The 144179-nt window shown below is 39.2% G+C and overlaps 1 protein-coding gene across 1 annotated transcript; it reads left to right on the top strand.

Annotated features, from left to right (window-relative positions):
* The first annotated feature begins 111150 nt into the window (after positions 1 to 111150).
* On the top strand, positions 111151 to 112699 carry LOC145043957 (uncharacterized). The gene is made up of 4 exons (XM_078992736.1): positions 111151 to 111294; positions 111377 to 111748; positions 111867 to 112124; positions 112210 to 112699. Exons 1-4 carry the CDS (start codon positions 111253 to 111255, stop codon positions 112522 to 112524), a joined length of 987 nt encoding a protein of 328 aa, XP_078848862.1. The 5' UTR covers positions 111151 to 111252; the 3' UTR covers positions 112525 to 112699.
* The last annotated feature ends 31480 nt before the right edge of the window (positions 112700 to 144179 follow it).

Here is a 144179-nt window from a genome sequence, read left to right as displayed (position 1 = left end):
TAAATTAATTATGAATTAATTTAGAGATTAAAAGGAAGACAAATTAGATTGTGGGCTACTGATTTTATATGGTGTGGGCTAACACCCATTTGTTAATGGGCTAGGCGTGTATGGAAGTCCATGGATGATCCATGGAGCTTTTAACCCATGGATCCTTGGAAAAGGAAAGGTCATGGGTTATTAGGGTTTCACCCTAATCATGTACACTATATAAGCATGCTTATGTTGCATGAAATAGCCACTAGTGTGTGTGTGTGTGTTTGTGTGTGGCCGAAAATTGTAGTGTGTATACACTTTCTCAAAGTTTTCCAAGAGTTTGTGGTGATTTGTGATTCCATTTGAGGCATTCACACTATTGGTGCTTGGCCCTCAAACTCCTTAAGAATCAAACTCATCAAAAGGTATGTAATCTCTTCTAACTCTTTTATGTTTAAAAGTACCCCATGCCATGTTAGATAGGTTATGAACCTTGGAAAATTATTATCTTGCATGTATTTAGACAAACATAGATCCAAGGTTTATTAGGGTTGCATGCATACTTAGGAAGTGTTAGATTGCTCAAAACCAAACAATGGTATCAGAGCCTAGGCTTGCTTGTTTGATACTTGAAGCAAAATAGTGAAAAAAGTCGAAATCTTTGCTGTCTGCATGATGGACTCGCGGAGTCCATGGGGGGTGATGTGTGTAAAACCAACTAGTTTTAATCCTACTAAATTAGACACAAAATAAATACACGAAAGGCAGTGTACCTATCGATTAGCAGTTTAGTTCAGGTAAGTAGGGTATCGAACACAGGGAACGGTAAACAATTATAACAAATGCTAATATTATCTAAATAAAACAAATAACAAAAAGGGGGGTTTTCTCTAGTTTTACAAGACTAGAAACTTAATTAGAATAACCAACACACAAATTAACTAACTAGCAACTAAACCAATTAATTACCAACTAAATTCAATAGTAAAGAGGACTTCTGTTTAGGTACAACTCATTTGTTCCCATGGATGATTTTAATGTATCGGATTAATTCTTCATTGGCTACTGATTAAGATAATTAGGTTCATGTTCGCTATTCATAATTCTTAGAAAACAAATTAACTCAAGCAATGGCCAGTTGTCTAAATTAACGGGTTTCCTAGATTATTGATTCGGGTTAAGTAAGACTTGTAGTGGTTAACTAAATTGTCCCTTCAATTAACCTCTTGTTGATGTTCATCCAACAAGCTTACACATTAACTTACCTATCTTCTAGTTAATTTTAGTTTCACGTTCGTTATTCCTAGACATACAACTATGTGGTCACAATAAATCATATGAAATTAATAACTAAGAGATGCTCATACAACTTAATTACTGATTTATTAATAGAAGAATAGTTATTGTCAACACATAAGGTTCTTTAACAAGCTTAATAAAACATAATTACCAATCAAAATTAATCCTACTCAAATAATCAATCCATGTTCACAAAATTGTCTACCCTAACAGAAGAATAAGTTTTTAGCTCATGATTGCAGTAAACATAAACTCAAAAACGAAATCAAAGTATGTAAACATGATTCAAATCAAAAAGTTACTAAGAATAAACCAAAATTGTCTTGATTTTCTGCACAATTGAATGTAGGGTTGATTCTTCAGTTCTTCACGACCTAGCAGCACTTCCAATCGTTTCTCAGCCTCCTAGGGTTTCTCTCCATGCTATGATATCGATCTGAATGTCCCTTTATATATATTTTCATAAAACAAAGGCTACTCGGCGAGTCCAGTGACCTACTCGGCGAGTCCGTCACTTAAAACCCGTGTACGGCAAGTCAGCGCGTCCAAAATCGCGAAAGTTCAATACAACTCGCTGAGTACGTTTCGAATCAGCATTTTCTCAAAACACAAAAGTTGTCCGAAATTGTGTCTGCTTTTCAGAACATTTTGAATCTCGTCGATCGGAGTTACGGTTCATAAGATATGGCCAAAAAACTGACAAGGGGTCAAGCTGTCCAGCAACATCCTTCTTTCTTCAAAATCCAAGATCCAAGCTTCCAATCGCTAGTTCCGCTTCCTTTTCCACCCGAGCATGTCATTGTTGCTGAAAAATGAAATTATAAACTATTTAAGCACCTTTTGTTCATTAAAAGATACAAAAACAACATAAAGTATTAAGATAATGCATGGATTTTATAGCTAAATATGCCCATATCAAAATACCCCACACTTGACTTTTGCTTGCCCCCAAGCAAAACTGAATTTTAACGCATTAGAATCATATAAAACAATCCCAATCGAACCCAACCATTATGCCAAGACCGCAACGCATGCATTTGTGTCTAAATTTTTTCCTAAAGAACCCCCCATACTCCAAATACTCACAATCCTCATAAACATTCGCCCACTTTTTCCGAACAATGCTCATTTTATGCATCCCTCCGAATCCATCCTCTGAAAACCTCTTAACCTCAAGGTATTTTTGGTTGAGCAACCCAAACATACATAATCTAGACAATTACAATTTATGATACCACTATGGAGCTCTTTTGGAATTCTTCACTTCTTTGACATTTGATCTTTGATTTCTTTGAATTCACCACCTTGCTGTTTGATTTTTGGTATCCTCAACTTTTGAATTACTTCGGAATTTTCGATCCTCTAATTTCATACTTAACTTTGATGCTCCAAAAATTCTTCAAACTTTTCTTGTAATTATCTCTCTCTCTCTCTCTCTCTCTCTCTCTCTCTCTCTCTTTTAACATATAACTCTCTTTTTTCACTCAAAACCCTACATGCTTAAGCAGGGGCGCTCAGCTTCAACCTTTATTGGTTAACGATAATAATTTTCCTGGATACATTTCTGGTACACGATGCTAAACATATTGCATCCTTCAAACTAAGCGAGGTCGTGTTTTTGTCCCATGATTTCACTGGAATAAGGAAGCCACAAATGCAGCAGAACGTATATAGTCTCAACTAAACATTTGGGTTTTCATGCAATCATCAAATATAATACTAGCATGATCCCTAATTGCTTTACGAAAATTTTCTAAATTAGACCTAGCAATTTTAATGCAAAAATTTCAAAAGTAACTAAAATTTCAAGATTTTCGAAATTTAACTAAAATTTTAACTAATTTAACCAACCCCCTACCCCACACTTAATTCATGCAATGTCCCCATTGCATATTATGCATGATAAAGAACAATAAAATAAAGAGGGAATTAGAATAAACTCCCCTAGGATAGTGGTTGCAAGGTTGAACTTCTTCATTTAAAGCTCCATCTTCAGCTGACTTTAGACATAGGAATAGCTCATCCATGCATTGGGCGTCATTCATCTCGTGTGGTTGACAGCTCCAAAATATCGAGGAAAAAGTTTCTTGGAAATGCTCGAAAATGAACTTCAAAAATATAGACAATGCCCATGTCGAATGGAATCAAATCGCCAATCTTGAAGGTAAGAGAAAGAGTAACTCGTCGAGTTAATAGTAAACTCGCCGAGTTGAATCGCTATACTTGCAGAAATCGTGATTTTTCGCTTGGACTCGTCGAGTTAGTATTATGCACTCGACGAGTTCTTGACTCCGATCAGGTCTTTTCTTCTTTCTGCCTCAGCTTTAATTTTGTGTTCAAGGAGAGTATCAAGGTAATACTACTCCTCATTTTCTTCAGGGGCGAGATTCTTTTTAATCAAATATAAACATCGGACTCAACATATCTCTCAAAGTCTTCTAATCTTCTTGTAGATGACTCGACCCCTCACTTTAATTCCCTCACGCTTTAATAATTCGCTCTAATATCACCCTAGCTTCTGAAAAGGATCAAAGACAAAACCACGTAATAAAAAGGAAAACAAACATCAAAATAAAAATTCCCATATTATCCCTAAATACTAGAAGTTTAAACGAAAAAGGAAAGCAAACTCTAATGACGGGTTGCCTCCCGCAAGCGCTTCTTTTTGTGCGAGTCTTTAGCTGGACTCTCAACTTAATAAACTTCTAATAAATTCGATGCCCATCCATCCATTGCATTAAATATTTTCTTTGGATCAATTTGTGAAATTTGGCTCTTTACTTCTAAAATTGGCCAAACGACCTTGAATACATAAAACCCAAGAATATTGACAAGCGTTGGAACCGGTTGGATACTAATCAAAAATGGATCCTGCCTCAGAACTTTCTCCAAAGTTGGAGTCATCACCCCACACTTCGAAACAAAAACCGAAAGAATAGGGGGCCACGTCGTGGTAATGGTCAAACCACAACTTGGTTCCTGCAACTCAGGTTTTTCTTGTTCTTCATCTGACCCCTCTGCTAGCAATCTTTCTAGTTCCTCCAAATCTCTTTCTAGATTAAATTCTTCATCTTTTAACTCTAGCTCTTGTAACTCACATTGCTCTTGTGTGTTGGGCAAGATGTTATCTAACCATCTATCAAATTTCTTCAAATCTTCATCCGATCCACACTCCTCATCTTTGTGCTTAATTTCCTGCACTACTTCCTCAAGAAAAGCATCATAAGCATCGAGATTTGGAAAATACATAATAAATAAAAAAAATAAAAAAAATTAAACTAAATAAAAAATTAATCAACAAAAAATAATAATAACAATTAGCACATAAAATTAACTATTTAGAACCGTTCCCCGGCAACGGCGCCAAAAACTTGATGTGTGTAAAACCAACTAGTTTTAATCCTACTAAATTAGACACAAAATAAACACACGAAAGGCAGTGTACCTATCGATTAGCAGTTTAGTTCAGGTAAGTAGGGTATCGAACACAGGGAACGGTAAACAATTATAATAAATGGTAATATTATCTAAATAAAACAAATAACAAAAGGGGGGGGGGGGGGGGTTTCTAGTTTTACAAGACTAGAAACTTAATTAGAATAACCAACACACAAATTAACTAACTAGCAACTAAACCAATTAATTACCAACTAAATTCAATAGTAAAGAGGACTTCTGTTTAAGTACAACTCATTTGTTCCCATGGATGATTTTAATGTATCGGATTAATTCTTCATTGGCTACCGATTAAGATAATTAGGTTCATGTTCGCTATTCATAATTCTTAGAAAACAAATTAACTCAAGCAATGGCCAGTTGTCTAAATTAACGGGTTTCCTAGATTATTGATTCGGGTTAAGTAAGACTTGTAGTGGTTAACTAAATTGTCCCTTCAATTAACCTCTTGTCGATGTTCATCCAACAAGCTTACACATTAACTTACCTATCTTCTAGTTAATTCTAGTTTCACGTTCGTTATTCCTAGACATACAACTATGTGGTCACAATAAATCATATGAAATTAATAACTAAGAGATGTTCATACAACTTAATTACAGATTTATTAATAGAAGAATAGTTATTTGCAACACATAAGGTTCTTTAACAAGCTTAACAAAACATAATTACCAATCAAAATTAATCCTACTCAAATAATCAATCCATGTTCACAAAATTGTCTACCCTAACAGAAGAATAAGTTTTTAGCTCATGATTGCAGTAAACATAAACTCAAAAACGAAATCAAAGTATGTAAACATGATTCAAATCAAAAAGTTACTAAGAATAAACCAAAATTGTCTTGATTTTCTTCACAATTGAATGTAGGGTTGATTCTTCAGTTCCTCACGACCTAGCAGCACTTCCAATCGTTTCTCAGCCTCCTAGGGTTTCTCTCCATGCTATGATATCGATCTGAATGTCCCTTTATATATATTTTCACAAAACAGAGGCTACTCGGCGAGTCCAGTGACCTACTCGGCGAGTCCGTCACTTAAAACCTGTGTACGGCAAGTCAGCGCGTCCAGAATCGTGAAAGTTCAATACAACTCGCCGAGTAATGTACCCTACTCTCCGAGTACGTTTCGAATCAGCATTTTCTCAAAACACAAAAGTCGTCCAAAATTGTGTCTGCTTTTAAGAACATTTTTAATCTCGTCAATCGGAGTTACGGTTCATGAGATATGGCCAAAACACTAACGAGGGGTCAAGGTGTCCTGCAACATCCTTCTTTCTTCAAAATCCAAGATCCAAGCTTCCAATCGCTAGTTCCGCTTCCTTTTCCACCCGAGCATGTCATTGTTGCTGAAAAATGAAATTATAAACTATTTAAGCACCTTTTGTTCATTAAAAGATACAAAAACAACATAAACTATTAAGATAATGCATGGATTTTATAGCTAAATATGCCCATATCAGGGGGACTCGACGAGTCCAAGGCAAAAGTCAACCTACTCACCGAGTAGGTTAGTGCACTCGGCGAGTAGAAGGTTCAGATTGAAAATTTTCGACTTTTGCTGCTGGAAATGGACTAGAAACTTTACCCCAAACTGTTTTGATGTTTTAAAACTTATTTTAGTGGGTGTAATGGTTGTTCTAATCCATTTACAATAGCATATATCAAAATTTCATGCTTTGTATGTGTTCATATAATTTTTGAAACTTTGATAATCATGTTCATGTTCTTATGAATTTAGAAGATGATAGGAATTATTTGCTGAATTGTTTAGGATTAATTCTTGATCATTTATGTGTTTTAATGGAGTCCATAATTTGTCCTCAAGTTATGGATATCCAAAGGTCACTTTTCTTTAACACACATTAAAAACACATAAGTTACATAAAATGAAGAGTCTTAATTTTATGAACCTTTAATTCATAAGTTATGAAATGAAAAGTTTTGAAGAGTTACAAAACTAGTCCTCAAGTTTTGGAATTTGGAAAAGTTTCACACACTTTAATAAACTTTAATTCCAACACTTAGAATTTTAAAAGTTAAAATTCAACACATATACTATTTATAACATTAATGGTTAATTATTATATATATGTATAAGAACAAGTCCTTTTACCATTAGTAGGCCTCATTCACGAAGCCGGTCTATAAGGTGGGTATAAGGTTGTTGCCTATAAAATGACGACTTAATGGATGTATACTCTCACCCACCGCTTGCTTGACTGGTGGAGGGTCGTTAGTCGAACGGGTAAGATAAAGACTTATAAATTCTCATTAAGTATGATGAATATTATAAAGTAACTAAATCTTTCATTTAATTCTCAATCTTAGTTACTTTAGGAAAAATGTGAACATGGTGCTAATCCATGGAATTCACACTTTGTACCTTACCAAGTCGTTGATGGAGCGTGTGTGGTTAACTGGCACACTAACTTGGACTAGTAAGGATCACGAAGGGTGACTTAATGTTTGTCATAGATCAATGGAGCGTGTGTGGTTAACCGGCACATTGATTAGGTGATAATATTAAGGGTACCAAGTGAATTAGCATGGTTATTCACACCTTGTTTTGTGATCCTCGGCATCCCAGTCACAAAACTTGAAGGGCACAATCGAGATTGAAACATGCCATTGAAAAGTTCAATGAATCCCAAAAGAATCTAGGATTTCAAATCCAATTAAAACCTAATAAATCATTTCGTTTTCGTGGTGGAAATTGGTGAATCGTCATTCACTTACCTTTCAAATATATTATTACTTAGATTACGGCATCCCTCTTCTAAGTATAATATATTGTGATTGGATCTTAACCTTAATATTACATTTGGGTGTCTTATTAAGGACTCTATATATCTAATCTAAACTTACTTTCTTCTTTCAGATGTCTTCCAACACTAATGCTTCGGGCTCTAACCGAACTGGTTCTTTCTCTCTCATGAATCTTTGAGAGAGAGTCATCTTTGATGGTTCCAACTTCATGGACTGGATAAGGAACATTAGGATGGTAACTCATTATGAGGACAAGGAATATGTCCTCGATAAGGAGTTAAAAGAGCTTGATGAGTCTACTGCTACTCTTGAGGAGATCGCTGAATTCAGGACACATGAGAGAGATGCTACTAAGGTGGCATGTATCATGATGGCCACGATGACAGCCGAGCTCCAAAAGTCCTATGAGGACTTCTACCCTTTTGAGATGCACCAAGACCTGATGGAAAGGTACCATCAGAGTGCTCGTCAAGAGCGGTATGAAATAATCTCCTCCATAATAACAACCCGCATGAAGGACGGTGAATCCGTCATGGCCCACATGCAAAAGATGCAAAGGTATGTGGACCGTTTGCTGAAGCTGAATGTAAACTTCCCTGAGGAGTTGGTAATTGACATCATTTTGCACTCCTTACCTTCTTGTTATGACCATTTTCGTATGACATATCATATGAACAAGGAGGAAGTTACCCTTAGCAAGCTTCAAGGACTCTTGAAGACCGCTGAAACCGGTCTTAAGGGCAAGTCGGTTGTTACCTCTACTACTCCTACTCCAACATCTACCCCTGTTTTGGCTATCAGGCAAGGCAAAGGGAAAAAGAGGAAGCACCCTTCGAAGGGTACCAAGGGAAAGTCTCTTGAAGGCTCCTCATCAAGGACCAAGAGTGGTTCTACCACTCCTTCTGCCATTCCCAAGGATGTTGATTGCTACTATTGCCAGAACAAGGGGCACCGGAAGCGAAACTGCTCTAAATGCTTGTAGGATCTGAAGGATAGGAAAGTGAAACCCACCCACGCAGGTATTTACACAATATTATCTAATAACTCACCATATTCTAACTCTTGGGTGCTTGATACAGGATGTGGTATTCACATATGTTCTGATTTGCAGGGCCTAAGAAAAAGTGAGGATGTGGAGCACGGGAAGATAAACTTGATCATGGGGAATAGGAAGGCTTCACCTGTTTCCAAGATTGGAGTTTATACTTTGTTGCTGAATAATGGGTTAAAATTAGATTTGAATAAATGTGTGTACTCGTCTGAAATGGCGAGGAATATTATTTCCTTTCATGCTTTGTACAAACAAGGTTTTACCTTTTCGTTTGATAATGAATGTGGTGGTATTAATGCTTTCTTTAAAAATGTGTTTTATTTTAATGAATTACCTTTTGATGGTGTGTATGAAACTGTGTCGATTGTAGACAACTTAGGAAATAGTGTGTTGTATATTAATTCTTCTACTAGCCTAGATAAAGCATCATTGTGGCATTGTCGTCTTGGACATGTAAACAAGAAACGCATAGGCCAACTCCAAAAGAGTGGAGTCTTGGAATCATTCGACCTTAAATCGGATGATAGTTGTGAATCTTGTCTACTTGGAAAGATGACAAAATCACCCTTCACTGAAACTTGTGATAGGGGTAAGGGTTTGTTGGACCTAATACATACTGATGTATGTAGACCATTCAAAACCGCCACAAGGGATGCTAATCGGTATTATGTGACTTTTATTGATGATTTTAGTAGATATGGATATGTCTACTTAATCAAACATAAGTCAGAAACCTTTGAAAGGTTTAAGGAATTCAAACAGGAAGTAGAAAATCAATTGGGCAGGAACATTAAGATGCTTCGATCCGATCGAGGTGGTGAGTATCTTAGTACCGAGTTCCTTGACTATCTTAAGGAGTGTGGGATTGTCTCACAATTGACTCCTCCCAGGACACCACAGCTAAATGGTGTAGCTGAGAGGCGTAATCGAACCTTGTTAGACATGGTTTGCTCCATGATGAGTCGAGTTTCCCTACCAATCTCTTTTTGGGGGTATGCCTTAGAGACTTCCGCCCATATCCTCAATCTAGTCCCTACAAAGAAGGTTACCAAAACACCTCATGAGATGTGGACTGGGAAGGTTCCCAATTTGGACCACATCAAAATTTGGGGTTGCGAAGCTTTCGTGAGGCGTGAAACTCATGATAAGCTTGAACCCCGAAGCGAAAGGTGTATTTTCATCGGCTACCCATAGAAATCCTTCGGTTACCTCTTCTACAGACCCAGTGAGAATGTGGTCTTTGTAGCAAGAAGAGGGGTCTTTCGTGAGAGAGAATTTATAAGCCAAGGAGACAGTGGGAGGCAAATTGATCTTGAAGAAATTCAAGAATCAATTGGTGAAGGAACCTCAGACACTAGTAATCAACCTGAGGAAACTCCTGTTGAGCCAGCTGATAAGTCTGTACCTCTGAGGCGTTCCACACGGGTGAGGAACACACCTGTGTTTTATTATGGCTTTCATATTACTACGGAAGGTGATAGGTTTATCAGTGATAGTACACTGGTAAATTTGTATGAACCTAGCAGTGTTAAGGAAGCCATGGTAGGCCTGGAGTCTGCTAAGTGGAAGGAGGCTATGGACAGCGAGATACAGTCCATGTATGACAATCAAGTTTGGAACTTGGTTGACAATGTACCAGGCCGTAAAACAGTCGGGTGCAAATGGATCTTCAAGAAGAAGACCGACATGGAAGGAAAAGTGCATACTTATAAGGCTCGACTGGTTGTGAAGGGTTTTACTCAGACTCAGGGTATTGATTATGATGAAACCTTCTCGCCGGTAGCAAAGATTAAGTCTATTAGGGCTATGCTAGCCATTGCTGCATTTCACGATTATGAAATATGGCAAATGGACGTCAAAACCGCTTTTCTTAATGGAAAGTTAGCTGAGGATGTGTACATGAATCAGCCAGAGGGTTTTGTTAGTGCAGAGTACCCTAATAGAGTATGCAAGCTTGAGAAATCCATTTATGGATTAAGACAAGCATCTCGTAGCTGGAATCTTTGTTTCGATGAGAAGGTCAAAGAGCTTGGCTTCTCGAGAAGTGAAGATGAGTCTTGCATGTATGTCAGAGCTAGTGGGAGTATAGTTAGCTTCTTGGTACTGTATGTGGATGACATACTACTTATAGGAAATGACATCCCAACCTTGCAGGAGGTTAAGTCCTGGCTTGGGAAGTGCTTTGCTATGAAGGACCTAGGGGAAGCTACCTATATCCTAGGGATAAGGATATTAAGAGAAAGGAGTACAAGACTAATTGGACTTAGTTAGAGTACCTACTTGGATAAGGTGTTGAAAAGGTTCAACATGCAGAATTCCAAGAAAGGAGATTTACCGATCCAAAGCAACACCAAGCTGAGTAAGACTCAGAGTTCGAGTACAGAGGCCGAGATAGCTGAGATGAGCCAATTATCGTATGCTTCCGCTGTTGGCTCGATCATGTATGCTATGACTTGTACCCACCCTGATGTGGCCTTTGCTTTGAGCATGGTCAGCAGGTATCAGGGGAATCCTGGTAAAGCTCATTGGACTGCGGTAAAGAACATTCTCAAGTACCTGAGGAGGACTAAGGATTGGATCCTTACCCTTGGTGGGATTGATGACTTGAGAGTATTAGGGTATAGTGATGCTAGTTTTCAGACTGATAGGGATAACTTTCTCTCTTAGTCGGGCTGGATCTTTACCTTAAATGGAGGAGCAATCTCTTGGAAGAGTTCCAAGCAGGAGACGGTGGCTGATTTGACTTGTGAATCATAGTATATAGCAGTGAGTGAAGCAGCGAAGGAGGCGATATGGCTAAAGAACTTCATCGGAGACCTTGGAGTTGTTCCAGCTATTAAGGAACCTATGGAAATTTTCTGTGACAACAATAGTGAGGTTGCTTTAGCTAAAGAACCGAGAGATCATGGGAGATCCCGACACATTGACATAAAATATCACTTCATAAGACACAAGATAGAAGAAGGACTTCTTTTGGAAAATAGGATATCGTCAGATGAGAACCCTGCGGATCCCCTTACAAAGGGACTGACGAGGGCTAAGCATTTTCAGCATGCGAGGCGCATCGGGCTGAGGGATGATATTAGTTTTACAGATTAGATAGATTCTCTGAAACTTGTAAAATGTAATCGACATTTGATGATGAATAAAATTGTGATTTATTTATGAGTAAGGTGTTGCTGTCATTGTCAATTATTTACAATTGTTTCAGCTTTGCATGTTTTGACTTCCAGAATAATTAATTTATTCAAACCCCACAATCGGTCATACGCCGGAAGTAGGTATGAATCAAGATTGTCATGAATTGGGTTTGTAGATGGCTAAAAGTGTTTAGACATGGCAACGGTTGCTATAACGTTCATGAGTACTCATAAGTTGTGAGTATTGGAATAAACTCACGCTCACTTGTATCACTTCATGGAATTTATCTCGAGTGATCGTGAGACGGTAATATCATATAAATCTTCAAACCTAGAGATATGAGTTGTTACCTATGAGTTGGTTGTGCATTGATCGCACGTAAACGCATCAATAACTTGATGTTATAAAATGTGCCTTTGTGTACAATTCAACAAGTAGTAGAACAAGTATATGAGTCGAAGTTTATATGTTCCTTCTAGAAATAGAAGTGATATCTGGGCCCCTCGATGATTTTGTGTTGACCCATGTATCGGGCCCGGTCAGAACTAAATTGATGTGTTAAGTTGAGTTCTTTGTCAAACAAATTGGAAATCAAGAAACAACTGCCAGACAATAAGCAAGACATAGTTCCATGTGTTTGTCCGGCTGATATCATGAGAACAGAGGATTGTATGATCACTTATCTTAAAATGGCGCTTCATAGTTCAACAGAGTTTTCGAGAGCTACGATTGCTGGTTGGTTCCTGATGTAATAAGAAAACACAGTTATTAGTCTTATCCAAGTGGGAGTCTGTTGGATAAGGTGTCTAAGTCCATAACGTATTTGGTATATACTTGACCCGACCTGGCATGGTCCATTTGGGTTGCATTTCATCCAAACTATTTATGGATAATTTTATGAGAGTGATACACATATTATTATTAATATATTATAAGTTATAATATATTAATATGAAATCATGTTATTTAATTAGTCTTAGTCTTAAATTAATTATGAATTAATTTAGAGATTAAAAGGAAGACAAATTAGATTGTGGGCTATTGATTTTATATGGTGTGGGCTAACACCCATTTGTTAATGGGCTAGGCTTGTATGGAAGTCCATGGATGATCCATGGAGCTTTTAACCCATGGATCCTTGGAAAAGGAAAGGTCATGGGTTATTAGGGTTTCACCCTAATCATGTACACTATATAAGCATGCTTATGTTGCATGAAATAGCCACTAGTGTGTGTGTGTGTTTGTGTGTGGCCGAAAATTGTAGTGTGTATACACTCTCTCAAAGTTTTCCAAGAGTTTGTGGTGATTTGTGATTCCATTTGAGGCATTCACTCTATTGGTGCTTGGCCCTCAAACTTCTTAAGAATCAAACTCATCAAAAGGTATGTAATCTCTTCTAACTCTTTTATGTGTAAAAGTAGCCCATGCCATGTTAGATAGGTTATGAACCTTGGAAAATTATTATCTTGCATGTATTTAGACAAACATAGATCCAAGGTTTAGTAGGGTTGCATGCACACTTAGGAAGTGTTAGATTGCTCAAAACCCAACAATTGTTCCTCCATTAAGGGTAAATACCCAGCCCAACGGAGAGCGGAAATTATAATTGTCGCTTTGAAAGTTGGCATCACTGTACCCTGTCACTCTCAAGTCATCACTCCCACCGAGGGTAAGGACCCAGTCCTTAGTCCTCCTCAGGTACTTAAGAATGTTCTTTACCACATTCCAGTGGGTTTTACCGGGGTTCCCTTGATATCTGCTGACCATGCTCAAAACAAAGGCCACATAAAGGCGAGTACATGCTATAGCATACTTGATCGATCCAATTGCAGAAGCATATGGTAATCGAATCATTTATGCTATCTCAGCCTCCATACTCGGACTCTAAGTCTTACATAGTTTGGTATTGCTCTGGATTGGTAAGTCTCCTTTCTTGGAATTCTTCGTGCTGAAATGTTTGAACACCTTGTCTAAATAGGTGCTTTGACTAAGTCCTATTAGTCTTTTCCTCATGTTTCTTAATATTCTTATCCCTATAATGTAGGAAGCTTCTCTGAGGTACTTCATATCGACACACTTCCCAAGCCAGGACTTAACCTCCTGCAAGGTTGGAATGTTGTTTCCTATTAGCAGTATGTCATCCACATATAACATGAGAAAGCTAACTATATTCCCACTATTTTTGACATATACACAGGACTCATCCTCGCTTCTCGAAAAGCCAAACTCTTTGAATTTCTCATCGAAACAAAGATTCCATCTGCCAGATGCTTGTTTCAATCCATAAAAGGATTTCTCAAGCTTACACACTCTATTAGGGTGCTTTGCATTAACAAAACCCTCTGGATGATTCATGTAAACATCTTCAGCCAACTTCCCATTATGGAAAACGTTTTTGACATCCATTTGCCATATTTCACAATCATGAAATGCAGCTATTTCTAGCATAACCCTTATACATTTAATCTTCACTACTGGTGAGAAGGTCTCCTCATAGTCAACTCCAGGAGTTTGAGTAAAGCCCTCCGCAACCAATCGCACCATATAAGTGTGTACTTTCCCATCCATGTCGGTCTTCTTCTTGAAGATCCATTTGCATCCGACCTTCTTATGACCCGCTACATTGTCAACCAAGTTCCAAACCTGATTGCCATACATGGACTGAATCTCGCTGTCCACAACCTCTTTCCACTTTGCAGACGCGGGGCCTAACAATTTGCCTCCTACTTCCTCTTGGCATATGAGTTATCTCTCTCTCTCTCTCTCTCTCTCTCTCTCTCAAGACTCCTCTCCTCACAATGAAGACAACATTGTCACTCCATCTATAGAAGAGATATCCAAAGGATTTATGTAGGTAGAGAATGAAAATACAATGCTCACTACGAGTTTTGAGCTTGTCATGAGTTTCTTTTCTCACAAAAGCCTCGCAACACCAAACCTTGATGTATCCTAATGATGGAACCTTCCCTATCCACATCTCGTGAGGTGTTTTGGAAACCTTTTTAGTTGAGACTAGATTAAGGATATAGGCGGCAGTCTCTAAGGCATAGCCCCATAATAAGATAAGTAATGAAGCTTGACTCATCATGGAACGAACCATGTCTAGCAAGGTTTGATTGCGCCTTTCAGCCACACCATTAAGTTGTGGAGTCATAGGTGGCGTCAATTGTGAAACAATTCCACACTCCTTAAGATAGTCTTGGAACTCGATGCTAAGATACTCTCCTCCTTGATTGGATCGTAGCATCTTTATCTTCCTGCCCAACTGATTCTTTACTTCTTGTTTAAAGTCATTGAACTTTTCAAAGGTTTCTGACTTATGCTTGATTAAGTAGATACAACCATATCTACTGTAACCATCAGTAAATTTCACATGGAAGCGGTTAGCATCCCTTGTTGCAGATCTGAAGGGTCAACACACATTAGTGTGTATGACATCCAACAAACCCACACCCATTTCACAAGTACCAGTGAATGGTGACTTGGTCATCTTTCCAAGCAAACAAGATTCACAAGTGTCATCCGACTTTAAGTGAAATGAAAACACTCCATCCTTTTGGAGTTGGGCTATGCGCTTCTTGTTAACATGTCTAAGACGACAACGCCATAAGCATGCTTTATCAAAAACATTGGATGAATCAATATGCAACACATTATTTCCTAAGTTATCTACAATCATCACAGTTTCATATATACCATTACAAGGTAATGCTTCAAAATAAAATGTACCATTATAATAACCATTAATACTGCCAATTTCATTACTAAAGGAAAGGTAAAACCTTGTTTATTCAAACTATGAAAGGAAATAATATTTCTCGCAATATCAGACGAGTAGCAATAATTATTCAGTTCTAAGTTTAACCCACTACTAAGAAATAAAGTATAAACTCCAATCTTGGTGACAAGCAACTTTTTCCTATTCCCCATGATCAAGTTCATCTTCTTGTGCTCCACATCCCTACTTCTTTTTAGTCCTTGTAAATCAAAACAAATGTGAAAACCACATCCTGTATCAAGGACCCAAGAATTAGCATGTGCTGAGTTATTAGATAGAATAGTATAAATACCTATGAAGGAGGGTTTGATCTTCCCATCCTTATATCCTACACGTATTTGGGGAAGCTTTGTCTCTAGTTCCCTTTTTCATGACAATGGATGCACTTGACTTCCTTTGGATTGGAAGAGGGTTTAGCAAAACCAACTTTGGTCCCACTAGAATAGGATCTATCACGGGAATTTACCTTGTGGCTCCTGGAAGGATTCTTCCTCTTCTTTCCATTCCCATGTCCAATTTTCAGGATAGGGGCAGCAACAGTAGAAGTAGAAACTATGGATTTTTCTTTAAGACTATTTTCAGCAGTCCTTAAAAGGCCTTAAAGCTTGCTTAGAGTGACCTTCTCCTTGTTCATATGGTAGGTCATACGAAACTGATCATAACAAGGAGACAAAGAGTGTAGAATAATATATATGGCTAACTCTTCATCGAAGTTGACATTCAGCTTCAGCAAACGGTCCATAAATCTTTGCATCTTCTGGAAGTGGGTTGTGATGGACTCTCCATCCTTCATTTTGGTTGTAATCATAAAGGCTATGATTTCATACCTCTCCTGCCTTGCACTTTGATGGTATCTCTCCATCAAGTCTTGGTGCATTTCATAAGGCCAAAAGTCCTCACAGGACTTCCGAAGCTCAGCAGTCATGGTAGCAATCATAATAAACTACACTTTGGTCGCGCCCCTCTCATGGGCCTTCTATTCAGCAATTTGTTCGGGAGTAGCGGTAGATTCATCAATCTTCTTAAGCTCCTTATCTATGACATATTCTTTGTCTTCATAGCGAATGGGAATTTGGATGTTTTGAATCCAATCATTAAAGTTCAATCCATCAAATATGACCCTCCTACATAAGTTCACGAGGGAGAAAGAGCCTAAAGGATTTGGGTTTAAAGCAGTGTTGGAAGACATCTGAAAAGAAAGACAAATTTAGATTAGATAATGATCCTTAATATAGCACCCAAATGAAATATTAAGGCTAGGACTCAACACAATATTTTACAATTTGGAAGACAGATGTCGTAATCCAATTGCAAAATATTTGAAGGTGGATAAATTACCATTTACCAATTTCTACCATGAAAAACGAAATTGCTATTAAGTTTTAATTGGATTGAAATTCCTAGATTCTTTTGAGATTCATTGAACTTTTCAATGACATGTTTAAATCTCGATTATGCCCTTAAAGTTTATGACTGGGATGCCGAGGATCACAAACAAGGTGTGAATAACCCTGCAAATTATCTTGGTACACTTAATGTTGCAAATCATCCAATCAATGTGCCGGTTAACCACACACACTCCATTGATCTATGATTAACATCAAACTACCTTTTGCCACATATTTTCAGTCCCAAGTGAGTGTGTTGGTTAACCACACATGCTCCACTAACGACTTATCAAGGTGCAAAGTGCAACTTCATGGAATAGCGCCATTTTCACATTTTTCCTAAAGTAACTAAGATTGAGAATTTATAAAAGTTTAGTTACTTTAATAATTATCATTATACTTATTAATGAGAATTAATGTCCTATCCTACCTGTTCGGCTAACGACACTCCACCAGTCAAGGAAGCGATGGATGAGAGTGGACACCACCATTTTACAAGAAGTAACCTTATAACCCCCCCGCCCCCATACACCTGTTTCATCAATGAGACCTACTAACGGTAAAACTGACTTATCTTATATATATATATATATATATATATATATATATATATATATATATATATATATATATATATATATATATATATATATATATATATATAATACATACATGTTAGTGGGCTCCACCATTTTTAAGATGAAAGTCTTAAAACTAAGAAAACTTTATCTTGAGCATTGAAATTTTATAAAAGAATCTTAACGTCTCATTTTGAATTTTGAATTCAGAATCCAAGTACGAAAATTTAACCAATCAGAAATAATCTTTAACATTATATATATATATATATATATATATATATATATATATATATATATATGTATATATATATATATATATATATATATATATATATATATATATATATATATATATATATATATATAAGCCTTTGAAGTCTCATTTTCTATCTTGTACGCCATATGTTCATCTCTCTCTCTCTCTCTCTCTCTCTCTCAATTTACTCTCATAGTACTTTTTATCAGAAATTCTCCTATCACTTTCTTTCCCACAATCTCTTTAAAAACCAAGAAAACCCTCAATTTAGAGACACCCTTCAATACCTTTCGGTGCCACTTCCGCCATCTTTGGGCAACATCTCCGCCACCATACTAAGTATGATCACCAGTTCTACTCCACCTCTTACAACATCAAACATACACAACCACGAACTACTATCTTTTTTTCTTCCACCCCCCGTCTCTTTTTAAAAACCACCTCTCTTTCTCTCTCTACATAAATACCTGGCTTAGATCTAAATAACGAAGACATATTTAACTTTTTGGAAAGCAGATTTGTGTTAGTTCCATGAATCTGAAACCATGAAGACAAGTTTGGGATTTCATTTGTTAAAGTTGTAGATATGTGTTTGTTATTTGGAATTATATTTTGTATCTATACTTATTCTTCAGTTTTCTTGCACATTGGTTCGATCTACGTTTGTTTAAATTTTTTTATGAGTTTCAGAGTTGAAAAATAGATTTTGTATTTGAATGGGTTTTTGGATCTGAGGTTTTTTAGCAAATCAACATGATGTTTCTTTTGTTAAATATATTTGTTGATTTGGAGATATCCAATTCATTTGTTAGCAAACGATTCATAAACACCTCTCTCTCTCTCTCTCTCACTCTCTCTCTTTCTCTCTCTCTCTCTCTCTCTCTCTCTCTCTCTCTAAGTTGTGTATATTATGTGGACTTGATTTCATGTAAATTTTATATGGAGCTTGTGCATGTAGTTTGGAGACTATGTTTAATAGTATAGTAAGCAATCTTTGTTTGTGTTTCATTGAAGATCATATGTTTTTGCATATATTTCAATCTTTCGTTTATACATTAATTTATTTTGCTCTATGTATTCAAAATTTATCTGAATGGGTATGATGGGATGGAAGATATACCACGCCGTGTTTGTTTGGCTTTTACATTGACCAATGGTATATTTTCGTGTTCTCATTCTTTTGAATGTTGTTTTTATTGTTTTTTTATTTGTTTATTACCTAAATATGTTATTTGTACCTTACCACCCAATTATAAGGAAATATAGTCTATTGTTGCACTTTGCTTTTAGTCGATTTAACTTTAATGTGTACAACTCAAATGGATGTAGAAAATAGGATATGACTTTTTTATTAAATAATAATTTTTTTTTGTATAAATAGGTTGGTAGTGGTACGTAGGACTCTAAACAAAAGTACACATAGGTTAAGGAAAATTATAAGGCCGGACGGAGTGGGAGCGGTGAGCGGTTCCGGAGAGCTTCCCTCCCGGTGGAAAACCGCAACGTCGGTACGGGGAAGAGTGGTGCAGGAATGGGTGAGGGAAACATCTCCCACGTTCTCTCTCCTAATGTGATTCGTTGATATATATATATATATATATATATATATATATATATATATATATATATATATATATATATATATATATATATATATATATATTAAATTTAACCGTTATTCAATGATAAAAAAATTTATTATTATTTTTTCTAGGGCTAAATGGATTTAATTTAATTTTTTTTTAAACCTTTTTATATACCTATAAATATAAAACTATTTACCATCAAACAAAATTCACACAAATCCTCTACTCTCTCCACTTTCTTCTCAAAAAAAAAAAAAAAAAAAAAAAAAAAAAAAAGAATTCCGAAAATCAAACCCCACCTTCCGATCAAGGGAAAAAAAGTCATGGTTCGAGTATAAACATCCCTTCTTGAAACATTTTTGCTATCGATTCATCACCACAATGAGTTTATCGCCCTCAACTCGATGCTCCCACTTAATCTCCACTACAATTCCAATACCAATATGTTGGACAATATTACCCGGTGCAAGTTCCAAATGTTTTGCCGCAAATGTTTTCAAACTTTGTTTTGTTTCCAGATCAAAATCGCCAAATCAACCTCAACCTCAAACCGAAACTCAAACTCAAACCCAAACCCACCAACAACGCCAACTTTGACGAGTTGGATGACTCGGAAAAAGAAGAGATGGTTCTCGAAACTCAACCCACACCACCCACACAAAAGACGTAAAGGGAAAAAACAAGCGCGCGAGGGTGTCGCACAACCGGGAAGACAAAAGTCGACTGCATGGCTTCCACATGAAAAGCTAGTTTTGGTCAAAGCTTGGGCTGACATATCTGAATATTCAATTCAATGAAATTCACAACCGGGAGAACATTTTTGGTTTCGCATTTTAGAACGGTTTCGAGAGGAGCTAGAAAAAGGCGACGATTACCGTACGAAAAATCAACTGAATTCAAAGCTTTGAGAAATAGTAAGGGGGTTTCAAAAATAAACGGGTTGTATAACAACCTATAAACCCAACGGAAAAGCGGCCAAGGGGACGAACAAATACTTAAAGAAGCTTTGCAATTTTACCTTGAAGAAGTCGGAAAACCATTCAAGTGGCACGATTGTTGGAAATTATTGGTTCGATGTCCTAGGTGGAAAAAATACAAGCAAGATTTTATTTTTGGAGTCCAACAATCAAAGCAAACGAAAACGGACTCTAGTGGTTACACAACCGCCTCCGATGTTCGGGTTAATCTAGATTTAAATCAGGATGACGAACTCGAGCTAGAAGAAATTGTCCGCCCAATGGGTAGGGACAAAGCGAAGAGAAAGGAAAAAGGGACTTCTTCGGGTGCATCTGATTTCAGTGGGGAAATTGACGAAATGCGGAAAATAACATCGTCGTTTGATCGATATAATCTTAATCTCTTGTGGCCGGCTCTCGAGCTCGTGATTAAGAAGAGGGAAAAAATTTTGAAAAAAATATTTTCCGTAGGTTGTTCTTGGTTTGTTTGATTTTTAGTTTGTGTCTTTTTTTTTTTTTTTCTAGTTTTTTAAATTTTAGGTTTAATGTAACTTTTAGTTTAATTAATGTACTGCTTTTTATTTTTAATTAAATTTTATATTTAGCATTAATTTAAAAATTACAAATCATAAAAAAAATTAATTTTATTTAATGAAAAAAGTGATGGAAGGACTTCCCATTCATTCATTGAGTTTTAGATGCACGAAAGAAAAGTAAAGATATAGGGGGTATGATCACAAAAAGTGAGGGAAGCTTCAGTCTAACTATTAAAGATAAATCATTTTTCTAGAAGTTTAAAATATTATATTTTCACAAATTGTTTATAGATTTTTTATAATCGTTTAAAATTTCTTTTACAATTTTTTTCAAAATATTTTTAAGAAGTTACTTCTTTTTTAGAACTTCTTATACACTTTTTTTAATATTATTATTCATTATAAACTTATTTAAAATATTTTCATTTTTTTCAAAATTTTTTAACTTTTATTAGCAACCTTTTAAACTAATTTTCTAACTTTTTAAAAACTTTTTTAGAAAAAGTAATGTGAACATATAATTATAAATATATAAAATAATTATAAAATGGAAGTAAAAAGTTTAGTATGTACGTTGTAAAAAAACTTTGATTATTTTTCAAAAAACTCTAAAAATATCCTTTTTTTTTTAAATAGCCTTACGTACGTTTTGCACATTTTAAGCTTTTTTTTTTCAACCTTTGTAGTTTGTAAAAGTGTTAATGATAGAAAATTTTTAAAACTACTTTAAAAAATAATTAAACGTGCTATAAATTAAAAAAATTATATGACAAGTTTTTAAAAAGCCAATGCAAAAATTCTTTAGAAAAAAATATAATTTTAACAACCTAATATGTATGCTTCGGTTCTCTTAAATATTTTTCGTCATCACATTGCATATATGAATCTAAAAAATAAAACAATCCCAAAATCAAACTATACGCTAATGCCAGCTGAAAAAGGAAATTGAAAAAAAAAATGATAAATCTTTTACTATATAATACATAGATAATTATACATAAATCCACATCATTAAAGTCTTAGTTTAAGATTTATGGGTACTATTCGCAACTATTTTCCATAGAAAAGATTTAAAAAATATTGTAAAATAGATATATTTAAAACATCTCTCGAAGTTGTTTTCTTTGCATAATTAAACAAAAAAAAAAATTAAATTCATAACAAATCTTTAAATTTAATTATTAAAAATAATTTGTCGGCTTTCGTAAAAAACTAACCACCGGCTGCCGTATTTTCATTAGAAATTTTTATTTTTGCCCTGAAACAATATGCCGAAAAAATACTAATCGTTGTTTGAAACTAATCGCCCAAAAAAAATATCGTCGCCGCTGCATCGCGCGAGTATCATACTAGTGTGTGTGTGTATATATATATATATTAAACTTTAATATTATAATAGTATAAGGGTTGGATTTTAAACTTTTAAAATTCTAGGGTTTAGAATTAAAGTTTTATAAATAAGACTCTTCACGTTCTAAAACTTGAGGGCAAGTTTTTTAACTTGTCAACACTTTGGATTTCTATAACTTATAGATTTTAAAGTTCCATGAATGAGATCTTTCAAATTCCAAACTTGAGGACAAGTTATGAAACTTTTCATGATCTCTTGAATTCTATAAATTACAATAGTTAATAGTTTCATAAATAAAGACTTTTCATATTTCATAACTTGAAGACACGTTATGGAACTTATGAAGAAACACATATATCAAATTAAACTAATCCAATTATCATATAATTCATCATTTACCAATTTGACCTAGTTAATATTCAAGATAGTTTCAAAATTTTCAATAATTAGTTTTTTGTTTACAAAATCATGTAATTATCTTAAAATTTGAAAAACTTCATGTTTTTGGATGGAGATAAACATTACCATATTTGTAAAATCAAATTTATGAAGCAAAATAGTATGTGGTAATGATCATACTCTAAGACATGCCAAAAAGTCAAAAATCATGCCATGTGATGAGCCAACTCGTCGAGCTAGGCTTTGGACTCATCGAGTTTATGGCAAAACTCATCCAACTCATCGAGTCCATCTATAGAGTCGTCGAGTTCATCAGGCACTGGCCAGAAAAGTCATTTTTCCATATTTGAAAATCAAACATTTACACGAATATAATAGAAAAAACACATGGCTCTGATACCACTAATGAGTTTTATGTACTCTAACATTCATATGGTGCACATACAACCCTAAATGCTCTAGATCTAAGTTTTCTCTAATTATACACGCAACATTGTTTTCCAAAGCATAAAGCCTAAACTAGCATGCAAGGTAACATTTAAATAATAAAAACAGTTAGAAGATTACCTTGTGTAGTAGCTTGCTTGTCTTTGACCTTTAGGAGCCTAGCACCTCAAGTGTGATGCCTCAAATGTTTTATAACAAAACAAGAATAAGAGAATGGACTTGAGAGAGAGGTTTAAGAGATCAAAATTGGCTAGCTAAAACTCTAGTATGCATTGGGTGCCAATCTTAGGGTTTAGGGACTTCTTTTATAGCTTAGGATTACAACCATGCAAACCCTAATGACTCTTCATATTTTTTAGTCTTTGGGGCTAAACCTTCTTTGAATTTCACATAGGTTTAGTCCAAATCTAATCAACATGAATCATGAGTCCAACAAGAAGTATTACTGATTTACATAATCAATCCCTATATCTTTAATTAATTTCTTTTGATCATTAAACTAATACCAAATTAATTCTTGATCAATACTAATTAAATAATGTGATTTCTCAATTAATATATTATACTTATAATATATTAATAAGTCACAATGACCTCTTCCTCAAAATATCCATCCAATCAAATTGTTCCAGAGTGTTACAACCCAAATGGACCATGCTATTATCGGGTCAATTACATACCGATTATAGTTATGAGCTTAGACACCTAATCCAACAGCACCAACTTTCATGTTGATTTTGATGTTGGAAACACTATTGGAGAAGTTGGACTTTATATTTAAAGGAATAAGTGCCTAATGGTTAAGTTCATGCATTGTAACCTTGGGTTTGAGTTTTGGACCTTTTTGGATGGTCCTTAGGGATAAAGTTAGAAACTGTGTCCCTTTAGATCATGTTTTGACTGAGATCTAAGCTTTGTAGCTTGACAGGTTGAAGGAGCAACTTAATCAGTTAAGCTGTATGGAATCACGTTACGATGATGTGGTGTCAGGTCACCATGCAGTGGCAACTAGGTACTAGATTGTCTATTTTGTCCTTAGGGACCACGACATGGTGACGGACCACCACCACATGGCCAGTCAACCTTCGCACTTAACTTTTACTTTTGACCTTGTTTAGCTAGCATGACTTAGGGGAATTTTGGGTACTTTGATTTATAGTTAAGTTTGGACATATCATTGAATAGGTGTCCGGTTGAGTTGATTTTTGGAGCAGAGTCCTATTCAACTACTTTTCGTTTGTCTGTGAGGTGAGTCTTCTAACCACACTAATGGATCGAAGGTACTAATGTCGGCCAGATGATTGATATGTGTTAGATATATGTGCTTATATGATTATGTTGATATGACTGAAGGATATATATATATATATATATATATATATATATATATATATATATATATATACACACACACACACACACACACTAGTAGGATACTCGCGCGATGAAGCGGTGATGATATTTTTTTGGGCGATTAGTTTCAGACAACGATTAGTATTTTTTTGGCAAATTGTTTCGGGATAAAAATAAAAATTTATGATGAAAAAACGACAGCCAGTGGTTAGTTTTTTACGACAACCGACAAATTATTTTTAATAATTAAATTTAAAGATTTGTTATAAATTTTTTTTGTTTAATTATGCAAAGAAAACAACTTCGAGAGTGTTTTAAATATATCTATTTTACCATATTTTTTAAATCTTTTCTATGGAAAATAGTTGCGAATAGTTTGATTTAAATATATCTATTTTACCATATTTTTTAAATAATTTCTATCGAAAATAGTTGCGATTAGTTTCATTTTGTAGATACATGATAAGTTTTCGGAACGATATGAATTAGTAACTAGTTTTATTGGATACATGATAAGTTTTCGAAAAGAAATGAATTAGTGGTTAGTTTTATTTTTTTGAACGTATCACATTCCAAAGAGCATACTACATATCGGAAAGTATGATTATAAATTTATAAATATTAGTATATATCTATAACATATGTATCATTATAAAATATAAACATAGTTGATAGTTTGAAGGAATTTAAAGTTTTGTTTCTTGGTAATTAATTTTGGAGGAATTTAAAATTTTGTTTTTTGATAAAAAAAACTATAACAAACTTATTTATATATATATCTATAACTAATTAATATATATATATATATATATATATATATATATATATATATATATATATATATATATATATATATATATATATTAAAGTTATTCCCCCTTAACTATAGTACCTGACCACATATACGTTTCGTGGGTTTACTGCCTCAACCATGATCACCGCCCCACCACCCCAAACGACTTGCTTCGTTCTTTATTACACCACCAATTCCTTCTACTGCTTTCATTTTTGTTCCTCATGCTTCCCCCACCGCCTCTCTTATCAGATTTCTTCTCCACCGCCTACACATACGTTTTCGACCATACCTCCGACCTTTGTGGCCTTATTTCTAATCGAATCGGAGGAGAGGTCGTGTAGGTCACCGACGTCTCCGATTGAATCATGGATATTAAGACGCGTCGATGGGCCACGGAGGTAGAAAACGGTGGTGTCGTAGGCACGACCGGCGTAGACGGGGGAGGAGTAAGAACCAAGCCAAATACAAGAACGTTTATTGGTTTCTCGAATCTTGGAGACCCACTTCCCCTACTTCCTCATCCTTATTCCTGTGTAGGGTTTGTTGGTTTCAATTGAGTGAATCTCCTTTCTCTAATGATGTATAGCCGTCGTCTACCTCCATGTGGCGGTTGTGATTGTCGTATAGTTTGGGGATTCATATATACCATTGCTTTTGTGTTTCTGTTGTTTATCTGTCGGTTCTTTTGAGGAATTCTTAGATTCGCAATTAGATATTGGTAACCACTTCTTATATCTTATCCGTATTTATGGCAGATGAATTTGGAAAAGCTACAAAAGATGGCAGGTGTTGTTCGCACTGGTGGGAAGGGTAGATTGAGACGGTTTGTGTAACATCGTAAATTTCAAGATAAAATTTTCATTTAAAATAATCATTTTATTCTTAGAAACACTTGTTTAAAATCTCATTCATAGTCGATTTACAAAACATGACTCCATTTTTTTTTGACTTGCATAGAAAACCAGGATCCTCCAAAATATGACTCTTTCTCTGGTGTGTACAATCAAGCAGGTGCCGTCCCGTGATACTGAAAGAAACCTGAAAAAAAACATCACACAAAACACTGTAAGCACGAAGCTTAGAGAGTTCCCCAAAATACCACACATAACACATATTAGCCACTCGAGGCTATAACTCTATGGGTCCGTGCACCCAAACTCTGTGAACCCTCAGGTTCTAACTCTGGGAACCTTCCGGTTCCAACTCTATAAACATGCACAGCATAAATCACATAGAAATAATGCAGTACAACACATCACGTACAAATAGCATACAAATACTCTGATCACATAACTCTGGTTACCTACTCAAGGTAAAGTATAGTGAGAAGACTCACCTGGCAAGTAGAAAGCAGATATCCCCTTACTTAAATCTCGAACTCGCCACCGCCTAACACGTAAGGCAAATACTCTCATGAATATAACTCTCACGACTAGAATCAATCCTCTCATGGCACCCTCTTAAGGGTAAAAGACTATTTTACCCCTCTCTTGGCCCAAAGGCCACATCGCTGACCAAACCCTAAAAGTCAACGGCCAACCCTTGGTCAAAAATCAAAGTCCTCAGTCAAAGTCAACCCCTGACTGACCCTACTCGCCGAGTCAACCCTGTGACTCGTCGAGTTCCCATATTCAGAACTTCACTCAATCCGCGACCTAACTCGCCGAGTCACCCTGAGACTCGCCGAGTCCAACGACTCTGAGTCCACTCGCACACAACTCACCGAGTCATCCCTCGACTCACCGATTCTCGACTCAACCAGAAAATATCTGGACCCTTCGACAAGACTCGTCGAGTCCAAGAACAGACTCGCCGAGTCTACGGCTATCTTCAACCTACTCGTCGAGTTGTTCATACAACTCGCCAAGTTCCAGGCCATCTTCATCCAACTCGTCGAGTCCACCCAAGCGACTCGCCGAGTACCACCGGTCTGAATATATTCCGAAGCATTCCAGGCCATGCAACTGCTCCAAGACATAGATCTACTCTCCTACCACTCATCCATCACGTAAAGTGGCAAACTTTACGTGACTCCAAAGAGATCTAAGCCGTTTGCACATTGGGGCTAGGGTTTGGGACATGTAAGCTTCACTAAACACTCCAATACAGGGACTTTCATGCTCTATGATTCTTCTCCCTTCCAGATCTGAGGTAGCAACCTCAGATCTAACCTCTAGACTTCCCATTTCATCCATAGACAAATTCTCACAAACCCCAAAATGAAGAAACAACATAACAACAGCTCAACAATGAGATATTACCTCTAAATGATGCCCCAAATGCAATGTAATTCGAATCCAAGCAAAGCCCCTTGCTCCAAGCCTTCAATCTCCCAAAATTCCTTCAATAATTACTTCTCCAAGCTCCAATCCACTCAACAATGGTGCTTCTCCGTGATTTAGGGTTTTCTGGGGCTCAAGGGGTGATAAAGAGGCTGGGAGGAAAACATAGTGATCTTTATATAAGGCTCAACCCCAAGAATTAGGGTTTTCTCCACTCAGTGCCTACTCGCCGAGTCCATTACACTGACTTGCCGAGTCGGCCACTTAACACGCGACCAAGTCGCGACTCTACTCGCCGAGTCCGCACATGGACTCGCCGAGTCACTCTTTCCCAATTTACTCTTTTAGCCCTTCAACTCTACTCTTGATATTTCGGGATGTTACAATTCTCCCCCACTTAAACTAAGCTTCGTCCTCGAAGCCTACAGCAACTCAACTCCAGACATACTCCCACAACATGCCACCTGGCCTTAATCGGACCAGATCTCACAAGGCATACCCATCGAAACTCGAACACACTTTCCCTTTCCTTACGGTGCCCTGACCATTGTCTCGAACCGGGCACCGGATGTACCCTCTGATAACCACACTCAACGATCCGAGAATTACCCATGAAGCATCACTGTCCCAAATCTCAACAATCACTCGACCCATAGGGGTTAGAAACCATGACCATCGGATCCCCTATCCGAATCCCATTCTATCCAATCCGTGACGACAGAAAGGCCTACTCTTCAATCCCAGAACAACTCTCATGAGTCCTCTTCTTGCAATCAAGCACCCAAGCCGCACCAACCTTCTCACTCTCGGGTTAGGAGAACCCGTCGCACTGATGACATATCTAACATCCCCAGGAGTCACCACCACTACGCACACGACCCTTAATCAGAATCAAGCTGGGAGTCCCAGACTCCATCCCTACATCCATCCCGAGACTCTTGGCTCTACACTCGTGTAATCCCTTCCGCATCCTCAGCAGACATCCAATCATGATGTCACTCCATACCACTATCACAGACACAATGTTCGACCATCATACTCCAAATCATCCATTCTCACTACAACTTTCCACTTCCACGAATCGACACTTTCCTCAGCAAATGAGGGTCCGACACTTCCTCCCATACAACAGCACAAAGGGTGGCATACCAATGCACTAAAGATGGCTGTTGAAATAGGATAACTCAACCAAGGACAAATACGTGCCGCAACACCCTCCGAAATCTAATACACATGCCCGAAGCATGTCTTTGAGCGTCTGAATCGTTCACTCCCTCTGAGGTGTCCTCGGACATCATCATGATATGCTCTAGCTCATCTCATATCCCTCTTCGAGACTGGGCACCAGGTCAGCTTTTGACTCCACAGCTGAGCCTCCAAAGGTCACCCAAATCATGATCCAAATATCCCACTAACTTCCTCCCCGACCACTATCCCGGCCCCATGACACGCAAGTCATGAAATTCTCTTTTCCTTATGCAAGAAAGTACAATCCAACCGAGGATTGTCTCCACTCTGATCTCTGGTTTCTGCTGCGCATATCCCTTGCGCATCTCACCACATTCCCCGATAGAGACGGGGACCCCAGTCTCGCCCCCGGTCCAACATCCAGGCTCCAAAAACTCAATACTAGGGATACTCAAGCCCAAAACTCTTCCACATCATACACTGATCGGAGAACATTCCATCATCACACTCTCTTGCCATCTAGTGAGCACTACGGCTCCCCACGGTATCACATCGCCCTCTGACTAGTGAGTACTACGGCTCCCCGCAGTATCACAACACCCTCTGACTAGTGAGTACTACGGCTCCCCGCAATATCACAACACCCTCTGACTAGTGAGTACTACGGCTCCCCGCAGTATCACAACACCCTCTGACTCCACTAGCTCGTGCTCCACAAAATATCATAGGCGGCTACCCATACTCGTCTCGAATATTCATCACAGACTCTGGAGGCAATCGTCATAACAGATGCCCACCCTTGCGAAGATCCACTTTCCCAAGTAATCTCCCTGGATGCCCATACTCGAAGGGCTCTCACTAGATCCATAGATACCTGATATACCACAAGTCGCCTCAACTCAAGTTTTACGAATAACTTCGAAATAAAGATATCAATACCTGGTTACCTCGGGACACCCCCACCGAACATCACAAGATCCTGCCACAACCACAGATCTCCTGCCCCAAGCACCATATAGATGCAATAATACATTCCCTCTGAACCCCATAACTAGATCTTCATTTTTCCCAAGTTGCAACTTCGGTGTATTCAATTTCTCAATTGCAATACGAAGAAACGCTAACGCTACAAAATACGCTGATAATTCTCCGAAACCCTTTTTCCCGCCGCTCAAAATCCAAACAAGGATACGCATACTGACCCGGGAGTTGGCTGCCCAATCATTCTTTATCTACTTGCCCCAACACTGACCAATAGCAGATTCTTGACTAATAAACACCTGTCATGGAGACATTCATCCTTCTCAAACAAGTACTTCCCGCATTAACTCACTCTGACCCCTTTCCTCGATCACCGACATCTCTGGTCTCATGATTTCTTACCGCACATCTCTATACTCCACTTATAACTGCTCTTGACAAATCTCTGCTTTCTTACATACGGCACCCGGTTCTCCCCCACTTAGGGTTCGAACCATCACCAAATAGCACACAACCAACCCATAACTATTTTCTCTAGCAAAATCGCACCTGCCCCCGGAAAGTGCTACACAACGCCCGATAATCCCCCTTAAGGAAATGAATCGACCTCATATACTCTGAACCTCTGATGAACTCCTCAAGAACTTCTCGTCACGTCTGCCTCTAGTCGTTCCAAATCTCGTACCAATCTAGTACCAAACAACTCAATTGCTCAATAACATCCCTGGCTCATAGACTGAACCATAAAATGATTGTACCCCTCACCTCAACTCATTAACCAGCGCTCCAACACCGGGATCATCCCAAGATCAGGAATCCACTCCCAAATTCAACACCCCATGGACAGAAAACTCTCTGCACCGCTAAACTCGACTGAACTCCCCACTGATACCACTCCCATACACCCAACTAAACTCAATTAGGTATAGCGTGGCCCTCGACTATCTCAGTCCAAACTGACTATCTGCTCATGATAAATCACTGCCTCGCGGCACACATGCTACCTGATACTCTGGGGGAAATCATCATCAATGACGACCTTCAGGGTTTACCCCTAAACCCAAAACCAAAACATCATGCTCTCATATTCTCATACGTACATAATCAGTACCTCCTCGATCATAGGAGGTGACATCTCCTTTATCGACTGATCGCTCAACTCAGATCGAAATTATCCCTTCCACTGACTCCTTACTAGAAGACTCTGAGGGACCCTCGATCTCCCTCCCAAGGGACGCCTCTTCGAACCTACTCATGACCGAATAACCGGAGAACCACAAACATCCTTCACTACGAACCATGGTACTCATTCCATGACATCTCTCCTCAATATGCCCCGGTGTATGGTACCCTAACCATAACATCACTCCCCAATCCGCTCCGATGTATGGTACCCGGACCATAACATCACTCCTCAATCCGCTCCGATGTATGGTACTCGAACCATGACATCACTCCTCCATTCGCTCCGATGTATGGTACCCGGACCATAACATCACTCCTCAATCTGCTCTGATGTATGGTACCCGAACCATAACATCACTCCTCAATTTGCTCTGATGTATGGTACTCGAACCATAACATCACTCCCCAATCTGCTCTGATGTATGGTACCCGAACCATAACATCACTCCTCAATCTGCTCTGATGTATGGTACTCGAACCATAACATCACTCCCCAATCTGCTCTGATGTATGGTACCCGAACCATAACATCACTCCTCAATCCGCTCCTTAGAACCTTCAGAATACTCCCTGTATCAAGTATGGGTCCTCTGCTTTCAGTAGTACGGGCCCATACTACCTGCCACATCTACCCATACTTTCCACACGGACCATCCCAGAGCTTCTACGTAGTTGCTCGACCTGCCCTTTCACTAATCCCATCGCGCGCGCTCGCTCCCTAGCGAAATTCTCTACTCTGCAAGCACACTCATCTGGATAGGGTTACTCCCTAGGCTCTTCCGTTGTCCTCCCACTTCTTTGCTATCAGCTGCTGAAGAGCTCCTAATGATGCCAGCCATCTACCTCCTGAATATCGTCATATTCACTTGGTAGCTGACTCCCATCATCGAGAGTTCCACAAAGCACAAAGCAAGCAGCATTCGAGAATCGAAGAATACATAGGACTCCCTCTCTGTGATAACTCCACCTTCTCGGCTCATCCTCGAAAGCACCACCAACTCTGCAACTCTACCCCTCATGGGTTCTAACTGGATACTCTCACTCATCACATACTCAAAAGCATAACGCATATAACAATGAGTCCTAGGCTAAGGCATCACAAATCAGGCCACTCTAGTCCTAACATATGAAATACCTAGCCTGTCTCTAGCATGAAATAATATCTCATAAAGCGCATCATAAATATCTCATAACACAAAAATAAGGGCATTTTGGGAAATCACCGTTCGGGCTCTGGCTGATTGTACACACTGCTCTTTCTTGCATTCTCTTTGAGCTCTTATTCATTTTTTTTTAGAAAATTATTTCCTTAAAACTTTTCTTACTTCCTCAGTTTGAGTCCAGATTTACCCGAAGGCGCATCCGAATCCCTCAAACCAAGGCTCTGATACCAACTTGTAACACCGTAAATTTCAAGACAAAATTTTCATTTAAAATAATCATTTTATTCTTAGAAACACTTGTTTAAAATCTCATTCATAGTCGATTTACAAAACATGACTCCATTTTTTTTACTTGCATAGAAAACCAGGATCCTCCAAAATATGACTCTTTCTCTGGTGTGTACAATCAAGCCGGTGTCGTCCCGTGATACTGAAAGAAACCTGAAAAAAAACATCACACAAAACACTGTAAGCACGAAGCTTAGTGAGTTCCCCAAAATACCACACATAACACATATTAGCCACTCGAGGCTATAACTCTATGGATCCATGCACCCAAACTCTGTGAACCCTCAGGTTCTAACTCTGGGAACCTTCCGGTTCCAACTCTATAAACATGCACAGCATAAATCACATAGAAATAATGCAGTACAACACATCACATACAAATACTCTGATCACATAACTCTGGTTACCTACTCAAGGTAAAGTATAGTGAGAAGACTCACCTGGCAAGTAGAAAGCAGATATCCCCTTACTTAAATCTCGAACTCGCCACCGCCTAACACGTAAGGCAAATACTCTCATGAATATAACTCTCGCGACTAGAATCAATCCTCTCATGGCACCCTCTTAAGGGTAAAAGACTATTTTACCCCTCTCTTGGCCCAAAGGCCACATCGCTGACCAAACCCTAAAAGTCAACGGCCAACCCTTGGTCAAAAATCAAAGTTCTCAGTCAAAGTCAACCCCTGACTGACCCTACTCGCCGAGTCAACCCTGTAACTCGTCGAGTTCCCATATTCAGAACTTCACTCAATCCGCGACCTAACTCGCCGAGTCACCCTGAGACTCGCCGAGTCCAACGACTCTGAGTCCACTCGCACACAACTCACTGAGTCATCCCTCGACTCACCGATTCTCGACTCAACCAGAAAATATCGGGACCCTTCGACAAGACTCGTCGAGTCCAAGAACAGACTCGCCGAGTCTACGGCTATCTTCAACCTACTCGTCGAGTTGTTCATATAACTCGCCGAGTTCCAGGCCATCTTCATCCAACTCGTCGAGTCCACCCAAGCGACTCGCCGAGTACCACCGGTCTGAATATATTCCAAAGCATTCCAGGCCATGCAACTGCTCCAAGACATAGATCTACTCTCCTACCACTCATCCATCACGTAAAGTGGCAAACTTTACGTGAATCCAAAGAGATCTAAGCCGTTTGCACATTGGGGCTAGGGTTTGGGACATGTAAGCTTCACTAAACACTCCAATACAGGGACTTTCATGCTCTCTGATTCTTCTCCCTTCCAGATCTGAGGTAGCAACCTCAGATCTAACCTCTAGACTTCCCATTTCATCCATAGACAAATTCTCACAAACCCCAAAATGAAGAAACAACATAACAACAGCTCAACAACGAGATATTACCTCTAAATGATGCTCCAACTGCAATGTAATTCGAATCCAAGCAAAGCCCCTTGCTCTAAGCCTTCAATCTCCCAAAATTCCTTCAATAATTACTTCTCCAAGCTCCAATCCACTCAACAATGGTGCTTCTCCATGATTTAGGGTTTTCTGGGGCTCAAGGGGTGATAAAGAGGCTGGGAGGAAAACATAGTGATCTTTATATAAGGCTCAACCCCGAGAATTAGGGTTTTCTCCACTCAGCACCTACTCGCCGAGTCCATTACACTGACTCGCCGAGTCGGCCACTTAACACGCGACCAAGTCGCGACTCTACTCGCCGAGTCCGCACATGGACTCACCGAGTCACTCTTTCCTAATTTACTCTTTTAGCCCTTCAACTCTACTCTTGATATTTCGGGATGTTACAGTTTGTTTCTTATATCTCTTGAACGAAGAAAATATTTCTGCTTTCATCTTACTCTTCAACTTCTGGTCTTAAGAGATCCTATGTGCAATCTTGAAGTAATTTAAACCCATGTATTACTATAATTTTACTCCTTATCTGATACAACTAACAATTGACTCTTTATCTAATATGTAGAAGTGCTTTCAGTTTGGAGCATCATATTTGTCTTAATTTTAGATTTTGAAACTCAATGCAAAAGTGCTAATTTAATCACTGAGTTACAAAACACTGAGCTTATTGCAAATGTAGAAATGGTTTAAATATCAAGCTTGATTAGGCTCACAAGCCTAAACAAATTTACACAAATTTAGTTATATAAACTTTAAGTTGAAGCAGATGCAATGTTTTTGAAGCCAACATAGTTGTTTCCCAGACCTGCTTGCTTCTTGACGGCTCAAGATATAAAAATCCTTCCGATGTTTGTTTTCTACCTTTGCTCCCACTACACATCTGTCCAAAGAAGGTTAAAATTGGGGTTGTAAAGCTATAACCTTCACTACTTTCAACAAACAGAGAAAAAATAAATCAATATAAACGCGAATAAGAAGGTCCAAAAATCAATATATTGAGTTCTGGAACGGTACTCTTGAAAGGCTATATTTCTTCTGATGATCATGTACATTTAGCATTATTGACTGAATGAAAAGATACTTGTGATTGTTGGTCATCATATGATGCTGATTACTTTCCCTTTTTACCCTTCAGGTGAATATAGTAAAAACTTGCAGGGAGCTAGGTATAGGGGATGGATGATTCTACCAACCTGGGTACCATAATCGAGCAAAAGTACTTTTTAAAATGATGTGTACTTTCACCCAAGAGTTAAACATGTACAACTTTTTTCCAAATCATATTTGGGATTTGTTTCTAACTTTATAAATCAAATTTCAGTTCTATTCACACTGATTGCTGTTATTTTTGAAATTTTGGTTGTTTTTATTTTCTAATCTATACTTTTTGTGTTGTTCTGGTATGATGAAGATACACATATAATTAACTTATATTGGTTTTTTTCCACTCAGATCCCTATCATGTTTTTGAAGTGCACCAAGGTTCTCCTATTTTCTCCTTTACAGATAATAATATAGATAATCATGTAAGCCTTTACACCCAACAATGTCATTGTGTTATTATAAATAAATAATACCATTTGATATAATATGTAGATATTTATGATTTTAAAGTCCAACCCCGCACTTTGAAGAGAATAGGTGTAAACGCAATACCAACAATTGTAGAAGTTAACATTTTTAAGGATGAAACAATTATCAATAAAATCACTTTTTTTTTTCTTTTTTTTTCTCAGGTATCTTCACATTTTGAGTTTCTAATATTTTCCATTTGTGGACCCAGATGAGAATCTATGGGTTGGGGAATCCGGACATGAAGATGATGAGGTAAAATGTGTAATTTTGACCCCTTCACCAAAAAGTGAATTGATTTTGGGTTATGGTAATTTGTTAAAAATAAAAAGGATGAAAAATTAAAACTCGGCCAAAAATGAAACAAATTGAGACTTGAAAGTTGCCCAACGTGTATTTAAATCTTACAACCTCCTAAATTGTTTTATTCAAGAAAAAAGATTTAAGTTAAAGGGATAATCATTAAAATGACAAAATTACCTATTTGTAATTTGATTGTAGTGTCGAGATGTAATTGCTTTGTTGCCATGGGATAAATGGTGGAAGAGATTGGTCTGATGTTCCCAAATGATGCCTTTGATGTTCTCAAATGAATTACAGGCTTTTCTTGCTGTAAGGAAGCAAAAAGACATTAAAGGGTAACTTTCCTCGGGTGCTTATTTATGTAATATTTTTCATTTAATTGTTTATATTGTTGCTAGCTTTATAAACTTTTTTAATTGGTGTTTATTATAATTTAAAATTAATCAAGTGTTGCAGGTAGGACGGGTTCTTCCTTATAGTGCCGTCTAACCACCACAATTTCTTGACAACCCACCATTGCTTCGTTCAGTAGGATCAACTCCTTTGAAGTCAAAATCGAGAGGATTTCTCTTTTGTACCTTATAATTCTCATGATGTATGGATTTTTAAGCAATAATGTGCGTTTGAATTGTTGGTAATCCTAATTCCTTGGATATAGGGTATAAATTTTCATATGAATTGTTTTGTTGCGCATTGTGATTTATATAATAAGAAGATCAAGGTTTAACATGGAAACCAATATTTACAAATGGTCCAAAAGATGTAATGGTACTTTCAATAATAGTATTTACATGTAAATTTTCGGATTAATTTGTTTTTGTTGAATTTTCTTGAAATACGTAAAATGTAGGATCAATAAATATTTTACAAATGGGTCACCAGATCCATGGAGAGAGGTATATGCGACATTACTTTAGGGGCGGATTTGGAAGAATTAATTAAGTTTTGGAAGAAAATGGCACCAAAAATTCCACTAATGTTTATAGGTTTTATGACATGCTTACCACCGCTGTTAACTCAACAAATTGCATACCTGACTTTTTTTTAATTCCTATCTATAACATTCATATAATTGGGTATATTTTTCAAAATAAAGTAGGATGTTATACTAAGTAGATTTCCATTTGACTTTATATTCACATTTAATAAAATCAGGTTTTGTTGTGTTGTTTAGAAATGGCAACAAACTTTGAGAGGGCACTCGCAAATACCGTTGGCCTTGTGATCCCCGCAACGCGGGGGTACCTTTCTAGTTGCAATCAATAAAGTAGATGAGAAGGAAGGGATTATACAAAAATATATTGTGTTTGTTTTGAGAGTGATATAATTTTCAGATTTCAAAATTTGAACGAATATGTTTGAGCTTTTCAAAATTTGAACGAATATGCTTGAGGTGGATAATAGTTGACATTTCAATATTGTGAATAGGGTGTTATTGGGGTAAAGAGATAGAAGGGGTACCTCTGGTTGTCATATAACTCATGCTTCAAGGGGTTGTACCTCTTAATCTTAAATTAAGACTTTAATGTTGTGGATTCATGTACAATTATCTATGTATTATATAGTAAAAGATTTATCGTATATTTTTTTTCAATTGTCACGTTTCTTTTTTTCGGCCGGCATTGGTGTATAATTTGATTTTGGGATAGCTTTATTTTTTAGATTAATACACGCAATGTGATGGCGAAAAATATTTAAGAGAACTAAAGCATACATATTAGGTTGTTCAAATTATATTTTTTTTAAAGAATTTTTGCATTGGCTTTTTAAAAACTTGTCATATAATTTTTTAATTTTACAGCACGTTTAAATTTTTTATAAAGTAGTTTTAAAAATTTTCTATCATTAACTCTTTTACAAACTACAAAGGTTGAAAAAAAATTATGAAAAAAAAGCTTAAAATGTGCAAAACGTATGTAAGGCTAGTTAAAAAAATGATATTTTTAGAGTTTTTTGAAAAATAATCAACTTTTTTTTACAACGTACATCCTAAACCTTTTACTTCCATTTTATAATTATTTTATATATTTATAATTACATGTTCACATTACTTTTTCTAAAAAAGTTTTTAAAAAGTTTGAAAATTAGTTTAAAAGGTTGCTAATAAAAGTAACAAAATTTTGAAAAAAAATGTAAATCTTTTAAATAAGTTTATAATGCATAAAAATATTAAAAAAAGTGAATAAAAAGTTCTAGAAAAAGTAACTTCTTAAAAATATTATAAAAAAAATTGTAAAAGAAATTTTAAACAATTATAAAAAATCTACAAACAATTTGTGAAAAAATAATATTTTAAACTTGTAATAGTAGTCAAAGACACACGAAACTTTATATTTGTTTATTTTTTATATAAGAGATTAAATTTGTTATAACTTACGGTCCAATAACTAATTTTTATAAAATTGACTAATACCTATTAAAAATGATTTTATAAATATTTGTTAGTAAGCCTAGTATTTTTCTTTGATTTTGACCTTTCAGTAAATGGTGTGCTTTTAGTAAATGGTGTGCTTTTAGTAAAGGGTGTATTTTTCTTATCAACTCCTCTACTCCCATTCAAGAAAAACATATTTTATTTATTTTTCACTCATGGTTTTACTATACTTTTACATCCTCTATTATGTTTTATTTGACTTGATTTTTGACCATTCATAAAGCTTTTTTTAGTGAAAAAAATTACTTTTGTGAAAAACAAAAATCCTGAAAACTCTATACAAAAGGATAAAATGGAAATATGAATTTAACTTTCTTAATTAAACAACATTTTTTTTTCGTTTCTCCTTTATCACATGCCAATAATCACAAATATTAAAAGAACTTTAATTAAAATTGTTTTAATATGTATTTCTACAGAATGGTTTATCTTTAATAGTTATAATTTTCCTTAACCTATGTGTACTTTTGTTTGGAGTCCTACGTACCACTGCCAAAATATTTATACAAAAAATGTATTATTTAGTAAAAAAGACATACCTTATTTTCTACACCCATTTTAGTTGTCCACATCAAAGTTAAATCAACTAAATGAAAAGTGCAAGAGTAGACTATATTTCCTTATAATTTGGAGGTAAGGTACAAATAAAATATTTAGGTAACAATCAAATAAAAAAACAATTAAAACAACATTCAAAAGAACGAGAACACGAAATATACCATTGGTCAAAGTAAAAGCCAAACAAACACAATGTGGTATATCCTCCATTCCATCATACCCATTCAAATAAATTTTGAACACATAGAGCAAAATAAATTAATGTATAAACAAAAAATTGAAATATATGTAAAAACATATGTTCTTCAAAGAAACACAAACAAAGACTTCTTACTATACTATTAAACATAGTCTCCAAACTACATGCACAAGCTACATATAAATATTTACATGAAATCAAGTCCATAGAATATACACAACTTATAAATATATATATATATATATATATATATATATATATATATATAGAGAGAGAGAGAGAGAGAGAGAGGTGTTTATGAATCGTTTGCTAACAAATGAACTGGATATCTCCAAATCAACAAATATATTTAACAAAAGAAACATCATGTTGATTTGCGAAAAAACCTCAGATCCAATAACCCATTCAAATACAAAATCTATTTTTCAGCTTTGAAACGCATAAACAAATTTAAACAAACGTAGATCGAACCAATGTGCAAGTAAACTGATGAATAAGTATACATACAAAATATTATTAAAAATAAGAAACACATATCTAAAACTTTAACAAATGAAATCCCAAACCTGTCTTCATGGTTTCAGATTCATGGCACTAACATGAATCTGCTTTCCAAAAATCTAAATATGTCTTCGTCATTTAGATCTAAGCCAGGTTTTTATGTAGTGAGAAAAAGAGAGGTGGCTTTTAAAGAGAGATGGGGTGGAAGAAAAAAAGACAGTAGTTAGTTGCTGTGTATGTTTGATATTGTAAGAGGTGGAGTAGAAGTGGTGATCATAGTTTGTATGGTGGCGGAGATGTTGCCCAAAGATGGTGGAAGTGGCACCGAAAGGTAGTGAAGTGTGTCTCTACATTGAGGGTTTTCTTGGTTTTTAAAGAGATTGTGGGAAAGAAAGTGGTAGGAGAATTTCCGATAAAAAGTACTATGAGAGTAAATTGAGAGAGAGAGAGAGAGAGAGATGAACATATGGCATGCAAGATAGAAAATGAGACTTCAAAGGCTTATATATATATATATATATATATATATATATATATATATATATATATATATATACAATATTAAAGATTATTTATGATTAGTTAAATATCTTTCACATGGATTCTAAATTCAAAATTCAAAATCAGAGGTTAAGATTCTTTAATAAAATTTCAATGGTCAAGATATAGTTTCCTTAGTTTTAAGACTTTCATCTTAAAAATGGTGGAGCCTACGAATATTTATGTATTATAAAGTAGTATATATATATATATATATATATATATATATATATATATATCCAAACCGGGCTCGGAGTCACTACGGATTCAGGGGTAGATATGGACCTAACACAACTAAATGTTGTTATATAGGTTGATACGGACCCGACACAACTACATGTTGTCATATAGGTTTGATATGGACTTGACACAGTCTCGTGCTGTTATATGTGTATGTTTATTGTATGTGATTTTGTGGAAGCTCACTAAGCTTTTTGCTTATAATTATGTTTGTGGTTTCAGTGGGTTTAAAAGGGAAGGGCCCGACCCGCAATGCATCCACCCATGGTTTGCATTTTATTTATGATTTGGATTTGTAATATGAAGAAACAACTTTCCATAGTAGACAACCGCCTCATCACCACAATCGGGTCCCAAACCCCATCAAACTTTGGGGGATTCGTATTGTCAAAGTCTTAGTACTGGAAGGATCTCTCTCCTCGAATCCCTGCCGTAGAAATAGTTGTGTTAGCTACAACAACTATAGCCACAGAAAGAGCGGCATAATGATCATCAAAAAGCTCAATCATAGCGGTCTTCATAAACCTAAACATCTTCGACATAGAACTCCAGGATGCTGTAGCAACCTTAGTGGTGATGATCTCCAAAATCTAATCATTAGTAAAACCTCACCTATCCTGGCTGTCCGCTCCAGATCCTGATCCTCTCGTCTCCACCATTCTAAAATTAAACCAATACACATCAAAAAAGCCACAATACACATTGCTACAATCATAATATGAGACTAAACCCTTGGGGTTAGTGACTTCCTTGCTATGCGTATGGGTATTGTGCTTCCAGTAGTATGAGCCCATACTACCTTCCACACCTACCCGTATTTGAATTAAGGATCATCACATCCGCCCAACACAAATAAAAAAAGTAGGATACATATACATCCTATCCTCACTATCTCGAGAGTGGCTAAACATTCCTCATATGGCTAGCTGCTCACACATATACTCATCCATGAAACTTCCACCAACCCTACAACACTCCCATATGCTAATCATACATAACACTAGATCCTATAAACAGTCGAATACTTGATTCTAGCCTAAGCCCACCATTAAACAAGGAACAAGAAATAAGGCTAAACCAAATATTCTCAGGCTATAAAATCTAAGTTATGTACAACTATGATGCATACACTAAGAAACTATAGTAATGATGTCAATTTTATACAAGAAGTAACCCTAGGCTATCAGGCATCATACATCAGGAAAATATATCATGTAATTCATGAAGATCCCTAGCCTATCAGTAACATGGTATTCTATTATAAACATACTATCAAATAATAGTAGGGTAATTAGGGGTATACTTTCTTGCTCCAGTTGATCGTACACATTGCATCCTTCTTTGGTTAGTTTTGAAAACAATTTTGAAAAACCATCTTTTTTTGATACTCTTGTTGTTCCTTATTTTGAGCTTGTATTCACACGAATGTTCATCCAACACTCTCAAACGAAGGCTTTGACACCAACTTGTAACATCCCAAAAAATCACAATAAATTTTAACTTTTCAAAAATATCCCATAACTATAAATGTTTACAAAACCATTGTTTAAAAAGTGTATTTTAGTAATCAGAGTATCACAAAATCTAAACAACATAAAAATCAAATGATGTGCACGATCACACTTTCGCCTTTCCACAGTCATCTGGAGTACCTGAAACAATAAATTGAAATTGTAAGCCAAAGCTTAGTGAGTTCCCCCAAAGTACCACCACACAACACATAACATATACAATCCTGCATGTCGGGTCTAGTGTCGGGTCTAGAACTTCCCCATTGGCTTACCCAGACAACAAACTCCCTGTTAGATTGCCCTACAAATCACGTATTGGGTCCACAACCTCCCGTTTAGATTGCCCTGGGCCACAACCTCCCGGTTGGAATACCCTCGCCCATAACCTCCCGATTGGATTGCCATGGTCTATTGACTGACAGCACAAAGAAGTATTCTGTAACAGCCCAAATTTTCAAAGGAAAATTTTCATTTTTAATTAACCAAAATATTTCACAAACTATTAGGTTTACAAATATAATTGGTTCCAAATTCATAATCATTACCATTCGTTTCAAATTATCAGAGTGTCCCATAAAATGTTTGAGAGAGAGAGAGAGAAAGAGAGAGTATACACTGCACCATCAAGCTTTTGCCCTTGCCCTTAGGCTCGGAAGTACCTGAAACAAAACCACAAACTGTAAGCTAACACTTAGTGAGTTCCCCAAAGCATACCACACACACAAGCCACATAACACGTATCATATTAGCTATGAAATCTATCTCTACCATTAGTTATGAAACCTATCTCTACCATTACCAATGAAAGTTATCTCTACCATTAGCCATAAAGGCTATCTCTACTGTTAACTATAAAAGCTATCTCTACCATTATCCATAAAGTCTATCTCTACCATTAGTCATAAAGGCTATCTCTACCACACATCGCTACATAAACATGCCATCAACCTCTACACAAAAAGTATACCAACTATCATAAAATGTGTCAAACTTGGTGTCTTAGACCCATTAGTATGGTGAGAAGACTCACCTCTCGCAAATATGGAATTTGACGGGTTTATATTAAATAGTCTCCATGTGTTGCTCCGGCTTAACCGCCTATAAGTGTCATACAAATAACTCGTCAAATCCCGTAGTCACCCTCAAAGTCAACCCTGGTCAACAATCAAGGTCAACAGTCCATGTTGACCTCTACTCGTCGAGTACCCGTGTCGGCTCGTCCAACCTTCCTGAGTAAGTCATCCACTCGCCAAGTTACCTGTGTAACTCGCTGAGTCCACGAAAACTCATCAATGTAGGACCGAAAACCCATTCAACCGAAAACTCTACTCAGGCCGAAAACCCAGTTCCCCACCGAAAACACCTTGAATCTCGAAAACGGGGAAAACCCCTCTCGACTCGCCGAGTCAGATAAGGAACTCGACGAGTTCCTTCAGTCCTCTCATGCTCGGTCCTTTTCACTGGGATCTAAGGCTCCAAACTCCAGATCCAAGCTCCTCTGATGCATGTGCATGCAAGGCCTTTCAAGGCTCTAATGTCCAAACTAAACTTCTAACAAGGTTTTTGAGTAAAGAAAAAGGCTAATCACAACAAAGTGATCAACTTTATGTTATACCTCAAGGGGTCCAGATATGGAACCATATCCTTGTGATAGGTCCAGATCCACGTTTGACTCCATTTTGCCCCAAAAATGGATACTTACAACCAAAAGAAGAGATCTAAGAATCTACAGCTTAAGGTGATGACTTTTTACCTCGAAGTGGTAGTCAATGCAATGTGGATGTCAGATCTACTGCTTCCCATCTTGATCTTTCTTCCAACCTCATCCTTCAACACACCAAAGTTGCCAAACTTAGCTTTCACTCTCACTCAAGGGAGTTTGCAGCCGAAAACGGGTCTCTCTGGGTTACAGGGTGCTAAGGGAGGCCCCAAGGGGTGACTTATGATCCTTATATAGGGTTCAAACCCTCAAATTAGGGTTTTCTTGTGACATCCCCATTTTTACGGCCATAAAAGACCGAATTTTTTATGTTTTATAAAATCCAGAGTACCTCTTTTAGTAAAAATGTTGCGGAATTTGTTCCCAGAAAAACATGATAATTACATTATCAAAGCATTTCCGAAGAAATGTATTTTATTCATTTTAAAACATTGGGATGTCATCGTCAACACATAAACATAAGCATAAACAGAACTTACATTTATTTACACTAGTGATTTATATCTCCTTAATCTCTCAGTGTAATGTGACTTCATATCAGCACCTGTAATATAAATAAAGTGAGTAGGTCTGGTAGGGAAACTTGGTGAGTACATAGAGTTTTCAACCCACAATAATATAATTATTATGTTTAATCATCAAACAATTGACCCAATTACCCATCCCCATTATCTTATTTACTCTTAAGGATCTACCCTAAGAATCAGTTATTTCTTGTTCATTCCTTCCTAAGGATCATCCTAAGGAATTGACACGAAATCCATTGTTGCCAGGGTTTTTCTCAACGGGAACTAAATCCATAGTTACCAAGGTTTTCTCAACAGGATCTAACTCCATAGTCGTCGAGGTTTACTCAATGGGCACTAACTCCATAGTCGATGAGGTTTATCTCGTTTATTGACAATATCGTTTTTGAGAGTCCACTCGCAATACATGTCAATGGGTTTTTAGAGTACACCGGTGAACACATCGTTCACAACACCTACAGGTTGCGAGTCTTCTAGTGTTCCACTAGACTTTCTAGAATAGTCCATGGTTTTCATCCATACTCTGCTAGATGATGGGACCTTCGCTTGGGTTAGCGCTCAGGTCATCATTTGGCTCATCGCTTAGGTCATCGTTTGGCTCATCGCTTAGGTCATCATTTGGCTCATCGTTTTGGTTCATCACTTAGGTCATTGCTTATCACCATATTTTACTACTTATATATCATAACAATCATTCATTTCATCTCTCATCAATCATCATTTATCTCATCATTAGTCTACCCATGTTCTACCCAACACATTTTGTAGATATAAAATATGTATATAGTTTAAATCATTTAAAACATATATAAAATTGTGCATCCAACATAAACAACAAGTATTCAAGTAATATGCACACATAACACGTAGTTTATATAAAATACTTCATATTTATGTGTAAGATAAAAGTAACTATGTCCTCACTTGAAAAGGTGGTGACTCGGTATTTGGACAACACTTCGTTACTCTTAACATGATTTTCCTTTGACAAAACCTATTATCATTACCACTAGATTTTAGTCTAATATTCACCGAGACTAATTAATAGTCTTGCTATTATTACTCTTATATAAGCATGAAACAATATTTCTCAACCACTATATACAGACAGGGACCAGACATAAAACACCAGAGGGCAGGACCATGTTGACATATAGCACTTCTGAAATCCAACAACCTTATGTGGCCCTTTAAACCAGATTCCCCGTACCACGAGTGGTTGAAAAGATATTATAACGACACTTATATAACTCATAATAATAGCCCAAGTACTTATTATAAGGTCCTAATAACATTACAATATTAGAACATAAGCTATACTAAATATAGGTTAGGCGTAACTCACTTACAATGGGTTTTTCACAAAATCGGGCTTCGTTGGAGCAGCATTTTCAATCCAAAAGCCTCTTTTCTCGGGACTTCGGGAGCCTTGGGGCTTCCTTCGGGTGCTAGGGGGTTTACCTAGGCTTAGGGGGGTGGGGTTGGGGGCTAGAGAGAGAGTTTAGAGAAAGAGAGAAGAGGTTGGAATGATGTGAAGAATGAGGGGACCCGACACCTCTATTTATAGGCTAGAAAACAGCTCTACTCATCGATTTCATGCCACATGTCACCTTCTGGTGGCTTGCCTTGGGAAGAAAGCATTGGCCCACATTCAGCCACGTCACCCGATTTCGCACAACACCTTGTCGACTTCTAAACCCTGTAACTTTCGCATCTGAGCTTTGTTTTTGATGTTATTTATATCCACGAGTAGGTAAAAACAATATCTACAACTTTCGTTTAGACTCCATTGGCTAAATCTCGACCGATCTTAAATTTAATAGTAGGAGAAGATTATACTGTTAAATATCCGCGTAAAATTCATAACTTCTACATACACACTCCTTTTTCATCTATCTTTTTATCGTTGAGTTCATACTAGTGATATCTTCAACTCTCATTTATGTCGTATAGCCCAAAAACCGCTCGAACTAAAATTCGAGTTTCGGGCCGTGCATTGTTGTGCCAAATCTTAGAAAATTCATAACTTCCTCATACGAAGTCAGATTTGGGCCTTCTTTTTTTGTATGTTCTCATTTTAACGTATACTACAACTTTTGATTAGATTTCTAAGGCTAAAAATTCCTCCATAGTAAATTCACTATTTACATCTGTCGGTATCGTGCCGGTTTTGCCGTCAAACATTGACGAGCCATAAGTTCTTCGTTATAACTCGAATCTCAGCGTTCTTTATATATACGGAACCTTTGAGACGTATTTTGCAACTTGGTTAATATTATTTATTCTAAATAATCTTTTGTCGAAAAGTCGTTTTCGACCCCTATGAATTGTCGACCCCAGATCTATAGGCGTTACATTTTTCTTTACAGCTCCTACTCACCGAGTCATGCCTTATGAATTCTCAAGTAGGTCCCGATCCCGCGTCCATAAATAATGCCTCTACTCGATGAGTTGGACCTCCATAGTCCTTGCACCAAAACCCTAAAACTTCAAGTAATACCTGGAACATGTGTAACATAGTCTCAACCCAAACATAACATGTCGACATATTAATAAAAAATAACATATACTTAGCAACAAATAATCATATAACCAGTCAGCAGACTAATAGACATATCTACATATCACTACTACATAACAACATCCTACATACAAGGATACATAAACTAATGGGCCGACATTGGTGCCTTTGACCCATAAGAACAATGAGGAAAACTCACCTCTTCGTCTAAAATAGATCGCTGAACAGAACACAACTCTGAATATCAGCTCAAACATTGATCTATTCATCAAATAATGACCAGTTTGAAACACCACTCAAAATACTCAAAATACCCTTAAGTCAAACTTGGTCAAACATGTCAAAGTCAAAAAGTTAAACTTGGTCAACATAGCTGAGTACGCGGATGTACTCAGCTTGTACGCTTTGCATACACGATCTTGACCAGAAAACGTGAGGGTTAACCTTGAACGTTAAGCGTTCTTGGGCTACGCCCAACGTTTGCAACAAGGTTCTTTTCTTTCTTTTTAAGAACTTAATCCTTAAGCTCTTTTGCCCATATTCTAAATCTAGCCTTGAAATAACATCCTTAATCATAGAGTTTTCAACTTTATGGTATTACATGGCCATTAAGTTCACAAACACAAAAACCTAACTACTTAACCAATTAAGACCTTGTAACTCATGAATGGAAGGAATCTAACAACCAAAATTATATTTTTATGCTTCTAGATGCTCTAAAACATCTAAAAAGACAAATTATATGGATTATAGTAATCTATACTCATAATACCAAGCTTATGGGACCAAAAGAAAACCATTTCATAACTAAACAAGATTTAAACATCTCTTAATCAAGTTTAGAGCTTTTTAGCTCCAAATGATGCCAAATGATGCCAAATGATGTTGATATTCCGGATCTAAAGAATCCCACTCCTCCAAGATGATATTTTCTTCTTTCTTTATATTTCGAGGTTACCAAAACACACACAAAATCTCAAAAATGCTCTAAAAATGGATTAGGGTTTTCTTGGGGACGAAGGTGGGGTGGAGGTTAATGAAATAAGGTAGGTTTCAAACTTGGGGATGCTTAAATAGGGTCCAAACTCTAAAAACTTGGGTCTTTACTCTGGCAACTTACACCCAACGTTCCTAGGGAACGCTCAATGTACATACCTAGCTCCCATAATTTACAAAAATGCCATTTTGTAACAGCCTGAAATCCAGGTACCCTTCTATTTAGCCCTTCAATTTATTGAATTGTTGCCATTTAGGGTTTTGCATGTTGGGCGAGTACGCTGGGCGTACAAGGAGTACGCTGCGTGTACTCACACACTTCATTTAAACGCGTTCACCCTCGGGTACGTTGGGCGTACCCAAGGTTACGCTGGGCGTAACCGGTCCAGACACAAAAACCCTAATTGTGGTGGTTGGCTATAAAAGGAATGTGATGGCTTGATTCCCCAGCCACCATCCCTCAGAAAGAAACCCTAAGAGAGTGCTTATTCGTTCCAATTCCATTTGTGAGTGTTCTAAGCTTGGTGGTGCCATTTCAAGGTAGCAAAGAAGAAGAAGAGTTCATTGGGAAGGCTATAAGTTGGTGCTCAAGGGTAGATCCGGGCTTTGCAGAGGTTGGAGCTTCATTCTAAGGTAAAAAGTTCGGATCTTGACATATAATTCTTGTGATATGCTTTAAGTACCATTTTATAGGGTTTTGGTCCCAAAGGTGGAGACTTTATGAGCAAATGGTCTCCATTAGCTTAGATCCATCATATTTCTGGTCTATTTGAGTTGAAGACTCATAAAAGTCTAATCTTGGACGTGAATGTTGAACCATGCATGAGATCTAGATCCTTGAGTTGGAATAGAAAGATGCTAAGGAGTGTAGGAGCCTTTACAGCCAAGCCAAGGCTTAAAGGTTTCGACTTTATGGGTAAAGATGCTTAAAAAAAGCTGGATCTAGAAGTTGAAGTAATGGCTTAACCGATTAAGACCAAAAATAAAGAGTGTTTAGTACTGAAGGTTACGTTGGGCGTAACTCCCAGTACGCGCAGTGTACTGGGTGGAGACCCCGATTTCTGGGTTGGTGATGTACGCCCCGCGTACATCAAGCTGTATGCCCCGCGTACTGGAATGTTGACTTTTGTTGACTTTTAGGGTTTTGGTCAACATGTGGACTTTGAGTCAAGGAAGGGTAAAAATGGTCTTTTACCCTCAAAGGAATGATGATAAGGGGTAAATTCTAGTTGTGGAAGTCTATATTAATTAAAATAATATTCGTTATGATTAGGCAAGGTTGAGTCATCGTTGGTATTTGGAGGTAGCGTGTACGCGAGATTCTAGACTTTCCACGAGGTGAGTATCCTCACTATACTGTACCCAGAAGGGTTTTATTGTGTGACCGGAAGGTCAGATATGTTATGAATTGTATGCGTTGTATATGATAAGTTAATCGTTTGTATGTACTATGTATGTTGTGTTTGATATGGGCCGGAAGGCATTACGTTATGGTGCGGAAGGCATATATGATATAGGCCGGAAGGCGTTGTGATGTGGACCGTAAGGTTGACACAGGTAGGACCGGAAGGTTTACCGACTCGGGATGGAAGTCCCCTGAGACACATGGACCGTGTGACATTCCTATTTTCACCGCCAAAAGAGACCGATTTTGTTTATGCTTTATAAAAATCAGAGTTCTTCTTTTAATAAAAATGTTGTGGAATTTGTTCCCAGAAAAATACGATAAATACATTATTAAAACATTTTCGAAGAAATGTATTTTATTCATATCAAAACATTTGAAATGTCATCGTTAATATAGAACCATAAGCATAAACAGAACTTACATTTATTTATTCTAGTGATCTACATCTCTTTAAATCTCTCAGTGTAAAGTGACTTCGTATCAACACCTGTGATATAAATAAACTGAGTGGGTCAGGTTGGGAAACTTGGTGAGTACATAGGGTTTTCAACCCACAATAATATAATTATTATGTTTAAACAATCAAACAATCAACCCAATTACCCATCCCCATTATCTTCTTTAGTCTTAAGGATTTACCCTAAGAATCAGCTATTCCTCGTTTATTTATTCCTAAGGATCATCCTAAGGAATCGACACGAAGTCCATCATTACCACGGCTTATAGAATATATCTGGTGAACACGTAGTCCAAAATATCTGGTAAACACTTAGTTCAGAAGTAACCAGTGAACACACTTAGTTCAAAATGCCTAGTGAACACACTCAGTTCAAACATACCCAGTGAACACACTCAGTTCAAAAATACCTAATGAGCACCAAGTTCAAAAATACCTACAGGTTACGAGCCTGCTATCGTTCCACTGGACCATCTAGTATCGTCCATAGTCGTCATCTATACTCCACTAGATGACTGGATCACTGTCAACACTGATGTCTCCCATCGTGTTATCACAAAACAACTATTTCATCTACCCATGTTTTACCCAACACATTTTGTAGATATAAAATACATATACAGTTTAAATCATTTAAAACATGTATAAAAAGTCTTTCACCCAGCATAGACAGCAAGTATTCAGACAATATGCACACACAACACGTAATTTATATTAAAATACTTCATATCTATGTGTAAGATGAAAGGGACTATGCACTCACTTGAAAGGTGGTGACTCAGCACTCGGACAACGCTTCGATATTCTCAAAACAAATTTCCATCGATAAAACCTAGTACCAATACCACTAGGATTCAGTCTAACGATAACCGTGACAAATTAGTTAGTCTGACCATTACTATTATTATATAAGCGTTAATTGATGGGTTTTAGCCATAAGAACTTTCCTATGTGCGCATGCAAAACCCTAATGCTTGGATCTAGGCTTTCTAATCAAACATGCTTTGAATCCAAGACTTCTAGTGACTATTTAGGTGTAATAACAATATTGAAACAGATCTAGAATCATACCTTTGAATTCCTTGTTGATCTTGTTGTCTTGGAGCTTCTAGAGTCACAATTGTCACTCCTCTAATGGCTTACAAACACCAAATAGCAAGGAGGATGATTTGAGAGAGAGGAGAGGGGAGGAATTCCGCCAGAGTATCTTTACTTTGGATGGGGTACCCAATTCTCTATCCCATAGGGTCTATTTATACTTGTAGACTCCTTAAGGGTTACAGCTTAAACCCTAATTGGATAACTTAGACTTTAAGTGATCCTAATCCTTACTTTGGATAACCCTTGGACAAATTTGAGGCTATCCCAAGCCTTAGAATTCGTCCATCCTCTATCCAATAAGGATTTACACTCTAAAGTGTAACTATCAAACAATTGACAGTTTATACCCTCTTATTTAATTAATCTCCTTAAGTCACCAAATTAATACTAATTAATCTATGACTTATATTAATCAAATAACTATATATTATTCTTTATATTATTCTCATAATATACTAATAATAATTACTATCTCTTAATAAATCATCCTATCAAGTTGCTATGGTGAAGGCAACCCAAAAGGACCATGCACAATCGGGTCAAATATTTGCCTAATATAGTTGCAGCCTTAGACACTATTACAACAGTCTCCCACTTGGATAAGTCTAGTAACTATATGCGCAGGTACATTCCAATTTGCAATCGTAGCTCTAAAAAACGATGTCAAACTCTGATCTAATCAATCTTGTCCTTTAGATAAGGGATCGTACAGTCCTTTGTTAGATATCATGCTGACAATACTATGGAATAGTTAGTCTAGCATTTGGTTTCTTGATCTCCGATTTATTTGACATAGAACTTAATCGAACACATCAATTCAGTTCTGACCGGGCCCGACACATAAGTCAAATCAAATCATCGAGCGGCCAAGATATCGCTTTTTCCTTCTTAGGATAAAAGTTATAGATAAACTTCGACTTATATGCATTTACTTATTCATTAACCAACTACACACAACAATGCGTTTTATAACATCGAGTTACCAATGCGTTTTCGAATTATCAATGTACAATCAATTAACCAATAACAAACCATATATCTAGGTTTTAAGACTATATGATATTATCGTCTCGCGATCACCCAATTACTATCACATTCCATAAGGTGATTCCAGCAAGCGCGAGTTTGTTCCAATGCTCAAACCTAGTTCATAAGCACTCATGAACGTTGCAGCAATCATTTGCTATGCATAGCACCATTTAGACACTCTACACACCTATTCATGAGAATCTTCATTCATATCTACTTCCGACATATGAGCGATTGTGGACTATTTGAACAATTCGATTATTCTTAATAAACTCAATTATTTTGGAAGTCAAAACATGCAAAGTGAAACAATAGTTAAACAATTAACATAATACAGTAACATTACTTATAAATAAAACTCCTTTATTTAATCATCAAATGTTAATTACATTTATCTATTACACGTTTCTAATACTATCTAATCTATACTAATATCATCATTCAGCCCAATACTCCTAGCATGCTGCAAATGCTTAACCCTACTCAGTCCCTTCGTAAGCGGATCTGCTAGGTTATATTCCGATGATATTCTCTTCACTATGAGTTGTCCTTCTTCTACACGATGTCTAATGAGGTGATATTTTATGTCGATATGTCGTGATCTACCACGATCTCTCGGTTCCTTGGTCAAGGCAACCGCTCCTTCATTATCACAGAAAATCACCATGGGCTCCTTTATGGTAGGTACAACTCCAAGATCTCCAATTAAGTTCTTCAGCCATATTGCCTTCTTCGACGCTTCGTTCGTTGCGATGTACTCTAATTCGCACGTTGAATCAGCTACGGTTTCTTGCTTGGAACTCTTCCAAGTTACTGCTCCTCCATTAAGGGTAAAGACCCAGCCCGACTGCGAACGGTAGTTGTCCCTGTCGGTCTGAAAATTGGCGTCACTATACCCTCGCACCTTCAAGTCATCACTCCCTCCAAGGACTAAGAACCATTCCTTCATCATCCGAAGGTACTTAAGTATATTCTTCACCGCAACCCAATGGGCTCAGCCAGGATTCCCTTAATATCTAGTAACCATGCTCAAAGCAAAGGCTACATCAGGGTGAGTACAAGTCATAGCGTACATGATTGAACCAACTGCGGAAGCGTATGGTACTCGGCTTATTTCAGCTATCTCGGCTTCGGTACTCGGACCTTGAGTCTTACTCAACTTAGCATTGCTTTGTATCGGTAATTCTCCCTTCTTCGAGTTTTCCATACTAAAATGTTTTAGTACCTTCTCTAAGTAAGTGTTCTGACTAAGTCCTATTAGTCTCTTACTTCTTTCTCTTACTATCCTTATTCCCAAAATATAGGAAGCCTCTCCGAAGTCCTTCATAGTGAAGCACTTCCCGAGCCAGGACTTAACTTCCTGCAGAGTCGGGATATCGTTTCCTATGAGTAATATGTCATCAACATATAGAACGAGAAAGCTTACTACACTCTCACGGGCTTTGACATATACACACAACTCATCTTCGCTTCGTACAAATCCAAACTCTTTGACTTTCTCATCGAAGCAACGATTCCATCTGCGAAATGCTTGCTTTAGTCCATAAATGGACTTCTCAAGCTTACACACTCTATTCGAATGCTTCGGATCCACAAACCCTTCTGGCTGATCCATGTAAACATCCTCAGCCAACTTCCCATTAAGGAAAGTGGTCTTGACATCCATTTGCCAAATCTCACAATCATGAAATGCGGCAATAGCTAGCATCACTCTAATAGATTTTATCTTTGCAACTGGTGAGAAGGTCTCTTCATAGTCAACTCCGGGAGTTTGAGTAAAGCCCTTCGCAACTAGTCGCGCTTTAAACGTGTGTACTTTTCCATCCACGTCCGTCTTCTTCTTGAAGATCCATTTGCACCCAACGGTCTTACGTCCAGGCACATTATCAACCAAATTCCAAACTTGGTTATCATACATGGATTGGATCTCGCTATCCATTGCCTCTTTCCATTTCGCAGACTCTGGGCCTGCCATGGCTTCCTTATAGCTATTAGGTTCATCAAGATTTATTAGTGTACTATCACTAATATACGTGTCCCCTTCGGTAGTAATATGAAAACCATACAACTGGGGTTGAAGCCTAACTCTCTCGGAACGTCTAAGAGGTAATGATATGTTAATCGGTTCAACCGGAGTTTCCTCCTCGGGTTGAGTGCCAGCGGTTGAGGTTCCTTCATCTATCGACTCTTGAATCTCTTCAAGATCGATTTGCCTCCCACTGTCTCCTTGGCCTATGAGTTCTCGCTCTCGGAAAACTCCTCTCCTCGCAACAAAGACAACATTGTCCTTCGGTCTATACAAGAGATATCCAAAGGATTTCTGCGGGTAGCTGATGAAAATACATCGCTCACTACGAGGTTCGAGCTTGTCGTGAGTATCTCGTCTTACGAAAGCCTCTCAACCCCAAACCTTGATATGTGCTAACGAAGGAGCTTTCCTCGTCCACATCTCGTGAGGTGTTTTGGTAACCTTCTTAGTAGGGACTCGGTTAAGGATATGGGCGGCAGTCTCTAAGGCATACCCCCAAAAAGAGATAGATAGTGAAGCACGACTCATCATAGAGCGAACCATGTCCAACAAGGTTCGATTATGCCTTTCTGCCACACCATTCAATTGTGGTGTCCTAGGTGGCGTCAATTGTGAAACTATTTCACACTCCTTGAGATAATCATGGAATTCAAGACTTAGGTATTCTCCTCCTTGATCGGATCGAAGCATCTTGATCTTCCTGCCCAATTGATTCTCCACTTCATTCTTGAACTCTTTGAACTTTTCAAAAGTTTCTGACTTTTGCTTGATTAAGTAGATATACCCATATCTACTATAGTCATCGGTAAAAGTCACATAGAAGCGGTTACCATCCTTCGTGGTAGATCTAAACGGTCCACACACATCGGTATGTATGAGGTCCAATAGACCCTCACCCCTTTCGCACGTACCAGTGAAGGGTGACTTAGTCATCTTTCCAAGTAAACAAGACTCGCATGTGTCATCTTCCCTAAGGTCGAATGACTCCAACACTCCATCCTTTCGGAGTTATGCTATGCGTTTCTTGTTGACATGTCCAAGACGACAATGCCATAAGGATGCTTTATCCATACTATTGGAAGAATCCAAGTACAAAACATCATTTCCTAAGTTATCAACAATCATAACAGATTCATAAATTCCATTACATGGTATAGCTTCAAAGTAAAAGACACCATTTAGATAAGCTAAAATAGAACCATTCTCATTATTAAAAGAAAATCTAAAACCTTGTCTAAACAAACCATGAAAAGAAATGATGTTTCTAGCCATTTCTGGCGAATAGCAACAATTTTTCAAATCTAAAGATAAACTAATCCTAAGCACTAAAGAATACACTCCAGTCTTGGTCACAGGTGACGATCTTCTGTTCCCCATGATTAGATTTATTCTTCCATGCTCCACGTCTCTACTTCTTCTTAGTCCCTGCACATTAGAACAAATGTGATAACCACAACCGGTATCAAGAACCCAAGAAGTATTGTGGGAATCATTAGATTTAATTGTATATATACCTGCGAAAGATGGCTTGATCTTTCCTTACTTGATGGCTTGCAGGTACTCTGAGCAGCTTCTCTTCCAATGTCCTATCTTGTGGCAGTGGTGGCACTCTGCCTCCTTCAGATTAGAGCAGGGCTTAGCGGGATCAACTTTGGTCCCACTAGAAGAGGCACCATCTCGGGGTTTCACCTTGCGATGGTTCTTTGAAGAAGCCTTCCTCTTCTTTCCTTTTCCTTGTCTAATTGCCAAGACAGGAGCAGCGGGCAGATTGGGAGTTGGTGCAACAGACTTGTCCTTGAAGTTGCTCTCAGCAACCCTTAAGAGACCTTGGAGTTTGCTTAGGGTGACCTCTTCTTTGTTCATGTGATAGGTCATCCTAAATTGATTGTAGCGCGGAGGCAAAGAGTGAAGCACCATGTTGATCGCCAAGTCTTCCCCAAAGTCAGCATTTAATTTGCGAAGGCGGTCGACATATCTTTGCATCTTTTGCAAGTGCACGGTAAGAGATTCTCCATGACCCATCTTAGCGAAAATCATGTTCGTGAAAATCTCATAACGCCCTTGTCTCGCGCTTTGATGGTATTGCTCCAATAAGTTGTCACACCCCAAAACCAGGAACGGCGGAAACGTTCTGGAGCGGAGGACGTCATGTATAATATCAACAACAATGTAAAGTAGTAAACAAGCAACAACATCATCCATTGCATTAATAATATAATTATTATACAAATGTGTTCTGTCAAATTTTGATAAACACTAAAGCATAAATCAAAATGAAAGATAAGTCTTGAACAAGCTCCATCTTCCTTTCTCCTTGCGTCGGTACCTGTCTATGATGACCTGAGGATACAAGTAATTTTGAAAGCGAGTATCAGCTTTAAAGCTGGTGAGATCATAAGTATTTAGTGTCTTAATTTGTATGTGAGAAAATGTAAGTATATGTACTTAAAAGTATTGAAAGTGTATATGAACTGTAAGTGTTTGAAAAACCCTAGAATCCCTATGATTCCTATTAATAACAAAAGGAGTCTTCTACCAAGACCTAACTGTTCTGAATGTAGTCTTCTACCAAGACCTAACTGTTCTGAATGTAGTCTTCTACCAAGACCTAACTGTTCTGCATGTGTGTGTCTCTTGTAAGAGGATGTATTTTCCAAAGTATAACTATCATTATCCAAAGATATAGTTTGCACATTTATGTTTAAGTGAGGTTATCACTAAAAATATGTAAATGGAAAAATTACCGTAGTACTAAAACGTAGCTCTAAAAGGACTACTACCGTACTAACTACCTTAAACCGTATTTTAGGCTAAGGCATTCTGTGATAAATTGCACCATACTATCGACTAGTAACAACGACAAATGAATGGTCGTAATAACGGAATGACGTTTGGCACCCGCAGACCTGCAGGTCCGGCTGTAGCTAGCAGCAAGGTGTAGGATTGTCAATCCAGTATAGATCTATACGCAAACTCACGCTCTCCCTTCAAGAGAATTCTGGCCGCAACTCAAGTCATGAGGTTTTAAGTCATGCTCCGATTTAAATCACAGTAACTCATGTATTCTCGTATATGTAATGTAATGTACTGTTCTAGCTGTAATGTAATGAACTGTTCTAGCAAGTATAGTAATGTAATGAACTGTAATGGTCTATGTGTGCTAGCTGTAATGTGTGTTCTCTCTATCTAGCAAGTATAGTAATGTAAACGTTCTAGTATAGTTGTATATGTAATGTACAGTAATGTTCTAGAAAGTATTGACTCATGAATGAACTGACTCATTGAATGATATCGCGTTCTACCAATGGTTCTAGTATCTTCCTGAACTACCCATATGGTAGCTTTCTAGTAATCTAAGTGTACATATGGACATGGATGTATACCCTTGCTACCCAAGGGAATAGGATGAACTGGAAGGACCTTTTATGACTATATATGTGTACATGATATATAACTAATATTTAAACGACCTTCGGACGAATACCCAAAATCCCACCAGACCACATCTCAAGGCGCGAAAAGGAAATAGGGTGGATAGCCTTCCTAAGTCTTTTAAACATTTATTATATAAGTATACATATAGAGGCATGCAATTTATAATATAAAATCATAAATAAGATTTGTAAGACATTTGAAATATAAGTATTATTTTAAGAAAAGATCGACTTGGTGTCAATCTATAAAACAATTTGAAGGAATAAGTTTAATAAAACAGTTTAAGTATAAGGAAACATTTGTTTGAAACACAGTTGTAAATAAGTTTGAAAGGAAATGTACAGAGTAAGCTGTACAGTGTAAAAAGGAGTTTAAAACGTATAAAATGTTACAAAAAGTCATTTGAAGGAAACTGTTTGGTAAAACGGCTAATGAGTAGCCAAATCATTTGATGCTGTATATTAATCACATGTGATTGATGTAATAAGTAATATAATCCCACTTACTAATCACATGTGATTGACATAATAGGTAGCATGATTCTACTTGTATCCCCCCCCCCCCCCATAAAACATTTAAAAAGAGTTTAAAACATTAGTTAAGGGGTATGAACTCACCTGCGGTAAGTGACTGCAATTGAACGCACTGTTATCGTACGGAAGGATCGGACAAGTGTTTGGTGTCAAGTGGAGACTTAGACACACACAATGATCCTAATTACATATGAAAACATATGTATATAAATAATTAGTGATTATAACACTAATTATACAAGTAATAACATTTAAGCGCGAGGTCAACACTTTTGGTCAAGTGCTAGGAGGCTAATGGGTTGCAACAAAGAAGTGCAATGCCCCTAATGGAAGTTTAAGGTCAAAAGACCATATTCATTAGAGTTTACGGCCTAGGGGAGTAAGCTCCTGGCCGTAAACTCCCAACCAAGTCATGAAATGGAGTTTAGAAGTACTACAACCTTAGAGGGGAATTGTTTCAAGGCTATACAAGTGTTTGGGCACCACATTGACTCCTTTGGGGAGTTTACGGCCCAAAGACCCCTTTTCCCTTGGAGTTTACGGCCGTAAACTCCCTTGGGAGGGTTCTTATTGTCCTTTCAAGTCTCTAATAATTCTAGGAACAAGTCTAGGCTTCAATACTTGGATTAAGGAAGATTTATGGCACTAAATGGGACCATTTGATGGAGTTTACGGCCATAGAACTCTTTGGGCCGTAAACTCCCTCACACATGAGGTGCTAAGAATTTTAACTAGTCCATATCTCATCTAGGTACTTGCCCTAAAAGTCTCTTGGCCTTAGGAAGTGTTTAGGGTGCTCTTTGACCCCATTAAAGGAGTTTACGGCCCAAGAAATACTCTTGGCCGTAAACTCTTCAACACTTATGCTTTTCATGTGTTATCTAGGTCCTAAACACATTAAGGTACTTGCCAAAAATGAGACTAAGCCTTAGGAAGAGTTTGAAGTGGTTTTTGGCACTAAAAACTTGGAGTTTACGGCCTAAGGAGCATCTTGGCCGTAAACTCCTTTCCAAAGTGGGTTTCTAATTGTTTTGTTGGTCTAAAACACCTGCTTAAGGCTTCTAGGTTCTTGTTCTAAGGCTAAAGGATCACTAGGCACTCATTTGTGCCCTTTTCTTGGAGTTTACGGCCCAAGAGGTTGTTCCTTGGCCGTAAACTCCTCAAACTAAGTGATTTTGATTTGTTTCTAGCCTCTAATGATCATACACTAAGTCCTTAGTTAGTTTCCTAACACGGAAATGGGACTAGGTGGCCTTTAGGCTTGATTTTGGAGTTTACTCCCCAAGAACGTTCTTGGGCGGTAAACTCCCGGATCTTGTGTTTTGGACATGTAAACAATGTTATAACGCATATAACAAGTATTAAAACACATTTAGGGAAGTAGACTCACAATCTGGGATGAAAAACCGAAGATCCGTGAGAGAGTATTTGGCTTTTCTCTAATTGGAAATCAAATAATGAACCAATTTGGTCCAGAATTTTATTTATAGTCCTGAGATTTTTGGCAGAAAATATTTCTAATCTCGGAATGGATTCTAATGATTATAGGGTAATGGAATTTACATTGTTGCACAAAATCCTAGTGCAACCACTCTCCTAATACCCCTTTTTGGTGTAAAACCCTAAAACTGCCAAACTTATGTTCTAAGTCTGAATTTTCATTGTAACTGCTCTACTTCTATTGGATTGAAATGGTTTGATTAGAATGGGAAATTTCAGGTTGTCACATAAGTCTTGATGCATTTCGTACGGATACATGTCCTCGTAGGACTTTTGGAATTCGGAGTTCATAGTCGCGATCATGATGCAATGCACTTTCGTTGCATCACGCTCGTGAGTTTCGAAAGCGGTGATTTCGGCGGGAGTAGCAATTTCTGGGTTGATTTTCTCAAGCTTCTCATCGAGGACATACTCCTTATCCTCATATCGAGAAATCGTGCGAATGTATCTTATCCATTCGCTAAAGTTCGTTCCATCAAAGGTGACCTTTTGACAAAGGCTCATCAAAGTGAAAGAACTCACAACAACATTGTTAGCGTTCGACATCTACAAATAGAAAGGACAAAGATAGATTAGAATATGAATCCCTAATATTCACCCAATAAGAAATTAGGGCTAAGATCCAACAATAATATTTACACATTAGAAAAGGGATGCCGTAATCTAACATGCAAACATTTTGAACGTAAGTGAATGACGATTCACTAATTCTCCACCATGAAAAACATAACTTTAAGTCCTAAATGTATTGAGAATTCCTAGGTTCGGATTAGATTCATTGAAACTTTTCAATGGCATGTTTAAATCTCGATATGCCCCTCTCGTTTGTGATTGGGATACCGAGGATCAGAAAGCGGGTGTGAATTACCATGCAAATTAACATGGTGCCTTCATTGTAATGATCACCTATTCGATGTGCCGGTAAACCACACACGCTCCATCGGACTATGATAAACAATGAATCACCCTTTGCCACCTTCGCTTAGAACCAATTAGTGTGCCGGTAAACCACACACGCTCCACTAACTTCCTAGCAAGGTGCAAAGTGTAATTTCATGGGATTGCATCAATTCACTTTTCCTAAAGTAACTAGGATTGGGAAATTTTAAGAAAACATTTAGTTACTTTGTATTTATTATTATACTTTTAATGAGAGGATGAGGTTGCCCTATCCTACCCGTTCGGCTAACGACCCTCCACCAATCAAGCGAGCGGTGGGTGTGAGTGTACACCCATTAAGCGCCATTTTATAGGCCGCAACCTTATACCCACCTTATAGACCGGCTTCGTGAATGAGGCCTACTAACGGTAAGACTAGCATTTAAGTTTATATATATATATATATATATATATATATATATATATATATATATATATATATATATATATATATATATATAAATCTTGTAATATTATACTAGTATAGGGTTGTATTTTAAACTTGTAAAATTCTAGGGTTTGAAATTTAAATTGTCTAAATTAAACTTTTAATCACAAAACATAAATTTCAAAACTTGAGGACAAGTTTTAAACATTTAAAACATAAAGGATCAAATAACAAATAATCTAATCACATAATTATCCATATTTGATTAATAATTATCATATAAGGAAATGAAATATTTTATTAATTGATAATTATCTTCAATTAGATCAAAAATATAGTCATATATATCACAAAATCGGATTAGGGTTGATCTAGTATGATTAAGGTAAGTTTTCATAATATAAATATGAAAAAATCCCATTTTTTGCTAATCCTGACGCTCGGACTCGCCGACTACACAAAGAGACTCACCGAGTCCATGACTCAGAAACATGAAAATAGAATTTTTTTAGTTTAGTTTCATACAATCAAGCAACAATTCAATGAAAACCAAGCTAGTCTCTGATACCACTGATGGGTTTTCGCCATAAGAACTTTCCTATGTGCGCATGCAAAACCCTAATGCTTGGATCTAGGCTTTCTAATCAAACATGCTTTGAATCCAAGACTTATAATGACTATTTAGGTGTAATAACAATATTGAAACAGATCTAGAATCATACCTTTGAATTCCTTGTTGATCTTGTTGTCTTGGAGCTTCTAGAGTCACAATTGTCACTCCTCTAATGGCTTACAAACACCAAATAGCAAGGAGGATGTTTTGAGAGAGAGGAGAGGGGAGGAATTCCGCCAGAGTATCTTTACTTCGGATGGGGTACCTAATTCTCTATCCCATAGGGTCTATTTATACTTGTAGACTCCTTAAGGGTTACAGCTTAAACCCTAATTGGATAACTTAGACTTTAAGTGATCCTAATCCTTACTTTGGATAACCCTTGGACGAATTTGAGGCTATCCCAAGCCCTAGAATTCGTCCATCCTCTATCCAATAAGGATTTACAGTCTAAAATGTAACTATCAAACAATTGACAGTTTATACCCTCTTATTTAATTAATCTCCTTAAGTCACCAAATTAATACTAATTAATCTATGACTTATATTAATCAAATAACTATATATTATTCTTTATATTATTCTCATAATATACTAATAATATTTACTCTCTCTTAATAAATCATCCTATCAAGTTACTATGGTGAAGGCAACCCAAAAGGACCATGCACAATCGGGTCAAATACTTGCCTAATATAGTTGCAGCCTTAGACACTATTACAACAATAATAACACTCTATATAACTCATAATAATAGCCCAAATAATTATTTTAAGGACCTAATAACATTCCTATAATTATTTGAAAGCTATATTAAAAATTGCGTAAGCGTAGCTCACTTACAACGAATTTTATCGAAAACCGGAACTTTATTTGGAGCAGCGTTTCGAAACCGAAAGACTCCTTTTTCTCGGGACTCCGGAAGCCTCGGGGCTTCCCTAGGGTGCTAGGGGTTCTTCCTAGGGTTTAGGGGGTTAAAATGGGCTAGAGAGAGAAAGTAATTTAGAGAGAGAGTGAGTTTTGGAGTGAAAATGAGGGCTGCCTTCAGACCCCTTTTATAGGCGCGCAGGTCGGACATTACGTTGGGCGTACTCCTCGGATAAGGCCTCCAGCTGGCTCGCACGTGGACCGACCTCAGAGTGGATAAGAACCGGAGGTATGCGGGGCGTACAGACTTCGGAAGCTGGGCATAGATGCGAGTCGACGTGGCGTGATCCGGAGCGAAGCCTTGGTCAGCAAGCAACGGCTCAGAAGCGGCCACGTCATCAACCTCTCGCAGATTTCGCAATTTTGCACTCCGACTTCTAAAAATCATATTATTCGCATATGAGCTCCATTTTCGATGTTCTTTATATCCACGTGAAGGTGGGAATGTACTCTACAACTTTCGTTTAGACTTCATCGGCTAATTTTGACTCGATTTTAAATTTTATATTATTAACAGACCGGGACAGGATTGGTCCGTTAAATCCTCATAACTTCTTCATCCGACGTCCGTTTTCACCCATCTTTTTTTTGTTACGCTACTCTTAACGACATCTTCAATTCTCGTTTAGGTCGTGTCGGGTGAAAACCACTCGATCTAACATTCAAATTTCGGGTTGTACACTGCAAATCCGAAACTTCGAAAAATCATAACTTCTTCATACGAAGTCAGATTTGGGCGTTCTTTTTATCGATGTTCTTAGTTTAACACATTCAACGACTTTTGTTTAGATCGTTAAGGCTAAATCTCACTCTATCGTAAATTCACTATTTACGTTTCCCGGTATCGTGTCGGTTCCGTCGCGAAACTTCAACGGGTCATAACTTCTTCGTTATAATTCGGATTTAGGTGTTCTTTATATGTACGGAAACCTTGAGACATATTCTACAACTTGGTTAAGATTATTTATTCTAAATAATCTTTTGTCAAAAGTCGTTTTCGACCCCTATTACCTCTAAATTGAGTAGCCCGGATCTACGGGCGTTACAATGATCCCCCCCCTTAGGATGATTACGTCCCGGAATCATCAACGAAACAGGGCTCACATGATGACTCTATTTGTTATCTATTCATCCTAAGTCATAACTTCGATGTTTCTTCGAGTATCTAACTCTTAGACTCCTTGAGTGTAGGCGGTGCTCGATTTTGCGTACGCTCTCTACCTCACATTAGACTCCAAATTATGACCTTCAAGTCACAACGTCAATCCTCAGTTGATACAAATTTAATGGAACGATGCGTCATATTCTAATGACCTATCATCGTGTGATGCATTGCTTGGACTTAGGTCGTTTAGAGTCAAATTCCGAAACAGTCTATACCTTCCTTCATGTTCTAATTTACATCTTAAAAGGTAGAATTTTAGCAACCGTCGCGATACTTCTACTGATCTTTGAGTAATTCTTCTTGCTTAAGTCGGTGCGACATCGAACTTGGTTCTCTGAACCACGTAACATACTTATCGTAGTCGGACACAATTCGATATGACCACTCGGGTCAGAATATCAACAATCTTCTTGGTCATTACCGAAACGATGGTAATGACATGCTTGAATAAAACGAAATCATTTACTAGCTTCTTGGTAACCTTGTGACTTTCCCTGATCCAAACGTGAGTCCTGTGCTTCCGGTAGTATATGCATCTACTACCTTTCACACCTACTCATACTCGTCCCAAGTATTGTCTCGTAGTTTTCCAAGTCACCATTCAAGAAAATCACATAACAATTTAACACACCAGATAAGAAAACAAAGATTTTATTATTTCTTGAAACTATTACATAGGTGTTCAAGTTCACCCTGGACTATGCCTCTAATAGGCTACATCATATGATACTATGGCTACTGCATAACTTGATCTTCGGATATGAAGTCCTCATCCTTGATTCCTTGCACGGTTTTCTGCTTCGTCGAGGATCATGTGGAATGCCCTTGGCCTCGGTGGCGTTTCTGGTCTTGCTGCTTTATTTTCTTTGGGCAATTCTTTGAAAGATGCCCCCCCTTCTTTACATTCATAACACAACCTCTTGTTGGATGTACACTCATTGGCGTAATGCCCAGACTTTCCACACTTGAAACATATCACCTCTTCGCCGCATTTTCCAAAGTGTTTCTTCTTGCATTTATCACACCATCTTGCTTCACCTCCTCCTCCAGGCTTTGAGAATTTTCTCTCCTTGTTGGACCTTGAAGATCCTTCAAACTTCCGCTTCTCTCCTGCCTTATCTTTTTCTAGACCCTTTTCTTTTATCTGGGCCTCTACATTCTTGGCTGCCCTAATAGCTGTTTTCAAGGTAGTTGCCATTTTGACCATTGGGCCAAAGTCAGTGGGTAATCCGTTAGCAAACCTATCAATCATGGAGAGTTCAGTCGGCACCAAGTAGGGGAATAGCTTCATCCTCTCGGTGAATGTAGTGGCATACTCATCAACACTCATCTTCCCTTTCTTTAGGTTCTGAAACTCGTTGTTCAGGTCTATCAGATCTATCTCTGAGCAGTACTGCATTTTCAACTGTTCCAAGAACTCTTCCCATGACATCCTTAAGGCTTTTCCTCATGGCATCGTATCTACCAATAGCTTCCACCAGCTCAAGACTCCAGTTTTTAGTTGTCTTACTGCGAAGAGGGTCTTCTGTTTCTCGCTACAGTCGTAGCTCTCAAACACCATCTCCATCTCAGAGACCCAATCCATAATCTCAACAGGCTTTGGGCTTCCTGAGAGACTTGGTGGTTTCGCACCTAAGAAATTCTTGTACATTCGCCCATCCTTGTCGTTTCTCCTCTCCGGGCCATCCCTTTGATCACCTTGAGTCCCCACTTGACTCACTTGGTGGCTGTAGTTCCCTTCCTCCGATTGCTCGGGAATCAGCTCAAGTTGCTCAGTGGGAATAGTAGGTTCATCCCTATTCAACATCCGCCTCATTTCTTCCCTTTCTTCATCTAGCATAACCCGAATCATGGCTTGAACTCCAGCCACGGTGACTGGCTCAGGTGCAACTTCTTCTATAACAGGTATTTGCTAAACCACTGGGGGTTGGTTCCTATTCTCATTTGCATTCACATTTCCGCTACGGGTCCTTGCCATCTTGATCTATACACCAAATAAGGTGAATCTATACCTTTACTTAGGATTGACGTTTAAATCATCCTTGTCACTCCGAAACGTTTACATGCTAGTTCTAATATCGTAGTCGTATGTTTAGAATCCTAAACACGTAAGGTTTCAAAATCCGGTCGGCAACAGACCATAGATCCAAATAAATAACAACATATAAGGCATAAAGCATTTAGCACATAAAAGCATTTTAGGCATAATTCCTAAAATAAGCTAGTGTTCACACCTCACAATCATCGCTTAGCCTTCTAAGTTTAAGTCTAGAAATAAGACCCTATTCCTAGTTCGCTTAAACTAATTCTCTGATACCAACTGTGACATTCCCATTTTCACGGCCAGAAAAAACCGATTTTGTCTATGCTTTATAAAAATCAGAGTTCTTCTTTTAATAAAAATGTTGTGGAATTTGTTCCCAGAAAAATACGATAAATACGTTATTAAAACATTTTCGAAGAAACATATTTTATTCATTTCAAAACATTTGGGATGTCATCGTTAATAAAGAAACATAAGCATAAATAGAACTTACATTTATTTATTCTAGTGATCTACATCTCTTTAAATCTCTCAGTGTAAAGTGACTTCGTATCAACACCTGTGATATAAATAAACTGAGTGGGTTAGGTTGGGAAACCTGGTGAGTACACATAGGGTTTTCAACCCACAATAATATAATTATTATGTTTAAACAATCAAACAATCAACCCAATTACCCATCCCCATTATCTTCTTTAGTCTTAAGGATTTACCCTAAGAATCAGCTATTCCTCGTTTATTTATTCTTAAGGATCATCCTAAGGAATCGACACGAAGTCCATCATTACCAAGGCTTATAGAATATATCTGGTGAACACGTAGTCCAAAACATCGGGTAAGCACTTAGTTCAAAAGTTACCAGTGAACACACTTAGTTCAAAATACCTAGTGAACACACTCAGTTCAAAGATACCTAGTGAACACACTCAGTTCAAAAATACCTAATGAGCACCTAGTTCAAAAATACCTACAGGTTACGAGCCTGCTATCGTTCTACTGGACCGTCTAGTATCGTCCATAGTCGTCATCTATACTCCACTAGATGACTGGATCACTGACAACACTGATGTCTCCCATCGTGTTATCACAAAACAACTATTTCATCTACCCATGTTTTACCCAACACATTTTGTAGATATAAAATACATATACAGTTTAAATCATTTAAAACATGTATAAAAAGTCTTTCACCCAGCATAGACAGCAAGTATTCAGACAATATGCACACACAGCACGTAATTTATATTAAAATATTTCATATCTATGTGTAAGATGAAAGGGACTATGCACTCACTTGAAAGGTGGTGACTCAGCACTCGGACAGCGCTTCGATATTCTCAAAACAACTTTCCTTCGATAAAACCTAGTACCAATACCACTAGGATTCAGTCTAACGATAATCGCGACAAATTAATTAGTCTGACCATTATTATTATTATTATTATTATTATTATTATTATTATTATTATTATTATTATATAAGCATTAATAACACTCAATATAACTCATAATAATAGCCCAAATAATTATTTTAAAGACCTAATAACATTCATATAATTATTTGAAAGCTATATTAAAAATTGCGTAAGCGTAGCTCACTTACAGCGAATGTTGTCGAAAAGCGGAACTTTATTTGGAGCAGCGTTTCGAAACCGAAAAACTCCTTTTTCTCGGGGCTTCCCTAGGGTGCTAGGGGGTTCTTCCTAGGTTTTAGGGGGGTTAAAATGGGCTACAGAGAGAAATTAATTTAGAGAGAGAGAGAGAGTGTGTGTGTGAGTTTTGGTGTGAAAATGAGGGCTGCCTTCGGACCCCTTTTATAGGCACGCAGCTCGGACATTACGATGGGCGTACTCCTCGGATAAGGCCTCCAGCTGGCTCGCACGTGGACCGACCTCAGAGTGGATAAGAACCGGAGGTATGCGGGGCGTACAAACTTCGGACGCTGGGCGTAGATGCGAGTCGGCATGGCGTGATCCGGAGCGATGCCTTGGTTAGCAAGAAACGACTCAAAAGCGGCCACGTCATCAACCTCTCGCAGATTTCGCAATTTTGCACTCCGACTTATAAGAATCATATCTTTCTCATACGAGATCCGTTTTTGACGTTCTTTATATCCACGTGACGGTGGGAATGTACTCTACAACTTTCGTTTAGACTTCGTCGGCTAATTTTGACTCGATTTTAAATTTTATATTATTAACAAACCGGGATAGGATTGGTCCGTTAAATCCTCATAACTTCTTCATCCGACGTCCGTTTTTACCCATCTTTTCTCGTTACGCTACTCTTAACGAGATCTTCGATTCTCGTTTAGGTCGTGTCGGATGAAAACCGCTCGATCTAACATTCGAATTTCAAGTTGTACACTGCTAATCTGAAACTTCGAAAAATCATAACTTTTTCATACGAAGTCAGATTTGGGCGTTCTTTTTATCAACGTTCTTAGTTTAACACATTCAACGACTTTTTTTAGATCGTTAAGGCTAAATCTCACTCTATCGTAAATTCACTGTTTACGTTTCCCGGTATCGTGTCGGTTCCGTCGCGAAACTTCAACGGGTCATAACTTCTTCGTTATAACTCGGATTTCGGTGTTCTTTATATGTATGGAAACCTTGAGACATATTCTACAACTTGGTTAAGATTATTTATTCTAAATAATCTTTTGTCGAAAAGTCGTTTTCGACCCCTATTACCTCTAAATTGAGTAGCCCGGATCTACGGGCGTTACAGACCGGAAGGTCAGGGCCGGGAAAGGCGTATGTGCGTAAGTAATATTTTGGGGAACTCGCTAAGCATTTATGCTTACAGTTGTTGTGTTATGTGTTTCAGGTACTAGCGAGGACCGTGGGAAGATGCCGACGTGATTGTACACACTGAAGAAGGAATTGTTTTATGATCATGGGATGTATTTTGTTACAATGACATTTGTTACACATATGATTTTAGAATATTAAATATTGGTTTTTGATGTTTGCAAAAATAAAAAATTGTTTTGAAAATTCACGTTGTTACACATTTTGATCCAATTTGCAATTAATTCACATCCAAGGTCTGCAATGAATTAAATAATCATTCTTAGGGTTTAATATGAAACTGACAAGATGTTACAATTAATATATATGATTATATGTATTTAATCATATAAAAGTTAAGTGATCAGAAAAATATTTCATGCCCATTTGACTAAAATTTATAAGTTCGATGACTTTTAAAACTAAAAATGAGTTAACCACCAAATATGCACAAAACCAAGAGTTAAGTGACCAAAATGATATTTACATCTGATTATATGTATTTAAACACATATGATTTATAAGCTAAAGATTTGCTTTCATGTTTTCTGTTCAATGATTGTTTTTATGTATTTAAGATAAGAACAATTATTAAAAAGTAATTATTAAAATATTTTAATTACTAAAAATTTAAAAAAATATATGAAATATACACCAAAAACGTTTGTAAAACACTACTTTTGGTGAACGAAACCTAATTTTTGAAAACTCTCTTTATGTGTCATTGAAAAAACTATATACTCAACTGGCTATTGTTTCTGTCATATAAAAAAAATCAAAAAAAATGTATCGTAAATAAAAAACATAAGCCTTTTGGGTGTCTAGTGTACAATTGAAGTTATTGTAGATAAAAAAAAAAAGTTCCTATTTTTCAAGGCATTCAATATCATTCTAATCGTAAAGTTGGTTTTTCATCAACTTACATGTCTTTGACTTTGGAATCATATTAAGATGGCAAAGTGTCTAATATTAAGTAACTGTCTTTGTTTACTCCAACTAAATCACAATGATTTACCTTGTTTGGGTCACTAGGCCAACCATGTCCAAGAAAATAGTAAGTAGGTAAAACGTCCAAAAATACAACCAAAAAATTTTTGTTTAAATAATACTAAAACCATAACATCGAATGTCATAAAATAAAAAATCATACGTCAATATCTCAAAACCATAATAGAGTGTCGTGATAAAAAACTGTGTCAAGTCATATCTAAGAAAAACTGAACCAACTCCCAGGATAAAAACTGAAGCTGTGGTGTGTGCGATGCCATCATCCCGAGCTTTTCCCTTTACTTGCGGAAGTACCTGAAAATAAAACTGAAAACCGTAAGCACGAAACTTAGTGAGTTCCCCCAAACTACCACAAACCATACAAACATATAAACAACTACTGGGCCTTACCCACTGCATCGGATCGAAGTCCGGAAACTGCATCGGACCGATGTCCGGAACTAACCAGGGTTGTGCCCTCTGCATCGGACCAAAGTCCGAAAACTGACTGGGACCTTGTCCCCTGCATCGAACCAAAGTCCGGAACTAACTGCATCGGACCGAAGTCCGAAACTATCTGGGACCCTGTCCCCTGCATCGGACTGAAGTCCGGAACTGCTGAACATATCAACTAGCATAACAACATATACTGCATACTGCACAGGATCGTAGCCCGGAACACTTAACACATAAATCCTGTCTAAGCCACGAAGGCATCAAACATACTAACTACTGCATCGGACCGAAGTCTGGAAACTACTGCTAACTAAACGGGCCGACGTTGTGGCCTTGGACCCGTTCCTACTGGAAGGAAACTCACCTCGAAAGCTGGCTGCTGAAACTCTACTCGAGAACTGTCTGTTGCTGCTCCTGTCTCTCCCAGCTACAATTCCCATAAACACACTCAATAAACTACTGATAACTATCTAATAGTAAAATGACTATTTTACCCCTAATCAAAGTCAACCTCTTGGTCAAAGTCAACATACAATTGACCCGACTCGTCGAGTCCCTACTCTTATTTCTCATTCCTGCCCGCTACTACTCATCGAGTTTGGCATAGACTCGAAAAGTTCCTCCTCGATACTTATAAACAGTCTAAGAGCATTCTAGCCCGTGACTCACCGAGTAGTATGAACAACTCGTCGAGTCTGTTCTTGAGGCAAGAAGATTGCCCTGGACTCGCTGAGTCAGGGCATTGACTCGCTGAGTCCCTCTATTGTTGAGTATGACTTCTGACTCATTAAGTCCACCTCTAACTCATTGGTTGCACTCAGTATAACTCAAAAGGGGAAAAATCGGGGACTCGCGACTCGACTCGCCGATTCTGAAGAACAACTCGTCGAGTCGCTTGCATGCAAACACTATACAATCGATTTTGATTAATTCCATTGCATTCAACTTATAGATCTGGGTTCCTAGGGCTTGTTTCACACGTAAAGTTTCCAACTTTACGTGTGTATATGCATAAATGAAGGTTTAAAGGATCTAAAGGGACCAAAAGTGTAGATCTAGGGCTTTTATACAAGATAGGTCCCATAAAGGCCATAGATCTGAGCTTCTAGAGCTCAAACATGGGTAGATCTGATGGCTATTCAACCACCACATGTTCTCTATACTACTACCAAGCCAAAATGGAAAAAAGAAGCCAAATAAGAGATCTAATTGAATAAGGACAAGGGTTTGAGCTTGATACCTCAAAGAAGACTGTAATACAACAAGGAAATCAGATCTACTTTGCTCCCCCTTGATTCCTCTTCTTCTATTCTCTTCTTCTAGATTTAAATGCACCAACAACTTGCACAATATGAGAAATCACACCACAAATGATAAGGAACGACTAGGGTTTTAGTATGGAACTCTTTGTGGGTGAGGGAGGGTGGTTAGTGCACAAAAAGTTGTTTAAATAGGGTGCAAACCCTTAGATTAGGGTTTCATCCAGACTGGCGGACTCGCCGAGTCCAAGCATATGGACTCGCCGAGTAGCCAGCTCCAAACACGTGCTTATCCCGTCTCTACTCGACGAGTCAGGCTACATACTCGTCAAGTTCCTCTTGAAAACTTGAAAAATAGATATTTAATTACATACCATAATTGGGGCGTTACAACTCTCCGCCACTTGTCTCAGACTTCGTCCTCGAAGTCTGCTGCTGCTGAATCTGGGAACAGATATGGGTAATGCTCCCTCATCTCCTCCTCTGCCTCCCACATCCACTCAGACGCCTTCCGGTGCTGCCATTACACCTTCACCAACTGAACCACCTTGTTCCTCAAGGTCTTCGTCTTCCGATCCAAGATCGTTACAGGTCTCTCAATATAATTCAGGCTGCTATAAACCTGATATGTGCATATTTAGTGTGTATTAAGTATAGTTTTTTTTATTCATATATTAGCTAAATTATCGCATATTATGGACAAAAGGTACTTAAAAGTGTTAAATTATGTTTTTCAGTCCAAAGATGAAGCTTGGAAGCAAAAGGAAGCGGGAGAAGCGGTTAGGAGCTCGAGAATGGAATGAAGAAGAAAAACACTAAAAAAGGCACCTACTCGTCGAATCAGATAGCCTACTCGACGAGTTCGGTCGAGGAATCAGAAGGATAATGACTCGGAATTCCAGATAGTTATCGCAATACGGGGAATGTGAGAGGGACTCGACGAGTCACCACTTGACTCGTCGAGTCGAATCGCTTATTTAAAGATAACTCCACAGATCGATTAGAGAGAGTTCTGGGACGATTCAGAAGTGTTTTGCTGCGATTAAGAAGCCAGAAGAACCCTAGAAGTCGACAAAGAAAGCTAGAATTCAATTCCGGGAGTAATTAAGGCACAATTTCATCATTCTACTTATTCTTTTGTTTTATCAATATGATTAAGCAACTTGACTTTGTTTGTTTGCTGTTATTTACTTTAATTATGAACTAGAATCTTTAGACTTCTGTTTGGGGATACAAAGTTGACAATATGGTTTGATTGATTGGTAGGATTAATTCCAAGATTGGTGAATTTTTGTTATTTTAGCTTGCTAAAGAACCTTGTGTATGAATAATAATTAATTTTCTGTTAATAGGAAGATAATTGATTAGCATGAACATCTATTGATTATCAACCTCATATGATATGTGACCACTATACTATATGTCTAGGATTAATGAATATGAAACTAGAATTAATAAGAAAATTGAGTAAATTCATGTGCAAGCTTGTAAGATGACCGTCAAACAAGAGGTTAATTAAACATAATAAATTAATTAGCTGTTGCAAGTCTAACTTAACCCGAATAATTAATCTAGTAAATATAATTAAATTAATCAATTGGCCACTGTTTGAGTTAGTTTCTTTACTAAGGATTAGGGTAGTGAACATGAACCTAATCACTTGAATCGGTAACCAACGAAAGAATTAATCCATTGCACTATTACCTTGAAATCAACCATAGAGTTAACCGAGTTGAACTAAACAGAAGTTCCTTTCCAATTATTGAATCTAGTTAAGTTGTTATTTTCTAGTCTTAAATTAGTTATAGTTAGTAAGTTTCTAGTCTTGTAAAACTAGAGAAAACCCCTATTTCTTAATCAACTTAGATAGAATTAGTTTTTAATTTAATTTGCCGTTCCCTGTGTTCGATACCCTGCTTATTTAGCTATACCACAATTGATAGGTTCACTGTCTTTTGTGTGTTATTTGATAATTAATGTAGGTTTAAAACTAAGTGAGTTTTACACACATCAAAGAGCTCCATAGTGGTATCGAAAAGTTGTAATTCTAGAATATGTATGCTTGGGTTGCTCAATTAAAAATACATTGAGGGTAAAGAGGTTTTCTGAGGATGGATTCGGAGGGTTGCATAAAATGAGCATAGTTCGGGGTGAGTGGACGAATGTTTATGAGGATTGTGAGTATTTGGAGTATGGGGGGTTCTTTAGGAAAAATTTTAGACACAAATGCATGCGTTCCGGTCTTGGCATAATGGCTGGGCTAGATTGGGATTGTCTTATATAATTCTAATGTTTTAAAATTCAGTTTTGCTTGGGGGCAAGCAAAAGACAAGTATGGGGTATTTTGATATGTGCATATTTAGTGTGTATCAAGTATAGTTTTTTATTCATATATTAGCTAAATTATCGCATATTATGGACAAAAGGTACTTAAAAGTGTTAAATTATGTTTTTCAGTCCAAAGATGAAGCTCGGAAGCAAAAGGAAGCAGGAGAAGCGGTTAGGAGCACGAGAATGGAATGAAGAAGAAAAACACTAAAAAAGGAACCCACTCGTCGAGTCAGATAGCCTACTCGACAAGTCCGGTCGAGGAATCAGAAGGATATGACTCGGAATTCCAGATAGTTATCGTAATACGGGGAATGTAAGAGGGACTCGATGAGTCACCACTTGACTCGACGAGTCGAATCGCTTATTTAAAGATAACTCCACAGATCGATTAGAGAGAGTTCTGGGACGATTCAGAAGTGTTTTCCTGCGATTAAGAAGCCAGAAGAACCATAAAAGTCGACAAAGAAAGATAGAATTCAATTCCGGGAGTAATTAAGGCACAATTTCATCATTCTACTTATTCTTTTGTTTTATCAATATGATTAAGCAACTTGACTTTGTTTGTTTGCTGTTATTTACTTTAATTATGAACTAAAACCTTTAGACTTCTGTTTGGGGATACAAAGTTGACAATATGGTTTGATTGATTGGTAGGATTAATTCCAAGTTGGTGAATTTTTGTTATTTTAGCTTGCTAAAGAACCTTGTGTGTGAATAATAATTAATTTTCTATTAATAGGAAGATAATTGATTAGCATGAACATCTATTGATTATTGACCTCATATGATATGTGACCACTATACTATATGTCTAGGATTAATGAATATGAAACTAGAATTAATAAGAAAATTGAGTAAATTCATGTGCAAGCTTGTAAGATAACCATCAAACAAGAGGTTAATTAAACATAATAAATTAGTTAGCTATTGCAAGTCTAACTTAACCCAAATAACTAATCTAGTAAATCTAATTAAATTAAACAATTGGCCACTGTTTGAGTTAGTTTATTTTCTAAGGATTAGGGTAGTGAACATGAACCTAATCACTTGAATCGGTAACCAACGAAAGAATTAATCCATTGCACTATTACCTTGAAATCAACCATAGAGTTAACCGAGTTGAACTAAACAGAAGTTCCTTTCCAATTATTGAATCTAGTTAAGTCATTATTTTATAGTCTTAAATTAGTTATAGTTAGTAAGTTTCTAGTCTTGTAAAACTAGAGAAAAACCCCTATTTCTTAATCAACTTAGATAGAATTAGTTTTTAATTTAATTTGCCTTTCCCTGTGTTCGATACCCTACTTATTTAGCTATACCACAATTGATAGGTTCACTGCCTTTTGTGTGATTATTTGATAATTAAAATAGGTTTAAAACTAAGTGAGTTTTGCACACATCAAAACCTGAATATCCTCCAAGGGTACTACTGCAGTCTCGTCCACCAAACACTTCCTCAACTGAGAAACATGGAAAGTGTTGTGGATCTGGCTAAGCTCTGTTGGAAGATCTAACCGATACACAACCCGACCCACTCTAGCCAAAACTCGAAAAGCGCCAATGAACCTGGGGCCCAACTTGCCCCTCTTTCGGAACCTAATAACACCCTTCCAGGGTGACACCTTCAGGAGGACCATATCACCCACCTAGAACTCCAAGTCTGAATGCCTCCTGTGGGCGTAACTTTTCTACCAACTCTGCGTAGTCTGCAGTCTACTACGAACCTGTTGAATCAACTCTGTTGTCTTGAGCACCACTTCGGTGCTCCCGATAACTCGCTAACCGACCTCGCCCCAGCAAATCAGGGTCCTGCACTTCCTCTCATAGAGCATCTCGAAGGGAGGGCGGTTAATATGCACATGGTAACTATTGTTATATGAAAATTCCGCTAACAGAAGATACGTATCCCAACTGCCACCGAAATCTAGGACACATGCTCGGAGCATGTCCTCGAGAGTCTGAATCGTCCCCTCGCTCTGCCCGTCTGTCTGATGCTGGAAAGCTGTGCTGAAAAGGATATGAGTACCCATCTCGTCGTGAAACCGCTTCAAGAATCTGGAAGTAAAACGGATGTCTCGGTCTGACACTACCGAAATAGGTACTCCATGCCGTGCCACAACCTCTCGCACATAAATATCGACTAGCTTCTCAACCAATATGCTCTTCTGGATTGGTATAAAATGAGCACTCTTCGTCAATCGATCCACAATAACCCAAATCGAATCTTCTCCCTGTGCAGGCCTGGGAAGCTTAGTGATAAAATCCATGGTGATATCCTCCCATTTCCACACTTGAATGTCTAACGACTTCATCTTGCCATGGGGCCTCTAGTGCTCTGCCTTGACCTTCCTGCAGGTCAGGCATCTCTCCACATACCAGGCGACATCCCGCTTCATCCAAGGCCATCAATAATCGGGTCGAAGATCTCTATACAACTTCATCGCCCCTGGGTGGATGGAAAATCGAGACTTATGAGTCTCATCCATCAGCATATGTCGTACTCCGCGCCAGTACGGTACCCAAACTCTCCCATGAAAGGTCAACAATCCTCGACTGTCATAGTCAAAGGAAGCTACTCAGCCCACGATCCTCTCACACTTATGTCTCTCCTCCTTGAGGCCCTCGACCCACGCCTCTCTGATCTACTCCAACAATGAAGTAATCACTGTTATCTTCAGACATATATCCCTGATCGGGGCCGCTGCCACCTTGCGGCTCAGGGCGTCGACCACTACGTTGGCCTTCCCTGGGTGATTAAGGATCTCACAATCGTAATCCTTCACCACATCTAACCACCGACGCTGCCTAAAATCAGCCATAACTCACGACGTGAAACTATCATTTCTCACGTCGTGAGGGCCAAAAATCAGCCTATAAATAGCCATTTCGACCCCAAGGCTCATTACACCATTTCTACTTTCTTACTCTCTCGTTTGCTGAAGCCGTTTCGCTTCCCGGGCCCCGACGACCTCGTACCGCTGACCGTTTCTGCTTAGATTACATAAAATCACGTTGCTAAGGTGAGTTTCACGGCCCCACTTTATAATATTTTTGGGGGGAAATGCATGCTAAATATTTTATATACGTTAATATTATGTCTATATGATAATATATTTGTATCAACATAGATAGTTATATTAATCGAGATATAGTTGTTCTAAATATAATATTTTGAATATATACAACTATTGTCAACTTGTTAGCATGCTACTATTATAGAAATATATTAGTGTAGATCTTGAGTTATACATAATATTCTATATATGTTGTGTGCGATATAGTTCCAAACTTATATTCGAAAGTTCTATATGTTAAAAAGTATGTATGTTTTTATTGTTGGTTTTATGTCAAGATAAAACCTGGTTTTAATTCTAATTATAGTTGTTGTACTACCGCAAGTTGTAATCCTTGTACTACTGTAAGGTGTAATCCTTGTACTACCGCAATGTGTAATCCTTGTACTACCACAAGGTGTGATCCTTGTAATAAAAACCAAAGGTATAAAACTAAGTCATACAGTCGTAGCTACAAACTCACAGTAGCATAACTTTAGAAGCATTATACTTTGTCAATACACAAGTATGAATGTTAAGTATAAGTTTCCCAAAAACTTATACTCTAAGTATAAGAATCTAATAGGTATATTACTTGTATATTAAGTAGACCACTATACTTATCCTACTTACTTGTATAGAATTGAAATAGATTTATACGTAGTGGTTTTACTCATATAGAATTGAAATAAGATTTATACATAGCAACTTAGTTTGTATGGAATTACAAACACTTATATTCATAGTGTATGAGACTTATAGGTAAACTACTTATTTGGTAAGTAAACTTTTATACCTAGGATATATATACTAAACATTGGAGAGTCAAAATGATACTTTCAAAACTATACTTTTGAACTTGGAAAATGTATTATTATATATGGAGTCAAAACCTGTGAACTCACCAACTTTATGTTGACTTATTTTTAAATGCATGTGTTTTCAGGAAGTTGATAACTATGATACGAGAAATGACGTTACACCGCCTGGTGTTTCCGCCGATGGTCGGGGTGTGACAGATTGGTATCAGAGCTATTAACTATAGTGAATTAGTACTTTCTTAGGAAAGCACGACTATAGCTTAGGAATTACTCTGTTAGGTTTAGGTATATCCCTTAGCATATAATAAAAAGTATTATTAATTATTCTACTGAAGGACTACATACAGGAGCGGTGGATAGACATGTCGATTTGGGTTGTTGGATTCCAGAACGGCTATATGCTAAAATAATCCAGCCCTTTCAACTGTCCTGACTGGCCGATGCCTTATCAGCTAGATCTGAAGTAACAAATAATAATTAATAGAGCATGAATACAACAAATATTAAATATAGAGTCATATATGAAGACTCAGACCCGCGATTAGAATACACCTAAGTAAGCCGAATGTTTTTGATCTCAAGGATTTAGATTAGATATTCCAACTAAAATTTATATGTGCATAAATCTTATCATAACTAGGTGTAGGTGTACAACTATATTTTATTATGATCAGATCATATGAACTATTTAAATTGGGAGTAATATTTGATAGACTAAACACTTGGTGATCTAAAATATATAGGAACTAAACATAATGATTAGAAGAAGTAGCGCTCGGCTAAACCTGAACCAACGACCAGAACCAGAACAATAACAACCGCAACCACCACCACCAGAAACAAACCCTCCAATAGGTTCATCAGAACTTGAAGAAATTATAGCTCAGAGAATCGTTGCAGCTCTTACTAATGTCACAAGAGGGGGAGTTAGAAACGAAGGTAATGTAAGCACCGCCAGAATGTGTACCTACAAGGATTTTATGAATTGCAAACCTAAGAGCTTCCATGGAATGGAAGGGGTTGTTAGTTCGACCCGATGGATTCAAAAGACAAAATCAGTATTTCAAATAAGCTTTTGTCTGGACGAATGTAAGGTATGATTTGTTGCGTGTACCTTCGTTGATGCAACACTTACATGGTGGAACAGCCATGTAAATACAACGGGTATTGATGCTGCCAATTTCATGCAATGGGAAGAGCTGAAGAGGATGCTAGTAGAGGAGTATTGTCCTAGGGAGGAAATACATAAGTTGGAACAAGAACTGTGGACCCTAACCATGAAGGGTTCAGAGATAAATGCTTATACCGCTAGATTCAATGATCTTGCGGTGATGTGTCTAGCACTAGTAACCCCAGAATACAAGAAGATCGAGCGATATATATGGGGTCTAGCATCGCAAATCAAAGGAATGGTGATCGTGTCAAAGCCTACAACATATGACAATGCAAAGCGTATAGCTCATCAGCTAACCAGCACAGAAATCCAAGTGGGATTTATAGTCGAGTCTCCCGAATCCGGAACGAACAAGCGCAAATTTAATGGGAAGAATCCCACACAATCATCCGAGGAAAGAAAAGATGTCGCAACTAACTATGCAGCCACAACAACAATACCCATGCAACCAAGGAAGTATGCTGGAAAACTCCCATGGTGCACTTAATGGAGTTGTTATCACCTAGGTAATTGTTCATGGTGCAGTCAATGCAACCATAAGCATGCAGGTGACTGTTATATTTGCATGAAGTGCAAAAAGAAGGGACACACTGCCAATTACTGTAGGAGCACAACAAGTACAACAAGAAATCAAGGAACAAACATTGGAACTGCCTATGATGGAGGAAGAGCGTGTTTTAAGTGTGGTGAAATTGGACATATCAAGAAGGAATGTCCAAAGTTAAGGAGTGAAGGAAGTTAGGTCGTGGTAGGTCAATTGTAATAGGAAGCAGGGAAGCTACCTAGTACCCTTCGGTAGTATCTAGTTAAAAATAAATTTCGGGACGAAATTTTATCAACGGAGGGAGAATGTAACACCAGTCAAAATAGGTCAATAACAATCACATGTGACTATGCCAATCACGTAATGTGATTTTGTTAAACTAGTAATGTAATAAACTTACTATGTATTTCATGATAATTATAATACAAATATGAACTTTCTTTATGATACAACTCAAAGTATACATCCATACAATTCCAAAAATATAGAGAACATATAAAGCTGACTTCATGTGAAGAAGCTATGATAAACCGAACACTATAAAATCTCTATAACATAATGAATTTAAAATAGGCTTAGAATTAGCTATTTGAGTCTAAGAGAGAGTTGTAGTTCTCATAAATACCTACACGTGGATATAAAGAACGTCAAAAACGGAGTTCGTATGCAAAAGTTATGACCTTCCAAAGTTACAGTTGTTTGAGTGCACGACAAGTGTCAGAAACCCTAATATGACTGGACTCATGATGTGAGCCTAAAAAATCACGACATGAGGAGTCAAACCGCCTCATTTGGATCGAGAATTCTATGGAATGATAACCCAAAAGCTCACGACGTGAGCTAGGTTTTATCACGACGTGAGGACGCTGCAGGACACTATTCGAGGCTAGGAAACACGCGTTAAAGCTACGGGATGACTCTTTCCATAACTCAGGACGTGAACCTAGCCCTTCTCACGTCTTGAGGGCCAAAAATCAGCCTATAAATATCCATTTCGACCCCAAGGCTCATTACACCATTTCTACATTCTTTCTCTCTCGTTTGCTGAAGCCGTTTCGCTTCCCGAGCCCCGACGATCTCGTACCGCTGACTGTTTCTGCTTAGATTACAAAAAATCACATTGCTAAGGTGAGTTTCACGGCCCCACTTTCTAATATTTTCTGGGGAAGATGCATGCTAAATATTGTATAATTTGTATCAACATAGATAGTTATATTAATCGAGATATAGTTGTTCTAAATATAATATTTTGAATATATGCAACTATTGTCAACTTGTTAGCATGCTATTGTTATAAAAATATATTAGTGTAGATCTTGAGTTATACCTAAGATTCTATATATGTTGTGTGCAATATAGTTTCAAAGTTATATTCGGACGTTCTATATGTTAAACAGTATGTATGTTGTTATTGTTGGTTTTATGTCAAGATCAAACCTGGTTTTAATTCTAATTATACTTGTTGTACTACCGCAAGGTGTAATCCTTGTACTACCGTAAGGTGTAATCCTTGTACTACCGTAAGGTGTAATCCTTGTACTACCGCAAGGTGTAATCCTTGTACTACCACAAGGTGTGATCCTTGTAATAATAATCAGAGGTATAAAACTAAGTCATACAGTCGTAGCTACAAACTCATAGTAGCATAACTTTAGAAGCATTATACTTTGTCGATATATATGAATGTTAAGTATAAGTTTCCCAAAGACTTATACTCTAAGTATAAGAATCTAATAGGTATATTACTTGTATATTAAGTAGACCACTATAACTATCCTACTTACTCGTATAGAATGGAAATAGATTTATACGTAGCGGTTTTACTCGTATAGAATTGAAATAAGATTTATACGTAGCAACTTAGTTTGTATGGAATTACAAACACTTATATTCATAGCGTATGAGACTTATATGTAAACTACTTATTTTTTAAGTAAACTTTTATACCTAGGATAGATATACTAAACATTGGAGAGTCAAAATGATACTTTCAAAACTATACTTTTGAACTTGGAAAATGTATTATTTTTATATGGAGTCAAAACCTGTGAACTCAACAGCTTTATGTTGGCGTATTTTTAAATGCATGTGTTTTCAAGAAGTTGAAAACTATGATAAGAGAAATGACGTTACATCGCCCGATCCGTTCTGTATCGTTGGACCCTCCGGTCCGATCTATACCATTATATAACATACATATATCACATAGCACATAATCTCATACTTGGCACACAATCTCATACATAGCACATAAGACCTTCTAGTCAACTCATAATACCACTCTAGGTCTTATCACCCAATGACACTCATAAAGATTGAGGAGTTAACGTCTCTGGACCACTTTGAATCCAGATCCAAAGTCTCAACACAAGAAGGGATCAATTGCACCACAATCCATGCTCTAAAGGGGCTAGAAACCCTAACTCTCAAAGATTAACACCAAACAGAAGAAGGATCGAAATATATAACTCAGAATGAAGTCCCTAACCTCTGAAATCCACAGGATATCGCCCACTTTAGTTCCCTCTTGCCTTGGCCACCTTTTTCTTGCAAAACACCCACACAAGGATCGAAAAAGGACCTCTTCTTCCTCACAAACTCTCTGGATCTCTTAGGGTTCCTCTCAGGGGTTTGGTAGCTGCAAATGGTAGCTATAAGCTCCTTTAAATAGGTCCCAAACCTCGGGGATTAGGGTTTCATTAAACAGCATGGACTCGCCGAGTCCACGAATGTACTCGCCGAGTCCTCCATTAAATCAGTCCGACCATCCGCGATCCTACTCGGCGAGTCTGAGCGCCTACTCGCAGAGTCTCTCTCCAAAAACTCAATATAATGCATAAAATAAGATACTTGGGAGTCCGGATGTTACACTTGAGCACCACTACGGTGCTCCCGATGACTCGTTGACCGACCTCGCCCCAGCAAATCGGGGTCCTTTACTACCTCCCATAGAGCATCTAGAAGGGAGGGCGGTCAATACTCGCATGGTGACTGTTGTTATATGAAAATTACGCTAACGGAAGATACATATCCCAACTACCACCAAAATCTAGGATACATGCCCGGAGCATGTCCTCGAGAGTCTGAATCGTCCTCTCGCTCTGCCTGTCCGTCTATGGGTGGAAAGCGGTGCTGAAAAGCAGACGAGTACTCATGTCGTCGTGAAACCGCTTCCAGAATCTAGAAGTAAAACGGACGTCTCGGTCTGACACTACCGAAACAAGCACTCCATGCCGTGCCACAACCTCTCGCACATAAATATCGGCTAGCTTCTCAGCCGATATGATCTCCTAGATCGGTATAAAATGAGCACTCTTCGTTAATCGATCCACAATAATCCAAATCGAATCCACTCCCCGTGCGACTGCATCTTTTCGTGGGGTCTCTAGTGCTCTACCTTGACCTTCCTGCAGGTCAGGCATCACTCCACATACCAGGAGACATCCCGCTTCATGCAGGGCCACCAATAATCGGGTCGAAGATCTCTATACATCTTCGTCACCCCTTGGTGGATGGAAAATCATGATTTATGAGCCTTGTCCATCAGCATCTGCCGTACTTCGCGCCATTACGGTACCCAAACTCTCCCATTAAGGGTCAACTATCATCGACTGTCATAGTCAAAGGAAGCTACTCGGCCCACGATCCTCTCACACTTCTGTCTCTCCTCCTTCATGCCCTCGACTCGCGGCTCTCTGATCTGCTCAAACAATGGAGTAATCACTTTTATCCTCAGACATATATCCCTGATTGGGGCCGCTGCCGCCTTGCGGCTCAGGGCGTCGACCACTACGTTGTCCTTCCCTGGGGGATAAAGGATCTCACAATCGTAATCCTTCACCATATATAACCACCAACGCTGCCTCATGTTAAGATTCGACTGGTCCATGAGGTATCTTAGACTCTTGTGATCCGTGTAGATGGTACAACCGACCCCATAGAGGTAGTGTATCCAAATCTTGAGGGCGAGCACCACTGCCCCCAACTCCAAATTGTGCTTTGGATAGTTAGCCTCGTGAGGCTTCAACTGTCTAGAGGCATAAGATATCACACGCCCCCGTTGCATCAACACTGCTCCCATGCCTGTGATAGAGACATCACAGTATACTATAAAATCATCCACTCCCTCTGGCAGGGTAAGAATTGGTGCCTCGCACAATCAATGTCAGAGGGTCTCAAACGCCGCCTACTGCTCAGGCCCTCAACAAAACACCACTGACTTCTTGGTCAGTCAGGTGAGTGGTACTGCTATCTTGGAGAAATCCTGAATGGATCTCCTATACTACCCTGCCAAACCTAGGAAGCTCCGAATATCTGATGGAGACCTTAGGACTTCCCACTGCATCACGACCTCAGTCTTGACCGGATCCACTAGAATACCCTTCTATTTGACAAGGTGACCAAGCAACTGCACCTCGCGCAACCAGAACTTGCACTTGGAGAACTTCGTAAAAAGTCTCTCACTTCTCAGCGTCTCCAACACTTCTCTCAAGTGTTCCTCATGCTGCTCCTGTGTCTTGGAGTAAACCAGGATGTCATTAATGAATACTATCACAGACCGATCCGGCATTAGCCTGCATACGTGGTTCATGAGGTCCATGGACGCGGCTAGAGCATTGGTAAGCCCAAACGGCATCACCACGAACTCATAATGACCATAGTGGGTCCTACAAGCAGTCTTATGAACATCCTCATCCCTGGCCCACATCTGATGGTACCTGGAGTACAAATCAGTCTTGGAAAACCAAGATGGTCCCTGAAGCTGATCAAACAATCCATCTATCCTCGGGAGTGGGTAACGGTTCTTCACTGTTACCTTATTCAACTCCCGGTAATGTATACAGATACGGTGCAACCCATCCTTCTTCTTCACAAACAGGATCGGGGCTCCCCATGGTGAAATACTCGGTCTGATAAACCCTTGTCTAACAGCTCCTATAGTTGTGTAGACAACTCCTACATCTCTGGAGGAGCCAACCAATATGGTGCCTTGGCTATCGGAGATGCACCAGGGACTAGGTCAATCCTGAACTCAACCTGTCTCTTCGGAGGTATCCCAGGAAGATCCTCCAGGAGTACGTCCGGGTAGTCTCGCACTACCGGTACATCGTCAATTGTTTCCTTGCCCTTCTCCCGGGCATCTATAACATAGGCAATATAACCAGCGCACCCCTGTTGGAAGTAGTGCCTCGCTCTCGCTGCTGAACAAAGAACTGGTCTGCGCTATGGCCTCTCGTCCTGAATCACCAACTCTCCCCCACTGGGAGTGCGAACCCTCACTAACTGTAGCTCACAATCAATCATTTCCCCATTGGGGCTCAGCTAATCCATGCCTACTATGACCTTATTACGTAGCAGAGGAATAGGGACCAACTCCACCGAAAACTGCTCATCAAATAACTATAGAGAACATCCTCTGTGTACTTTCGCGACCCTAACGGTCCTGTCATCTGCTATCTCGACCTCAAGTTGACCATCCAGCTCCCCTAGAGCTCTGCTTAACCTCTTGCTAAGCGCAAGTGAGGCGAATGATCGGGTAGCCCCCGAATCAAACAATATTGTGGCTGAAATGCCGTTCACTAAGAACGACCCTATACAAAACATATAACCATAAGAAACAATAAATAATGAATGAAGAGATAAGGGAAAAATACATACCCATCACCACATCCGGATTCGCTCGCGCCTCCTCTACTGTCAGGTGAAAAGCTCTACTCTTCGCCACTGGCGTCTCAACCCGTCCCTGTCGGTCGTCTGAAATCCTCAAGGTAGCAGGGGTAGGTGTCAACACCTTCCCTGCGGCTGCCAAACTCGGATACTGGGAGTTTTTATGTCCCCTCTGATTTCAATGAAAGTAAATCAGATCTGATGTTGTGGTGGTGGTGGTAGTAGCTGTACAATCTCTGCTCATGTGCCCTGTCCGACCGCACTTGTAGCAGCCGGAACTCCTTGCCTTGCACGCCCCATCGTGCAATCTCCCACACTTACCACACCGACTGTGGCTCTGCTCTCTCTCTCACGAGCCCTAACAATCATATCATCCAGCGTTTTACAACTGGACCGGCTCACAAACTGGCGGATATCACTCAGCAACATCTCATGATAACGGGACTTCTTCATTTCCTCATCAGCTGCGTACTGAGGAATGAGAAGTGCCCTCTCCCTGAACTTGGCGATAATCTCCGCCACTATCTATGTAGTTTGGGTGAGGTCCAGAAACTCTATGGCTAACTGTTGCACCTCAATAACTGGTGCGAACTCAACTCTGAACCTGGAAGTAAAGTCAGCCCAGGTCATAGCATCCAAAGTTGCATCATCTCCAATGACATGTCCAACCTCCTCCCACCAATCTCGTGCCTTGTCCTTCAAAAGACAAGATACTAATCTGACCTTGTCCCCCTCGGGACATCTGCTAGTGCGGAATGCATTGGCCACATCCGCCAACCACCTAGTACTCGCAATGGGGTCCCATGCCCCATGATAATCTGGAGCTCCGCATGCCCTGAACTCCCTGAAAGTAAGTGTGCGTGACCCCATCATGGCCGCCACCTCAGCACTGAAGGTGCCCAATCTCTCATCCATCAGCTCCAAGATACCCTACTTGATCGAACCGACGATCACAGGAGTCTGCTCAAGTATGATATGAGTAATCTTTGAGGAGAGGAACTCCCCAGTCTGCTCATCTAGATGCTCGGCCCCCGAGCCTGATCCCGATCCCTCTCCAGCGCTTGAACTGTCGGCTACTGGTCTAGGTCGTAAAACAACCATTCTGAAAACACATCAACACAAACATCAGAACACTGAAATATCTCATGGAATTTCTACTACTACAAGTGTCTTGGTCTCATCTTAGCCTTCCTTGATTCGAGTACGAATCCTCTGCTTTCAGTAGTACGGGCCCATACTACCTTCCACATCTATCCATACTTTCCTCAAGAACTGCCTTAACTCCACCAAGTCACTCTACTACTACGGGTCTCTGCTACTCTTATCTTAGGCTTGCCCTAGGGTAGCCTATGACTCTACCCAAACCAGTCCTCAGCTGTTGAAGGCCTCTTTGTAAAGCCAATTAGCCATTACCTAAATACAATCACATGCCACGAGGCTCGGATAATCCTTCGAGTAAGGGACTCATCCCTACAGCGGTTAAGATTCAAACGAGAGCTGCGAAATAGGGTCAAATCCAATACTCTAAGATTATTCAACCCTGATCGCATGTGACTTTAACATATTCACCTAATAGCTAACTCCCATCACTCAAAGTCCCACAAAGCACCAAGCAAACAACGTTCATACAGGGAAAATACTCAAGAAAATGTATTCTCATAACGAGAAACAATATTGGCATACAATGCTAAGCTCATACTATCAGTCATAACCTAAACAGGCTATCCTACTACTGTCTACTCAATATTAGCATGCAATTCTCATAAGGTTGAAACACGTAAAGCAGGAACATAAGGCATCCTCCTAGATCCTTAGTCCTATACTAGCATGCTGTTCTACTAAAACTGAAACTAAAACTGGAACTAACAATCCTAACATAAACTTGTATGGGTAATTAGTACTTACTTGAGCTCGGCTGATCGCATGCACCACACCCTTTTCTCTTTATCAAAACTCTTTTTATTTCTAAGTTCTTTTTCAAAAATCCTTTTCGAAAATGTTTCTCTTTGAAAATATTTTACTGTTTCCTTAGTTTGAGTTCAGAGACACTCGAAAGTGTATCCGAATCCCTCAAAGCAAGGCTCTGATACCAACTTAAAACGTCCCAAAATACGACCCAAAATTTTTTGTTTAAATAATACTAAAACCATAACATCGAATGTTATAAAATAAAAATCATACGTCAATATCTCAAAACCATAATAAAGTGTCTTGATAAAAAACTGTATCAAAACTGTGTCAAGTCATATCTAAGAGAAACTGAACCAACTCCCAGGATAAAACTGAAGCTGTGGTGTGTGCGTGTAATGCCCATAAATTTTCAACAAATTTTAACTTTTCAAAACATCCCAATTACTTTAAGTTTTTACAAAAAGGTTTTCAATACATTTATTAATAGAGTATTCCCAAAACCATAACATAAAACATAAGCATGAGAAGTGGTACGATCATGCCTTTGCCTTGCCACGGTCTCCAGAGAACCTGAAAAACATTAAAGCAAAACTGTAAGCCCGAAAGCTTAGTGAGATACCCCAAAATACCAACCACATATACCATACACGTATAACATGTGATATCATAACCGATCACAGAACAGCCATGCATATCGGGTCTACTGTGTGACTGGTCCGCCGTATCGGGCCTTCAGTCCACCGGGTCCATCCTCCGAGTCTAGTCATTTCCCTCGAGTCTACAGTGTGGTTGGTCCGCCCGCACCGGGCCTTCAACCCACCTGGTCCACTCTCTGAGTCTACAGTATGACTGGTACGCCCGCATCGGGCCTTAAGTCGGCCTGGTCCACTCTCCGAGCCTCGGCACGTCTGGTCCGCCCTCGTGGGGCCTACAACCTATCCGGACCGCTCGTTGGGCCTTCGGAATAACCGGTCCGCCCTGGGTATGTTGGCCTACAGCACAAAGCAGGTCCCGCCTCAACCCAACTCCAGTCAACAACCATGTGCACATAAACATACAATCATATAACAATTCACATTCAATCAAACCGATCCAGCAGATCACGTATCATAACATACTCTAAGTAGGGTACCGACCTAATAGGTCACTAGCATATACCATCCTAATATCTAGATGCAAACATAACAAGGCAACAACATAACAACGATAACCGGATTACAATCCGATAAAGGGACGACCTTGGTGCCTTAGACCCTGTTGATATAGTGAGGATAACTCACCTCGCGATTGCCGAAACTCTGAACTGAAGAAGCAGATTCCTGAATCACCAACTCATCGAAAGATCCCGAACTAGCCATCATAACAAATAATCGTTAGTCCAAACATACATCCACTTGTTGGGCCAAGGCCAAAGTCCAAATCTCTTACAAGCCCAATATTGGCCCAATTTACCAAATTGGGCCCTAGTCGTCAAATGGGCCTAGATCCAAGGTCCATAATAATAATTGGGCCCAAAATACTCTATCCAAAATTTCCAGTCATGGCCCATAAATCCAACAGTCCAATACAGCCCAAACAACAAGACCCAAACTTAAAACGCCACAGAGGGGGTACGCTGCGCGTACCCTTCTTGGTACGCTGGGCGTACAACAATGCTCACAAAATGGAATTGGGGCACTAGCCGGCTACGCTGGGCGTAATCCCATGTTATGCGGGGCGTAACCTCGTGGTTGAACAAAATCCATGCAACTGCTTAATGGCTTAAGCTATTAAGTCCAAACTTCAAATCCTTAGGCCAAATATGATTAGAATTCATAAAGTCTCAAGCTTTATCACTTGGGACGTCCATAAAGCTCTTAATCCAAAGTCTTAATCCATTAAGACCTACTTATCTCACACATGGAACAACCACAACCCTTGGGACCTCATTTTTCTCACTCAAGACCTCTCCTAAGGTCTGAGAGGACAAATAATATTGACCAACTCGAAACATGCAACAAGATGAGGACTTTTGGGACAAGAATAGAGTCAAAGCTTCACAACACATAGATCTACACAATATGAATGACAAGCAAGAAGCTTTATACCTCAAATAGACTCCAAAGGATGATGTCTTTCCAAATCTATAAGCTCCAATCGTTCCTCTCCTTCTTTGACAACTTCTCCTTTCTTCTTCTAGCTTTTCTTTTGCCAAAAATAAGCTTTCCAAGGGCAAACACATCCAACAATTGAGGGAATACGGATTTCTAGGGTTTCTGGGGGTAAAAGAGTGTCTATGGAGGCTTAGGAGGGAACCATTATGTTCCTTATATAGTGGTTGCCCTTAAAATTAGGGTTTGGGGTTTCTGAGAGTACGCTCGACGTACTCACCTTGTCCCCCGCGTTCCTTTCCCTCACTACACTGGGCGTACGTCTGGCTTATGCTGGATGTACTCACCTTGTCCCCCGCGTTCCTCTACTCTAAACCCGCTCCCAAAAAACTTTACATTCACACGAGGGTGCTGAGAAGCCCTATGCTTCTATCAACCCACAGACCTGTCCAAACCTTCTCGGATAAAACCCATTTCCCGCAAAAGGACCAAAATTACCCTTCCTCTTAAATCTCAAGGACTCATAATTAAATACTTTAAGAACAGGGCGTTACAATTCTCCCCCACTTAAATTAGGCTTCGTCCTCAAAGCCTGCGGCAACTCTACTCCAGAACTACCCCCGCAATGCACCAACTGGCATTCACCGGACCAGGTTCCTCAAGACACGACCATCGAAATCCGAAACCCAAATTTACCAACTTTACCTTTCTTGCTGACAGGATGACACATGCTTCAGCCTCAGAGCAACTCCCACGAGTTCTTCACCGCAATCTCATAACCACACTGAACTGGCCCTAGCATCCTCGGGTTCGGAAAATCCGATACACTGATGACACCTCCAAACATCCTCCAGGATGAATTTCCACCCCATAAATCAAAATCAAACTGGAAATCCGAGATTTCATCCCTATGTTCCTCCCGAGCCTCAGCAACCATCCAACCCAGATGTGATTCTTATCATAACTCTACACTATTGCTTTCACTTCCGTGAACTTACACTCCCTCTCGGGGCTACATTCCCTTCTTTTCCCCTTACCAAGGAAACCCACTTGGCTGCCTTGACACTTCCACAAGTGCCACGGTGCTCATTCAAAACTACACCATGCTATTATAGCATAACCGCTATCCTATGCACCACACATACTCTAGATTCGCTCGCGAAGACTCTCATTCCATGCTCAACCTCCCATCATGATCAATACCCGAGGCCAGACCTTCCAACACTAACATATCGCGATATACTCAATCCATTTCCTCGCACCGATCTAACGACACATGCAGAGTCTTCAACATGACTGGACCGCCTTACCAGGCCTTTGGCCGAAATGGACCACTCTCTGAACATTCAGCAGACCTGGACCACCCTTCAGGGCCTTCAGTCTGGCTGGACCGTTCTCCGAGCCTTCGGCCTGACTGGTACGCCTACCGGCCTTCAGTCTATCCAGACCGCTCAACTAGCAATCAACATTCCGAGTTACTCCTTCGGGAAACTCCTCACATGCATACTGTTCTAGCCCTCTAGGGGTTCCAAACTCTACCTCCATCCTATATACTCAGTCCCGGCCTGATCCCAAGCCTTCCACAATCAATCACCCTTGGTTTGTATCCCGCCCCACACACCTGCCACTTACTCATACCAGCCTACGCTTTTGGCTGACCGATACACTGCCAAGTCCCATGCAGCTAAACGACCTCTCATACTCATCGATCTTCTGGAGAATTCCCCAATTCTCCCCCACTTAGAGCACTAACTATCAACCACCAGTCGCTATTACCGACCTCCCTCAACAGCCCTTTATGACACAATCTCTTGCACGCGAACTGATTCCCACTAGCACTAGCAATCTTCACCAAATCCCATATCAATCACTGATCAACCCGAGCTCGAAAGAAACTCAATCTGCAGCTAACCACTCCTCAGAATGTAGATGCTACCCAATATTCAAACCAGACGCCAGATTTCCACTAATAACGCCCATGAATGATAACCAACGAAATTCCCAATACTAAACCTATAACTATACCAACCCTTAAAGAACAACGAAAATCCAACCAAAGACCACACAATGAGACTAGCAGATAAAGAATACTCCACAAAAATCACAAGATAACCAGATATCAAGAAAGGAACATACCCGCAGCTGCATTCGGCACTGCTCTGACCTCCTCTGTTGTAAGCTGGAAAGCACGACTCTGAGCCCTTGGGGGCTCCGCTCCACCTTGACCTCCACCCGTGATTCTCAATGTGGCCGATGTTGGAGCTTGCACCGGTCCTGCAACAAGTTGTGGACAGTTGACCCTCAAGTGCCCAACCTGATGACAATGATAACAGATCCTCAAATCCCGATCTGGGGCTGCCTGCCAACAATCCCGCGCATAGTGCCCCTCCTTTCCGCACTTGCGGCATGCACCACCGGACCTACAAACTCCGGTGTGACCCCTCCCACACTTCCCACAAGCGTGGCTGCTCTGATCTCCCACCTTGGAATCAATGGTCTTGGACCGTTTCGATGCCGGCTGCGAATGCACCGGAGCCTGCCTCAGCTCACGCAACTGCAACTCGATCTCTAACTCACGCCCCCTAGTAGCCTCCTGCAACTCCAACAAAGTCTCGCACCTCTGTGTAGACACAAATTGTCTGATATCTCTCTTGAGCATACTCAGATATCGGGACATCTGAGCCTGCTCCGAAGCGAACTCAGGGCAAAACATCGCCCTCTCAGTGAACATCCGGGTGATCTCAGTCACCGACTCCGAACCCTGCTTTAGCTCAAGGAAATCCTGAGCCAATCTATCTCTCTCAACCCGCGGAACATAACGAGTGCTGAACATCTCTCTGAACTGATCCCATGAAACCGCAGCCCTCTGCACATACAAATATGACCCCATGGTCAATCTCCACCAATCCTTCGCCCCGAGCCTCAACAGATTCAGAGCACACCTCACCCTCTGATCAGCAGGGCATGAACACGTGAAGAAACACCCCTCCATGTCCGATAACCATCTCATAGCAACAATTGAGTCTTGAACTCCATCAAAGGTGGGAGGCTTCATATTATCGAAGTCCCGATACTGAAAACCTCGACCGGCTCCTCCCCCTACCGCTGCTACAGCCGTTGTAGCTGTCGTGGCAGCCATCTCAGTGAGAGCCGCATAGCGCTCATCAAAATACTCCACCATGGCGGTCTTGATCGACCCAAACAGTTCTGGCAGCTCGGCCCGGAACAACGCATCAACCTCATCATGCAGTATCTCACGAATCCTCGCATCCAACTCGCACATGCTCATCTGACCAACAACATCGGGCGGTACTGACCCGCCTTGACCTCCCTCTCCTGCTCCCAATCCCGACCCGGATCCGCTCGCAGCATGCCTCCTGACCACCATACTGAAAAACACCAAAAAAATCTCAAACACTTCCCACTATCCCAGGAACCAACTTGCAACCCAACCCTAGAGGTCATGGTTTCCCTAATACGCGTATGGGTCCTGTGCTTTCAGTAGTACGGGCCCATACTACCTTCCACACCTACCCATATTTGTATGAAGTACTACCACAACACCCTAGAGAAAATAACACAACAAGAACTCAACCCTCACTCTTAGAGGAACACCGGAAATCACTCACAGAAGAATTCCTAGGCTAGTAGGCATCATGAAACAGGCAACATTATCATTAAATCTTGAAGATCCCTAGCCTAGTACTAGCATGCTGTTCTATCAATGCTCGAAAACAAATATGATGCATGGTATTTTGGGGTTACTTAATGGCTCCGGCTGATCGTACCTCCACGTCCTCCTTTTACTTACTTTGAAAACCATTTTAAATTCTCTTTTAAAAACTCTCCCTGATTTGAGACTGGATTCACACGAATGTTCCTCCAATTCACTCAAACCAAGGCTCTGATACCAACTTGTAACGCCCATAAATTTTCAACAAATTTTAACTTTTCAAAACATCCCACTTACTTTAGGTTTTTACAAAAAGGTTTTCAATACATTTATTATCAGAGTATTCCCAGAACCATAACATAAAACATAAACACGAGGAGCAGTACGATCACGCCTTCTCCTTGCCACGGTCTCCTGAAGAACCTGAAAAACATTAAACCACAACTGTAAGCCCGAAACCTTAGTGAGATACCCCCAAAATACCAACCACATATACCATACATGGATAACATGTCATATCATAACCGATCACAAAACAGCCATGCATACTGGGTCTACTGTGTGATTGGTCCGCCGTATCGGGCCTTCAGTCCACCAAGTCCACCCTCCGAGTCTAGTCATGTCCCTCAACTGTGCAGTGTGGTTGGTCCGCCCGCACCGGGCCTTCAACCCACCTGGTCCACTCTCTGAGTCTACAGTATGACTGGTACGCCTGCATCGGGCCTTCAGTCGGCCTGGTCCACTCTCCGAGCCTCGGCACGTCTGGTCCGCCCTCGTGGGGCCTACAACCTATCCGGACCGCTCGTTCGGCCTTCGGAATAATCGGTCCGCCCTGGGTATGTTGGCCTACAGCACAAAGCAGGTCCCGCCTCAACCCAACCCCAGTCAACAACCATGTGCACATAAACATACAATCATATAACAATTCACATTCAATCAAACCGATCCAGCAGATCACGTATCATAACATACTCTAAGCAGGGTACCGACCTAACAGGTCACTAGCATATACCATCCTAATATCTCGATGCAAACATAACAAGGCAACAACATAACAACGATACCCAGATTACAATCCGATAAAGGGCCGGCCTTGGTGCCTTAGACCCTGTTGATATAGTGAGGATAACTCACCTCGCGATTGCCGAAACTCTGAACTGAAGAAGCAGATTCCTGAATCACCGACTCACCGAAAAATCCCGAACTAGCCATCATAACAAATAATCGTTAGTCCAAACATACATCCACTTATTAGGCCAAGGCCAAAGTCCAAATCTCTTACAAGCCCAATATTGGCCCAATTTACCAAATTGGGCCCTCCTCACCAAATGGGCCTAGATCCAAGGTCCATAATAATAATTGGACCCAAAATACTCTATCCAAAATTTATATTCATGGCCCATAAATCCAACAGTCCAATACAACCCAAACAACAAGGCCTAAACTTAAAACGCCACAGAGGGGGTATGTTGGGCGTACAACAATGCTCACAAAATGGAATCGGGGCACTGGCCCGCTACGTTGGGCATAATCCCATGTTATGCGGGGCGTAACCTCGTGGTTGAACAAAAGCCATGCAACTACTTAATGGCTTAAGCTATTAAGCCCAATCTTCAGATCCTTAGGCCAAATATGATTAGAATTCATAAAGTCTCAAACTTTATCACTTGGGACGTCCATAAAGCTCTTAATCCAAAGTCTTAATTCATTAAGACCTACTTATCTCAAACATGGAACAACCACAGCCCTTGGGACCTCATTTTTCTCACTCAAGACCTCTCCTAAGGTCTGAAAGGACAAACAATCTTGACCAACTCGAAACATGCAACAAGATGAGGACTTTTGGGACAAGAATGGAATCAAAGCTTCACAACACATAGATCTACACAATATGAATGACAAGAAAGAAGCTTTATACCTCAAATAGACTCCAAAGGATGATGTCTTTCCAAATCTATAAGCTCCAATCGTTCCTCTCCTTTTTTGACAACTTCTCCTTTCTTCTTCTAGCTTTTCTTTTGACAAAAATAAGCTTTCCAAGGCCAAAAACACCCAACAATGGAGGGAATACGGATTTCTAGGGTTTCTGGGGGTAAAAGAGTGTCTATGGAGGCTTAGGAGGGAACCATGATGTTCCTTATATAGTGGTTGCCCTTAAAATTAGGGTTTTGGGTTCCTGAGAGTACGCTGGGCGTACCTCTGGTACTCTGGGCGTACTCACCTTGCCCCCTGCGTTCCTTTCCCTCACTTCGTTGGGCGTACGTCCAGCTTACACTAGGTGTACCCAGCCAAACCCAAGTACGCATGCATGGCTTGCATGGGACCCTTTTCCACTTTTTCCATTAAGAGCTCTAATCAATATCATCTTCGAAACGCCGCAACTCATCTACTCTAAACCCGCTCCCAATAAACTTTATATTCACACGAGGGTGGCGAGAAGCCCTATGCTTCTATCAACCCAGTGACTCATAATTAAATACTTTAAGAATTGGGCGTTACAGTACGATGCCATCATCTTGAGCTTTTCCATTTACTTGCGGAAGTACCTGAAAACAAAACTGAAAACCATAAGCACGAAGCCTAGTAAGTTCCCCCAAACTACCACATACCATACACACATATAAACAACTACTGGGCCTTGCCCACTGCATCGGACCGAAGTCCGGAACTAACTAGGGTTGTGCCCTCTGCATCGGACCGAAGTCCAGAAACTGCATCGGACCGAAGTTCGGAACCAACCATGGCCTTGCCCTCTGCATCGGACCGAAGTCCGGAAACTGACTGGGACCTTGTCCCCTGCATCGAACCGAAGTCTAGAACTACTGAACATAGCATATCATAAACGTATCAAGTAACATAACAACATATATTGCATACTGCATCGGACCGTAGCCCGAAACACTTAACACATAAATCCTGTCTGAGCCACGAAGGCATCAAACATACTAACTACTGCATCAGACCGAAGTCCCGAAACTACTGCAAACTAAACGGGCTGGCATTGTGGCCTTAAACCCGTTCCTACTGGAAGGAAACACACCTCGAAAGCTGGCTGCTGAAACTCTCACTCGGGAACTGTCTGCTGCTGCTTCGGTCTCTCCTGGCTATAATTCCCATAAACACACTCAATCAACTACTGATAACTATCTAATGGTAAAATGACTATTTTACCCCTGATCAAAGTCAACCTCCTGGTCAAAGTCAACATACAGTTGACCCGAATCGTCGAGTTGGGCCGCCAACTCGTCAAGTCCCTACTCTTATTTCTCATTCCTGCTCGCCACTACTCGTCGAGTTTGGCATAAACTCGACGAGTTCCTCCTCGATACTAACAAACAGTCTATCTTCATCTAACTCACCGAGTTGTATGAACAACTCGTCCAGTTCTTCTTCATCATAAGAGAATTCTAGCATGTGACTCATCGAGTAGTATGAACAACTCGTCGAGTCTGTTCTTGAGGCAAGAAGATTGCCCTGGACTCGCCGAGTCAGGGCATTGACTCGCCGATTCCCTCCATTGTTGAGTCTAACTTCCGACTCACTGAGTCCACCTCTAACTCATTATTTCCACTCGGCATAACTCACAAGGGGAAAAATCGGGGACTCACGACTCGACTCGCTGATTCTGAAGAACAACTCGCCGAGTCGCTTGCATGCAAACACTATACAGTTGATTTCGATCAATTCCATTGCATTCAACTTATAGATATGGGTTCCTAGGGCTTGTTTCACACATAAAGTTTCCAACTTTACGTGTGTATATGCATCAATGAAGGTTTAAAGGCTCTAAAAAGACCAAAAGTGTAGATCTAGGGATTTTATATAAGAATGGTCCCATAAAGGCCGTAGATCTGAGCATCTAGAGCTCAGACATTGGTAGATCTGATGGCTATTCAAACACCACATGTTCTCTATACTACTACCAAGCCAAAAATGGAAAAAACAAGCCAAATAAGAGATCTAATTGAAGAAGGACAAGGGTTCGAGCGTGATACCTCAAAGAAGACTGTAATACAACAAGGAAATCAGATCTACTTTGCTCCCCCTTGATTCCTCCTCTTCTCTTCTCTTCTTCTAGCTTTAAATGCACTAACAACTTGCACAATATGAGAAATGACACCAAAAATGATAAGGAACGACTAGGGTTTTAGTATGGAACTCTCTGTAGGTGAGGGAGGGTGATTAGTGCACAAAAGGTTGTTTAAAAAGGGTGCAAACCCTTATATTTAGGGTTTCATCCAGACTGGCGGACTCGGCGGACTCGTCGAGTCCAAGCATATGGACTCGCCAAGTAGCTGGCTCCAAACACGTGCTTATCTCGTCTCTACTCGACGAGTTGGGCTACTGACTCGTCGAGTTCCTCTTGAAAACTTGAAAAATAGATATTTAATTACATACCAGAATTGGGGCATTACAACTCTCCCCCACCTGTCTCAGACTTCGTCCTCGAAGTTTGCTCCTGCTGAATCTGGGAACAAATCCGGGTAATGCTCCCACATCCACATAGACCCCTTCCGGTGTTGCCACTGCACCTTCACCAACTGAGCCACCTTGTTCCTCAAGGTCTTCGTCTTCCGATCCAAGATTGCTACGGGTCTCTCAATATAATTCAGGCTGCTATCAACCTGAATATCCTCCAAGGGTACTACTGCTGTCTCGTCCACCAAACACTTCCTCAACTGAGAAACATGGAAGGTGTTGTGGATATGGCTAGTCTCTGCTAGAAGATCTAACTGATACGCATCCTGAACCACTCTAGCCAAAAATCAAAAAGGGCCAATGAACATGGGGCCCAACTTGCGCCTCTTCCGGAACCTAATAACACCCTTCCAGGGTGATACCTTCAGGGGGACCATATCGCCCACCTGGAACTCTAAGTCTGAATGCCTCCTGTCGGTGTAACTCTTCTGCCGACTCTGCACAATCTGCAGTCTACTACGAACCTACTGAATCAACTCTATCGTCTTGAGCACCACTTCGGTGCTCCTGATGACTCACTGACCGACCTTCACGAACACCAATATCCACTTTACTATTCCTCATCCTTCATGTTCTAGTTGATTTTCTGTCTCCACCGTCGTCAATCGGTGCATTCTACGCTGTTGAAATGATGAAATCGAGTGTAATCAGTCGGTTAGTTGGTACCCCCAAATCAATAAAACCTAACCAAATCCTAAGGATAAGATTTCTATTAGAGAAAGGGACTTCTAATTGAGTGGGTGGCTGGAGGGGGTTTGGGTAGGGTTGTACCTTTTTTATATGTTTCAAGATTAAAATTATTTTCAAATGTTTTTAAATTAAAAAATGTTCCCATTTGAATATATATATATATATATATATATATATATATATATATATATATATATAATCAAAATAAAATATGGTATTATATTCATTTTAAGTTTGATATAGACAAAATTATAATCCATAATGGTAATTTCATTGGGAGGGTTGAACGATGTCGTAAGTCTAGTTGTTATTTAATTGATGAAACTCTACCATAATGTAATGCCACCTTGGCATTCAAAGGATTTGGAGTTCAATGACCACTCAATTCTTTAATGAAAAAAGGAAAGTTTTGTAGTTTTAAATGTAACGTCTGTTTTTCTGGGCTTGTCATTAATAGCAATGTAGTAGTCTACGTTAACCTTTATAACTCATTTTGAAATAATAAGAATGTATTATTTGAGTGTTATATGTTTTGTGCTTAGTTGTGTGGCTTAAATGAATTAAGAATAAAAAAATAAGCGTCAAAATAAAATAGTAGATAACTCCGATATCTTTAGATAATATTGTAGTAGTTGAAACGAGGTTTCTGAATATATAAAGAATGCCGAAATCCAAGTTATAACGAAGAAGTTATGATCTGTTGAAGTTTCGCGACAGAACCGGCATGATGCCGAATGATGTAAAATACGAATTTAAGATAGAACGATATCTAGCCTTAGTAATGTAAATGAAAGTTGCAAATTTTGTTAAACTGAGAGCGTGCATAAAAAGAACGCCTAAATCTTACTTCATATGAGGAAGTTATGAATTTTCTAAAGTTTCGACTTAGCAGTATGCAGCCCGAATACTCGATTTGAGATTGAGCGGTTTTTAGCCGAAACAATCTAAACGAGAATCGAAGATCTCGTTAATAGTAGTGAAACGATAAAAAGATAGGCAAAAACGGACGTCGAATGAAGAAGTTATGAATTTATAATGGAGTTTTCCTATCCCAACCTATTAAAAATAATATATAAGTAATATATTTTATATATTAAAAATAAAGTCAAATTTAGCCAATGGAGTCTAAACGAGAATTGTAGATCATAATCTCACTTACGCGTCTATATAATGAACGTCAAAAACGGAGTTCTTATGCGAAAGTTATGAATTTATGAAGTTCGGGGCGCGAACCCCAAAGTTGTGTCAGATACCACGACGTGGCAATAATGGCCACGACGTGGCAAGGACTTCTGACACATTTTGGAGCCTGACAAAGCAAGTGGACGATGACGCATGCAGTGACGACCAAGCCCACGATGTGGAAAAAGGTGCCACGACGTGGCAAGGGAAAAATATGCCCTATAAATAGATTTAAAGGGCTAGCCAAGTTTGGTTGCTCATTCTCTCATCTCTCACCTATATTGCATCGATGTACGTGCAAAGAGGTACCCCCGAAGCCCCGGTATCATCCCGAGACCCGAAGCAAGTCCCGAAGCTCCGAAGATCCCGCGAAGTGCAACTCCCGAGCCAAAGCTCTACCTGCGAGGAGCCCGGTTTTTGTGAAGATCTTACCGATCTACCGAAGAATACTACTTATGCAACTCGTAGTATTGTCCGATCATCTTCTGATCAAGTGAGTGTGTAGTTACCTTCTTCTAACGTATAATTATGAAGTATTTGATACGAAATACATGTTATGTGTATATTTTGTCGATTATATGTGTGAATGTATATTCACTTTCTTCTATCTCATAGATCTGATTTATTTTGTATGAAATACGTGTTATGTGTGTGTGCCTCATCTGTTATGTGGAATATGTATTGATTGAACATGCTATACAGGTTTCAAACTATGTATAAAAATATATATTTTTATCTACTAATATGTTGGGTAGAACATCGGTAGATAGTTGATGTGTGATAAACATATGAGAGGCCTCAATGTTGTTGTTGTTGATCTAGTTATTCAGCGGAGTATGGATAACGACCACAGACTCTTTCTAGACAGTCTTGTGGAACGTTAGCAGGTTCATAACATGTAGGTGTTGTGAACGATGTGTTCACTGGTGTACTCTATCCCCCTCATGGTTTCCTTTAGGATATCTATTGTTGAGAAAACCCCTTAGCAGTAATGTTCGTCCCGATGAAATTCCTAGATTATGTCCCTTGTAATAGATGTTGTTTTAGGAACGTAAAGTGAGGATAACGGGAATGGGTAATTTGGTTATTGTTGGTTGGTGAAATTAAATATAATTATTTATTGTCGGTAGAAAACCCTATATGCTCATCAGGCTCCCAAGCCTGAACCACTCAGTTTATTTGTATTACAGGTAGTGGTGCGAGGGCATAAGATGGATGAATCATCAAGTTGTTTTGTTTACAAGTCTGCACATGTATATATTTGTTGAATGACTTGTAATGTTATCGTTTATGCTTTATAATCTGTATCGGAATATGACATCCCCAGTTTTGATTATATATTGAAAATGCATCTCTTGATGAGATGCTTTGATAAATATTATTTTATCGTATTTTGTTTTTGGGAACAAATTCCGCAACTCTTTTTAATCAAAAGGATTTACTCTGAAATTATTTTAAAAAGCATAAATAAAATCAGTCTTTTCTGGCCGAGATTTTGGGGATGTCACATTTGGTATTAGAACATTAGTTTAAGCAAACTAGGAATTTGTAGGATTTCTAGACTTAAACTTAGAATGCTAAGTGGAGATTGTGAGGTGTGTGCCCGTTATATTATAGACACGAGCACTAGTTTATTTTAGGAAATTTGCCTAAAATGCTTTTATGTGCTAAATGTTAAATCTTGCCATATATGATATTATTTGTTCGGATCTATGGTATGTTGCCGACCGGATCCGGAAACCTTATGTGTGTAAGATTCTAAGCGTATGGTTACGATATTAGAACTAGCATGTAAACATTTCAGAGTGATAAGGATGATTTGAATATCTATCGTGAATGAGGATCTAATTTCACCTTATTCGGTGTATAGATCAAAAATGGTGAGAACAAGGAGTGGAGCTGGAAACGTGGACGAAAACAGGAATCAGATACCTGTAATAGAGAAGTAGCTATTACAGCAACAACACCTGAGCCAATAACAATGGTCGGAGTGCAATTGATGATTCAGATGATGTTGGATCATCGGATGGAGGAAACTAGACGTCTGCTTAGGCGAAATCACGAAGAACTGTCAATTCACGTCGAAGAGCCGAAGTAAATGGAGGGTAGTATGAAGGAGGAAACTTTAGTGGGATCATTGGTCAAGACGACCCACCGATTGTTAGGCAGAATAACCAGTATGGAGGAACTGATGGGCGTGCGTGTAAGTATAAGGATTTCATGGCATCCAAACAGCATGTCTATCCAGAAGCCCGATGCCAGTGGAAGTGATTAACTGGATCTCCGAAATGGAGACTATGTTTGAAAGTTGCGAGTGCAACAACCGACAGAAAGACCGCTCTTGCAATCCCTCTGTTAAAATATGGGGTACTAAGCTGGTGGAAGTTACTAGTTGACTAGATGCTCAAGGGAGAAGCTAGCAATATGTCTTGGGAAGACTTTGTGGAACAATTGAAATTACAATACTGCTTAGAGCAAGACCTTCTGGAAATCAATAACGAGTTTCAGAATTTGAAGAAGGGAAAGACGAGCGTTACTGAATACGCTGCAAGTTTCACAGAAAAGATGAAACTTATTCCATACCTAGTTCCAATTGAACTAGCAAATTTCAACAAATTTGCTCACAGTTTACCAGTGGACTTTGGTCCAATGGTTAAACAAACAACGACCTTGAAAGCTGCCATCTGGGCTACTAAGAATGTTGAGACCCAGATCAGGGAGAAAGGTCTGGAGAGGTCAGAGGTTGGTGAAAAGAGGAAATTCGATAGACCTTTAGGGTCTAACAAGAAAAACAAGTTCTTGAAGTCTAGTTCGAGAGGTGGAGGAGGCGAAGCAAAATGGTGCGACAAATGTAAGAAGAAGCATCATGGAAAATGTGAGGTAGAGGCCACATGTTTTAAATGTTGAAAGCCAGGGCACTTTGCCAACGAATGCACCCTCACCAAGAAAGTCTGGTATGGGTGCGGTGAGGAGGGGCACATATCAAGGGATTGACCGAAGAATAAGGAGGAAACTAGACCCAATATTCCACCAAAGCCGAAGGCGAGAGCCTTCCAGATGACACTGGAAGCTGCCAAAGATGAAGCTGATGTCGCTCCAGGTACCTTTCTTGTTAACAAATTGCCTGCCCAAATTTTATTTGATTCTGGAGCCAACTACTCCTTTATTTCGCATGAATTTGGTAGAAAACTAGCCGTGCCTGTTGATAGACTAGATAATGCTTTATTAGTCGAAGTTGCTAGTGGCAAGTTTGTACCTGTTAGCTATTGTATGAAAAACATCTTAATTGATTTGAATGGGAATAAGTTCCACGATGGATTATTGCCTATCGAACTTAACGGTTTCAACATCGTGCTTGGAATGGATTGGCTTAGCGCCAATAATGCCGAGATTTTGTGCAGAAAGAAGATAGTGAAAGTAAACCCGCCAGGGAAAGACTCATTTATGGTGTATGGCGACAAATGTAGAGTGAACTCTGGAATCATTTCTCTAATGAAAGCCAGAAAGTGTTTGGCCAAAGGATGTACATCATATTTGGCATTTGTGATAGATGCTAAGAAGGAGAAAAAGGTGATGCAGAGCATTCCTGTCGTATGTGATTATCCGGAAGTATTTCCCGAAGATCTTCCCGGATTACCGCCTGATAGACAAGTGGAGTTTAGAATAGACTTGTTACCATGGACGACACCAATAGCAAAAGCACTTTACCGATTAGCACCGACGGATATGAAGGAGCGGATGATGCAACTTCAGGAGTTACTGGACAAAGGTTTCGTTGGACCTAGTTGATCACCCTAGGGAGCTCCGGTGCTATTTGTAAAGAAGAAGGACGGAAGTATGAGAATGTGTATTGATTACAGAGAGCTGAATAAAGCACTAATAAAGAATATATATCTGTTGCCCAGGATTGATGACTTGTTCGATCAACTTCAAGGTTCGAGCTATTTCTCGAAGATCGATCTTAGGTCAGGATATCATCAGCTGAAATTAAGAGAGCAGGATATAGAGAAGACTGCATTCAGAACACGATATGGACACTACGAGTTTTTGGTTATGTCATTTGGACTAACCAATGCTCCAGCAACATTCATGGATTTAATGAACAAGGTTTGTAATCCGTTCCTAGATAAATCTATAATAGTGTTCATAGATGACATTCTAATTTACTCAAAAAGCCAAGAGGAGCATGGCAGACACTTACGAGAAGTGTTGGAAGTGTTAAATAAGGAGAAGTTGTATGCAAAGTTCTCCAAATGTGATTTTTGGATTCGAGAAGTCCAATTCTTGGGTCACGTGGTCAACCAAGAAGGGATAATGGTTGATCGAGCGAAGATCGAAGCTGTGATCAAGTGGGAATAACCGAAAAGTCCCACGAAGATCCGAAGCTTTTTGGGATTAGCCGAATATTACTGAAGGTTTATCGAAGGCTTTTATTCGATCGCTATTCCATTAACAGCTTTGACCCACAAAGGAGCTACTTATGCTTGGAGTGATAAGCATAAAGAAGCATTCGAGAAGCTAAAGAAAAAGCTATGCGAGACACCGATACTTTCTCTACCCGATGGAGTTGAAGACTTCGCTGTTTATAGCGATGTGTCTGGGGTTGGATTGGGTTGTGTTTTGACCCAAAGATATAAGTTGATCGTGTATGCATCTCGACAATTGAAAGAGCATGAAAAGAACTACCCGACTCATGATTTGGAGTTGGCAGCGGTAGTTTTTGCTCTGAAGAAACGGAGGCATTACATCTATGGCACGAAGTGCAAACTTTCCACTGATCATAAGAGTTTCCAATATCTCTTTGGTCAGAAAGAATTGAATATCAGGCAACGATGCTGGCTAGAGTTACTTAAGGACTATGACTGCGAGATACTTTACCACCCCAGTAAAGCAAATGTTGTTGCTGATGCTCTCAGTTGGAAAGTCAATCTTGAGAGAAAAAGGCCAACAGCATTGAGAATAGAAGTTGTCTCGAAAATTGTGGAGAGTATAAAGAAAGCTCAAGAGGAATCTTTTGAGAAGAATGACCGAAAGGAAGAACGTTTGGGCAAAATGTTGGTGTTCGGTGTAAACATTCATGGACTGAAGGTGTTCTAAGATCGGATTTGGATACCTAAGACAGGAAGACTCAGAGATCTTCTGATGGAAGAATCTCACAAGATCATGTACTTGATTCATCCCGGTAGCACTAAAATGTATAGGGACCTACAACCCTATTATTGGTGGCCGATGATGAAGCTTGATGTTGCAAAGTATGTAGCCGAGTGTGTGACTTGTGCTAGAGTCAAGAGACAACATCAAAAACCGTATGGGAGTTTAGAACCTTTTCCTATGCCTATGGGTAAGTGGGAAGACATTGCTATGGATTTTGTCACTAAACTACCTAGAACGAAAAGTGGTCACTGTCACAACTGGAAATTTTGTGTCTTGTAAACTATACACTCAAGCTAAAGTGAATCAAAAGCTTAAGAACATGTGTAACACCTATGATTGCGACAACAAAATTTCAATCAAATACACCATATAAGCATTACAAATAGTCAACAAGCAATTGGAAACCCTAGAAGTTCTTATTTAGGTCCATTTTGGACTAGAACTTCCTTATTGGGCCTAATGGACCAATAAACTTCTAATTTGACTATCTTGGGTTTAGAACTCTTAAATGGGCTCTAATTGGACCCACATCTATTTGTTTCAATATTTTGGGCTATATTGGGCCTAGAATGAAATAAATTCAAAATTTTGAACCATGATTAACCTAAACTAGCCCAACAAAGTGTAAGAATCATATTATAATTTTTTTAGGTTAAAACTCACCCAACTTAATATACACATGGGCTTGTGAGCATTAAAACCCAAATTTTCCCTTTTTTCCTTCCAAAAATCTCGTCCCAAGGCCCAAACCCAAGGATAAGATGAGAGTTGACTTTGTCTTGCCACTTCATTATTGCCTTTTGGATATCCATGCAACTCATCCTATATCTCCATGCATAGCACTTCAAAGGTCACCTCCTCTCCTCTCTCTTCTTGCTCTCGGTCGAACACAACACACACACACTCACAAAAATCCATTTCATTCTCTCTAAGTCTTGAAGGACATCTCCTTCCTCCTTCTTCAAAAGTTTCGAGAATCAAGAGCTTTTCAAGGAGGTTTTTCCCACAAACACATCATCTAAGGTAAGTTGATGACTAATCCATGATCTAGCTACTTCATTTCATCAAAAATATCTTCTAAATCTATTCCAACTTGTGATCATGCACCTTAGAAGTCACTAAACTCGAGATCTACCAAGGAGACTTGCTAGGATCGAAATTTTCTTCTTTTCTCTCTTCAAAACCGAAACTACAACTTAAGGTGAGCTTCATACCCCCTATTTTCTGTTTTTATGAGTTTTTTGGGGAGGGATACAAGTGAAAGTGTAGATCTATATGTGTTTTGTATGCTTTGTATGATTTCCATGCTTATATGTGTGCTTTTGTGAGTTATAATGTTGGATTTAGCCATAAAACTCCTCAAAACCGAGATTTACCTTATGTTAAATGATTTTAGCCTCTACTATATTTCTACATACTAAGTGTCTCTAGAAAAATAGCTAAGTGGTTTAGTAATAATTTCTTTGGACTAAAAACACAATTTTTGGACTTAAAATGTGAAAAATACAAAATTTGAGGGCCTAAATTGACAAATCACAAATTCTGATGGATGAACTGTGTCAAAACAGTTTCAATAAAACAATTTCTGGAAATATACTCATTTAGAGGATTAAAAACATAAATTTCAAGCTTAATGGGCTAAAAATGACATTTTTGGCCCAATGAGGCCCATTATGCGAAATTTTCTGTTTTGGAGGGCCAAAACTGTGTTTTTCTGTAAAACAGTGGACTATAAGTGATCCAAGTCCTTTTCAAAGGTTTAAAATGCTTTTTAAATTAAAAGGGACTAAAGTTGCAAAAAAATTTCAATTTGGGCCAAAATTGTCAAACTTGCGAAAAAGAAGGGTTATAACCGAGAAAACTAAAATTTCAGGGACTTAAGCTGTTTTCTAGGAAAAATATGCTGGAAAATATTTATTTCAATGATTTTTGGTATTAAAATGTCAAGAAAATTGATTTAAGGACCAAACCGGAAAGTATTTAAATAAAGGGTTGAAAAAGTAAATTTTTACAAACAAGGAGGGGCTAAAAACAGAAAATTTTCAAGGCTAATTCAATACATGCAATTTGACCAAATGATGGTACCACGACTATCGACGAAATACAATACATTACAACACCAAAAGTCGTTGTTAAACGAATTGGTTCGGTCTCGAACCAATAAAAATCCGAAACTACTAACACGACGACACTATGACACTACGACATTACGATTCATAACTAATAACGTTTGGGAATTCAATATACATGCGAGTGTGCACAGACGTCTACGCACCATCTTTGGGCCCCAAAAGTGTAAAATCTTGTTTGTTGAGACTAGCTAGCCCAATGACCTGATCTTAAGGCCCGAAGACCTCTATCTTACGAAGTGTTGGGTTTTACCGATCCGACATAACGTAAAAGGACTTTCAATGGCTTGTATACTACTGGTCCCCAAGGGTCCTTTGGTATTGCTAGTAGAGTCTACATTTTCATGCAAGGCGGGTCTGGGACCCCTCGTACCTTTTTATCCCCAACCGGCTAATGGAGTCATCGAGGCCTTCGTGTCCTCGTTCTCTTCGGGTGTGGGACTACACGTAGTTAGGGCGGTTGGATAACGTGATTGGTACGGACGACGCCTACGGGATCGTTAGTATTGCTATAGACTAGTCGTTTGTGTAACGTGGGTTTGTAGTAAATAATCATGCTCAAAAATTATCCAACGTCGCCTGGTACTGATAATTTCACGCGTTGCAATTGTTTCAATGTACCTTCATGTAATTCAAAGAATTAGGAAAACATCGGGTTTTCCTAGGGTATTTCAAGACATACGGATTCGGAATGCACACAATTTTAAATGAACAATTTTTACAAGTATAGAAACAAACAAGCATACCTATGGATCTTCACACCTTTTTGACTATACTATTTTCAGAAAATATCGGATTTTCTGGTGGTTTTTCAACACATTACAAACATTGGATTTCAAACATTACTTATGAACTCACCAACATTTCATATGTTGACGTTTTTCAAAATACTTGTATTCTCAGGTAACAGATAAAGTGAAGGATGAATAGTACTCTATGACGTTTTGCTGTGGTTTAATTTAGTATCAAACAGTTATTTTTGAGAATGTAATGTTTTGGAACAATGTAATGGATGTAAACGCTACCAGTTGTGTCATTCCAAATGTTGGTGATGTATAATGTTATGTTTCATGTATATTCATTGTGATGGTATTCAATTGAGTCACGACAGCCCCCGGACGTTTCCGCCGTCTGGTTCGGGGGTGTGACAGTCACGACATGATTTGGGTGGTCGTTGATCGATTCACTAAGAGTGCGCATTTCATAGCAGCCAATGAGAAATGGTCTATGGAGAAGCTTGCGAATTCTTACGTGAAGGAAATTGTGAGGCTTCACGGTGTTCCGTTAACGATTGTATCGGATCGTGATATCCGTTTCACCTCGAGGTTTTGGAAAAGTCTACAAGAGGAAATGGGTACCAAGTTGTGTTTAAGTACAACTTACCATCCACAGACTGATGGTCAGAGCGAAAGAACGATACAAACACTTGAAGATATGATGAGAGCATGTAGCCTGGAATTCCTAGGTAATTGGGGGTGAACATTTACCTTTGGTAGAATTTTCCTACAATAATAGTTTTCACTCGAGCATTAAGATGGCACCTTATCAAGCTTTATATTGAAAGAAGTGCCGTACGCCGTCTTGTTGGCTTGAGGTTGGGGAAAAGCAGTTTATGGGGCCCGAGATGGTTCATCAAACCGATGAAAAGTTGAAAATAATTAGGGAAAGAATGTTAGCCGCTCAAGATCGTCAAAAGAGCTATGCTGACAAAAAGCAAAGACCGATGACTGTTGAAGTTGGAGATTCGGTTTTGCTTAAAGTCTCACTGTGGAAGGGACTTATAAGATTTGGAAAAAGGGGAAAATTAATTCCAATGTTTATTGGACAGTTTAAAGCTCTTCAGAGGGTTAGGAACCAAGCTTACAAGCTCGAACTACCAGAAGAACTGAATGGAATTCATAACACTTTCCATGTGTGTTATTTGAGGAAGTTCACGGGAGAAGTTCCCGACATAATTCCAATTTCTAAGTTAAGAATTGATGAGAACAAGAGGTTGATTGAAGAACCTGAAGCAATCGTTGACCGAAAGACTAAAAAGTTGCGACGCAAGATGGTCGAGTTAGTGTTTGTCCAATGGAAACACACAAATGCGCCGAATCTCACCTGGGAAACGGAGAGTGACATGATGAATCGCTACCCGTTGATGTTTGTTGATGTGTGATTCCGGGGACAGAATCATTCTAAGGTGAAGAGAATTGTAATGCTTGTGATTTTGGGCTTGTTATTAATAGCAATGTAGTAGTCTACGTTAACCTTTGTAACCCATTTTGAAATAATAAGCATGTATTATTTGAGTATTATATGTTTTTGTGCTTAGTTGTGTGGCTTAAATGAATTAAGAATAAAAAAATAAGCATCAAAATAAAATAGTAGATAAAGCCGATATCTTTGGATAATGTTGTCGTAGTTGAAATGAGGTTTCCGGATATATAAAGAATGCCAAAATCTGAGTTATAACGAAGAAGTTATGATATGTTGAAGTTTCGCGACATAACCGGCATGACACCGAATGATGTAAAATACGAATTTAAAATTGAACGATATCTATACTTAGTAATATAAACGAAAGTCGAAGATTTCGTTAAACCGAGAGCGTGCATAAAAAGAACGCCCAAATTTGATTTCGTATGAGTAAGTTATTAATTTTCTGAAGTTTCAACTTAGCAGTATGCAGCCCGAATACTCGATTTGAGATCGGGTGGTTTTTAGCCGAAACAATCTAAACAAGAATCGAAGATTTCGTTAATAGTAGTGAAACTATAAAAAGATAGGCGAAAACAGACGTCAGATGAAGAAGTTATGAATTTATAACGGAGTTTTCCTATCCCAGCCTACTAAAAATAATATATAAGTAATATATTTTTATATATTAAAAATGAAGTCAAAATTAGCCAATGGAGTCTAAAGGAGGGTTGTATATCATAATCTCACCTACGCATCGATATAAAGAACGTCGAAAACGGAGTTCGTATGAGAAAGTTATGAATTTCTTAAGTTCGGGGAGCGAACCCCAAAGTTGTGTCAGAGATCACGACGTGGCAGGACTTCTGAAGCATTTTGGAGCCTGACAGAGCAAGTGGACGATGACGAATGAAGTGACGACCAAGCCCACGATGTGGAAAAAGGTGCCACGACGTGGCAAGGGCAAAATTTTCCCTATAAATAGATTTGAAGGGCCAGCCGAGTTTGGTTGCTTATTCTCTCATCTCTCACCCGTATTGCATCGATTTACGTACAAAGAAGTACCCCCGAATCCCCGGTATCTTCCCGAGACCCGAAGCAAGTCCTGCAGCCCCAAAGATCCCGAGAAGTGTAATTCCCACGCCGAAGCTCTGCCCGCGAGGAGCCTGGTTTTTGTAAAGATCTTCCAAATTTATCGAAGAATACTACTTTTGCAAGTCGTAGTGTTGTCCGATCATCTTCTGATCAAGTGAGTGTGTAGTTACCTTCTTCTAACGCATAATTATGAAGTATTTGATACGAAATATGTGTTATGTGTATATTTTGTCGATTATATGTGTAAATGTATATTACTTTCTTCTATCTCATAGATCTGATTTATTCTCTATGAAATACGTGTTATGTGTGTGTGCCTCATCTGTTATGTGGAATATGTATTGATTGAACATGCTATATAGGTTTCAAACTATGTATAAAAGTATATATTTTTATCTACTAATATGTTGGGTAGAACATAGGTAGATAGTTGATGTGTGATAAACATATGAGAGGCCTCGATGTTATTGTTGTTGATCTAGTTATTCAGCTGAGTATGGATAACGACCACAGACTCTTTCTAGACAAACGACAGTCTTGTGGAACGCTAGCAGGTTCATAACCTGTAGGTGTTGTGAACGACGTATTCACCGGTGTACTCTATCCCCCTCATGGTTGCTTTTAGGATATCTATTGTTGAGAAAACCCCTTAGCAGTAATGTTCGTCTCGATGAAATTCCTAGATTAGGTCCCTTGTAATAGATGTTGTTTTAGGAACGTAAAGTGAGGATAAGGGAAATGGGTGATTTGGTTATTGTTGGTTGGTGAAATTAAATATAATTATTTATTGTTGGTAGAAAACCCTATATGCTCACCAGGCTCCCAAGCCTGAACCACTCAGTTTATTTATATTACAAGTAGTGGTGCGAGGGCATAAGATGGATGAATCATCAAGTTGTTTTGTTTACAAGTCTGCACATGTATATATTTGTTGAATGACTTGTAATGTTATCGTTTATGCTTTATGATCTGTATCGGAACATGACATCCCGAGTTTTGATTGTATAATGAAAATGCATCTCTTGATGAGATGCTTTGATAAATATTATTTTATCGTATTTTGTTTTTGAGAACAAATTCCGCAACTCCTTTAAATCAAAAGGATTTACTATGAAATTATTTTAAAAAACATAAATGAAATCGGTCTTTTCTGGCCGAGATTTTGGGGATGTCACATTAAATATATACTATAAATTAGCTTTTGTAACTTTCTATTGAACTTTGTAGAGTTCAATGTATTATAGGAAAAAATTGATTAGGTTATATGAAATGCAGAAAAATGATGGAGAGATCTCCAGAAAAGTCCTAAAATTTTATATCAATTTATGAAAAAGTCCCAAACTAAATTTTGTTTACAGAAAAGCACAAAATACCGATTAAAACATCGAAAAAACCCTTTTCGACTGGTTTCGTAGATTTAGCCGGTATTTTGTCCTTTTTCGTTAGTTTGATCAAAATTTTGGGACTTTTCCAAAAATTACTTAGTAACCAAAATATTTTGATTTTTCTGAAAATTACCATGGAGTTAATAGATATTATTATTAACAAATCTTTTATAAACATAAAAAGTATTTTTATTAAAAAAAAAAAAAAAAAAAAACATTTGTTGCTAATTTGTAGGAATAAATTGGTGGTCTAAGTACTCATCTATTGCTTGCTGACCACTCAAACTCTTTACGTTCATCCTATGTATTGTTGTGAATATGATGGTGAGATGTACTCAATTAGTGTTCCTCTAATGTTGGTGTTCCTCTTATGTTGTTTAACCTAACTACCACTCAACATCCATAACTCACACATTAACAACCATTAGCTAACACACATCTATCAAATGTGAAAAGTGAACCGTGAATGATAGTTTATATGAAAACAAGTGAATGGTGATTATTTATTTAAATTGTCATTCAAAATTTAGTTTTCATTTTCGATAGATGTGTGTAATTTGATGGTTGATACCGGGTAATGTAAGGAGGTTAGGTAGTAGTTAGGTTGAAGAACATACATAAAGATCTATATGTTCAAGAATCATTGTGTAATGATATTTTCTAATAACATGTGATCATATAGCGTTACGCCTAATAGCAAGTAGACATTTATTGGTTGTGTATTAATAAATATAATCCAATCTTATATTAGTTACGCCTAATAATGTACTTCTCACTATGACACCTACAACGATACATATGAAGAATATATGGACTTTGAAGTGGTCAACAAACAATACAGAATTACATAGTGGACTATTTTATTCCTCGAATTAGCAACAAATGTTTTTTTTTTTGTCTATAATAAAATTATTTTTTATGTTTATAAATGATTTGTTAATAATAATAGTCATTAATTCCATAGTAATTTTCAGAAAAGTCTCAATATTTTGGTTATCGGGTAATTTAAAAAAAAAAATCTTAATATTTTAAGCAAACTAACGAAAATAACAGAATACCGACTAAATCTACGAAACCGACCAAAAAGAGTTTTTTCGAAGTTTTAGCCGGTATTCTATGTTTTTTTGTAAATAAAAATTAGTTTGAGACTTTTTTTTTATAAATTAGATTAAAATTATAGGTAAAAAGTCAATGCATTATGCATACTTAAAATAAACTATAATAAGTATTGTGAATGGCCTAAATATAAATATTACCAATTAGAAAATATAATAAGAAGAATCAATCATAAACCACATGGACCATTTATGTAATTTACACTCATATATATTAAGAACAAAAAGGACTGCAAGAGGGCAGTAATTTACATCCTTCGATCCTTATCTCTCCTGCTAAATCCAAAGCAATTACACTCCGGCTACCATGGTTAAAGCAATCAGAGTTCATCAGAATGGTGGTCCTGAGGTCATTGGTCACCTTCTTTTTGCTTTTTCCTTAGTTTATTTGAATGGAGACTTATAGTTAACGGTGTTCATTTCTATCACAGGTGTTGACATGGGAAGACGTTGAAGTCCCAGAACCAAAAGAAGGAGAAATCAGGTTGAACCAAAAGGCAATTGGTCTAAATTTCTTGGATGTGTATATGCGTCAAGGTCTATACAATACGTGTCCACCCTTGCCATATATCCCAGGTATGGAAGGAGCCGGAGTTGTAACAGCGGTGGGTCCGGGAGTAACCAGCTGCAAAGTTGGAGATGTTGTGGCTTACGCAAGCTCGAAGGTGGGTGCTTACGCCCAAGAGAGAATACTTTCGGCAGATGAAGCTGTTCCTGTTCCTTCATCCATTGATCCCGTTGAAGCAGCTGCCATCATTTTCAAGGGACTCACTGCGCATGTGTTGATCCATAAAGGCTTTAAGGTGACCCATTCAAATCTTGATTTGATTTATGTATCTGTTCGTCAACGTTTAGATAATTTGAGATTCAGTTTTAAATGTTCATGGCGGTTGTCTACTTGTCTTGTCGATCGATATATAGGTTGAACCTGGGCATACGATCCTTGTACACGCAGCGGCAGGTGGAGTCGGATATTTGCTCTGTCAATGGGCAAGTGCGATCGGAGCCACCGTCATCGGAACAGTGTCCACCGAGGAGAAGGCTGTGCAAGCGAAAGAAGATGGATGCGAGCATGTGATTCTTTACAAAGATGAGGACTTTGTGGAACGTGTGATGGAGATAACATCAGGCAAGGGGGTGGAAGTAGTTTACGATGGAGTCGGGAAGGACACTTTAAATGTATTATTAACTCAATTCATTCATTATGCATGATCGATCTTTTAAATAACTTGTTAATGCATCTAACGTGTGTTTTAATATGAAGGGATCATTAGCATGCTTAAAGAAGCGTGGATGCATGGTGCTCTTCGGAGCGGCATCAGGTGAACCAGAGCCTGTATCTTTTGGTAAACTTATACCAAAATCAGTCTACTTGACGTTTGCATCGGTCACAGAATACACAGTTGATAATCGCGAGGAGCTGCTTGAAGCTGCTGAAGATTTGTTTTCTAATGTTGCAAAAGGAGTGTTGAAGTCTCGTGTCAAGCATAAATATCCTCTCTCTCAAGCAACTCAAGCTCATGCTGCTATTGAGAATCGGGAAACAACTGGTTCGGTTGTGTTGATTCCTGAGTCCTGATGAAGAGTGATTTTTGTTTTTTTTAGATCAATTTGCATCTGCTTTGTAGCTGTTCCTTTAGTAATAATTATCTACATATATTGGTTAAATTGTTAAAAAACACTTCGATCTATTGAAAGTAAATTTGATCATAAATACACTTATTTAACAATTTTGATATAATAAATGTTTCTTTCGTTACTAGCTACTATTTTCTGCCAATCTGTTGCTAATCGAGAAAAAAATAAGGGAAGTGGAATATTGTGGCAGTGGTAGCTTACTGGATCGGGGCAAGTAGCGACCCATAAACCAATGTTTTTTTATATTTTTATATACATAATAATAATATACTTCTACCGAGATATTATATTTCACATTACGGTTTTGGTGGATCGGAACTTATATATACATTATATTTTATATTTTTAATTAGGGATTTTCTAATTCGTGTCCTAAAGATATATATAACAAGTATTAATTATAAAAAATATTACCATAATTAAATTTGAAATATAATTATTATGGAAATTATTAATGCACTTCACAATTAATTATGATAATATTTCTTATTATTAATGTATTTTATAATTAATTATGGTAATATATATCATAAATTAATGCTTCTTATATGTATCCTTAGAAAATCCTTCTAATTATAAATCTTTTTAATAGCTATATAAACAATTAATTGTTGTAATTTACATGGAAATAATAAAAAACGTAAAACAGGTTTAACAAAATAAAAACATACAAGTAAATAAAGTACCCATTATATTATAAAGTTAACGTCTTGTCATTCATATTGAGCTATGGGCTCTAGAATGTTAGTGACATATTTCTACCGATATATTAAATTAAATGGGTGACCTTCTAGAAGATGCTCCCTTTAAAATGTTGTATATTGAGTTGTTTGGGTTTTTGGTTTCCTTCATTCCTAATGTATAGGAATAGGATATGTATTATTTTATTTGGCATATATATATATATATATATATATATATATATATATATATATATATATATATATATATATATATATATATATATAGATAGAGTGAGGTTTAATAAAGAATCATAATTAACCAATAAACCAATATTTTTTTTCAATTTTTAGCACATATTTTTTATTAAAAAAACCCTAAAAATACAGAAATTCATAACTTTTTATCCTTTTTCCAATGATATCAAATTATATTTTAGTTTTATCTCTTTTTGTTATAATTGATTTTTCTTTATTTTTTATCTAGTTTGATTTTGTTATAATGAATTCTAAAAAATTTAAAAAGAAAAATAATCAAGACTAATATAATATGGATGAAAAAGTCTCAAAAAAGACAAAAACACAACAATCATTTAGCATGGATTTAATGGTATTAATTATCTTTCTATTAATGTGAAGTCTACAGGTAGACTTATTTTATGATATGAAAGTGATTAAAAATAATTATTTAATTTTAAGCGTTTTTTATTTCATTTATTATTAAAATTATTATTTTTTATTTTTTAAAAGATAAAAGGTGATGAGATTTGAAATCAAGTTTGAATGTAATTCTAGAAGTAATTGAGTAAAGTATTGAAACGATGATCACGAGAGTAAATAGAATCTTTGTTCAGCTCATATTATGTCTTTCAGTTTACAGAATACAATGACTAAACTGTAAAACCGTGTGTAAAAATTATCTTCTAGATCACTAGTACATACCCCTATTTATTAGAGAATAAAAGCATAACAAAAATACTAAGGACTAAACGTTAAGTCTTGACTTTATAATGCCTTAGTAAAATAACTATATATACGAAGACCCATACATACGAAGATACAAGATTCTTCGTAACAACCAAACTGACTCTTCGACTATTACAACATTTTAGCCCTAACAATCTCCCCCTTTGGAATCAAGGTCGAAGTCTTCAAGTAGTCAGTGCTTGAACAGCATACATCAACACTCTTCGGATCTCCATATACCAAGAGATAACCTTCTTTATCTCTTTCTTATCTCCTTCTGAGTTTTTCTTGCAGTGGTTCATACGAACAATTAAGTTCGTATATTGAGAGTTGTTGTATCTCTCCACTACACAAGTTTGGAACAAAAATCTTTTAGCTCTTCCAGCTTTATCCTTCCCAGCAAAAACTATCCCCAATGGTTTTAAGCAAATTTCCCCATCTTCATACTTGTTTAGCTCATTTTGCTTCTTTGTTGGTGCCATTGGTGCAGTTATATCAATTCCTTTTACTATAGCAAGTTCCACATCTGTTTGAGCCAAGCACTCGAAGTAATTTTCCAACTATATTTTTATGTGCTTGCACCCAAGGCTAAATACATCAGGCTCAGTATCTTTAAGAAATGAAAATGATTTGTCTTTAAGCATCAAGGCGACATTGATGAGATCATAAGTATTCATCAAAGGAAAGTCTGCCACCGTAAATTCTTGAAGTTTTCCACTTGCTCTTGCAACAATGTATTTGATGTTTTCAAACTTCCCTTCGAAAATAACATCTCTTTTGATAGAAATCACCTTTCTTATCTTCTCCAAAAACCAAATCTTTTCCTGAGCCTTTCCCAATACCGCATGAAACCGAATTTTCATCTTCTTTCCCTCTTCTGTTTCCAGTGACTTTGTTTCGGCTTTAAACTGTGGCATAACAAACATCACCTCATTGATTGGAAAATCAAGTTGACAAGAATCAATGTTTGTTACCACGTAGCTTTTCTTAGGAATCTTTTCAAATGAACACATATGATCAAACATCACTCTGGATTCAATGGTTTCGTAATTATACACTTTTGAAGGATCACCCTTATCAACATTCGAACCATCCAGAGCCCTTTGTCTCATTATGCTCTGTACCTATCTCATTCTTTCTACTTCAGCTGCCACCTCCGCTTTCTTTTCTTCTTTGGACTTTTCAATAACAATCTCTTTGCCCTTATCCTTTATTTTTGATAAATCAACTTTTTCTGAAGAAGATACACCTATTTGCTTTCCAATTACGACTCCCTTTGAGATTGGTTTTGGAAATGGAACTGTTGTGATCACAGTTGAAGTAACTGGACCAGCAGAAACAACAGTTGCCTTTGCCACCACCTTCGAAGGATATATCTTACCAACTACCTTCGCATCTTCTATGGTTGTCTTCATCCCTTCGCAAGTTTTCACTTGTTCCCCAGCCTTTGTTTGTTCTATCTTTTCTCCCCCTTGCACCCCTGTGAAAGTAGGTGGGGTATCTGATACAGTTGGTAAAAGGCTGGAAATGCGAAGCAGTGGAATAAGATTCTTGTGTAAAATGGCTTCAAAGTGAGAAAACTTCTGGGAAAGAAATTCTTGGGAAATTATCAGAGAGACAGACTTCGAAGATAAGTCCTTTAATTCCTTCAACAAGCCTACCAAATCTCCAAAGTTTTGTTCCTCTTTGGCAGAAAGAGTTGTCAGTGTTGGATTCATCTGTTCGAAAAGTTTGACACATCTGGTGACAGCATCACAAATGATATCAATTTTCTGATTAGCCGAAGCATAATCCTGTTGTACGATTTGAACTTCCTTTTGCATATCTTCTCTAAGTTCTCTGATTTGAAGGTTAACATCCTCCCATGCCTTTTTGACTTCTTGTACGAAGAGCACATGACGCTCCTTCGTAACTATCTTCAAATCTTTCAACTCTCGTACAAAATCAGCCTTCTGAGAATTAATTCGATTCTCAGTAGAAATATGATGTTGATCAACTTTTTCAAGGACTCTACTTTTTGAATCCCTAATTAATCCAGAAGCCTTCGAAATTACGCACCCTTCCATCAATTTCATCAACGAATCAACCTCCAAACTTGTAACCCCAACACTACCCACATCTGCTTGTGATTGCAAGATTGAATTTAATTTTGAATTCAGAATCTTGAATTGCTTCATCGTCATCAGCATGTGGTCTGGAAAATCTTAATCGGAATTATCAAAGTGAAGAGCTTCGAACGTTCTTCCAAAGCCTTCATTATCAGTTCCAGCATCAGTAGCCATGGTTTCATCAACCGGTGAAGATGGGTTCGGTGGATCAGTAGATTGAGTAGAAAAAATTGTAGTGAACGGTTGATCCATAATAGATTGAAAAGTTGAAGAATCAGTAGTTGATGTAACCTGGGGTAAAGAGACAACATGACCGTGTTCAACAGGTTTCGAATCAGCAGGCTTCGAAAGAGTAACATGCGGACTGGTCTTTGCTTCTTCTTGAATTCTGACTTCAGGTGTTTCAGGAACTTTCTCTTCTTCCTCAGTCCTTTGATTCTTCTTAATAAATTTTTCAAGATCTTCAGCCCTTCGCTTTTTCGACGATGGAGAAACAGGGGATGGAATTTCCCGGACCATAACACCCTGATGTGTGATTTGAGTTTTCTGAATAATCTGAGATGAAGATTTTAGCTTGAATTTGAGTCGGCGAAAAACCCCCGTCTTAGATGGAATAATCTCTTTCTCCTGAGACGCTTCAATAGTTGGTGTATCAGCAACAGTCGTCGAAACAGGTGAAATAATCTGTTGAGAAACTTCTTCGACTGTAGCTGGTTTGACCGTAGGAGATTTCTTCTTATTCTCAACCTTCACTATTCTTTCCGAAGACCCAACGTCTGTCTTCTTCGTTTTCTTTGATTTCTTCGTCTCTGCTTCGTATAAAATACCACTAACAACGGTTGTGTCAATTGATTGAAGATATGGAACCAACACGTTATTTGTTGGATTCACCTTTTTGAGCATCGTATCCGGAATACGAGCAATAGATGTAAAGATGGCAGGATCATCAACAACCTCCTTCGGACTTCCATACATATGAAAAATGGCTTTTTCTTCAGATTCAGGAACTTCAATCCTCTCCTTTGTATAAACATATTGAAGAATAAGACTCCAATATCTGGCACACGAAATCCCATGCCTGACATTGGTCTTCGAAATGCTTGTTAAGAACTCTGTCCATAGCTGTTCAGAGTAATCAACTTGCAAATCATAATAAAGCCTAGCCACCATTGCGTAGACTTCCATTCTCCCTTTGTCGAGACCTACTGTTCTTCTGGTAAGACAACGAAGAAAAATTCCAAATAAGAAATTCCATACCGTAGGTAAACCGGATTTCTTAAAATCACTAATGCGCGTCAATGGAGGTTGATGACCCATTTCATTGAACATGAACACAACTTGTGGATAGGTGACTTCCACATATGGACCAGTGTTCGGAATCCCCAAAATCTTGCAGAATAACCTCTTGGACACCCGAATGCGTGTTTCATTCACCATTGTAAATTCCACACTTCCAGTCTCTTTGTTGTACGATGCTGTTGATCCGGCCTTAGACAACCAGGACATCGGAACCGCAAAAGAATTAAACATGGCTTTTGATATAACAGAATTTTGTAAAGCAACCACCAACATCTTGAGTTCATCCGGATACTTGGATAAATCAGACTCCACTTGATAATTTGAACCCTGTATCTTCAATATTGGAACATAAATAACTTCTTCAATTGTTGGTGATGATGGAATTGAATCTTGCCTGTGAGTCGCCATAGTTGAGTGTGAAGAAGATGAATTTCAGAGAGAATTTGTAAGAAAGAGAATTTGATAGCATAAAGCGTTATGAACCCTTGAGTTCCCTTTTTATATGTAACCCTAGAATTTTGAATTTCAAGCGGGATGCATTAAATGCTTGCTGACATGGCACCTTGAAATACGGACCTCATTCATCAAAAAGTAACAAATGTAACTATCAGCACGCCTAAAACTCGTATTGTATTCCATACGTCACCAAAAGACAAGACTGTTTGGTTTTCCCCAAGAGAAGTGTAACCGTCGGAACCCTTCAGAAGGAATAGAGGTAAGGTTCTTTCACTTTTGGGTTAAAAAGCGAAGTCATATGCCAGAGTTTCGAAATCATCAGTCTGAGTTGGTAATACTCAAACCTCAAGGATTTCGTGTGTGCTGTGTTCCAAAAATTTAGATAAGAAACAAATGTAAAAAAAATTTTGGAAAATGGTGATGTCAAAAATTTGATTTGACACAAAAACAGTTAAATCTCGGGCAAAGATTTCTTCGAAAATTATCAAGAGAGATAATCAACAGATTGCTTGGTTTCCCGTGAATTACAATCGACAACTTGTAGAGAAGTTTCGAAGGGTTTCTTTTATAAGACTAATGGGTGGCTTCGAAAATTTCGTTACATATCAGCCTTAACATAAGGTGATTAATTGTAACCGAAATTATTCGTGTGACCAGTGTAGTCAGTGACAAATTGGTTTAGAATGATATTCAACGTAACAAGGATTTTCGAAATATACTCACACGGAAATCATATTCATGAAAAAAATATTATGCTGGATCTTGTTGGAAACAAACATCGTAGGTTTCGAATGTTTGATCAAGACCATTCAAAAAAATGAATACAATTTCGAGTATAAAAGGTACTGAAACAAATGTTTCGTAAGTTCTGGAACAAAGTTCCCCGTCAATTCCTTGATTTGTTGAATTTTAGGGTTTCACGTTCATCACGGACTCATGATTTCAGATCATAAATACAGAGTTTTTGTATGTCTAGATTTCAATTGGTTTGATCAAAAATCGTTGGGACATACGTCATTGTGTGTGAATTGTGTAAAGAAGTTTAGGATGAAAAAGATCGGTTTACAGATCGAATGTACCTCTGTTATTTGTGGACCAAACAGAAAACTCTTAACTCATATGAGAAGAGTAAGGTAGCTCTGTTGACTAATGTGAATACAAGCCTTGTTGGGAAGAAATTTTCATGAGATAATTTCATCAAGGCTTTCCTTTCTCACACATTGAGTCATATGAGGCTTGAGTCAACATGCAGCAGCATGCTTCTAGGGACATCCTAACTATTCCAAAGTTTATAGAAATCATACCTTAGTTGAAATGTGTGTGAATGCGAAGATGTTGAATGTAAAGCCATGCGAAGATTTGACTTAGAACAATGACCTCTGAATAAGAATATCTTCAAAGAACAAAACAAACGAACACGAAGCATTCGAACAGTAGTCTCTGAATAAAGACTTCATCAAGGAACAAAACATACGAATGCGAAGCATTCGAAGCGTGACCATGAACAGTAGCCTTTGAATGTTGAACACCTTTCGCTTTTGTCATTATGACCCATCACTCTTCGCTTTTGTCGTATGAAATTGAATTTCCATCAAGCATTCCCAATCCTTCTAGAATACGAAGAAATGATTTTTCATCCAATGCCTTTGTGAAAATATCTGCCAACTGTTCCGTTGTTTTCACAAAATGAACTTCAATATTTCCTTCTTCCACATGATCTTTTATGAAATGATATCTGAGATCAATGTGCTTAGTCTTCGAATGTTGCACAGGATTATAACAAATTCTTATTGCACTTTGTGAATCACAATATAAAGGAATCTTTTTCATATTTATAGCATAATCACGTAATTGACTTTGAATCCAAATAGTTTGTGATGTACACGCAGCTGCAGCAACATACTCAACCTCGGCTGTAGAGATCGAAACACATGTTTGCTTCTTCGATTGCCAACTGACCAATTTTCCATCTAGTAATTGACATCCACCAGTTGTGCTTTTTTGATCAAGACTGCATCCTCCCAGATCCGCATCTGAATAAGCTTGTATAAAGAACCATGTTTTCGAAGGATACCACAAACCTAACGAAGTGGTGCCTTTCAAATATCGAAAAATATTCTTCACCGTTGTTAGATGTGGTTCACGTAGATTCGATTGATACCTTGCACAATTACAAACAGAAAACATAATATCAGGTCGACTGGTAGTTAGGTACAATAATGACCCTATCATGCTTCTATACAGAGTGATATCAACAACAGATTTGTCTAACGAAGGAGTTAACTTGATGCCCGTTGCCATTGGTACTCGTAACCTTGTGCTATTTGTCATTCCAAATTTTGCTAGCAAATTCTTCGTATATTTCTCCTGATTAATGAAGATACCTTCTCTGCTTTGACGAATATTCAAACCCAAAAAATTACTAATTTTGCCCATCATACTCATTTCGAATTTGCTTTTCATCAAGTCTTCGAATTCTTTAGACAAAGCAGGGTCAGTAGAGCCAAAAATTATATCATCAACATAAATTTGAACAAGCATCAGGTGACTCCCAACTTTCTTTCGAAACAAAGTGGGATCAACTGATCCTTGTTTAAATTTAGATTATTTCAAAAATGATGTTAATGTTACATACCATGCTCTTAGTGCTTGTTTCAACCCATACACGGCTTTATTTATAAAACCTGGTGGTTGTTCAACATAAACTGTTTCTTCAAGATCGCCATTTAGGAATGCACATTTTACATCCATTTGATAAACGTCGAAATCTTTATGAGCTGCATAAGCCAGCAAAATACGAACTGCCTCAAGTCTTGCGACAGGGGCAAATGTTTCTTCATAATCAATTCCTTCTTGTTGAGAATATCCTTTAACAACAAGTCTGGCCTTATTTCGAATAATATTTCCATCTTTGTCGATTTTGTTTTTAAAAATCCATTTAAGTCCAAAAATTGAAACATCAACAGGTTTAGGAATTAATCTCCAAACCTTGTTTCTTTCGAATTCATACAATTCAGCTTGCATAGCAACAACCCAATCAGAGTGTTCCATTGCAACCTTAACAGCCTTTGGTTCGATTTTGGAAATAAAAACATTAAACATGCATAGCTCTTGGTGAGTATTTAGTACCTCATTTCTTGCATGAAGTTGAGCCCTTGTCAATACCCCGGCTTGTGGATCTCCAAGACTTTGTTCTTTTGGATGATTTCTTGTCCATTTATCCAATGGTGGATAATCAGGATCAAAGTCCAAAGGTGCATCTTCGAACATAGCATCAGTTTCTGATCCATTTATTGAACATGCATCCTCAGCATCATCAGTTTCTGATACCAATTGTAGTGACAAAGAACATGGTTTGGCGTGCGGAATCAAAGCTTGTACAATTGAACATGGTGATTTGGGTGTTTAAGAGATATATTAAATGTATATGGTGTTACAAAAAAGATCTAGATCTAGACTACATAATTAACACACTTACACACTCATTTCTACATCTCTCAAGCACACCTCTACAAGTGGACAAACCCACCTTATATAGAGGTGTTTACATGTCTCTCTCTCACTCTAACTACCAAATGTGTCTAAAGGCTAAAGCACCACATGCAAGTGGGTTTTACAAAAGTCAAACATTTACAAAGTCATGAATGAAGAACTTTTCACCCCCAACATTCTCCCCTTCAAAGTTAGGAATGAATGATCCACTTCAAATCTTCCAAAATCAAGCACTACACAGTTCGAGGGTAACGACCCAAAATTTAAGACCAAAAATTTCTTTTAATAAATCACTTCTTAAAGTAAAATCATCATTTCCAAAACATAATATGAGTATAAGTTTTCAAAACACATGTTTATTATCAGAGTAAACATTCCCAGGCTGTCTAATCTATGGTGTGTGCCATGCGATCACCCCGAGCTCTTCCCTCTGCTACCAGAAATACCTGAAACCAAAATTGAAAACCATAAGCACGAAGCTTAGTGAGTTCCCCACCCTACCACATACCATGCATAACCACATACTGCACATACTGGGCCACGCCCTCTATCTTGGGCCTCGCCCCCTACCTTGGGTCTCGCCCGTTTCAACGGCCCCGCCGCTCCAGGCCCCGCCTGGCTTCGAGCCCCGCTCGGATACAGATCTGTTTTACTTAGGCCTCGCCTATCACAGGGCCTCGCCCACCAACAAATAATAACACACAAACAATTCACAACACATAACTAAACACATGCAACTGGTTCTATCCTAAGGCCTCGCCTATCCTGGGCCTCGCCCATGTCCTGCTACAGATGGGTCATGGAACCTCGTCCACGCTCCTAATGGTAGTGAGGTACGAGCCTAGCCCACTCTCACTCCTGTTCTAGTTTGGGCCTCGCCCCTATTCTGCTACTAATGAGAAATGGAACCCCATCCACACTCTGCTATTGGTGAGATACGGGGCCTCGCCCACACTCACCTCCCAACCAGGCACATACATGTATCACACAGACAACAAGTATAAACTATCATATAAACAATTCTTTGGGCACCCGCCCGCTATTACTGAACCTCGTCCTAGAAATCATACTAGCATACTATGCCTAGGGCTAACCCCCGGGTCTTCTACTCATAACTACATGGGCCGGCATTGTGGCCTTAGACCCATTCACCCAAAGGGAAAACTCACCTGCACTGGCTGAACTTGCTGATGATCTCACTAGCTGCTGCCCGACAACTCACGGAACTCCTGCTCCCCTTGCTCCTCGAACTACCAATATCAATGCAACACTGAGTCTAACTGACCTCCGAAAGACACCCAAGTCAACCCTGGTCCAAGGTCAAAGTCCTGATCAAAGTCAACCTCCCAGGTCAACCCTACTCGCCGAGTCACCCTACTGACTCGCCGAGTTCAAAATGATCTGATTCCCTCCATTCGGGACTCGACTTGCCAAGTCAGTCCATGACTCGCCGAGTCTATCGATTTCTGAGTCCTGACCTGTCCAACTCACTGAGTCTCCACCCGACTCACTGATTCGAGTCTCAAGTTGAAGGGTTTGGGGTTTTGCAACCTGACTCGCCGAGTCCAAGAACAGACTCGCCGAGTACAAGGCAATCTTCATACGACTCGACGAGTTGTTCATCCCACTCGTCGAGTTTCTCCACAACTTCATGCTACTCGCCGAGTCCACTCAAAGGACTCGCCGAGTCCCTTCAGTTCTCCTTACATGCAGAGGACTTTTGAGTCATGCATGGACTCCAAGCTGTAGATCTACCCTTCCCAAGCCTATTCCACACGTAAAGTTGCAAACTTTACGTGTAGAGAAGTAGATCTAGGCAAAATATGCCATAAACTAGGGTTTAAGGCCAAGGGGCTTCAAAATCAATTCAAGGGCTGATACTTTACGGGGTTTTAGATCAAAATAAGCATGGATCTGAGGTCACAACCTCATATCTGAACCCCTAGCTCGAAAGGTCACTCTAATGCCATGAATGCCCAAATACACACATAGATCTAGGTGCAAAGAAGGGAAAATAGCAGCTTGTTACCTCCAAGATGAACACCACTGAAGTAGATCTCGGATCTACACCTCCTCCTTTGAAGCAACCCACTTGATCTTCAAGTTCCTTTCCCCTAAAGTTCCTTCCTCCAAGCTTTATCTCTCATTGCCAGTATCCACTTGGCATTCTTTCTACTATCATTCGGTGTCGAGCAACCCACGATCGACTAACTGAATCCTACCATACGCTGCATACTCGCACTGTTACTGACTGAAAATTCTATTATTCCATATCTGGCTTCTGGATGAACTGAGACCACCCTGGTCCCTACTAACCTATCAATATCTGCATTACCAGATCTCACCGATTGCTGACGCAACACTACCACTAGTCGCTCCCAACGACATTCGAAAAGAACTTCTGCCACACATGCTGCTCAATCTATTCTACTATGCTGACACCACAATTTCCTAGGATCCCCAATCCCCTTATCTAGACACTAAAGTCCTCACTAGGTCCCACTTGTGCTGCTAAAACTCACGGGCCTCGCCCACGGGTCTCACCCAACCATACTACTGAGCAATCCTGCTCTCAGGTCTCACCTATATTGCTATTCTCATACGGGCCTCGCCCACGGGTCTCACCCGACTATATCCTAGAGCGGCCTCTCCCAAGGCCTCACCTCTCAAGGGTTATACAGGCAACTCATTACCATCCTCATCCATTCCCCATTCCCGATCCCTATCTGAAAGCTAGGAGATAAGGGCCTCACCCCGACTCCGCCAAAGAAGCCACTACGGAATGCCACGGCTGCCCCGTAGTCCGACAACACTTCCACCACTGACTGTTGCTGAAGAAAGCCGAGGCTCTCCCGCCACTCTTCCATGCTCTACATGCTGCTTCGGCCGCTGACTGCTGACACGAGAACATCTCCTGCTATTTGACCTCAAGATCTCCATTCTGACTCACACGAGTCCTACAAGCGACCCCTTCAACCTGAATCCGAACCACATACTCACCATTACCCTTTACACGCACGGACTGATGGGAAGTTTCTCAAACTTCCAACCCTGAACTACTCAATCCGTCAACGCTGAACTACCTCCTTTCCTTCTCCGAATCATATACTCGATCTGGATTTGCGCTCTTACCCTTATACACTCGGAGGATTCTCCCTCACTTCGATCCTGCTTACGCCTCGATGCTCAATGAAGAGAAATCCCAATCCTTGTTACCATAATCAAACCGCTGAGGAATCCCAAGCTTACCATAGCTAAGGATCTAACCTATCCATTCTTATACGGCTCCGAACTAGCGTAACATACCGAGTCCCTCCAACGCATGCTACAGATACTGCACCCTAAGTAACCTTCTTCGTTACAACCCAACCCTTAACTACTAACCAATATCCAAGGTATGCAGATGGCATATAACTCGATCACAATCAACCCGCTCAAAAATAAAATACTCATACAGATAATGATGCAGAACCATAATAATATAATCATGCACAAAATAAAAGAACTGAAACAGAAGTTGCATACCTGCAACATTCGGCGCTGCTCGCGTCTCCAAGGTAGCCATCTGAAAAGCCCTTCCTCCAACCGCAGGCGCCTTCGCACGGCCCTGATGGCCGTCTGTGATCCTCAAAGTTGCAGGGGCAGGTGTCATCACCCGTCCTACTGAAAGCAAACTGGGGCACTGGGCCTTCTTGTGGCCCCGCTGATTGCAGTGAAAACATATAAAGTCTGATCCCTGGGTGATAGTAACAGTACAATCTCTGCTAAAATGACCAGTCCGACCGCACCTGAAACAGCCAGACTCACCACCACTACCACTCTTGCACGCGCCTCCGTGCATCCTGCCACACTTTCCGCATCGACTGCGGTCTTGATGATCCCTCGATCTTGAATCCGATCCCTTAGGCCTTTTTCCCGAACTCGCGGCTACCTGAACCTCATCCGGCTTCCTCTTCCGGATCTGCTCCAAATCAATTTCCCTCTCCTTGGCCCGAGAAATCATATCTTCAAGCGTCTTACAACCGGACCTGCTCACGAACTCCCTTATGTCATCCCTCAGCATCTCATGATATCGTGCCTTCTTCATCTCCTCATCCGCGACATACTGCGGAACAAGAAGGGCTCTCTCCCTGAACTTGGTGGTGATCTCCGCCACAGTCTCAGTAGTCTGCGTCAAATCCTGAAACTCCCGGGCCAACTGCTGCACCTCAATAATCGGCGAAAACTCTGCTCTGAACCTAGCTGAGAAATCACTCCAAGTCATCGCGTCCAACGCGGCATCATCACCCAAAGCATGACCAATCTCCTCCCACCAATCCCTCGCTCTGTCCTTCAGAAGACAGGAAGCGTGTCTGACCTTGTCCTCCTCAGGACAACAGCTCGTACGAAATGCGTTGGCAACATCAGCCAACCATCTGCTGCTAGCGATGGGGTCCCGAGCCCCATGATAATCTGGTGCCCCGCAAGCCTGAACTCCCAAAATGTCAAGGTACGCGCTCCCAACAAGGCCATCATCTCAGTACGGAAGGCTCCCAGCCTCTCATCCAAAATCTCCAATATACCCTCCTTGACCGTGCCAAAGATCACAGGAGTCTGAGCCAGAATACTGCGCGTCACCTCGGCTGATATCAACTCTCTCATCCGCTCCTCGAGCTGCTCGACCCCTAAACCCGAGCCTAATCCCCCTCCGGCGCCTGATCCGCCCGCTGGCCCCTCTTGCAATGTCACCATACTGAAACATATAACATAACCATCATCAAAATACTCCTCAGTGCCGCGAGACCAAACATACTCACTACCAGGTTCCCGGTCTTGTCTCGGCCTTTCCCGAATCGAGTACAGATCCTCTGCTTTTAGTAGTACGGGCCCATACTACCTTCCACATCTATCCGTACTTTCCTCAAGAACTGCTTTGACTCCACTAGGTCCCTTTGCTACTACTACTGCTCCCAGCACTACCTCATCCTAGGCTTACCCTAGGGAAACCTTTGACTCAACTCAAAACCAGTGCTCAGCTGCTGAAGACCTCCTCACAATGCCAGTTAGCCATTACCTGGATACCATCACATGTGACGAGGCTCAGATAATCCTTCAAGTAAAAGACTCGTTCCTACAACGGTTGGACTCAAACAAGAGCTGCGCAATAGGACCAAATCCAACACTCTGAGATTATTCAACCCTGATCACATGTGACGTGACGTATCCACCTAATGGGTAACTCCTATCACTTAAAATCCCACAATGCACAAAGCAGCAGCATTCAGACAAGGGAAAATCTAACCATAACATACTTAAATCATATACACATAGCAAGAAGTTGAACTAGCATGCAACACAACTCATAAACTCAGGCATAACCTAATCAGGCTATCCTACTACTGACTATTCAGCACTATCATGCAGATTAAAAGCACATATAACAGGCACATAAGGCATCGTCCCTAGATCCTTAGTCCTAATCTAGCATACTGTTCTATTAACCGATAATCAAATCATAAACTCGTATGGGTATTTTGGGGTACTTACTTGAGCTCGGTTGATTGCATGCACCACACCTCTTTTCTCTTTTCAGAATTCTTTTCTTTCTGAATTCTTTTTACTTTTTTTTTAAAACCATTATCTTTCTCAAAACTCTTTTTACAAAATTGCCTTTCCATTTTGAAAACTTCTTTACCAATTCCTCAATTTGAGTTCAGACACACCCGAGAGCATGTCCGAATCCCTCAAACCAAGGCTCTGATACCAACTTGTAACGATCCAAAATTTAAGACCAAAAATTTCTTTTAATAAATCACTTCTTAAAGTAAAATCATCATTTCCAAAACACAATATGAGTATAAGTTTTCAAAACACATATTTATTATCAGAGTAAACATTCCCAGGCTGTCTAATCTATGGTGTGTGCCATGCGATCACCCCGAGCTCTTCCCTCCGCTACCGGAAATACCTGAAACCAAAACTGAAAACCGTAAGCACGAAGCTTAGTGAGTTCCCCACCCTACCACATACCATGCATAACCACATACTGCACATACTAGGCCACGCCCTCTATCTTGGGCCTCGCCCCCTACCTTGGGCCTCGCCCGTTTCAACGGCCCCGCCGCTCCAGGCCCCGCCTGGCTTCGAGCCCCGCTCGGATACAGATCTGTTTTACTTAGGCCTCGCCTATCACAAGGCCTCGCCCACCAACAAATAATAACACATAAACAATTCACAACACATAACTAAACACATGCAACGGGTTCTATCCTAAGGCCTCGCCTATCCTGGGCCTCGCCCATGTCCTGCTACAGATGGGTCATGGAACCTCGTCCACGCTCCTAATGGTAGTGAGGTACGGGCCTAGCCCACTTTCACTCCTGTTCTAGTTTGGGCCTCGCCCCTATTCTGCTACTAATGAGATATGGAACCCCATCCACACTCTGCTATTGGTGAGATACGGGACCTCGCCCACACTCACCTCCCTACCAGGCACATACATGTATCACACAGACAATAAGTGTAAACTATCATATAAACAATTCTTTGGGCACCCGCCCGCTATTACTAGACCTCATCCTAGAAATCATACTAGCATACTGTGCCTAGGGCTAACCCCCGGGTTTTCTACTCATAAATACATGGGTCGGCATTGTGGCCTTAGACCCATTCACCCAAAGGGAAAACTCACCTGCACTGGCTGAACTTGTTGATGATCTCACTAGCTGCTGCCCGACAACTCACGGAACTCCTACTCCCCTTGCTCCTCGAACTACCAATATCAATGCAACACTGAGTCTAACTGACCCCCGAAAGACACCCAAGTCAACCCTGGTCCAAGGTCAAAGTCCTGATCAAAGTCAACCTCCCAGGTCAACCCTACTCGCCGAGTCACCCTACTGACTCGCCGAGTTCAAAATGATCTGATTCCCTCCATTCGGGACTCGACTTGCCAAGTCAGTCCATGACTCGCCGAGTCTATCGATTTCTGAGTCCTGACCTGTCCAACTCACTGAGTCTCCACCCGACTCACTGATTCGAGTCTCAAGTTGAAGGGTTTGGGGTTTTGCAACCTGACTCGCCGAGTCCAAGAACAGACTCGCCGAGTACAAGGCAATCTTCATACGACTCGACGAGTTGTTCATCCCACTCGTCGAGTTTCTCCACAACTTCATGCTACTCGCCGAGTCCACTCAAAGGACTCGCCGAGTCCCTTCAGTTCTCCTTACATGCAGAGGACTTTTGAGTCATGCATGGACTCCAAGTTGTAGATCTACCCTTCCCAAGCCTATTCCACACGTAAAGTTGCAAACTTTACGTGTAGAGAAGTAGATCTAGGCAAAATATGCCATAAACTAGGGTTTAAGGCCAAGGGGCTTCAAAATCAATTCAAGGGCTGATACTTTACGGGGTTTTAGATCAAAATAAGCATGGATCTGAGGTCACAACCTCATATCTGAACCCCTAGCTCGAAAGGTCACTCTAATGCCATGAATGCCCAAATACACACATAGATCTAGGTGCAAAGAAGGGAAAATAGCAGCTTGTTACCTCCAAGATGAACACCACTGAAGTAGATCTCGGATCTACACCTCCTCCTTTGAAGCAACCCACTTGATCTTCAAGTTCCTTTCCCCTAAAGTTCCTTCCTCCAAGCTTTATCTCTCATTGCCAGTATCCACTTGGCATTCTTTCTACTATCATTCGGTGTCGAGCAACCCACGATCGACTAACTGAATCCTACCATACGCTGCATACTCGCACTGTTACTGACTGAAAATTCTATTATTCCATATCTGGCTTCTGGATGAACTGAGACCACCCTGGTCCCTACTAACCTATCAATATCTGCATTACCAGATCTCACCGATTGCTGACGCAACACTACCACTAGTCGCTCCCAACGACATTCGAAAAGAACTTCCGCCACACATGCTGCTCAATCTATTCTACTATGCTGACACCACAATTTCCTAGGATCCCCAATCCCCTTATCTAGACACTAAAGTCCTCACTAGGTCCCACTTGTGCTGCTAAAACTCACGGGCCTCGCCCACGGGTCTCACCCAACCATACTACTGAGCAATCCTGCTCTCAGGTCTCACCTATATTGCTATTCTCATACGGGCCTCGCCCACGGGTCTCACCCGACTATATCCTAGAGCGGCCTCTCCCAAGGCCTCACCTCTCAAGGGTTATACAGGCAACTCATTACCATCCTCATCCATTCCCCATTCCCGATCCCTATCTGAAAGCTAGGAGATAAGGGCCTCACCCCGACTCCGCCAAAGAAGCCACTACGGAATGCCACGGCTGCCCCGTAGTCCGACAACACTTCCACCACTGACTGTTGCTGAAGAAAGCCGAGGCTCTCCCGCCACTCTTCCATGCTCTACATGCTGCTTCGGCCGCTGACTGCTGACACGAGAACATCTCCTGCTATTTGACCTCAAGATCTCCATTCTGACTCACACGAGTCCTACAAGCGACCCCTTCAACCTGAATCCGAACCACATACTCACCATTACCCTTTACACGCACGGACTGATGGGAAGTTTCTCAAACTTCCAACCCTGAACTACTCAATCCGTCAACGCTGAACTACCTCCTTTCCTTCTCCGAATCATATACTCGATCTGGATTTGCGCTCTTACCCTTATACACTCGGAGGATTCTCCCTCACTTCGATCCTGCTTACGCCTCGATGCTCAATGAAGAGAAATCCCAATCCTTGTTACCATAATCAAACCGCTGAGGAATCCCAAGCTTACCATAGCTAAGGATCTAACCTATCCATTCTTATACGGCTCCGAACTAGCGTAACATACCGAGTCCCTCCAACGCATGCTACAGATACTGCACCCTAAGTAACCTTCTTCGTTACAACCCAACCCTTAACTACTAACCAATATCCAAGGTATGCAGATGGCATATAACTCGATCACAATCAACCCGCTCAAAAATAAAATACTCATACAGATAATGATGCAGAACCATAATAATATAATCATGCACAAAATAAAAGAACTGAAACAGAAGTTGCATACCTGCAACATTCGGCGCTGCTCGCGTCTCCAAGGTAGCCATCTGAAAAGCCCTTCCTCCAACCGCAGGCGCCTTCGCACGGCCCTGATGGCCGTCTGTGATCCTCAAAGTTGCAGGGGCAGGTGTCATCACCCGTCCTGCTGAAAGCAAACTGGGGCACTGGGCCTTCTTGTGGCCCCGCTGATTGCAGTGAAAACATATAAAGTCTGATCCCTGGGTGATAGTAACAGTACAATCTCTGCTAAAATGACCAGTCCGACCGCACCTGAAACAGCCAGACTCACCACCACTACCACTCTTGCACGCGCCTCCGTGCATCCTGCCACACTTTCCGCATCGACTGCGGTCTTGATGATCCCTCGATCTTGAATCCGATCCCTTAGGCCTTTTTCCCGAACTCGCGGCTACCTGAACCTCATCCGGCTTCCTCTTCCGGATCTGCTCCAAATCAATTTCCCTCTCCTTGGCCCGAGAAATCATATCTTCAAGCGTCTTACAACCGGAACTGCTCACGAACTCCCTTATGTCATCCCTCAGCATCTCATGATATCGTGCCTTCTTCATCTCCTCATCCGCGACATACTGCGGAACAAGAAGGGCTCTCTCCCTGAACTTGGTGGTGATCTCCGCCACAGTCTCAGTAGTCTGCGTCAAATCCTGAAACTCCCGGGCCAACTGCTGCACCTCAATAATCGGCGAAAACTCTGCTCTGAACCTAGCTGAGAAATCACTCCAAGTCATCGCGTCCAACGCGGCATCATCACCCAAAGCATGACCAATCTCCTCCCACCAATCCCTCGCTCTGTCCTTCAGAAGACAGGAAGCGTGTCTGACCTTGTCCTCCTCAGGACAACAGCTCGTACGAAATGCGTTGGCAACATCAGCCAACCATCTGCTGCTAGCGATGGGGTCCTGAGCCCCATGATAATCTGGTGCCCCGCAAGCCTGAACTCCCAAAATGTCAAGGTACGCGCTCCCAACAAGGCCATCATCTCAGTACGGAAGGCTCCCAGCCTCTCATCCAAAATCTCCAATATACCCTCCTTGACCGTGCCAAAGATCACAGGAGTCTGAGCCAGAATACTGCGCGTCACCTCGGCTGATATCAACTCTCTCATCCGCTCCTCGAGCTGCTCGACCCCTAAACCCGAGCCTAATCCCCCTCCGGCGCCTGATCCGCCCGCTGGCCCCTCTTGCAATGTCACCATACTGAAACATATAACATAACCATCATCAAAATACTCCTCAGTGCCGCGAGACCAAACATACTCACTACCAGGTTCCCGGTCTTGTCTCGGCCTTTCCCGAATCGAGTACAGATCCTCTGCTTTTAGTAGTACGGGCCCATACTACCTTCCACATCTATCCGTACTTTCCTCAAGAACTGCTTTGACTCCACCAGGTCCCTTTGCTACTACTACTGCTCCCAGCACTACCTCATCCTAGGCTTACCCTAGGGAAACCTTTGACTCAACTCAAAACCAGTGCTCAGCTGCTGAAGACCTCCTCACAATGCCAGTTAGCCATTACCTGGATACCATCACATGTGACGAGGCTCAGATAATCCTTCAAGTAAAAGACTCGTTCCTACAACGGTTGGACTCAAACAAGAGCTGCGCAATAGGACCAAATCCAACACTCTGAGATTATTCAACCCTGATCACATGTGACGTGACGTATCCACCTAATGGGTAACTCCTATCACTTAAAATCCCACAATGCACAAAGCAGCAGCATTCAGACAAGGGAAAATCTAACCATAACATACTTAAATCATATACACATAGCAAGAAGTTGAACTAGCATGCAACACAACTCATAAACTCAGGCATAACCTAATCAGGCTATCCTACTACTGACTATTCAGCACTATCATGCAGATTAAAAGCACATATAACAGGCACATAAGGCATCGTCCCTAGATCCTTAGTCCTAATCTAGCATACTGTTCTATTAACCGATAATCAAATCATAAACTCGTATGGGTATTTTGGGGTACTTACTTGAGCTCGGTTGATTGCATGCACCACACCTCTTTTCTCTTTTCAGAATTCTTTTCTTTCTGAATTCTTTTTACTTTTTTTTTAAAACCATTATCTTTCTCAAAACTCTTTTTACAAAATTGCCTTTCCATTTTGAAAACTTCTTTACCAATTCCTCAATTTGAGTTCAGACACACCCGAGAGCATGTCCGAATCCCTCAAACCAAGGCTCTGATACCAACTTGTAACGATCCAAAATTTAAGACCAAAAATTTCTTTTAATAAATCACTTCTTAAAGTAAAATCATCATTTCCAAAACACAATATGAGTATAAGTTTTCAAAACACATATTTATTATCAGAGTAAACATTCCCAGGCTGTCTAATCTATGGTGTGTGCCATGCGATCACCCCGAGCTCTTCCCTCCGCTACCGGAAATACCTGAAACCAAAACTGAAAACCGTAAGCACGAAGCTTAGTGAGTTCCCCACCCTACCACATACCATGCATAACCACATACTGCACATACTAGGCCACGCCCTCTATCTTGGGCCTCGCCCCCTACCTTGGGCCTCGCCCGTTTCAACGGCCCCGCCGCTCCAGGCCCCGCCTGGCTTCGAGCCCCGCTCGGATACAGATCTGTTTTACTTAGGCCTCGCCTATCACAAGGCCTCGCCCACCAACAAATAATAACACATAAACAATTCACAACACATAACTAAACACATGCAACGGGTTCTATCCTAAGGCCTCGCCTATCCTGGGCCTCGCCCATGTCCTGCTACAGATGGGTCATGGAACCTCGTCCACGCTCCTAATGGTAGTGAGGTACGGGCCTAGCCCACTTTCACTCCTGTTCTAGTTTGGGCCTCGCCCCTATTCTGCTACTAATGAGATATGGAACCCCATCCACACTCTGCTATTGGTGAGATACGGGACCTCGCCCACACTCACCTCCCTACCAGGCACATACATGTATCACACAGACAATAAGTGTAAACTATCATATAAACAATTCTTTGGGCACCCGCCCGCTATTACTAGACCTCATCCTAGAAATCATACTAGCATACTGTGCCTAGGGCTAACCCCCGGGTTTTCTACTCATAAATACATGGGTCGGCATTGTGGCCTTAGACCCATTCACCCAAAGGGAAAACTCACCTGCACTGGCTGAACTTGTTGATGATCTCACTAGCTGCTGCCCGACAACTCACGGAACTCCTACTCCCCTTGCTCCTCGAACTACCAATATCAATGCAACACTGAGTCTAACTGACCCCCGAAAGACACCCAAGTCAACCCTGGTCCAAGGTCAAAGTCCTGATCAAAGTCAACCTCCCAGGTCAACCCTACTCGCCGAGTCACCCTACTGACTCACGGAGTTCAAAATGATCTGATTCCCTCCATTCGGGACTCGACTTGCCAAGTCAGTCCATGACTCGCCGAGTCTATCGATTTCTGAGTCCTGACCTGTCCAACTCACTGAGTCTCCACCCGACTCACTGATTCGAGTCTCAAGTCGAAGGGTTTGGGGTTTCGCAACCTGACTTGCCGAGTACAAGGCAATCTTCATACGACTCGACGAGTTGTTCATCCCACTCGTCGAGTTTCTCCACAACTTCATGCTACTCGCCGAGTCCACTCAAAGGACTCGCCGAGTCCCTTCAGTTCTCCTTACATGCAGAGGACTTTTGAGTCATGCATGGACTCCAAGCTGTAGATCTACCCTTCCCAAGCCTATTCCACACGTAAAGTTGCAAACTTTACGTGTAGAGAAGGAGATCTAGGCAAAATATGCCATAAACTAGGGTTTAAGGCCAAGGGGCTTCAAAATCAATTCAAGGGCTGATACTTTACGGGGTTTTAGATAAAAATAAGCATGGATCTGAGGTCAGAACCTCAGATCTGAACCCCTAGCTCGAAAGGTCACTCTAATGCCATGAATGCCCAAATACACACATAGATCTAGGTACAAAGAAGGGAAAATAGCAGCTTGTTACCTCCAAGATGAACACCACTAAAATAGATCTCGGATCTACACCTCCTCCTTTGAAGCAACCCACTTGATCTTCAAGTTCCTTTCCCCCAAAGTTCCTTCCTCCAAGCTTTATCTCTCAAATAATGGAAGCTCTTACGAAATCAAGGTGCACTGGTTCTCTAGGGTGATATGGGGGGCTGAGGGAGGGACATAACACCCTTTAAATAGGGTACAACTCCCGGGATTAGGATTTTCCCCGTTCAGACCAGACTCACCGAGTCACCTTAGCCGACTCGCCGAGTCGGTCGCTTACTCCTCGACTCGGATCCCGCTCGGACTCGCCGAGTCCCTCCTTGGACTCGCCGAGTCTACCCTTAAAATTAGGGCTTTTCTTTCCTTTCTTGGCCTTCAAAACTTTGGGTGTTACATCGAGCCTCAAAGGTGACACATGTCGAAATGAACTTCAATCTTTAATTCTTCCGTGACTCTTCAATTGGGGCTCTAGGATGTGATACGATACAAACCAAACAACAATGAATGATTAAGAGTATTCCAAACTCCAAATAATCACCCAAAAGTTGCGCATAAAAACACACCCCAAAAATCTTCAATAAAACCAAACCCATTTCGAATACATCACTTCCGAACTTCCAATTGCATCATCTCATAAGCTTCAAAACTTCAAGATCACTTCGGTCTTCAAATCCACGTAATATGAAAAATTCAAGTTCGAATTTCCATATAAAGCTTCTCCCCATTTTTATAATCTAAATTTGATTATAAAAATCCAAAGGAAAAAGAACGTGCTCTATTCGGAATTTTTCATGTCAAAACTCCCCCTTAACATGTGGCATAAACTTTGTGCTTCAATCCGGAAAACCCAAAAAATATTCAATTTTTATTGTCGTTCACGGATTGCCTTTGACAAAAATTTTCAAAAATGGGTAGAAATTGTCAATTTCAAAATTCTGCAGTGACCCGTTGCGCCCAAAACAGCAAAACATGCAAAACTCTCCCCCTTTTCCAAAGCTGGGTAGAAAGCATCAATTTGCACAAACTGTAGGGGCCTGAAATGCACAATCTTCAATTTTCAGCAAAAAATAGTCTTTTTTCGAATTTGGATGAAAACTGCCAAAAATTTGAAGTTTCAGGGACCATCTTCGTAAATTCTGCCATTTTTCTCAAACATACAAAGACTTGTACCAAAAATATTCGAAGTCCCAAAAAAAATTTCGAATTTGGGTGAAAAGTGTCAAATATTCGAAACTTGAGTTAATTTGCGAAGTGATAAAAATTCGAAGGTTTAGGGGCCATTTTCGAAACTTTGTGCTTTCTTTCAATTCATTCCAAGAGGAAAGTATACGAAGCATATGTAAGATTTAATATTGAAAAGTAACTTCCTTCGTACGAATTTGCAATATACCCCCTTCTAATATTAGGCATATATCCTTCGTACATTCATCCATATACCCTTCGTACGAAAATCAAAAATTCGTATAAATCCAAAAACACCCTTCGTATGTGAAACCAAACAATCCTTCGAATGTCATTCTCACAACTATCGGCATCAAATACAAACAATTCTCGACTATCACCCATTCATATATCAATCTACTGCCCTTTGTTCTTGATTACCCGACAGTCCTTCGTTCAAACTAACAATTTTGATCATTCCAATGTAGAGACCATTCGAATCAAAATCATCATTATACCCTTCGATTCAATAACCCAAATATCAACATAACCAAATCATTCGATTTTGATTCCACATAAGAATCCTTAGCGTCGATACAGAAGAACACAAAGTTAAACTTGTTAAAAGACATTCGAACATTGACCCTCATTATCAAAGCAATCGATTAAAAATCGAAACATCAAAATCAATCACTTGTAACGAAAACCATAATCCACTTCACTCAATCATCCAAAATCAGTACTCAATCACTAAGCTTCATTAACGAAAACTCAATTTTGACTTTATAAGAAGCTTTGACTTTTCAAATCATCGATACTGATTATTAGAAACGAATAACAATTTCTTTTCAGATCAAGCACATAATCCTTTCAAGTTCTTCAAATCTTCTTGATTATCGCTTTGGGGTTTTATCACCGAACTCAAATCAAAAATACAATTTTTGATTTCTGAACTGTAACTTAATCATAATCGATTTTGAAATTGATCCTTTTATATGAAATCGATTCATAAGTTGATATTAATCGATACTTCAATTAAGCTTCAATCAGAACTAGCAACCATGACATCATTGACTAAAAATCAAGATCGATTTCGAATTAATCAGAAATCGATAAGCAGACATCGGTTTTAAGAACTTAGTCAAAATTGAACAATCATCAAAAACAAATTAGAACCAAAAGCGACTTGCATTCAATCGAAAAAAAAAAAACCGATTCCGATCTTGATTTATATTGAGATTTCGATTTTGTAAAAAAATAAGAATGAAGAACAATCTAATATGAACAGACAAGGTCCTCAAGAGAATCAACGAGTTAATCGACAACTGAATTAAAATGACTCAGTGGGCTCAATAAAGTGGATCTATGAACAGTAACTAATTTAATATGTTTAGTTGGGCTCAAATCGTGATTATGAATAGTAAGTTGATCTACCTTTGGGCTCGAAATTTGATTTTGTTTTTTGGTTGGGCTTGATCAAAAAAAATTATTGGATCATCAATGGGGTTTTTCAAGAAAAATTTGATCCAACGAGTCAAACGATCAAAATTCAAAAACGCAACGTACGATTAGATGAAATTAAGAGAGATCATAGAGAGAGACTCACCAAAATTGTTCCAAATTGCGACAAAAATTGCCAAACTGAGAATCGTTCTTCAAATATCACATTGATCTTGAAGACCCACTCTGATACCAATTGTAGTGACAAAGAACATGGTTTGGCAAGCGGAATCAAAGCTTGCACAATTAAACATGGTGATTTGGGTGTTTAAGAGATATATTGAATGTATATGGTGTTACAAAAAAGATCTAGATCTAGACTACATAATTAACACACACTTACACACTCACTTCTACATCTCTCAAGCACACCTCTACAAGTGGACAAACCCACCTTATATAGAGGTGTTTACATTTCTCTCTCTCACTCTAACTACCAAATGGGTCTAAAGGCTAAAGCACCACATGCAAGTGGGTTTTACAAAAGTCAAACATTTACAAAGTCATGAATGAAGAACTTTGCACCCCAACACTATCCCTACGAAATGCACCAGGATTTATGAGACCATCACTTCGATGATCACGACCAAGATGAGGGACGGAGAGTCCGTCACTGCTCATCTGCAAAAAAATACAGAGATATGTTGACTGCTTGTAGAAGTTAAATGTCAACTTCGATGAGGAGCTGAAGATTGATATTATTCTTCACTCCTTGCCTCCTTGCTACAACCAATTCTGCATGACCTACCACATGAAAAAAGAGGAGGTCACGTTGAGCAAGCTTCAAGGCCTGTTGAGGACTGTTAAGAGCAACCTCAAGGACAAATCCATTGCACCAACTCATACTGCTACTGCTGACCTAGTCTTGGCTATTGGACAAGGGAAGGGTAAGAAGAAGAACGATCCTTCAAAGATCCACCATAAGGGAAAGTCCCATGATGGCACTTCCTCTAGTGGAACCAAGGTTGGTCCCACTGCACCCACCTCGAACCCAAAGGATGCAAAGCGCTACTACTACCATGACAAAAGGAATTGGAAACGAAGCTACCTGAAATATCTGCAAGATATCTAGGATGGAAAGATCAAGCCATCCTACACATGTATTTATACTATTCAATCTAATGATTCATCGCATGCTATTTCTTGGGTTCTCGATACAGGGTGTGTTTTCACATTTGTTCTGATTTGCAAGGCCTAAGAAGAAATAGGGATGTAGAGCATGGGAAGATAAACTTGATCATGGGGAACAGAAGAGCGTTGCCTGTCACCAAGATTGGAGTTTACTCTTTAGTGCTTAGTAATGGATTAGGACTAGATTTGAATAACTATTGCTATGCGCTTGAAATGGCAAGAAACATCATTTCTTTTCATGGTTTATATAAACAAGGATTTAAATTTTCGTTTGATAATGAAAAGGGTTCTATTATTTCTTTCTTTAATGTTATTTTCTATTTTGAAGCATTGGCTTGTAATGGAATATATGAAACTGTGATGGTTGTACATAATTTAGGAAATGATGTGTTGTGTGTCGATTCTTCCAATGGTTTGGACAAAGCATGCTTGTGGCATTTCCGTCTTGGACATGTTAACAAGAAACGCATAGTCCAACTCCAAAAGGATGGAGTGTTGGAGTCGTTCATCCTTAGGGACGATGATGTGTGCGAGTCTTGTTTACTTGGAAAGATGACCAAGTCACCATTCACTGGTTCTTGTGAAAGGGGTGAGGGTTTATTGGATCTCATACACACTGATGTGTGTGGGCCATTTAGATCCACCATAAGGGATGCGAGCCGCTTCTATGTGACTTACACTGATGATTATAGTAAATATGGGTATATCTACTTAATCAAGCACAAGTCAAAAACCTTTGAAAAGTTCAAAGAGTTTAAGCAGGAAGTAGAGAATCAGTTGGGCAGGAAAATCAAGATGCTTCGATCCGATCGAGATGGAGAGTACCTTAGTCTTGAGTTCCACGACTATCTCAAGGAATGTGGAATTGTTTCGCAATTGACGCCGCCTAAGACACCGTAGTTGAATGGTATGGCTGAGAAGTGTAATCGAACCTTGTTGGACATGATTCGTTCCATGATGAGTCGTGCTTCGTTACCTATCTCATTCTGGGGGTATGCCTTCGAGATTGTCACCCATATCCTTAACTTAGCCCCTACAAAGAAGGTTGCCAAAACACCTCATGAGATGTGGACGGGGAAAGCTCCCTCGTTGGCACATATCAAGGTTTGGGGTTGTGAGGCTTTCATAAGATGAGAGACTCACGACAAGCTCGAACCTCGTAGGGAGCGGTGCATTTTCATCAGCTATCCATAGAAGTCCTTTAAATATCTCTTCTATAGACCGAGTGACAATGTTGTCTTCGTTGCGAGAAGAGGGGTTTTTTGAGAGCTAGAACTCACAAGCCAAGGAGAAAGTGGGAGGCAAATCGATCTTGAAGAGCTTCAAGAATCAAACGATGAAGGAACCTCAAACACTGGTACTCAACTTGAGGAGGAAACTCATGTTGAACCGACTGACGAGTCCTTACCTCTTAGACGTTCCAGTAGAGTTAGTGTTCCACCTATGTTGTATGGTTTTCATATATCAAGTAAGGGTGATATGTTTATTAGTGATGGTACACTAGTAAATTTGGATGAACCTAACAGCTACAAGGAAGCCATGGCAGGCCCGGAGTCTGAAAAATGGAAAGAGGCCATGGACAGTGTGACACCCACCCTTTCTCTAATACCTTTACAATATAACTTTATGTATTGTGAGACCCACTATTTCTCTAAAACCTTTACAATATTATTACTCCAAACATGATACATGCATATTCATAAACATATTTTTCATATATGGTCTTATTACAAAAGACTGGATACAAACTGACTATTAAGATTTTTACAAAGTTTTATATATTACATAACTTCGCAGGAAATTATACACTAAATACAAAATCTATAATATTATGTATACTACATCTTCTACCAGTACATGACTATACTGGATGCTTATCACCTGCAATAGTTTAAACATTGAGAGGGATAAGCGGGTGACGCTTAGTGAGTTCAATAACAGTTACAATATAACGTTATGCCATATACATATCAATATAACAGAAGCAACGAGGGACAAAGAACAACAAAGGCATATGTGTATCATATGACATGCTTTCCATATCAGCAAATGATCTGATTTAAAGATTTACAATCAATGAGATATAACAATTTCAACATGATATACATCAATAAGACTTCCGCCCAAGTGGCACTGAAAATAAACGATTTCTAAATTATCATTTGGCTAGTATTTACAGGCTTTCAGCCCTACCTATCCTTCTTCCAATTCCAAAGTGATTCTTACTCATTCACTTCATGGAAAAATGCTACATACAAATACCAAAGTGATGCTAAGTCATTCACTTCATGGTCAAAGGTATAGCTCATTATAATCATAACACGGGAAAGCACATTGCACATATAACACATAACATACAATTGTCCCTATATTGAACTCACTGTGATATAATCGAATGATAAAATGCTGATTTGGGCAGCACTTTGTCTCTAAAAATGACATTCTTTAACGAAACCGGCGATTTTTGTTGAAAACCGGGCCTTGCGCGGGAAGAGTTTCAACTTGAAAAGATTATTTTCTCGGGTCTTCGGTGCGTCGGAACTTGCTTTGGGTGTCAAGGATGTTTCCTAGGCTTCAGGGGGTTTGGGATAGGATAGAAAGTAAATAAAGAGTGAAAGAGATTTAAAAAATGTAAACTAAACTCGAAGACATCGCACCCCTTTTAGAGTGGTCGAAGACTCGGAGTACGCTGAGCATACTTCGGTATGCTGGGAGTACGAGGCGTGACACCAGCTCGGTTCCTGGGTCTCGGATGTGTCATCAACGGGTGATAGGTATCTTCATGCGAAAGAGAGGGCGACATGGCTGACTCCGGATCGGATACGTACGAAGTACGCTGGATGTAGTCTCGTGTACGCTGGGTGTACGGCTTCGGACCAACCTCGAAATTTGTGCCCAAAACTTCAAAAATTCATATCTTTCACATACGAGCTCCATTTTTGATGTTTTTTTATATCCACGCCTAGGTGAAATTATGATCTACAACTTTTGTTTAGACTCCGTCGGCTATTTTTTATTTTATTTTTAATAGTCTTTTTTTAACAGGCCGGGACAGGAAAAATGCGTTAAAAATTCATAACTTCTTCATTTGATATCTGTTTTCGTCTGTCTTTTTACCGCTGAACTACTATTGACAAGATCTTCGGTTCTCGTTTAGCCTGTGTCGTCTAAAATCACTTGATCTTTATTTCGAGTTTCAGGTTATGTACTGTTATGCCGATTCTTAGAAAAATCATAACTTTCTCATAAGAAATCAGATTTGGACGTTCTTTTTTATGAAAGTTCTCGATTTAACGAATACTACACATTTCATTTACATCATAAAGGCTAAAAAGTAGTTTATCAAAAATTCACTTTTTACTTCATATGGCGTCGTGTCGGTTCTATCGCGAAACTTCAATAAGTCATAATTTCTTTGTTATAACTCGGATTTCAGTGAGGTTTTCGCCTAAATGTTTCTAACGATATAATATACAACTTTCAATAACATTATTTTTAATTATTTCCAACTTTATTTTTTCGTTAATTTCATTAATTGACTTTTGATTGGAATCTTATAAGACTTCCCATCACTTTCTGAATGATTCTAAACATTGTTTTACTTTAATTCTCGTAAAGACTGTCTTGTTAGAATGGAATGCTCATAATCATATATTATATATTAATATTCACTTTTAAAACTAACAAAACATGATAACTGAACATGTATGTTACAGACAGCAAGATTCAGTACATGTATGACAACCAAGTTTGGAATTTGGTTGATAATGTGCTAGGTCGTAAGATGGTCGGGTGCAAGTGGATCTTCAAGAAGAACACCGACAATGATGGGAAAATACACGCTTATAAGGCACGATTGGTTGCGAAGGGATTTACTCAAACTCCCTAAATTGACTATGATGAGACATTCTCACCAGTTGCAAAAATAAAATCTATTAGGGTGATGCTAGCCATAGCTGCGTTTCATGATTATGACATTAAAACCGCTTTCCTCAATCGGAAGTTGGCTGAGGATGTTTACATGAGTCAGACAAAGGTTTTTGTCGATGCGAAGCATCCTAATAGAGTGTGTAAGCTTGAGAAATCCATTTATGGATTGAAACAAGCATCTCGCAGATGGAATCTTTGTTTCGATGAGAAAGTCAAAGAGTTTGGCTTCCTGCAAAGCAAGGACGATTCTTGTGTATACATCAAAGCCAGTGGGAGTGTAGTTAGCTTCCTCATACTGTATGTCGATGACATACTACTCATAGGAAACAACATCCCGACCTTGCAAGAGGTTAAGTCCTGGCTTAGGAAGTGTTGAGCTATGAAGGACCTCGGAGAGGCTACCTATATTCTAGGAATAAGGATAGTGACAAAAAGGAGTAAAATACTAATAAGACTTAGTCGTAATACTTACTTGGACAAGGTACTAAAGCGTTTTAGTATGGTGAATTCCAAGAAAGGGGAGTTACCAATCCAAAGCAATACCAAGTTGAGTAATACTTAAAGTCCGAGTACCGAGGTCGAGATAGCAGAAATAAGTCAACTACCTTACGCTTCCGCAGTTGGCTCAATCATGTATGCGATGACTTCTACTCGACCTGATGTGGCCTTCGCTTTGAGCATGGTCAGCAGATATCAAGGGAACCCTGGTAGAGCGCATTGCACCGCAGTCAAGAATATTCTTAAGTACCTTCAGAGGACCAAGGAATGGTTTCTAGTCTTTGGTGGGAGTGATGACTTAAGGGTGCGAGGGTATAGTGATTCCAGTTTTTAGATCGACCGGGACAACTACCGCTCTCAGTCGGGTTGGGTCTTTACCCTGAATGGAGGAGCAGTGACTTGGAAAAGTTCCAAGCAAGAAACAGTAGCTGATTCAACATGCGAATCAGAGTACATAGTGGCGAGAGAAGTGTCAAAGGAGGTGATATGGTTAAAGAACTTCATTGGTGACCTTGGATTTGTGCCAGCCATAAAGGAGCCTATGTGGATTTTTTGTGATAATGAATGAGCGGCTGCCTTGACCAAGGAACTGAGGGATCATGGCAGATCCTGATATATCGGCAGAAAATATCACTTTATTAGACATTGAGTAGAAGAGGGACTCCTCTTAGTGAAGTGGGTATCGTTAGAGGATAATCCAACAAATCCCCTTACAAAGGGATTGAGTAGGATTAAGCACTTGCAGTACGCTAGGAGCATTGGGTTGAAGGAAGATATTAGTTTAGATTAGATGGTTTCGAAACGTGTAATAGATAAATTGTAATTAACATTTGATGAATAAATAAAGGAGTATTATTTATGAGTAAAGTTACTGTCTTGTGTTAACTATTTACCTGTTGTTTCACTTTGCATGTCTTGACTTCCTGAATAATAAGATTATTCGAATGGTCCACAGTCGTTCATATGTTGGAAGTAGATATGAAAGAAGATTGTCATGAATTGGTTTGTAGACTGTCTAAAAGCGTATTAGACATATAAAAAGTTTGTTGAAACATTCACGAGTTCTTATGAAATAAGATTTGAGCATTGGATTAAACCCACACTTGCTGGCATCACTTCATGGAATTTATCACGAGTGATCGCAAGACGATAATATCACGTAGTCTTTAAACCTAGATATATGATTTAGTGTTTGCAAGTTGGTTGTGCATTGATAATGCGTAAACGCATCAGTAACTTGATGTTATAAAACGAATTGATGTGCATGATTTGATGAGTGAATAGTAAATGCATTTAAGTCGAAGTTTATCTGTTCCTTTTATCCTAAAAGGGTAAAAGTGATATATGTACCCCT

Source organism: Lactuca saligna, chromosome 4 (assembly GCF_052625555.1).
Source record: "Lactuca saligna cultivar CGN05327 chromosome 4, ASM5262555v1, whole genome shotgun sequence".
Lineage (NCBI taxonomy): Eukaryota > Viridiplantae > Streptophyta > Magnoliopsida > Asterales > Asteraceae > Lactuca > Lactuca saligna.
This window is presented reverse-complemented; position numbering and strand designations above follow the sequence as displayed.

Excerpts from the sequence above, each read along its gene's own strand:
- LOC145043957 (XM_078992736.1), top strand. The coding sequence starts at position 111,253 with ATGGTTAAAGCAATCAGAGTTCATCAGAATGGTGGTCCTGAG. Across the intron at positions 111,295-111,376 it reads ATCAGAATGGTGGTCCTGAG|GTGTTGACATGGGAAGACGT; the intron begins GTCATTGGTCAC and ends TTTCTATCACAG. Across the intron at positions 112,125-112,209 it reads TCGGGAAGGACACTTTAAAT|GGATCATTAGCATGCTTAAA; the intron begins GTATTATTAACT and ends TTTAATATGAAG.